Source organism: Strongylocentrotus purpuratus, unplaced genomic scaffold, assembly GCF_000002235.5.
Source record: "Strongylocentrotus purpuratus isolate Spur 01 unplaced genomic scaffold, Spur_5.0 spur5_scaffold_13, whole genome shotgun sequence".
NCBI lineage: Eukaryota > Metazoa > Echinodermata > Echinoidea > Camarodonta > Strongylocentrotidae > Strongylocentrotus > Strongylocentrotus purpuratus.
In genome coordinates, this window is record NW_022145598.1 from 1735437 (window position 1) to 1859704 (window position 124268).

The 124268-nt window shown below is 38.3% G+C and overlaps 3 protein-coding genes across 4 annotated transcripts; 1 reads left to right on the top strand and 2 right to left on the bottom strand.

Moving 5' to 3' along the window:
• Nucleotides 1-4156: 4156 nt before the first annotated feature.
• On the top strand, nucleotides 4157-75227 carry LOC115922934. 2 transcript variants are annotated; one of them, XM_030982682.1, is made up of 15 exons: nucleotides 4157-5035; nucleotides 31351-31411; nucleotides 37008-37094; nucleotides 39718-39923; nucleotides 45717-45780; nucleotides 63862-63957; nucleotides 64452-64558; nucleotides 66883-67014; nucleotides 69152-69243; nucleotides 69922-70003; nucleotides 70418-70480; nucleotides 71373-71469; nucleotides 71977-72057; nucleotides 72815-74227; nucleotides 74813-75227. In XM_030982682.1, the coding sequence occupies exons 1-15, from the start codon at nucleotides 5015-5017 to the stop codon at nucleotides 75160-75162; spliced, it is 2952 nt and encodes a 983-aa protein (XP_030838542.1). In that variant the 5' UTR covers nucleotides 4157-5014; the 3' UTR covers nucleotides 75163-75227. The 2 variants fall into 2 exon arrangements, with proteins under 2 accessions (XP_030838542.1, XP_030838541.1); XM_030982681.1 differs by lacking the exon at nucleotides 4157-5035 and adding an exon at nucleotides 21309-21512.
• Nucleotides 75228-84127: 8900 nt separating this feature from the next.
• On the bottom strand, nucleotides 84128-94728 carry LOC764790 (mitochondrial fission regulator 2). The gene is made up of 9 exons (XM_030982683.1): nucleotides 94617-94728; nucleotides 91511-91687; nucleotides 90908-91018; nucleotides 89082-89215; nucleotides 88217-88545; nucleotides 87490-87689; nucleotides 86372-86481; nucleotides 85269-85470; nucleotides 84128-84353 (listed from the first exon to the last, which is right to left on the bottom strand). The coding sequence occupies exons 2-9, from the start codon at nucleotides 91583-91585 to the stop codon at nucleotides 84270-84272; spliced, it is 1245 nt and encodes a 414-aa protein (XP_030838543.1). The 5' UTR covers nucleotides 91586-91687; nucleotides 94617-94728; the 3' UTR covers nucleotides 84128-84269.
• Nucleotides 94729-99174: 4446 nt separating this feature from the next.
• On the bottom strand, nucleotides 99175-105069 carry LOC100890145 (A-kinase anchor protein 7). Its single transcript, XM_030983752.1, has 4 exons — nucleotides 104995-105069; nucleotides 102988-103124; nucleotides 102103-102275; nucleotides 99175-99598 (listed from the first exon to the last, which is right to left on the bottom strand). Exons 2-4 carry the CDS (start codon nucleotides 103089-103091, stop codon nucleotides 99339-99341), a joined length of 537 nt encoding a protein of 178 aa, XP_030839612.1. The 5' UTR covers nucleotides 103092-103124; nucleotides 104995-105069; the 3' UTR covers nucleotides 99175-99338.
• Nucleotides 105070-124268: the final 19199 nt, after the last annotated feature.

Here is a 124268-nt window from a genome sequence, read left to right on the forward strand (position 1 = left end):
GAGAAGGGCGTTCACTCTATCGATACAGCTACTACTACTTGACCCAGAAGTCTTAGTAGCTTTGATCACATACGATAGAGGAAATTTTGAAACAGATTAATGGCGTCATCCACGTGCTGTAGATCGTCGTCATTGCCATCATCATCATCATCATCATCATCATCATCATAATCATCTTCATCATCATCATCATCATCATCATCATCATCACCATCATTATCATCACCATCATCATCATCATAATCATCTTCATCATCATCATCATCATCATCATCATCATCATCATCATTATCATCATCATCATCATCATCATCATCGCCATCATCATCATCATCATCATCATCATCGCCATCATCATCATCATCATCGCCATCATCATCATCGCCATCATTATCATCATCATCATCGCCATCATCATCATCATCATCATCATCATCATCATCATCATCATCATCATCATCATCATCATCATCATCATCATCATCATCATCATCATCATCATCATCATCATCATCATCATCATCATCATCATCATCATCTGTCAAGAGCCAGAGGGGCGTTGTTACAGTATGAGATTTGGCTTTCTAGCTCTCAGCAGGAGATATGTCCATTTGCATTTAACGAAAGCTTTGTGAACATTTGTCTAGTTTTCTTTCATTTGTATAATGTAGAAAGAAATATTAATAAATTGTAAATAAGAATAGATATTTGTACAAGAGGTATAATGCTGTGGCGGTTCCAGGGTGCACAGGTGGTTCATACCCCCCCCCCCCCTTCCCTGTTAAAACCCAGATTGGCATACAGCACTGTTAATATGCCCCCTATTGGTTTTTGTGCCATTTACCAGATTTTTGACCTGGCCAACAGGCACCTGAAAATGCGATGTACTTTTTTCGTTAGTTTGTCAGAGATCTTTGATGTTTACGCCCTGTTCTGTGGAATCCTTGATGTGCCCAAGTTATAATTTGCTTATGTGCCAGTATATTTTGTTTTATAGCGTAGGTTTAAATTTGTACTGTAAAAAACAAAAACTGATTTAGTTTTTTTAATTTTTTGAAAACTCATTTTCATAGCAAATTTAAATGCTTACACAAGTGCTCTACCATGGACCTACATCCATGCTCGAACATTCAAAGTCTAGCTGCAGTAGAAGAGTAAGATTGCGTTAGGGATAGTTTGTGTTGAAACACTTTATGGTCTGGAATAGGGAGACTACAAACTTCAAGTAGTCAAGTGTCACTCAGCAAGAGAGACAGAGAAAGAAAGAAAAAAAAAGACAGAGAAATAGACAGCTAGATGGATGGAAAATAGAGCATGATACTGTACAGGACTAAATGTATTATATATGACTAGTTGTTACTAAAGTAATGAAAGAGGGATAGAAAGAGCTATGGATGGAGAAGGAGAAAAAAGAGAAACAGCCAAACAGAAAGAGAAAGAAAGAGAGAGAGAGGGGGGGGGGGGGGAGTGGGAAATAGCTAGATGGACGGCAAATGATAGCATGATATTGTATATGATTAAATAATGAAAGAGTAATAGAAAGAGCATTGGAGAAGGAGAGAAGAGAGAAATGGCAAAACAGAAGAGAATATAAGCAGAGGGAAAGAGAGAGAGAAAGAGAGAGAATTGGGCTCTTTATGGACATGGTCTCTTTGGTAGAAAGGGGGATAAAATAATTGTGTAGATCCATGGTATGGTAAAGCAGGGTGATTGTGACCTCGTGAAACAGTGCATTGTGGCTAGCCAGGGAACGATTCCCATTGTGTACATCCTTCCACCGCCTAGCTCAATGCTTGAGTTTCACCATTGGTAGGTGGTGGTGGTAGTGGTGTTGGTATTATAGGGAGATTAGTGCGCTGAAGCTCAGTACATGAGCTGTAAACTACACTCTGTGTGTTATCGTGGGCTAACCCTTTGATAGCTCGTTCTACGTACAGTCCGTCTGGTTGTGGAGCGGGAGGCCTTCTATCCATCAGAGCCGTACAACTTCAAGCCCTGTTGGTATATCGACTTGATTGTTCCACTGGGATATTAATGCACCAGTGTGTTGGATATGGGAGGCAGTGCAGTTGTTGTATAATCGACGCACATGGGCGATTACATGGACTGTTGCATCTTGAGCTGAATGCAGTTGCGATTTTCTATCACTTGTGGATTCCAAGACAATAATAGCAACCGTGTTTGAGGTTTTGCTCTTACGAAGGTTTCACTTTCCATGCTGCTATCGATGATGACATTCATAACATCGTGGATGATTGCAGATCGGGGTTGACCTCGAAAAGATTCAATAGACTATTTTCGTGATGTAACTAAATTTAATGCATAGGTCTATGCAAACTGCATATATCAAGTGTTGCTAGGTAGGTCAAGCCATAATGTTTGCCCAACCTGGCAACAACTAATGTATGCAGTTTAGATTATGTCTATTGAAATACTATTATTCTTACCAGGTGAATGAAATAATTTGTATTGAGGCACTTTACAAAGACTTATGCGTTAAATTTGGTTACATTACTAACTAAAATGGCCTATTGAATTCAAGGTTTGTGATAGATGGCAAGGAATCGAGAAGCCGGGTCGCGGGGTCGGTCGGTGGAGATACCAGCACGCAGGATTAATAGCCTGGGATAAATGAGGCAATAAATTGAAGTTCACATAGTTCACCAAGCAAAACAAACGGATGACATGCCAACAACCTTTTTCTGACAGCAAGGCATGTGTTTAAGAAGCACTGGTTGCTTGTGTTTAGGAGACATGGAAGATATTTGATCGGTAGACTTTGGTCTTACAGCCTTACAGGAGAGATAATCTACATGCAGCTCAGCTCTGACTGGCCTGGCTTGTGCCTGGGATGTTAGTTTGGGAAAACACACAGATTATTAAATAGACAATTCAGACGGAGGTGGAGATAGATAAGGAGGGAAAAGATAGTGGGAATAGTGGTCTTGAAGGATTGATATTACTCTCTGGAACACCATTCGACCTCTGCTGTGTATTATTAACCCCTGGTGCCAAGGGTTATGTTTGTTGGAACTAAGATAGGCCTACATGTCACCCTGGAATGCATCCTAACTTAGTGCAGGCTTTGAATGCTGTAAGTGAGGAGTACTGATAGCGAACTATCCTGCAAGCTTTGGAATACCCCTAGGAACTTTTAGTCAAACAAACTTTATGTTTAACCTGTATGAACTCATCAAGCAAACTGTCCCTACAGCTTTGTGGCTTAAAGTTTGTAGCTCGAACCCTAGCTATTTCACTCATGCTTCAGATTTATTATAGGGCCACCGTTTGGCATCGTCTAAGCATTTTAGAAGGAGGGAAGGTAAACGAAGCCAGATTAATCCTCCAACTCGGTTGCAGCAACGGAACCCACCTCATATCATCAACCCGCGGGTCATTAATTATCCCGAGTAGGCATATGATTTGATTATGAGTGTTAGTTGTCATACGCCATGCTGGAGTGCACCGATTAAGGATTTAAACCAACGATGCGTGGAGGATTCTGACGCCGCATCCAGCCGAGAACTGTAATCTATCGTAATATAGCCGCATCCGTCAGCAGGGGATACAATCGCCGCCGAACAACATCCCATAACTCTCCCATCAAGATCGGCAGGAGGATCGAGTCCTCTCCATCCTAGCTCTCTCAGTTTAACGACGGATGACTTTAAACGACGGGGTGTCGGGAGGAATGCGCAAACGACTCTTATGGTCCCGTTGATCATCAGTGATACAGATACGCAAGGCCAGGCTCGGTGTTAATTGAGAAGTGTTCAGGTGGAGTATCGGTAGTGTGCAACACAGATGCCTATCTACCATTTCGATCATCGGTAAGGAATTCTGGATCTGTAAACTGACGTTTTTGTACTACAGTTTTATTTGGATATATCTCAGATTGGAATTCTGCATTGCATCTTGTTTTGTGTTTCACAATATCATGAACTTGACATTTTCAACTAATCTGAAGACAACTTACTCTTCGTAAACTCATTTTGAGGATGAGCTTCTAGCTGGTCTTATACTCCCGCTTGTTTGGATGTACAACCTGTGAGACACAACTAGATCTTTGGATGTCATCTGCTTGGAGAAAGGAATAAGGAAGCTGTAAGTGGAATAACATTGGAGCTTCTGTGTAATATAATAACATCACCTTCCAAAAAGGTCTGTTCTGCATATGATTATTTGTTTGTTTTGACTTAGCATTGCCGTTAACAATAGTGCTGGTAGCCTGGGAAGTGCATGTAGGTCACAGCATTCACACTTCGGAGAAATCATTGAAGTTTTTATTATTTGACGTACATGAAGTTAGCGCAAGAGGAACCCTCATATTTCTCCTATTTACCTGTAGCAGTCAAGGATCCTTAACAGAGTATTAGAATTCTGGTGCAAATATTATTCCACCGACATTTCTTGTCATTTTGTAGTGAGCTGTGGTCTCAGCTAGACAGAAATTTGATGAGTTGACCCTCAACATTTCTGACCAGAATGCAGAGTTCTTCCTCTTTTTTTCTTGGATTACACCTAAAATGATAATTAATCAACATTCCTCCATTGGACATTTCCGGAAGGTTTTAGCGTGAAACGTTGGCTCAAGAAAGATTGATTTGTCCATTGCTTTGATTCATTGATGTATCAAAAGTAAAATCTTGTGATTATCGTTTTAAGACCTGGTATCGATCACTTGATTGAGTTCTAATTACTCTAATGGAAGCGACGGAATCCCCTATCTGAGTTGAAGCCGCAGACAAGAGCGTTTACAACCTTTCTATTTCCTCTTTCGCAACGAGATTGGTTTCTTCTCATTTAGACAGACTGGTAGGAATCCCAAGGAGTGAGTGAGCGTATGGTGATTATTACATGCCGAGACTTTGGAGGAACTAAACTGAAAGTGTTGATTGGGTACCGGTAGGGATTTTAGGGGGAGTTACACAGTAAGCGCAAGGGATGGTGAAAGAGTAGCCTACCGACTGAATGGTGATAGTCAAGTTCTTCCAGACGAGAGTCCGAGACCCTCATGGGTACATGCATCATTCCTGTGAGTATATCAAAATCTGTTTAACCTACTTCTTCTTATTCTTCTTCCAGTATAGTACAGACTGCCGTTTGCGTATTATATTGTACCTTATGCTTGTCAAGTGCCGAGTGTACAGTTCAAGCACTTTCATTTCTTTCAAACAAATTCTAACTTACTACAAGATATTTAGAGCACTTTGTCTTTGAATATAATATATCAAGAATATGGCTGTGATAAAATCATTAAATTGAAATTGTTTGATATTTGGTGAACCTGCCATTGCCGCGTAAAACGACATCCCCTAGGGGTCTGACTAGGGTCTGACTAGGGGTCCGACTAGGGTCTGACTAGGGGTCCTACTAGGCTCTGACTAGGGGTCTGACTAGGGGTCTGACTCTCAGTCTCAGCAGACTGTATCATTTGGAGCCAGAAGAGTACTGTTAACTCATATACCGGTACTTTCAATTAACACAAAGTTAATGCCCTTCTGGCTCTGAACGGACATAATGTATTCAAGTTTCAATGGGCAAGGTGGTTGTATATATCGTCCCTATTTTCACGAAGTGACGGTAGTGAATGAAAATCGCATACAATTTGCGTGCAGATTTTCCTCACTACCGTCACTTCGTGAAAATAGGGACGATATGTTGCAGCTATGACAGGTTTCTTCTGTGAATTTGAAAATGTAATTCATTGTCTGCTAAGAGCGAGAAGGATATTAACTCTATGTAAAAGTGAAATAGATAAGGCCCTTCTAGCATTAAGGAGACAACATATAAGTTCATTGTATCCCTCATCTGCGACTACTTATCTGAAATGCATTCACCGTTCATAATCAGAACAACACTCCTCTTAGCCTCTTAAATGTTGCTTTTATAGCATCAGTATATACTCTAAAATTCAAAACCAAAATGTCAAAATGATGATTATTTTTCTTTCTATAAAAAAAAAGGAGTTCCCTCTGTGACTCTGTGGTTTAAAAAAAATTATTAAAAAAAAAAATGTTGTGTGTAATATTAGATGGTAGCTCTGCCAACATAGTAATGAACCATATAAACGACACATGCACATGATGGTATGCGGAGTACTATAAAACCAAGCATATAGCAGCGCTGAGGGGGTATATAGCGTGTGCCATTCAATATTTCAACTGCGTTGGAACCTGGTTTCGTATTTTTTCCCCCGCTGGGGTCAAAGGTCGTGGGGGTAAACAGTGTGAATTGGATGACATAGTTCTGGGCTCTGTCAACAAGACTTTGACTTCCGAGTGCTCTCTATCTTTGTTTGTTGACGAATTGATAGTCTCAAATCTTGGCTTTTGCCGTGACTGAAATAACATTTCTCATCTTCTTTTTCAATTTTTTTTTCCTGCACATATTGCTCTTTGTGTTTAGAGTTATTTCTTAGCTTTTGTAGAAGTTCTCCTTTTCAGATTAGTGTGAGTTTCTATCACTGCATGGAACTTGAGATATTCCAATTCTTTGAAAAGTGTAAAAGATATTTCCTTATCCTTATAGCCTACGGATATGGAAGAGCCTATATCATATATAAATTAAGGGCAACACAAATTAAGGGCAACACAAATAAAGGGCAGCATGAATTAAGGGCAGCATAAATAAGGGGTAGCATAAACTAAGGGCATCATTGCAGCATTAATAAATAATTTTCACTTTTCAATCCAAAATAAGCCCCAAACCACCTTTTTTAGCGTTGAAAATTGTAGGATTATGTTTTTTCCAATCCATCGTTATTGACGGATATTCTATTTTCCTGCTTGAGTTGTTTTGATACTCCCACCTCAGTCACAAGTAGACATTTTACAAAACCAACCACAAAACGGTTGCTATCACTTTACACTATGGTTGAGAAACCGAGAATAATGTAGACAATGTTTGCTTAATCTGTGGGAAAGAAAGAAAGGGAAAACCACCTTTCAAATACCACTTCAATAGATGACTCATACTGCGTGGTATTCATCCATGTTGAAACTGAGTAATGGCTGGCATGTGGTTTAGTATCGTGTGTGGAGTAATGTTCATCGATTAGCCAAATAGAATTCAGGCACGTGTAGAAGGGGATTTTGATGTTTAGATTATTTTCTAAGTGGTAATCACAAGATCTTATCTAGCTCTCTTCACATTCACAACCTACTAGAATACAGACAACATATAAAAAAAGGAAATGAACAGTGGCCTGCATGGCATCAAATAGAAATTGTAATATAGATGATTTACAAACAATTGTTGTGTGCAGATATTCATCTTGGAAATGAGAGAACTTTGAATGTGAGCATAACGTGCTGTTGTTTATAAGAATTCTTTTCCTGTTTTCTTTTGAATGATGATTTTTCATGATGGGGGTATTTCTTTTTTTTCAATTTAACTTATTTATTTATTCATTTATTTATTTATTTTATTTATTTATTTTATTTATTTTATTTATTTTTTATTTTTTTGGGGGGGGGGGCTTCTTACCTAATAGAATCCAACTCGTAAAATTATAAGTGTCATTTTTATTGGTCCATGTGCATTGCGAAATGATGCTTGTGAAGGGGATTATGCGCTCTGTGTTTTAGAGATAAATTTGTTAACATTGTCCTCCGGGTGTGTCGAAGATGTCCATTGAAGGCATTTAAGATTAATTGAACGCTATACCAGTAATTAATAATACCAGACAAAGAAGAATGAAGCAAAATTATGACTTAACTCCTGCACTGCCTGGTTTCAGTAAAAGATGCAAAGGGCGCGTTCATGCTTGATTTTGACGGCCAGAATTAGGCATCTGTTACGCGTTTAGTTAAAAACACGATTGCGTTCATGCTCACTTTTGTAGAATCACCGAAAAACGGCGATCACGATCGCCAATCGTAAACTCACAAAAAGATGCGTTTACAATTTGTAAACGCGTTTAAATGGGGTCAACGCACTGACCTCTAGTAGCATGCGCACACAGGTTTGCGAATCCAGCTAAAGGCCACCCAAGGAGAATTGCCTGGAGAAGTGAGCATGAACAGTGCACCGTGGAACTGCGATTACGATGAGCGTTTACGATGAGCGTTACAAATCGCTCATTCTGCCTTCAAAATCAAGCATGAACGCGCCCAAATACACACGCGAACACGATTCTGAATGAAATCAGTAGCGTAACTCGTTTTGGAATTTGGAGTGGAGTATAAGCTTTCATAGTACTTACAAATTTTCTGGAAAAATGTAGTACATGGCCAGCAAAATATTTGATGTTTCCTTTTTAAGCTGAAAATGATGTTTTCCAGTCTTTCTTCAAACATTTCAAAATAATTTTTATGGCTATGTTTTCCTACATTCTAAGATTAATCTTGAAACAGTTCAACTACTCTTACGACCTTGTCAAAATAATTGATACATTCAAGTTCATTTGATGAAAAGAATTTTTTATCCCATCATGTTTTACTTGCAATTTTCATAACTAAATATAAGTAAGCCTTATGGGTCACTTGCCAGTGGCCTGACCATTGCTCAGTGGGAGTGGTCAGTTGATAGTGGCAGGGAGGTTGTCATTAAAATGACCCCTGCTGTGCGGATACAGTAGGCTTGTCCCCATCAGCTTGAGTTTTCCAAATAGCCCGCTATTTCTGATTCTGACAATTAGCCCGAAGTTACAAATTGCGTCTTCATCAGCTCCAAACTCAAGCTCAAGAAATTTTGCTCAGTGTTTGCGCATAGTGCAAGTCTTCGGGCTGGTGAAGATGGACCGGACATATAACGGGCTATTTCGCAAACTAGTCCAAGATATCTTGGGAAGATTTCCGAAGCCCACTATTTGCATCTTCACCGGCCAAATAGCCCGCTATGTCGTGATCGGGTTAATTTCCAGAATCGGAAATAGCAGGCTTTTCGGCAAACTCTTCTGCAAACTGAAGCTGATGATGACGGACCTAGTGAAAAGAAAGTGTTCAGCCGTGAAAGAATGTATTGATGAATTGCAATCAATGACCTCGAAAGGTCAAACTGTGTAGAGTTTGTATTGATTGATATCGTTTTTAATCTAGTCAGATCACCTCACACCAGACATACTGAAAGGTCTAGGTATGTTACTGCTTAAAATAAGCTTTAAAAGAATTATGGATCCTGTAATACTATTGTGCACCCAGCAGAAAGCATTCGTACAGCTACCAAATATTTATATTTGGGGGGGGGGGGGATTAGGGTCTACAGATTCCTTTTGGGGGCTTAACATTATTATAAACCCTAGAAGAGATTCTTCCATTCTTTTTGAATTTTTGTGTAAGAGCATTTAAAAAATGCACTGTATCCCCTTAAGCTTTTTGAGAGATTCTTAGTTTTTATAAGTATGAGGAGGACACCAAAATGAATTTGAGTACCGGTAATAGTTATTTTTTTAGTTACATGCTGTGTGGAGGGAATTAACTTCAATGTCATGCCAGCATGTATGGTGTAGTCAAAATGACTGCTTGTACATGAAGTTAAAAACTTGTAATTCTCGTTGTTTTGGTCCCATGTGAACCCTTGTCAACCATGATCATTGTTTTTAAAGAGAAGGTTGAGTTCTGGGAAGAGGTGAAAAATAATTTGTGAGCGTTATCATTCTTATTATGTAAGTGTGGAAGAACATCAGATAAGACATGTTCCCTGAAAAGCATGGCTCTTCAAATGCCTTCATATTCTAAATATGTCAAGTAACATTGTAAAACTCGGGGGTGGGATTTTTACGCCACGTGCTCATGTAGTCCCATATACATCTTTCTGTGTACAGTGTTTGTAACTTTACCAAGACTAGGCCAAATTTCTTAGTATTTTGATGATTCCAGAACCTTGCAATACACACAAATTCTTATATGCTAGATGATCAACCTTTTCTGGTCGATTCCACACCGTTTCTTTCACAATGCAATTGCATGACCAGAACTCAACTTCATCTTTAACTTCAAGGTTTTGCAAAATTCATGTTAAAAACTACCACTCTTCCGTGTGAACATGCCTAATAAGTTAGTAACACATTCCTGAAGTGTCCATGTGGAATTGCTGCTATGGCTGAACCCCATCGGGACGTATCCAGGTGAATAGAACGTAAAGTGTATCACTCCAAGTGGTCAATGGGATGTATTGATTATGATCCATCCACTCTAATCCTCACCCATCCCTTCTTTGCCAGTTTAAGCGAATCGTTTCGTCAGGTGATGTTTCTGATACCCAATAAGCGTAGGTGTCATGACACTGCACCAACATCGTTCAGGGCTGTATTTTCTCAGAAGTATACAGGATTAGGGTTAGTGTTTCTTGGTTTTAGGTACTTAAAGGTAGGCCTGTAACTGATCCGATGATCCGATGATCCGATGATCCGATGATCGGGGGCCGATCTTGAGCCGATCAGGGGCGATCGGATAATAATTCCCGATCGCTGATCAATGAAAATGATCGGGAAAAAATCAGCAGAATCAGCATGCCTAGACCTACATTATAATCCAAGACGGCGGCCCGCAGGTATTGCCTCTTCTCTTAGACCAATATTATTAATTTCAAAGTCATGAAAAGGCACTAAATATCAACAAACATGGTCTACAACAACTCCAAATGACAAAATTATCCCAGCCATGAATTTTTTTGAGCATTTGATAGCCCAAAACTTAACAATTTTCGCTGATTATTTTTGCCGATACTGATCACAGGTGCAAGGGTTTCGCTCCGATCTTCCGATCCGATCAAAGCCCTAACTTACAGGGTTACCTAAAGGCATTGTTAAACAATGTTTCCAGTTTTAATAATTTGAGATGCATGGCCCTACGTGTTATCAATGTCTGTGATATGGTGTAACATTGAAGCCCTAAACAAAATTTGTCCTCAAAATGATCATGAAGTGCTTCAAAAAAGTAAAAATCTTGAGTGACCGTTTTTTTACCATACTGATTTTCCCGAATAGACTGTAGTGTTTTAAAAAACAGTTGGGAAAATGGTTATTGAAATTTAGAATTCCAATCATAAACATCTTGATAATCAAACATATGATTGGCTTGTAAAAAGTCATGGGATTCATGTATGACCTAATAAACGTTGTTTATAATTAAGATTGCAGCATGAGCTTATTAAATCCAAGATTTTGTTATTTTGTTTGGAATCAGAGGCAAAATTACCTATACCTTCAAACAAACCTCTCCCAAACTCTAACCCTATGAACTTTAACTGTAATCCTAATCCCAATTTTAACCCTATAACAACCAAACAATGCATACCGGTATATGTCTGGTCACCAACCATGGACTCCGGTCATCATTACATCTTGACCAGTTAGGGAATTCTTAGGATTACACAGTGACTGACTTGTGATTATTATTGTTTAGATACCCTTCACTTGTTTTTCCTCTTAATCTTTTAACACTGAAAACTAAGGATTGATTTTGTATCATTTGAGCCTGACTCTCCTAAAGAAGTCTTTAGGTACAGCCATTGTTAGCTAATCCCCTCTGATAGGATGGAGAAGAATTAGGATAATCCTATGAAGTCTGTATAGATCGTATTCATGGCATGACTCCAGGCCCCCTTCCTCCAGGATTCTCTCAAGCATAGCCCCCATAGAGTGGAAGCTTTTTGTTCAAACGTTATGTCAGAGATCAGGAGTAAGAAAAAGTGACTGCTTGTGTAACACTTACAAAGTCACATGTAGGACATAATGACACTCCTGGCATTCTAGTATTGGACATATAGTTGACCCAGTTTTAGTGACCCCTTGGCGATAGAGACCACTTATTTTGTTTCCCTTTGTTATTATTTCATATTGAAACCTGTACAAACTAAAACTAGAGTGTCTATATCGAGACGATAGACAACCTGCCTCTAAAGACCACTTTGCATATCTCCCTTGACTGAGAGTAGTGTTTAAACAAAAGTATAATGTAGGTATTAATATTAATGTGAAACCTGTGTAAGATCGACCACCCAGGGGAGACACAAAAGTGGTCTTTACAGAATGAAATGCAGGTGGTCTCTGTACACAGATTTCCATTAATCCATGTTTCAAAAAGAAACAAGAGCATCAACGAAGACAAATGGTCTTTCTACAGGTTTTCTGCTATAGAGAGGCAGGTTATATACAGAATAAACGATGATGAGCCATCAAATTAGGAACAGTTTTGTTTAAATCCTCATTATTTTGTAAAGCAGGAGCCCTTGACAGGAGCCCTAGGTATTGACCTAGAATCTGTTTTTAGAAGGGGTCCGTATTTAATTTTACTTTGTTTAACTCTGCAGAATTCCTGTTTTCATTTAGAGTGTGAATGACATCTTCCTAAACACATTAGTGACAGTACCTGTTTAATATGAACTCTGTTGTGACATATCCGGTAATATTGAATGAAAGCTTGAAGATAACTCTCTTGGGTAAATTGTTATCAAAATCTGAAGGAGAATATTCACGTAAATACTTGTCCTTCATCTTTGCATTTTGACAAAAGTTTGTTTACCGTACCCATTGCCTTAAGCTTGTCTGAGATATTATTTTACATAATTTATGAAATAGTTGACAAGCATAATCCCTAAACAGATGTATTTTGTTGTTTGGAGAACTGTTTTCCAACTAATTAAATGCAGAAACACTCATGATTTTGAAAACATCAGAAAACTGGTCTGTTTAAATAATTAACGCTTTTTTAAACTCCAAGAAATGTCAACAATTTTAGAGCGACAATTGAATTAGAAGATAGCATACTTTGTATGTTTGGGGTGTCCACTGTCCAGCCAAAAAAAGGTCAGAAAATATGATTTTTGTTTTTTTTAGCTGATGACTCCAGACTATTTGTAGACATGTGTTTTTGGAAAGTGTTAAGTGTTGGCACCACCCACTCGACTAGTGATGAGGCGTAAGAACTGAAGAGAAACCATCAGAACCTGAAGCGAGGAACACATTCTCTCTTCTTCCAGGGCTTAGAGAGGATTAATTTGTTGTCAATATTACCCCCATCTTTCTGACTATATTGCCTTTGAGCTAGACAAGGGGGATGATGTGGCGTTGAAGGGATGACGTACGGTTATTGTCTAGGATGGTTAGAGGGTATTTACGTCATCTTCGTAGGTGCGAGGGAGTAGCATCTTCGGGCAAAGTTGAGAAAGTGTTCAACTCTCGATGCCAAAACTCCAATATTAGGCCTTGTATTTTTTCTGTATTATCGACATGCTTGGACAGTATTATGAGGTAATCCCCCAAAGTTGTTATGTTGGGATGAAAGGGCTCCTAAAATTCTATGAGTCAAGTGTTTGTACAAAATGTGTTTAACATAATTTGCATGTACTTGTATGCTGATTGAAGAGAATTTCGTGTGAGACAGATAGGTAGGTAGGTAGGGAGAAATCAAAATAGAGAGAGAGAGAGAGAGAGAGAGAGAGAGAGAGAGAGAGAGAGAAAGAGGGGGGGGGGGGTAGAAGGAAGTAGAGCTAGAGGGGCACAATTTATTAGATTGTTGTCTGCTATGTTGAGGGCATTCTTTCAATTGACGAACAATCCCCCCCCCCCCCTCTCCCACATGGTGCAACTGCAAGCCTGCTGTATATCTACATCACCATGCAAGCAGATACTTATAAGCAGCATATAATAACTTGGAACTAATTGAACAGGTCCCACACCCCACACAAGAACAAAAAAGGGGCTACATGGAAGGCTAGAGTACAGCCTACACTAGCTACAGTGATTATTGAAGTAGCTGGATGGGGAGGGGGTCACCCCTAGTCCCTGTTTAATGAGTAGAGCTGAGGGTTATTGAACAACCTCCCTTTACAAGCTTCAAGGTTACTGATCTGTTTCTACTGATCTATTTTTCAAGCGTGAAAGAAAAGGGAAGTTGTACAATAGACATCATGAAAGGAATGTTAATAAAACATGGCTTGACAAAATGGGTCGCAATACAATGATCTTCGATGCCCATTCAGGGTCCCTGTGAGAAGTAATAGGATTAATCGATCTTTTGCCCATCATAAAAAATGTCCTTGTTTAATTATTCAAAATGAGAAGGAAGAGGGGAGAACGTGGAGGAATTACATTGGTTTCTTTTCAAAAAGATTCTTGTAATGTTATGTCTAATATTGTAGTCTGTTGGAATATATTAGCACAAGGACAGAGCTTCTGAATACGTTATGTCTGCAGGGATGAAAGATTAAAGAGATTATAACTGCATTTACAGTGCAAGCAAAAATCATTGATTTTTCTCACATTTCGGTGTTTCATTGGAAGCTTCTATTAAGCAACTACTAGTAAACATGACAAACCCAAATTGAAATTTTTTTATTTAAACGTCGGCAGAATTTCACCAGTTTTTGCTGTGTAAATGCTTGCTCTCAAAATGATTAAAATTAATGCTTTTTTCTGTCAAGTGACTCTCCATGCTTCTGTGTTAACGCATGCAGAGCAGCTTATTTTCTGCTTTCATTATTCCCCTTTAAAAGCGCTCAGAGCAATTGTCATCTGATCCAATGTTAGAGCACTTACGAGAGATGTTCCTCTTTAATGTTTGTTTTCAAGGTGATGTTATTCCCTAGCAACTATGAGTCCACTTGCTCCAGCGAAGAATACATGGCAACGGAATTATTCAGTTGTATTTTAATGATTTATGAGAGTATTGAGTAATACTCATGCACACTTTGCATAGGTTTTAATGCAATTTGCAGTCAGAACCCTTGATCTTTGGGCGTGTTCATGCTTCACTTTTTCTGGCCAGAATCAGGCATCTGTTACGCGTTTAGTTTAAAACACGGTTGCGTCTTAGCTCACTTTTGTAGAATCACCGAAAAACGGCGATCACGATCGCCGATCGTAAACTCACAAAAAGATGCGTTTACAATTTGTAAACGCGTTTAAATGGGGTCAACGGACTGACCTCTAGTGGGTCTACGTAGCATGCACAGTGAAGGTTTGCGAATCCAGCTGGAAGACCAATTAGGGCCACACAGGAAGAATTGCCTTGTGGAGCCAGAGAAGTTAGCATGAACACTACACCGTGGAACTGCGATCACGATGAGCGTTTACGATGAGCGTTTCAGATCGCTCATTCTACCTTCAAAATCAAGCATGAACGCGCCCTTTGTTGTGTGTAACAGTGTCTGCGCTATGAGACTATGCTGACAGCATACTGCATAGGCTCTGTACTTTAGCTGCTCCAGACACAGCCAGAGACTGACAGAGCTAGGCTCTGTTCAGGGCTTTAGGAATTGTGTTACAGTGTCAATTTAAATAGGGTCCACTCCCGGCCCCCCCACTCAGTGTTATTTAGGGTACGCATATGCGTGTTCCAACCGACCCCCCCTTTTCAGCAAAAGTCCGGTGTGTAAAGTCAATACGGCTCGACCTTTTTCTTTTGTATACGAGCCTTTTTCCGCACCCCCCTTTTCAGCAAAAGTCCGGTGTGTAAAGTCAATACGGCTCGACCTTTTTCTTTTGTTACGAAAAGGACATTTTGGCAACACGCATGCGGTCATTTTGAAACCTGAGTGGGGGGGCCGGGGGTCCACTTTCTTCTTTTTTTGCTGAGTACAGTGTATGAATATATGCCTACAGACTAACTTTCATCGCTGTCTTCAATTTAAATTGTGATTCAAATCTGAAAAGCAAATGACACTGGATTTACTATGCAAATTTGAATAACAATACATGTATTGCAGCATTTAGCATTTAGCAGGACCGGGTTTTCTTCTGCCTCATCCTGTGGAAAGTCTATTCAAATAGCCTGTTTATGTTAAATTATAAGTCATACTACACTCAGCGAATAATTAAAGTGGACAATGTTTAGAGCGAAGATTTTCAAATAAATATTTAATATAAACTTATTTTTATATATCAAAATAAACATAATTACTCCTCTTTAAGATGATACGCAATCAGAATCATATCATTCATGCATAGGTAAGCATAACCATTTAAAATAAATGAGTCTCTGAAAGAAAGTTGCCCAAAATTGGGCATCTGGCTATTCAAATGTTGATGAGCATTGGCATTTTTCTCTATTTTATACCCCCTGCACCCTCCCCTCCCCCCCCCCCCCCCCCCCTCCCCCCCCTCCCCCCCCCCCCCCCTCCCCTCCCCTCCCCTCCCCTCCCCTCCTAGAGTCTTCTATAAACATCTTAATTAGAGGAAAAGACTTTTATTACTTAATTGGATTTCATTTGCGAATCATGTGGATGTGGTTTAGGTGATAAATATATCCCTGGATTCAGCAGCGGTTAACTGATACTCGGTCACATTTGATTGTAGATCTTTTTTCTTTTTGATGAATTTCTGCAGTAATGTTTAAAAAAACACTCTGTTAAGCCTGGCAGCCAATCAGAGCCCTTCTTTTTTCCCCGTTTATATTGCTTGGATTTTGTCTTTCTGTTCATTCTTGCAATTTACCCTGATGAGTGCAATGAGTGCCAGACCAAAAATGTCAGTAGTATCGATCTTCAACGCTGTTTTAATGTCATGTTTACATCTATTTTTCCGTTCATATTGTTTAAAATAAGTATTATCTTTTCAGTGATGAGAGGTTTGTGCTTATACCATCATACAGATGTACAGGAAATCTATAAATACCTACACCTGTAGATACATTAAACGTGACTATGGTAAATAATGCGAAGAGTGAATATGATTTTGATTAATACTTATTTTTTTGTGGAAATGAAAGTAAAACAGGATTACAGTTCAATCAATCGATCTTATTTACTGGGTGTATAAGCCACAAATATGTTTAAATAATTGAAATTTCTCCCAGGAAGCATTACATTTATCAAAGGAGACCTAGCTGTCGAACATGGAAATTACAATCAAACAGGAGGCTTGTATAGTGAGGAAATGACATTGAATAATAAATAGCCCCCTCATTGAAATCACATAAAGAAAGCCATCTGCAGGGAGATCCGATATGCAGTCTTTATATCTAGCAGGTGGGCTCTATAATGGGTTGGCAAAGCAATACATGTTTGAATGAGAAAGACAATTTAATGGAAAAATGTATGTGCCCTGTGTAGAATAATAGTAGTCTCCCTATACATGTTGACTGTAATATTAACGTGGAAAGAGGAAAAGAAAAAAACTGATTGAGACAAATTTTAACAAAAATGTTTTCTGAATCAAAAAATGAATATTGAGATCATGCAAACATAAAAACTGAGAATTTCACCAGAACCCCCCCCCCCCCCTCCCATCAAACAAAAGCAAACAAATACTACCAATCATTATGAAGATTGTTAAATGTATAGGCTTAGGTTTGTATTGTCTGAACTTAATTTGTATATTTTTTCAATTTATTATGCATGTTTTGAATTCAATATAATTGTGAATTATTTATTATATCCCTGTTGTTGTTTGTGTTATGCCAATGACTATAACCATATGCTGGTACCAGCATATTGCCCATAAAAACATTTGTGTAAAACTGTAAATGTAGGCCATAGAGGTCACGCATTTGAATCAGCATTCTACAGAATCGGCTGTACAGCACATGCTTCAGCAAGAGAATTGCTCTGCAGTCAATTCAACAAATGCTTAATTTTCACTCTTGGAAAACACTATACCTACCCCACCCCCCCCCCTTCCAACAACAAAATATAGCCACTACTCGGCTATTCACTGATCTGCCTCCAACCATGGACCTACTATAAGGCCCATGGTCCAACTTCCGGTCTATCCCACATGAGGACCTTGAGCGATTGATGCGTTGACTCAGTGATGTCACTCAGACTACGCATTACTTGAGGGATACGCTACGTGACCCTGAGCAATCATCCCTTTAGCAGTGCATGACCATCAAGATCTGAACAAGGCCTGTGATCTGTGAGGTTTCACCTGGATGGCCACAGGACAGGAGGCCATCTGGACATGACTCCTATTATTACCATTCGGGTGTAATAACAGCAACAAGAAGAATATTATATTATCATCTAATTAATTATGCATATGAAGATATTTCAAGAAATTGTTCTTTGAAATCTACTTTCCACATTCATTCATGAACAAAAAATCAAAAAGAAAACACAAGAATATAGTAACAAGATCTTTCTTAGAAATCTGTGCCATTACAAAATTTACAATGGCCTATGAAATCTAAAGTATACAAAGGGTTACATTAAAATATGTGAACGATCGTGTAATATAACCTTCCTTTGAGCAATAAAATACAGGAATGTATATATCATGTTAATCTGTTTATTTTGTTCTAGCAGCTATTTCTTAGAAATAGCCAGGCTGTATGTCTCCCTTCACTATACAAGGTTACAGGAATGTTGTTGTTGATTGCATCATTAAGAAGTTTCTACCAGTAATTTCCAAACGAGGTATCGTATAACATGGACGAATGCTGGTTCGTGCAAATAGATGAGTTTCAAACTTGAGGGGTTTTCTTATTAGATCTGTCTTAATTGACCAGTGATATTGTGAATGAATTTTTATTGCTGAGTTAGTTCTGTCCTTGGATTGAGATCATGTAGCCATGATAGAGGGTTTCCCTGGGATGCCCAAAACCTTCTCAAATTGGAGGGTAAGTTGGAGCATCATTTCGTTCAGTTTTTAAAACATTTTTTATCAATGAGAATGAAACCTGTTTGCTTATCACTTTGACATTTTACCAGTAATGATACTAAACGCAGTTAATGTAATAGAATCAATACACATGGGTTGAACCAAACCTAAGCCAACTCATTGTCTAGAAACTTCATATTTGGATTTCACCCTGTTTTCAATAACTAGAAATGGCTATTAATTTCCTCTTCCCTCCCCTCCAGAATTCCACATTCGTAGAACGAAGTTCATGAAATTGCATGTTTTTCTTGCGGGGTTTTGTTAATGGATTACTTGATAAGACTTTGTGAAGATGGAGACCTTTGACTGCTATCCTTCTATAGGCTCTATCTTCAAGGCATACAGTCCAAGCCATAGCAAACAGCGTTATCTTCCGAGCTCTGACGCACTTTAATGGATTATCAATCGAGTCAATGACGTGTGTCATGTGCTAATGAAACGAGAAATCGCTGATACTGGCTAATAGTGGTGGAAATTGTTAACACAGGTAGTTGATCTGCGCAGTTGCACTGTTAAGTAGCAGTTGACGTAACCCTCTTTTGTTCTGAGTAGGCAGTTGAGACAAAGAATTAATTTGATGATGTTCTCATCTCTTTCATCTCTCTGTAATGAGCTTCCACGCAACGTGCTTTCAGTCAACGTGAGTGTGGAAATGTGACTTTGAAACGTGATTGGTGAAAGAGCAGAAGAGAGAGAGAGAGAGGGAGACAGAGAAATCAAGAGGCCTTAACACTAAGTTTGTTCGCTAACGACTTCAAGGAGAGTATGCTCATCTGGTTGTATAGCCACGTGATAACTAGTGATGTTGTTGTTTAGGAGCTCATTAGCAGCCTACCTGTTCGGCCTTTAAGCTTACGTCATTAGCGATAGCGAAGGTGGATGTGGATTAACTGTTTCGTACTGGACTCAGCGGGGGAGTGTCGTCGTTTCCGTCTCGTCATTGGTATTAATTTCTTTGCATCCATCGCTGACTACATCTGTTATGATTTGATATTTTCTTCAAAATCTAACATTTTCGGTTGTAACCTGGTAGCCTTAGCAAAAAAATTAAGTATTTTCTTTTGTGAAGACCATGGACTATTCACTATAGAGGATTGTTTTGTCACGATGTGATTGCATTTGATTGTGTGCATTGTAGTTACCTGTGGATAACACATTGAAGAAACTGTATTTGCTAATAAAGTGAGATCCTGCTTTAGTGACAACCTGTATATAGAAAGACCACCTGTCTATGAACTTCACGTTTTCGTTCCTATTGAGTAGTGTTTCTCAATGAAGTATGTACTAATAGAACCTGCCTAGAAAGGCCACTGTTCTTGTCTCCCTTGGGCGGTCTTTATATACAGGTTTCACTGTATAGATCCAAGTATAATGATTCTGATTCTCTCCATGTCTGAATAATGGATCACTGAACGTATGCAAGTTGATTTGTTTGAGGCTTCTTGATCTATGCAAAGAACTTGATAAGAAACAGTGAGGAATCGAAGCCGATACAACAAGGTCTTGCTCCCTGTACGTATATCGCTGTGTGAGGGAGAAGAGGCAGCTAGTGCAAGCAGATATATGGGCAAGCTGAAGTTCTTCAGAGCCAGGGAGAGAGGATATGCACAATTATATTGCTGTACGTGAGGCATGTCCCGTGATTGTCACATATCGTTGCGATTTTGTTGACTTGGACACAATCTGTCTAGAACAGACAGCGACCCCCTCCTCCCTTTTTTGGTCAAAAAATAGTAAAATCAATAATTTTCAAACATATACATTTATGTAGCTGTGCAAGCTATTAGATTTGATACTTAAATAGTTCACTGTTTATGAGAATTGCGTCAAAAAGCTTTGTTGCTTTGTAGTTTGGAGACTACCGCTGGGAATTCGTTGACTGACCTGTCATTTTGGGGATTTTAGTCCCATTTGGCCAGGATTTCTCTTTGTGAGGTCTTCGTGTGTAGGAGAGAACCCATGACAGTAGGCTGACTCAAGCTACAACTCAACTTCCCTTTTGTTTCCCCTCCGTTTCTGTATCCCCCTGCAAAATAAACAACCTTGCCAGAGCTTACAGTTCCTGTACACTAGCTAGCTTCCCCCTGTCCCCCTTCCCCCGTAACTTCGTGCCAGACCCCCTTCCCCCCTCCCTCCTGACAATCATCTCTAGGCTAACAGTGACGATTGAAACGACTCGTCGCTGAGTAAAGCGCCGGCTATCACTTTCTCTCCGTTGCTGGCTGCATAGCTGATAGTCTGTTGTGCTTGCTTGCTCAGTTGTCGGGTGCTAGCTGCCAGGCAAACTCCGTACACCAGCAAGCTCTCCAAGAACTCTCTTTGGGGTTGCTCTGCCGCTTGGCAGACGGACGGACGGACGGAGGGCTTGCAGAAACAAAGATCTTCTCTTGGAAAGACAACTCTTTATTGCCTCTTTTTTACTCCTGCTGCTCCTTGTTTTTAAAAATGCTGCATTGAATAGTACTGATGAACTTTGTGGAGCTTGAAATTGAACTACATTTACAACGAAGATCTGTACTAAAATGTCTGTCATTGGTGAACTTAGCAATTCTTGATGAATCTCTGTCATCATTAGAAACTGGATTTTCTTGCATATAAGATTCTTATTCAAACATTTTCAAGATTCAAGACATCATTGGAACTAAAGGAATTCAGATACAACTGAAAACGTTCTGCAGATTCACTTCTATCTAAAAAGAATGCCAAGTTACAACAAGCACCAAAGCTGCTTTACTACCTGTGCAACATAACTTAAGGCAACATCGAAAATTTAACAAAAAAACTTATGACAGCCATTACCAATCCACGCTTTGGATCGCCCGATTCTGGGCGCTATACGTCGGGTATGAACAGCCTCAACTATTTGAGTTCTAATAACTGGTGCGCTCTCGCTGGCTTCGGGAAAGGACAGAAGACCAAAATGTATGACAAGTTCATGCACGAGAGGATCTTGAATCTGCTCCTGGAGGTAAGTCCTTCTTGCGCTCAGAATACTCACCAGCTGTGTGTAAAGTCTATATGCTCTCTTAATATCCAACTGCATAAGATCTTATCTTCCTTGTTGATAAATGAAGGAAATCCGTTGAGAATCAATCAGGCTTGTGTGAACTGTTGTAGGAGCAGAAAACAAATGTATTTCGATTGAGAGCTTAAATGCTGTACAGTGATCAGAACCTTTTCACTTTCTCTAGTAGCCTTTTGATCTTTCGTCTGTCATCTTCCATTTTTTAAGCGAAATAGAAAAAAAATAAGGAGAATTAAAGAAGGCACATATGAAATTGAATGCAAGAGACATTACTTTGATGTAGTATGAATAGATGATTTCTGTCATTAGTGTCTTGTAGTAATTGTTGTAACATCAATCTATAGTATCAAAGCAAGGAGGATATGGTCAAACGTTTGTGCCATATACCTATATCATTTCCCTAATCAAAATAAAATAGTCTCAAACTAACTGAAGAATAGTGATATACAGCCCCCCAAATATGTTTTTATCTATCTTTTGTCCCAATTTATCATTATCCTAAAAATATATTTGTTGTCTTTTTTCATTTTTTTCCTCCATAAGAACATAAAAGGAGAGTTGTCTAAGTTTCTTAGGAAATACTATAAAAATGTAGAGAACATAGCCCAAAACTTTATATTTCATATATGAAAAACAATCAGGTTTGCCTTTTTATATAAATTTTAATTCTTAACTGAAAAGAAAACCAACAAATAGTATTGAAGCAGAGTATTATCAAAGAGGCCACATGTGCACACAAACCTTGTGTGACTCTTAAAGTGATGATCAAGTTTTATTAACCAGCGTTCAGCAAGGATAACTGTTTGTATAAGAGGTAAAGCTTAAATAGATTAGACCGATCTTATTTTGTGGCTGCTGATTCCATTTCGAAGCTGTCGATCGCAGGAATGATTTTCATTGTTGGTTCTTGCAAGGTTTCTATGCGATGTAGTTGATATTGCTGCTATTATATTAATGCATCAGAAAAATTTGGAATGCTTCACGATTGCAAGTGGGTTTCAGACTAGGTTTATGGTTAGGGTTAGGACTAGTCAGTGTTTTTTAACTCAGGGTAAATTCACTTAATGTACGAAACGGACTTTGAGGCAGTTGTAAATTTAGGCATGTGCCACACACACATGTCTGCTTCAGTACATGTGCAGGTGAGACGAACGTGCCTCTCTTCTTCCTTGTCTTTTCCCTTGACAATTTCATGATTACATTATTACTTGAATAACAACGGGGCTGGTAAATGACATACATAAATAGTGCTTTGATCTGACCTAATGGCTCTTGTGGCTGAAAAAACAGACTAAATTAGATGTTGATGAGATACGATACAGGCATAAAACTTAAGAACAATGTCCATGAAATTTGCAAAGGTGTTATGTACAGTATGTCTGTAGGAATAACAAGTTCGTAGTTGTGTAAGTGAGGTTTTTTTTTGGCAGTTTTATTCAGCTGAAGTGTGTACAAGTTCGTAGTTGGGTAAGTGAATTTTTTTTTGAATTTGTCAGTTTTTTTAAGCCAAAGCGTGTTAATACCTGTACCTGCTTTATTGACAAGCTGCATAGAAAGACCGTTTATACAATTATAAGAACAGACCTTTGTTTTCCTCAAATGTTACTCATTGAATAGTGTTTTAAAGTCAGCCTGCATGCTCTTCTATTTCCTTTTTAATGGTCTTTATATGTAATAAAGATAATAATAAATGCTTGTAAAACTCATATGACTTTCAAAGTGTGTGAAAATAATTTTCTTGATGTGCCTCTAAATAATGAGCTTATGATTACCACCCCAGCATAAGGTCGTGAAACATTCAAGGAATTTCTTTGTAGCAAGCCCATTTATTTCGCCTGGGTAGAGTGTGGCAAATATTTATCTCTTGCCTGAGGACATTAATGCTATGGCATGGATTTAAACCCGGTACCTTATGATCCACAAGCTCATGACTTATCAACAAGACCTCAGCACCATGACCACGTACAGATTTGATTGTACAAAGACACAGGATGTTGAATCCGACGTGACTTGAAGAACCGATACTGTCGGCAAGCAATGGGGATAAGAACAGATACTTTGGGGAGGCAGTGGGTGGATAAAGTAATAGAATATGACCCGGGCGGGGTGAGCCTACATGCATGACCTTGGAGTCTAAGTGGCCGTGACTTCATATTTCCACTCATGATGCTCTGACACTCTTGTGGAGTCATCTTTGGTGAATGACAAGTTTTACCGTAATTCACATTTTCACATAGGTGAAAGCAGTTGGATTGTTGATCAGTTTGGTTTAAATGATTAAATCTCTGTCAAGACTCACAATAGACCAACTGAAAATGAAAAAAAGATACCCTTTTAAGAACAATAATAAGAACAGTTTTAAAAAGTGCAAGATTACACCAGATCTTGTCTGTTTCATATTGGTTTATATGAGGCAGCTATGCCATGCTTTGCAATGAATGTCATATAATTAACAAGTTTTTCACAAGGTAGTTTTATTTAATATGCTGGTCCAAATTATCCATCTACTGGATGATACGCAATTCCGAATCATTTTAAGTCGTTTCTTTTGTACAGAATACCATTGTACTACCAGAACTCTAGAAAAGCTTACATGAAGCAAACCTCTTGCAGAAGATTTATTGGTGATGTCAAGCCTTCTGTAAAGTGGGATTGAAGCTTAAATGTCAAGTAGCGGTAGATGTAAAGGAATCTTGAGGGCAATCAAAGCTAACCGACCAACGTGCAGAATGATGGGTAGTGGAAAGTGCTACTAGTGTATCATCTTATATCAATTAACCAACCCTATCATCTAATCTAACAAGCGCTTCAAGTGTTTCACGTCGCGGATCCCAACCGGCATTAGCGGTTCCAAGAATGCAGAGGGGGTACGGGAGACATGTTGCAGTTGCGCATCCAATGTCGTTTGAGCCGCGTCAAAGCGTAGTTAATCTCTCCAACTTAAGCTGGGGGGATCCGTGAGAGCCTGGATGGGGGTAATACATACCGATGGAGGACTACGCAGAGTCTGTCAGCTGGGATCACGTGGAGGGCAAGCCAAACGTGACTTCTGTATTTCACGTTGTGCAGGCGAACGTTGGGGGGGGGGGGGGGGCTGTCCCGGGCTCGGCTCTGTCGTTGCACTTCTCGAATTCAATCTTGGGCGATTAGGAGCAATTGAGAGCTGATGTGTGAAGACTTCTGAAGTGCATTGGATCCCTTTTTTTTCTTCTTCCTCCGCCTGAAGTTTTTTGTCTTTCTTATTCTACTCTACGGCTCTCTTTATCCTCTCTTTTCCCTCTCTTTTCGATCTCTTTCTCTTTCTTTTTCTCTTTCTTTTTTTCTGTTTGATATTCTTCATCATGACCTCTTTCTATCCTATCAGATGTTCTTTATATGAGGTTCTTTCTTCTATGTATTTCGCTGACAGTCAGAAGGATGTTAATTCATAAAGAAATACTGCCTTTCTGGCTCTTGACAGACAATGTAACTGTGTTTTTTTTAAACCTTCTTCTCCCCCCCCCCCATATATTTTTCCATGTGCTAATTTCATTTCATTGAAGTCTTTTCATTTCCCACTTTTTGATAATTCATTTTGTTCCCTTCGTCAATCAACCCATCCCCCTCCTCCACAGCTAACCTTCAACGTGTAAACCACTGTCTGCATGAAGATCAAAGCTCATAATACACAACGCTCACTCCCGTTTAAATCATATTTGTGCTGTCACGTTCTCGACAACATTCAGTATGTGCTAATGAAGTCCTCTCTCATTAGCAAACTCCCAGACTCTTTCTTGTACTCTCTCCCTCTCTCTTTCTCTCTCTTTCTCTCTCTTTCTCTCTCTTTCTCTCTCTTTCTCTCTCTTTCTCTCTCTCTCTCTCTCTCTCTCATACTATGGGTATTTAGCTCTCACATTCTCTACAACATTCAGTAGGTTCTAATGAAGTTTTCTCATTAGTGAACTCCCTGACTTAATCCTAGCCGCTCAAATGACTGATTTTTTTTTAATGCAATTACGCAGCAAATTTGTTTAATGCATGAGTAGGAGACAGATGGATCGATGGAGAGAGTAAATGAGGAGGGTAAAGGAGATAGAGATAGAGAGAAAGAGAGGGAATGAGTCAGACAGGGTACAACAGAAAGTGTAAAAGATACATGATTATAGTTTCACAAGGAAACGAATTGCTGTATTGCTATAAATCAGTAATTAAATCTAAATGGTAATGATAACTAAAATGAATATACAGATATTAAATATTCGGGGGGGGGGGGTATGCAATGACAGAAAATTGTAAAAGAATTTCTCTAATCCAAAAAGAAATAAGTGACTTTATAATGTTGTGAATCATTAATTGAATCTAAACAGTAGTGACGAATAAAAGTTACCCCATATTCACCGGGAGGGTTAGGGGCAAACAGAAAGTGTGAATGAGAGAATCATTTATAAATCAAAATAAATAAGTGACTTTATTGCTATGAATCAGTAATTAAATCTCAATACTTCTGGTGATAGATTAATAGGGAGATGATTTCCGTCATGCGTACATGACGCGTCTTGTGATGGTGGCCAGCGAGGAAATTCTCATTAAATCCTGAACCACTTGATATCACATGGAGTTCCCCTTCATGTTATGAATTCATGACTCGTGTTATTCATGTCATGTCGGGTACCTCGGGGGAAAATGTAATCTACTATCCTGACCGCCAGAAGAATAATTGTCCTTAGAAGCTAGAATTTATATTACTTTCCTTCAAATAATGGTGGAGATGACACGGTATAGTGGTTCGTACTTGACTCTCAATCCAAGGGTTGAGGGTTCGAATTCCAACCTCCAGCATTAAAGATAAACTCCAGTACTGGTAAAAAAAAAAAAAAAATTCTCACAGAATCAAACGAAACTTACACTGAATGTTCAAGATTACAAATAAATGACATGTGCCAAACAATTTTGGAAGAAAATGTATACTGGCTGAGTAATGAGCATAGAAACACAAGGAAATCAAGGTAGTACTAGCCCCGACACCATGTGTGTTGTCCCATATATAGCTTTCTATGTGAGTGCTTGTTACTTTACCAAGACTAGGTCAAATTTATTATGATTTTGATGAATCCAGAACCTTGCAGTGCACACCAATACTTACATGCTACACGATCAACTGTTTCTGATCCTTTCCACACCATTTCTTTCACAATGCAATCGCATTACCAGTACTAAACTTTAACGTCCTTTAGCAAGACATTAAAGCACATTTGCCACTCTCCACCCAGGTGTAAATAGGTACCTGATATGCCAAAGCACTACCAATGTGGCCGCCAGCTATGACCGGGGTAATAATGCAGGATAGCTTGGGGCGTCAGCAGGATAAACATGGATGCTATATCAGAACCCACCATTATTATTATTATTATTAAAATTTAGGAATACCTCGTAGTATGTATAGATGAAGGCATCCCTACATCTATGTTGTCTGCACGAACCTAGAAGGGGTATAAATCATTCAATTAATGCAGACTCTAAAACAGACAGTATTATGGGTTGAGATCCAGAATGGAGAACTTGTTTAGTTTTACACAGACTCAATGAATTGAATTGAATTGAATTGTTTTATTGTCCTTACAAAATGGAAATTTGTTGTTCACAGGTACAGGTGTTACAAACAATGTACATTATTATACAGATTATAAAACATAATAACAACATAACATCAATGGTGTTAGATCCAACGATACAATGTGATTACTTGCCTAGGAATGGAGGAAAACAATACAATAATACAATGTCTACATTACTTGCCCTCGTTCGTCTTACCCTACTGTTGTAAATGTGAATCGAATCCGGCACAAATGAACGTCTGAAGCGTTGCTTCCAACTGCAAACATTTTCATTTTTCTAAATTACAACACACAGACACTGAAAGGCAATGACATACATATGCACATGTGGGACTACATACATGTCGTTAATACGTCGGCTACTGACATAATAGCTTAGATCCCTTGTTTTCCTTTCATCCCTTGTTGTTTTTCTTTCATCATTTCTCAGCTTTGTGTATTCTCTACAAATTGTATTCTTGAACTTTCATTGCAAATTGTTTGATTGTTAGAGAATGTTATTTGTTTTTAATGCCAGAACATGAAACAGTCTTTAAGCTGTATTTGAAAGGTTTAACCAGTTTGTCGGGGAATTCAGAGAGCTGGCTGCCGATCGAGCTTCGTTTATTTGTCATAATCTTCCCGCTCCCCGCAGAATAGATCCTCGGATCTGTCGGCATTAAAAGCGCTGTAATCCGTAAACTTTTAACCTCCCGGGAAAAGTACAGCCTTGATAGAGCGAAAGAGAGAGAGAGAGAGCGGAATATCATTGCCGGCTCATTATTCTGCCTCAATTACACCACATGTTTAGCGTTGTGGAAGTGTCTCTTGCTCCAAAACAATGCTCTCTATTCCGTTTTGATTAGATTTTAATGTGTTGTTGCTCCAATGTGTGTAACCTAGCTTCACTTTCATGTGTTGCAATTTTTTTCTTACAACACATTTTATTTCAAATTTGTTATTAAGCAAAATGTATGTAAGTTTATCTATTATGAAAGATTATTTTGCTGATGTGAAGAGAGAGATTATATATGTTGTTTTTGTGAGTTGAGAAATATTTGAGTTGCTGTCAGTAAGTAAAATTCAAGAAAATGCTGGGTGAATCTGTTTTTCTTTCTAAGATACATATATCAGCATCATGATAAGCTAAAAAAAGTCAATTGTGATTTGAAGTGAGGCTATTACCCTGCTCTGAAGGAATACAAACACAAAACAGGAGATGTTATTGCGCACTTGTGAAGAGATTGAAGTGAAAGCTGGCTTCATCACAGTAGGAAGTTATTTCTTAAGCAATCTTTTGATTGATGCAGATCCTAAAGTGTCACATAGAAGCCAAGATATTTGTTTGATTGCTTGACTAGCACAGGATATTCATCGTTAGCTGTTTTCATGAATTAATAGAAGATCTGTTTGTGCCAGCAGTTCAAGATTCAAGTTTATTGTCCAGAATAAAACAGAAATTTCTTCTCCTTTGGTGTTACATACAATATAAACATAGGAATAGACATGATATTGTATGTTGAGAGACAGAAAGATGTTAAAGGTATTACAAAGTTTTGGGAAATATTGAAAAATGGGTGGATAGTGATTCTTTACAATTTTAATATATTTGGATGCCCCTGTGAATGTACTAAAAAACACCAGAAATTTTAGCCCCTAAAACATTTCTGCTTTCGTGAAAAATGGAATATAAAGATTTACTGGTGCTCCCGGTAAATTTTGATAAATTTCAAATAGGTCCTACGGCCGTACAAAGGTAGCTGCGACCATGAAAATCACAGAGTATGTACGGTAGTTGTGGCATATAATTCGGAACGAGAATAGCTAATCGGTCAATTTTAGTCAATAGACATTATGTTATAGCTTAATTAATATCTTGACCTTGAGAGGGAGCTATTCAACATGAAGTATTTATTATTTAAAATTTCATAACTTTAGAGTCGATTTCGACCGTGACAACGATCACTGAATATTGTAGGATCTTATATGCTTCCAATATGTTCAATTGAACCAAATTCATGACCCGGCCATACCAAAACTTTGTATTACCTTTAATGTTGTGCAAGAATGATTCAAGACCATTCCAGGCTCTCACCAGAGGGGGGTATATCATAACAAGAACATTATTCTGAGTTACATCATAAATGCATTCACACATGAATAGCGAACTGATATATATATTAAAAAATACTGATATAAGTGACTTCCTCCGAGCAAAAAAGAAGAGGAGAGAGACAGCTAGAGGGAATGAGAGAGAAAGAGAAAAAAGAGGGACAAAGACTGAAAGAAAGAGAGAATGATCGAGAGAGAGAGAGAGTGAGTGAGAGTTAACACAATTAATGCTGAGTTTTTTAAATGAGATTTGATCATGCTTGGACACGTAGGCCTCCATGTATTGGTGAATAATCATGTACAGCCAAACCTGCTTTAGCAACCACCTGTACATAAAGACCGCTTTATCTGTCTCACTTGAGAGGTCTTTATATACAGGTGTCACTGTACTACTAGGAAGGCATGTGATTGCAACTTGTCTTCAGAAAAATTATTGAACTATATTGACACTTTTGGCATTCTATACTTAAATGGGCAGTCCTGTGGTAATGGGCAAGAACATTAAGAATCATGTAATTAGGATGATTATAATTCCATTTGACAAAACAATCAATCATTTTTATAGCTTGGATGCTACACTGTTTCCCATTTTGCAAACTCTTAATACACAAAGTTCTACCCAACTAAGGTGAATTATCTGAAACATAGTCATTTGTTGAACATATTCCAAATTTTTGATGACGTAGTCAACAGACGACACACCTCCATTCCCGATTCCTGGCATCTCTCGCCAACTTTGCTTTGTTTGATTTTCTGTTTTACGCAGTATGGTGAACCATTCGGAGAAGTAAAGTTCAATTAATTGTCGCTGTGTCCGTTTGGCTATCTCACAGTTGACGGTTTGCCAACTTTGAAACATGTTTACAACTGTTTTTGAAGTGTTTTAAGTCCAAATCTCTTAGTAGATCAAGAGCATGATAATATTTGTTTTGAAACAGATGTGGGTGATTTTGCACGAATCTGTTTGGATTTATTGCAGGATTGCTGTAGATTTATAAGATGATATGTTATCATTTCAGTTTGCCTACCCGCTAGGACATCAGGACCAAATGTTCAAATGGACAAGCACAAATTAATAGAACTTTGTCGTATTGTAATCAAATTAAATGTACAAATCTTTGTTAAGTGCCTTGACATTACAAATCATCTCATTCACTTCTTACAAATAAATGAATTTCAATAATCAGAACGCAAATTGCATACATTAGTGTTGCTAGGTAGGGCAATCATTATGGCTTGTCCTTTTTACAACACGTATGCCATCATACTTAACAGATCAATAAAACAGTTTGTAAGTAAGGCTTTGTGGAAGCAATACATCGTGGTAATAGTGGTAAGAGAAGTGCTTTGCACAAACTGGACATGACTTTAAACCACAGCAGGATTATTATGACGTCCGTTAACTTCCGTACTCCAAAAACCTTCCTCGGCGCCATTACGGTATTCCTCGTAAAACATTGCCAACCAGCTATGGGGCAGGAAGGAAGTGGCTCAATTAGTTGAGACATTATCTGTAATGATATTAACCTTTTTGTTTCGGGGAAGCCCTGAATAGTTATTGTTTAATGTGACATCATTTCTGACGGATGGTTGAGGAGGAGATGCAGAGACTGTCATTATTATTCTTTTTGTTGTAAGGCCTGCTGAGTTTAATTTGCTCTTTTCTTCTAGCACCTTTTCTGACAGTGGATGTAGAAATTGCACTCCACTGTAAACAACAAGTCAACGATACACCTGAGATATTGCCTGGTCTAATATTTATATTGGCATTCGATAGAATATATTTACACTAATACACCATGTATGTCTTAATATCCTCCTTGAATATTTTTCTGCAGTTGAACTTGGTAACCTTGAAAATTGTGCTTAAGGCTTTCCTGACATAGCAACAATTGATCTATTTGTATGCATTAACTCTCCTTGATCAACAATAATTATTTCAAAAGTGAATACCAAAGAAAATCACCGACCAATTGAGAATTTTTTTTTATGAATTTAAAGATATTGGTACATTTTCTTGTGTTGAGCAGAATTAATGAACTTCATAACATTTGTTTAATCAATTTTTTCTTTCTTTCTTTCTTTCTTTGTTTCAGCGGAGAGGTGGGATATCTTTTGACCGTGCGGATAAGACAGCTCTTTATGTTCGAATGCTTGGTGAGTAGAGAGGGTGCACATATTACACCCACAGTCTTTTCTTATGTATTTCCTCTTTCCCCTTTTTTCCCTCCAAAAAAAAAGCTAGACTCATTGGTCCAAATTCACAAAGGAGGTTTAACATAACCCATGGTTTAAACCCTCATTTACATAATCCATGGTTTAAAAATTAGTGTTAAAAAAGCGTATCTTGTCTCTGACTGTGTCGCGCTTATTTTGCGCAAATTTTAAACCATGGGTTATGTAAATGAAGATTTAAACTATGGGTTAATGTAAACCTCCTTTGTAAACTTGGGCCATTATGTAGACTCTAGACCATATCTTTACCCTGGTTCTTATCATATTGTCTGACACATCTTATTCTTCTTCTGCCTCTTCCTCTTCTCGTAAATCAATGATTATAAAGCAAAGAATGACACGGTGACCTGACAAACTTGACCTAGTAGAGGGGCAAGCAAATTGACATTAATTAGCTCAAGGGTATACCTCTTCCTGCCCCTGATCAACTGTCTGTCTATAGACCCAGTTAGGATGACCCCCTGACTCCTCCCCCCCCCCCCCCCCATAGACATTAGCCCAGGGTGCGTTCAAGTGACACTTTTTCACTTTAGAAATGCGGTTTGCAAAGACGTTAAGTTTAAAACACGGTTGCGTTCAAGCAATTTATCGTTGGTCGTGAAAATAAACGGTTTCAAAACGTAAACATGAAACACTGAACAAGATGCATTTTGTAATGTGATTCTAGAATCGTGGTTGCTGAAAAGCGCTTGAACGCACCCTAAGTTTTCAACTATCACTGCAGAATCGTCCCCCTCCTCCAGATTGGGTCTATTACCAGTAGAACTAGATAGTATTCTCACAGCTGCCATGTTAGGCTGTTTGTCCATTTGTCTGTTTGAAGCCAGAAGGGCATTAACTCTTATATTTTAACACAGAGTTAATGCCCTTCTGGCTTCAAGAAGATGAATTAAGATTGAACCCTGCCCATGGTACAGTTCGTTTCCACATGGAAATTAATTAATTAATTAATGGGGCCAGTTTACACTGGTTGTAATTATTTTCAAGTTACCAAGTTAATCACATCATCTGCTGAAAGCCAGACGCAGATAAATGTAAAATAAGTTTTAAAAAATGAATCACTTTTGGCTCCTAGCTACTCCTAGCTGACAGACATTATGATGTCAGTAATTTCAGCTAGCAAGTGAGGAATGTGCCAAATCCTTGTTGTCTTAATTGTTTGTACAAGGTTTAACAGACTTTTGGTCCCACCAATAGCCCTCTCCCCTCCCCTGATCCCTACACTTCTACACTTCTGGTAGGGGCTCACGCCACTCTTCCACATATTAACTAGGAACATATTAATTAATATTTCACTTCACACAATGGGAACTCAAACAAATGTGTGAGTAATTTATAGTGTGGCCCACAAACCGAGCGCCTGTTTGAAACATGACCCAGAATCATTAACAGAAGAATGAGCCCAAATTGGCAGCCTTTTCTCTGCTTTAAGGGTACTTAAAATATCTTTGTGACATAAAACTATCATCCATTGTTAATGCCAATTATATACAATAAATTTTTGCAAGTGTAAATATTCAGTGTTGTTTTTTAATGCCACACAATTTAGACAAATCTGGAACACTTGCAAGTTTCTCACAGACTCATTCACAAAAGTTTGACAAAATATTAAGTGACATATTAAAAAATCTTTGTTGGCCATTGAATTGATCTAGGAAGATGGCATATTAAGGCAAATATAAGAAGAAGACCTTGATTATTATTTTCCCTGAACCTTATTTGCAAACTTTAGTTAGCATAATATTGAGGAAATCAATCTAATGATCTTATTCTTTCAGAAATACTTCACCTTTAGTCATTTCTTTGTTAGCTATGATATTTCAAAGTGATTCTGTGTCTTTAAAGATATTCAGGGCCAAATTTCATGATGTTTAAACAATTTTGCAAGAGGACTACTCAATCTTTTAAGCAATAAGCGTGTTTGTGTGAGAGCGATACAAAACTACCTTGCGCAACGCATCCCCATCAACCTTGTGAAGACTGTTTAAAAAGGGTTCCACTTGTGAAATAGTAAAACTGGATATATAGGAACTGAAAGTAACATGATGCAAAAATCAAAATATGTTTTCCTATTTTAAGCAATCTTGTGGCAATAGTTGTTTCTGATCGAGGGATACTGATTCTAATATTACTTGTGAAGAAACTGAAATTTGACACGAGTTTCACTGTTAAGGCTTGTTCAGACATGGCCCAGTAACCACTGCACACAACAATGGACTTGTTATAGATTTTATGTTGTTAGGACGTTTTCTGAACGTGTAATAACGTCATCATATAACGAACGCAAGGGTTTGCCGTGTCATGTCCGAACAAGCCTTAAAGGGGAAGTCCACCCTGAAATTAAGTTAGTTTTAATAGGAGTAGAAAAATGAGAGAAACAAGTCGGTGAAAGTTTGAGCAAATTCCGATTAAAAATAAGGAAATTAGGATTTTTGAAGTTGTGATCAATCAAACACAAATTGGCAACTCTATGACGTATCATGCGAGCTCAACTTCCATTTGCTCAGTACTAAAAAAATCTAAAATTTTCATTTTCCCTCAAGAAAAATTTCAACCATACATGCACCCTAAATATAATAATTGCAAATATGTTTCTATACTCCCCCTGCAAGGAACAAATATATATTCCGTCATCAATAACGAAGAAAACATGATTCTATGGAATATTATGCACAAAGCAAATGAAGGAGAGCTCGTATAATAAGTCACAGAGTTGCCAATTTGTATTTGATTGATCACAACTTCAATAATTCATAACTTTCTTATTTTCATTCAGAATTTGCTCAAACTTTCACTCACCTGATTTTCTTATTATTCTGCCTCTATCGAAACAAACTTATTTTTGGGGTGGACTTTCCCTTTAAGTAGTTTTGGCAAAAGTATGAAAAAAAAGATGCTTTGTACATGCTCCTGAAGTCATATCAGAATTAATATACTTGAGTAAATTACCTTAGTAAGTTATCAAATAAAATGGATGGTTTAGTGTTGAACATTGGACAGATTTACAGAGAAGTTGAAAGAAGGGCAGGAAAGAAATTTACCTGCGTAAGACAAGTTTCACTTTAGATTGTGTACGGGAATTTCCTTTTACATGTATGTAGATGATGGCGGGTTTTGTAAAATATTGATATTGAGAATTCAATGCCTTCAAGTTGATTAGAAGTGAAAGGAAAGGAAAGAATTTACTTTTGTGGGGGATGACTTTCATATTCATAGCATTGTTTTTATTGAATCAGTTTAGATTGATGCACTTGAATTCCTTTTGTGATGGTTGTGGTCGGAAGTTGAACATTCAATGTGAAGCATGCAAAGTACTTGAATAAAAAGATGAATTTCATTTAGCGTGGGACAAGTTCACTATGTCCGGAAGTTTATTGGGGAAAGAGTCTGAATTAATGCTTGTAAATTCCCTTTTTGTGCTAGATATCGGTAAACTACTGGTCATCATAATAATAAATTATTACTTGCTCAAAGATCAACTGTTCTCCTCAAAATCCCCTTGCACATGACACTTGCTCAAATCAGCTAGTATATAAACCTGTCTTCTTCATATACATTCACAATTGTATGGAATAGTTTATTATACAGAATACTGAACGAATCATTTATTCAACAGATTCCCCCCCTCCCCCCTAAAAAAAAAGAATGATTAAATAAATTTAAAATTGGTAATCTCTTGCATGCAACAAATTGGCCGAAGGTTGCCATGGTAACCTTGCTCTGACAGTGACAACCACTTTGGCAACAACAGCTCTGAGCTTCGTTTCGCCAAAGATGTAGGATTAGGATTAGGGTATTAATACGATAATGGATTAGCTTTAGGATTAGTGTTAGTGTTAGGTCCTGGGTTGAAATTAGGAATTTGGTTATTGTAGGATTCTGCCACAGAGCAATTTCCACTAAAGCATTAGTCGTACAAACCATGCACCTCATATTTTCAAGGTTCAAACACGAGACTGCAATGTGGAAGTTGTTTGACCTCATTCTTTCACTCACCCAAGAACCGTCGGTAGCTTCCTATACATGGAACTTAATTATGACTTTGATGTTAGCGAAGGATTATCTCGGTCCTGTTTGGGTACGGAGCATGACAGACGCAGGATTTAGATAGGCCGTCGGGGCTATGTCAGGCCGAGACACAAGGTCATAAACAAGGTCAGGGGCGGAAGGCGTTTTGAAGGAATAAGGAAGGGAAGGCATTACATGATTGATGTTTGTTGGTTTGCATGAGATTAAAAGGCATTTCATTAGTAGTTGCCCCTAAATTATCCGGTGGGAATGTTGAAGATAATTCCTTCAGTATTCTCTAAAGGTTTGCATTTTTGGAGTTAAAGAGAAGATTGAGTTCTGGGAAGAGGTAAAAATAATTTGTAAGCATTATCATTGTTATTATGTAAGTGTGGAAGAACATCAGATAAAACATGCTCCCTGAAAAGCATGGCTCTTCAAATGCCATCATATTCTAAATATGGCATGTAACATCGTAAAAGATCGTCTCCACACTGTTTCTTTTACAATGCAATCGCATGACCACAACTCAACTTTATCTTTAAAGTTATGAATTGCATTTCTACATACTACCACTGAATATATGCCTACCACTACCACTACCACTGCCATACCACTATATGCCACAACTAGTCAGTATCCTCTGTCATTACCCCTACCACTACCACAACCAGCTACAACTATTCACTTTTATCACCACTACCACTATCCACTACAACCATCTGCTACCACTTGCACTACCACTACCGCTACCATTTATATGACTACTCCAACCACTTCTACAAGTCCTACTTACATTATGACCACTAGTGCTCTTCTTGTTTCCATCTTTCTTCTAAAGCTAGTATTTAAATTGCAACAACCTCTAGTTTTTTTCTTCAAATTCTACAATTGTTTCTACTACCTATGACCCTTTTGCCTCCTGACTATCATAAATACATTTCTTTTATGTTGCATGTAATTGTAACTCCCACTACACAAAACATGTGATGATGAGACTCAAAGCTACTGACACTAATGACTCACAAGCACCATAGGCCTGTCTTCATCAGCTCAAGTTTGCCAAATAACCCGCTATTTTCAGACTCGTAATATTATCCTGAAGCTCGAAATTGCGTCTTCACCAGAATGTTACGTTCATCACTAACTAGCTCGGACGGGCGCAAATTAGCCCGCTATTTCCCAAATAGTGCGATATTTTGGGAATAAGACCAAGATTTCTCAGCATATTTTCTCGACAAATATCCGCTCATTGGAACTGCAGGCTGATGGAGATTCAAATTAACTGGTCAATTAGCGATTGGGATAGTTAAAATGGCGGGTTATTTGGCAAACTCGAGCTGATGAAAGCAGGCCTCGTGTGAAGAGCTTCCTCAACATGAATGCACCAACCATTCAGCGTACGCTCTAATTAGTTTGTGATTCAGTCATAACCAGAAGTGCATTATTAATTGCAGCAATCACTATCATCATCATTATTATTTGAATGTTCACTTTTTTGTCTTTTCAGGTGATGTGATAGTTCACGGCAAACTGGTGACAACGGAACCTATACCGTTTCCCCGGGTCCCCGAAAATGTATATAAGGCACCAGAGAGTAAGTAGACATGTAACACGCTTTCACTTTTTTTTTAAATCAGCAGTTTCTTCTTCCTCTTAAAAGCCCCACTGCACTACTTATAGCTACTTGCGCCCTCTATAGGCAAACAATGACTAATTGGTGCCTGTTGGTCCCCCATAGTTCCTTTTTTCTTATGTTAATTGAGAGCTGATTTGGTGAGATAACCACCTGTCAGTGACCATGCAGGGAGGTCTAATCCCTCCTGGCCAAACTAGTGTAAAGGGGCTTTAACAGCCGGTCTCATATCACTCATACTAGTAACTGCACCTTTAAAATCAGTTTCCTGACTTATCTGGAAAGGTTATAGGTATTGATACTAGCCCTCCCCCCTCCCCCTCCCCAATTTTTTTTACAGTAACTATCTTACTACGCCTATTTGTCTGGATACGCCCCCATGATGCCCCCTGTCGTGCCTCATAAGCACCGGTGCGGCAGAGGTTCATGCACGGCTTCATCTCGCATCCCGTTTCCGTCTTTTTTTTGTTTTCCAAACATATTGGTCTCTTGCTTCAATGAATAATAGAATGATGCACTGGGTCAAAGCTGCATGTTCAATACAGCATAACTAGAGAGAGCCTTACCCAGACAAGAGGATGCAAGGAACATCTTGCATGATTTCTCCCTGTATTTCCACCATTTTTTGCATTAGCTACCCTTCCCCCCCCCCCCCCCTCTCTCTCTCTCTCTCTCTCTCCCTCCCTCTCTCTCTCTCTCTCTCACTATATCTTGCTCGCTCTTTCTCTCTGCATTCTTTCTTTAATTTGTGTTTGTATGTCATTTCTTTTCTTTTTCTTCATAATCTGATCTGATCTCATCGGTTTTACTCCTCTCCCATTCCCCCATCTCAATATCTCTCTTCTCTATCTCTTCTTTTAAAATTCAGTTGACTGTTTGATTGCACCCCCATAGACTTTCTGTGTAGTTATCAATGAAGATATCAGTTAGGGTGAGATTCATGTAGGGGCCTCTCATCATGGTCCATAAACATCACGCCTAGAAACATAACAAACTGACTCTTTCCATTGCAATAAACAGAAGATAGATATCTCAAATAGTCTACTGCTATCAATATTTTTACTGTGAATTCGCAGAAATTGTTTTGTCATTGACAGAGATAATATCTGACCACATCTATTTCCTATTGTGCAACGAAGGCAACAGTTTTTGCTACATCATTGATCGATGTTATATGACGTAGTCATGTGGAGATATATAGTATTTGCGTTTTATCTTCACAACTGGATTACTTTTACCACTGATATGTAAGGTAACTGAAAAACCAAAACAATAATTAAATTCCTGAAAAATCTTTAAATTGTATATGTATACAGTGTATATTGATTTCAGAACTTTGTCGGTCCTGCATATAACATGAGGGTCTGTTATTCATTTTGAAAACGTGAAATTGCATAATCTCCCTAAGCAAACAAGCCAAGCCGCTGCTTCTCGGGCATTAGGTGGTATAATCTTACTGTATTTTAGTGGAATGAGTGTATTTTCCAGTTCGTTCGTGTGGCCCAAGCACTGCGCCCCCTGCAAAACCATCGAAACCGAATCCGAGTCGGGTTACTGTGTACACTCGTCGCATTACAAAGTTTCCAGAAATTCAAGAGCAGGAGGAAATCCCGAGCTATCTTTCCTGATCCCTAATATTCCATCTTGTCCTGCAAGCTTTTTCCCCTCTCTCTAATGCCCTTCACCCGGACCATGTTTCAAGAGTGCATATATTTGCTCTCGACTCATAGGCCATACGTAGAATCGAATGACAGGGACTAGAGCAAAGCAATCAGGCTCTTAGTGACATGTGGGAGCTGTCAAACTAGTTGTAAATAGTGGTCAATGTTCATCATGGTCTTGTAAAAGTGAAAAGTTATAAGACGTAGTAGAAAATAGGAAGGAGGACAAGATGAATGAAGAAGAAGAAGAAGAAATAGGATGATGGAGAATAATAGGAAATATGAAAGATGAAATAAGATATGAATAAAGGGAAAAAAAAAAGAAAAAAGAAAAGAAGAGGAATCAACAATAGTTGAAGTAAGAAGGAGAAAAACCAAAAATAGAATCAGAAGAAAAGACAAAGACATATCATATTTCTTGCTTGCATTTTGATTATAAAAGAAAGGATGCGTAATTGTTGAAATTCAAAATGTTATCACACAGAAATTGAACGACATTTTTAGGATATGAAGCTGGTAAATAAATGTATATCTCAATTACACTCAATGTTACCTAAAATTCCATTCAGATATGTTTTTTAAAAAATATCTTTTTGTTTTTTTGTGCCACTATAAAGCTACCTATAATCCTGTTTCTTCCTCATTTCCGATCCAAATTTACAATGAAATTTATACTAATATTAGATTGTCTTATGTGTGAAGAAAATACCTCATTAAAGATTAAGCAAAAAAATATCCAAGCAAATCAATTTTTGATGTTTTGATGTATTTTTCAAGCCTAAAATGTCTTCTAATTGTTTATTAGTACTCATTTTAGCAGTAAGTCATACAAGAAACTCATCTTTTCAACTGAATTCAGCTTTGATGCTCAAATGACTACAAACATATGACCCATTTCTTCTCTCTCTTTTTTTAATCTACAGTTTTGCCCTGCAACAAGATTCGGCGGACCAGCCTACAGACGCCCACGGTGGCGGCCATTGAACCCTCCCCGCCATCAACGTCAGCTTCGCAGGCGAAGCAGGCGAAGAATGATGACGGTAGCGACGACCAGGCGAAGTTGTCTACCGTCCAACAGCGCACACACCCTACAGTACTCCTCGATGCTGCCTATCACGGAAATGCACATGTAAGAAACCTAGCCATTTTAATAATTTATGCAAATTTATGCTCTTTTTTTAATAAGAAATTTATTCCAAGGCCCTATGTTTTTTTTGCTACATTCTGTGAAAATTGTTTTATGTCAATTACAGAGCTTACGATTACCTTTAATGTCCACTGTGGAAGGGTCTCAAATGGAGGGCATCTAGGGCATCTAATCTAGATCAGTGGTTCCTTATAAAATAGCCAATATTGACACTTACCCTTCTTTGTGTTGTCTGATGGCTATCAAGGCAGATAATGGAAGCGTTTTGTTGACGTCAATGCAGGCCTTGCCAAACCAAAGACCTGTCCAACAATGTGAGGATTTGTCACAAATTTCTGCGTTTGTGGTTTGATTAGAGTCTAAGCAGACCCTGTGTCCGGCTTTTTTATTTTTTAATCATAAATTGTTTTGTATGCGTATCTTATTTCCAATTAATTTACTTACCGGTACACTGACCATAAATCTTGTTGGCCTTAATTTTGTTAAAAAGTGGGTATTTCTGAATATTTAAAATATTCATCAAATTGGCAAAATATAAATTAGATAGGTTACACACTTACATGTACTTGTATATTGTATTTCACATTTAAACAAGGGCAGTGTGTGTTGGGGAGGGGGGCATCACCTTTCCTCCTAACCACCCAGCCCTCTTTTTGTCACCCCAACACACCCCTAAAATCTGATGAGTTAAAAAAAAGTAATCTGATTGTGGCAGTTGCCAGAATTCAGATTTTTTTTTTTTTTTTTGTTGATTTTTTAACAGGAGCCCAATGTTATATGCTCAATAAAAATATGAATAATGTTTGTAGTAGCAAATGTTACAACACCGACATTGAATGGGTATGTTTTCAATTTCAAAGCTAATGTACCATGCAATTAAATATGGTTAAAATGATGAAAAGTTGAAATATTTTATAGAATAAGAAGGAAATAAATTAACAGAGTTGAATGCCGGGCATTAGACTCATGATTGCTATTTTTCCTGGTTATCACTCTATAAGTTTGTTTTACCTTTCCTCCCACCCACCCAACCCTCTTTTTTTTTCTTCGTCATCAGAGATATCAAGTGCAAATCAACACCCCTAATTCTGATGACCTAAAACAGATATTTGATGTTGGCAGTTGCAAGAATCTCCCCCCCCCCCCCCCCCTCCCCCGCAAATTTATGCTCAATAACAATGCTGGAGTAGCAAATGTTTAAACACCTACATCTAATGGGTATGTTTTCAATTTCAAAGCTAATGTACCATGCAATTAAATATAGTTAAAATGATGAAAAGTTGAAATATTCAATAGAATAAGAAGGAAAAAATAATTAAGTTGAATGCAGGGCATTAGACTCATGATTGCTATTTTTCCTGGTTATCACTCTATAAGTTTGTTTTACCTTGGTATCTGAATATGTGGTCCACAACCTTGGGGGTTTGAAGGAAATTCATCTCTGACTCACTTCGGCGTCACTCCCATGTCGATGAAAAGTGAACTGTTGTGGTTTAATAAACTACACATGTAACAAAGTAAAAACATTCCTGGTCCATTTGTAACTTGAACCACTTATACACAAGAGAGGAAATCAATATACAAACTTTGGATTTAGAAAGAAAGAAATTATTAGCTGTACAGACTACAGATGGCATAGGCCACAGTAAGTGTAGTAAGGAAGAACATGATTTGTCTCTATAAGTTTACAAAGAAAATTCAGAAATGTATAATTTCTCTTCAGATATGATCTGTTTCATACGTTTAAATAAATTTAATGTTAATTGTTATTGTATAATTGTTTAAAATTGGGCACGCTACAAGAGTCCTATCTCGCACCCGGGGCAACGTGTCTGACATGGCCGGTTGTAGCAACTACTCTGAAGATCAAGATTTAATCTTGATCTAAGGAGACACGAACAAACGAACAGATATGATTAACTGTGACTTGTTGAGATACATAAAGATCATAATAAATGTCAATTTAAAGAAATTTGTTTGGAGATGAGTGCAAAGATGTGTTTACCATAAATACACTTTTTATTTTGATAAAGTCAATCCTGATTTTATAACCAGGAAAACTTTCGTCTGATACAGATGTAGAATGATGATGTAGAATTTAAATACAATTTCAAGTAAGAAGACATCACCATTGAAGGTGTTATGTAACAAAACTGGTACTGTTTTAGAGAGAAACATTAAAAATACCAATTAGTTAGGAGCTGGAACAAAGCTATTTCCAAGTATTCTTTATTGTTTCCAAGCTGCCTGTCTTTATTAATCACATCACTGGCCTACTTGTAGTATACTAGCATCGTAAACTTTTACAATAGCATTATGGAGAAAATCAGCATGAGATTTCTGCTATGCTCTAGGGCAATTCCACGGTAACGGAAGGACACTCAGACAAGATTTTTGAACTTCAGGTTCATACTAAAAGAAATGTTTTATTAGTATGTATTAAACTAGGGGGAACAAAATGTGTTTCAGTCAAGTGGAAAGCTTCATCAACTTCACAAAGTTTGGATAAACACTAATTAACTGGAAAAACCATGTCCATTTTTATGTCCTTCCGTTACCGAGATAATTAATATGCACATTCTTAAACTACTTAACTATAATGACAATTTTTTTGGGGAGAATTAAAGGCACTCATATAGGTATTATATCTGTACTGTTTCACATCTTTATACTAATAAAACAGTTCTTTTAGTATGAACCTGAAGTTCAAAAATCTTGTCTGAGTGTCCTTCCGTTACCGTGGAATTGCCCTCTACTCATGAAAATAACTTACATATGCGACCAAGCATCACAATATTTGTTATTGTATTCATATTTATAAACAAACCATTAGGAACTAAAACATAACGAGGGCTAATATACAGCACCATGGAATGTGCATACAATAGCACAACCAAAAATAGTGTATTTGATTTGAAGCATAGCGATGTTTGGCATTCTTATTTTCTTAGAAAAAAAGGTCTAGGTTGAATTCATTTATTAACAATGGGATATGGCCTTATATACAGCTGTGATGCTTTAGAATTTAAATGAAACATAATAAAGTGATTAAGAGATAGGTAGAGCATTTGTATGTTTCTGCCGCAGTCAAGCTGCATACATAAATTCCCTTATACTTCTTTCAATCATACTTAGAGCATGTTGCCATAAAAGTCAAGAACTGCTTTGCTACTACTTAGCCGTAGGGCTCAATAACCTACCTATGTGTATGCAAGACAGAATTAAGGATCTCAAAAATGTATATAGACCCTGACATTTAATCATATCTGTTTATTATTATTTGTTGATTGCACATTGAGAAAACAATGCAAACTCTCATACAACATGAATTTGAACATGGACTTTGTGAAGTAACCCCTAAAAGTTGTGAAAATTCTGGAATCTACCTTCTAGAATATAAAACAGTTTTTGATTGGTGATTAAAGTGTTAAGAAATGTAAAGAAGTTGATGATATTTTTTTCTTCAAAGTACTTTGCACCATTTTAGCGCACTCTGGAAGTTTGGTATGAAAGTTAACCTGGTTCCAAACTTAAAACTCTCCCGGATGAGGAGCGGAAATAGGTCCAATTCTTCCTGTTCATGGTTCCCTGGCTCTAGGGACTTCCTATATGAAACACAAATACCAGAAGGTTTTTAGCCATTCTTCTTGAGCAGAGAAGTTTGTCTTTTTTGTGGTTGTTCTTTTATTTCATAAGAGGGTAAAAGAAGTAAGACATTCTTTTCTTTGGAAAAAACAAGATAATTACCCTTAGCTAGCTTTTTCTTGTGCACCTATGAATAGAAATTTGAGACAGATGGGACAATACAAAGTCTTCATACTACTACTATTATCACCACATCATCGTTATCATTATCATCATCTTTATCATTTTTTGTGTCAATAAGAAATGTAATATAAATGAAAAGGATTAAAGATGTTGCCTACTTCCCTATCAAGTTCAAGTAGATTATTTCATTTAATAAGTGGTAAAAAAAGTAAGATATGTTTTCCTTAGGAAAAAAAACAAGACAAGCTATATTTCTTTTATGCACCTATGAAAAGAAATTTGAGACAGATGGGACAATAATAATTTCTCTTATTACTATAATTATCATCATCATCATCATCATCATCATCATCATCATCATCATTATGTAATTTCATATGTAATTAAAAAATCAGTCTACCCATCTTCAAATTTATGCATAACATTCCATAGCTTTTTAGAACAAGAAGAAAATCACCAAACAAAAATTTAGGGATTCATGATCAAGAATGAAAGAATTGCGAAAGCTTATCATATCTCTGAAAACAACAGATGTTTGTTATTCAGGTGAACATGTAGATGTATAAGTAGGATGCCCCTACCTGTACTTTTCTAAGGCTACTCTCGTCCTTTGACTCAACCATGATATAGTTTGCTTTTTGATAGATCGGCCATGGAGGGAAAGGTCAAAAGCAAGTGACCGATTAATGAGACGGTGAGCAGGGATTGACCAAGATGGGTCATTTGAAGTCAGACTGCTTGGTTATAATCAGTATCTCCTTGAACTATCTCAGCAAACAATTGAAAATCAATCGCAAGATCTAGTTCTTAGTTATAGTTCCCATTGTCTCTGGCTTTAAAAACGTTTATTGATCTCAAGTGGTGCCCCACATACTAACATCCATGTATGTATGCAAGCAGGAATGTTTGACTGCTAGTTTGCTGTAATACTGTAGGCAATGGAAAAGATGCACAAGGGCAGTGAGCTGGAATTAAAGATATGGAAATTATTGCGAGAAAGTTTAGTCCTTTAAGATTTCCAGTGAACAAAAAGTGATCTTTTCATTGATTTTAGAAATGTGTTTGGACAAAGTTTATGGAGTAGTATCTCAAAAGTTATGTTGTGTACTTCTGTACAGTAGCACGCTATGAAAATAATTATAATAATATGTTGAAGCTATTGGTCGATTATATTTCTCCTAGAACTCTTACATATTATCTATTTAGATCCAGAAGGCTGTTGAATCATATACTTTAATACAGTGTTCATAAAATTCTGGCTCTCAACAAACAACATATCTTTAATCACTCACATCTCTTGCAATTATAGTTTGTTTGCTCTGCGGGATTTTTTTCTTTCTTCAATCTTGCTCAATTAATCATCTATCTCTTACAATTTGGATTGGATTTGTTGCATAGTCCCTCAAAAAAAAAGAATGTGTTATCCTGGATACGGCTCTAAGAGAAGAGCTGATTGGTTGTATTATATGCATTGATTGAACAACCTACCTTTTTATTGATTTCTGTTTTCCATGAATTTTTTCTTCATACACTTTCCTAGCTATATGGAGCCTCAGTTTTAGTCAGGAAACTTCCTGAGCGATCATGAAATATTCATTTCTCGACGACAGGTGTTTTGAAATGCCTAGAGCCCTCGCTTGATTTGAGATGGACAGTCAAAGTCAAAGTCTAGCTTCCATTGAATGTTAAGTCTGAATAAAGATGATGTCATTGATTTGAATTCTAGAGAAAACGTGACAAGGATTTGTTTTATTTTTAAGGCCGAGTCTGCTACTGTAAACGCACAAAATTGCGGGGCCGAGTAGGCCCGGCCCTGGCCCTTTTCTCACTGTAAACGGGGTCTTAGTCTCTTGCCATGAGAATCATTGTCATTAACAGTTCTCAAAACTATTGAAAGTTCCATGTCAAAAATGTTTCCAATTTCACAGTACTCAGTTGAGGAATTTGGATTATTCTTGTTCTCCTTGATTAATGATTGCATCTCTGTTTCTTCTTTCTTTATTTCAGCACATGCTTCAGAAGATCGGGCACTGGGACTTCAATATTTTCAAGTTTGATGAAATGTCCAAAGGTAAGAGCATAGATCTTCATATCCTAGTGATAATTGAGAAGTTAATTGCATTTTTAAGAGATGGAGAGATGGAAGAATGATTGGCAGGTGGATGGGCATGTGAAGTGGAGGAGAAAGGAGAGGATACATGTGATCAGATGATGAGACATGCGATTGAGGGAACGAGTGACAGAAGGGTAGAATGATTGAGGGCTGGATTGATTGAGGGATGGTGCGTTGTGAAGTGGAGGAGAAAGGAGAGGATATATGTGATTAGATGATAAGACATGCAATTGAGGGAATGAGCGACAGAAGGGTAGAATGATTGAGGGCTGAATTGATTGAGGGATGGTGCGTTGTGAAGTGGAAGAGAAAGGAGAGGATATATGTGATTAGATGATGAGACATGCGATTGAGGGAACGAGTGACAGAAGGCTAGAATGATTGAAGGTTGGATTGATTGAGGGATGGAATGGTTGAGGGATAGAATGATCGAGGGAAAGATTGAGAGAAGGATTGAGTGACGGAGGGGTACGGTGATTGAGGGATAGAACGATTGATAAATAGAGCGATGAATTAGTCTTTGATTGAATGATAGTCATGATTGGACGATGGCTGAAGTGAATTAAAGCTGATTTGGAAATTTGTGATGGCTTGACGAAGCGATGAATGAAAGAATAAGTAAATGGATGACTTAGCAGAATGAAATATGCCGTAACCAAAACTCATAAATGTTATCTACTTGTAATGAACATGAATGTGGAAATATGCATCATAATAATGAACGTAGAAATATTATACAAATAATGAATGGTTATGAGTTCAATAGTGCGAATATGTTCATGAGTTGAAAGATTAACATTCTATTCAACGAGGCGTCAGCCGAGTTGAATAGAATTAACGTTAATCTTTCAACGAATGAACATATTTGCACTATTAAACGAATGAAAAACATTCATTATTTGTTTTATACAACATCGAAGAAGACCTAATAGAACGTTAATCAACAAATTATGCTTTACTCCTTATAAAGATAAATTAAAGTTCGAGTCAAGCCTTCTCGATTACATGCAGATTGCCTTCGCGTCAGATACACGCAGGGATACGCGCACATGCAGCAGAGAGGTACGCAGTCTGCATATAACCAAAAATGCACGGCGCATATAACCAAAAATGCACGACCGTGCAATATACCATCTATTGAATATCATGTGATCAACAACCGTCCAATCAAATGACAAGGATCCACGTAGGTGTTGTATAAAACTTTATATTGAATAGCTAAATCTATGCAGTAATTGTCAGCATTTTCCTATGTTAAGAAAAGAGCCTTGCATGTCCTGGCTGAATGAAGCAGAGGAAAGAAATGTGTTGTAATCTGCTGATGATCAAATGTTGAAAGGAAGACGTCGTGTTGTAGATGTTCTTGGTAGATAGTGTGAGGAAGCAATCCAGAGCTAGGATCCATGTTTATAAGATGCGATCGTTCTCATAGATAATAAGCATAGCCGAGAGGGAAGAGGGATGCATTGTTATCATAGTGGCATGTTGACATGGACGGCTCATGAAGAATTACTCGCAAATGAAAGTTTCGATTGTACTGTTCAACATTACTGCAGGCCTCCCCCTCCCCCAACAAAGAGTTTTAAATGAAATTAAACTGTTGGAGACTGTTGAAGCATCAAATATAGTGGATAGCCATAAGCATATTGCCAAGGGGGGAAAAATGTTAGTAGTTTTTTCTTGCTGGTTATCTTCAGAGATGAAAATCCTCTCGTTCCCCGCCTACAGTTTTGTGATGGGATGTGAACTGAATATGAGTTTGGTCGTACGAGCATAAAGATTGAATATGATGAAGAAATGTTCATCAATAATGGAATAGGGTGGTAATTAATTTCCATAATATGTATCTAAAATTTAATTCATCTTCAATTATGCTATAAAATCGGTATTAATGGAAGGAATAAAAATAGTTGAAAGTGGAGTGACATGTTCACTTAGTGTATGCAAATGTTTTTCCATGGTGCCCCTTCTTATTTCAGAATCCTGGATACACCACTGCATGTATCCTTATATTTCAATGCCGTATCGGGCTCAGGTGCTCCTCGTTCATTCTCACCTTGCCAGCGTATTGAATGCATTTTTGTGTCGTTGTTGCCATCAGCGTATTATCATCATCGGTAATTTTTCACTCTTCAGCCTGGTGCAACAATCCCCTCTATTTCTCTTCCCTTCTTCGTCTCCTTTCGTCGGTTTGTTTTTGGCCAGTTTGCCCCGGAGCTGTGCGCTTCCCATCGCGACTGTCAGACGGTGAAATGGATGAGGGGATAACAGGAATATGAGCGAGTTCCCAGTTGCTATGGCAACCACGGTGATGAATTTTGCTACCGTCAATAACAAGCTCACTTTTGCAGGTGTTTTTTAGACTAGTGTTATCTCTTGATGAGTTTATTGTGTTACAGTGTGTCCTGGCATTTCTCTACCTCTCTCTGTCCTTCTTCTTTCTCTGTATGTTTTTCTGAAGATGATCATAATGGTGCATCCATGTGCTGTCGTGCCGTGACGCTCCTGGCGCTCGATCCAACATTAATACCCCGGTCATAGCCGAGCAGCTAAATATGTAGCACTCTTGCACATTGGGTATCCATTTACACCTGGGTGGAGAGTGGCAAATGATGATCAATGTCTTGCCAAAGGACGTTAGTGCTGGGCTGGGATTTGAACCCTCAACCCTTAGATTGAGAGTCAAGTGAATGAACCACTATACCACAACATCTCCACACCTCTTGATCTTTCTCTCTCTTTCTCTCTCTTTCTCCCTCTTTTTTTTTCTCTTTCTCTCTCTCTCTCTCTCTCTCTCTCTCTCTCTCTCTCTTTTCTCTCTCTTTTTTTTTCTCTCTCTCTTTTCTCTCTCTCTCTCTCTCTCTTTTCTCTCTCTTCTCTCTCTCTCTCTTTTCTCTCTCTTCTCTCTCTCTCTCTTTTCTCTCTCTTTCTCTTTTCTCTCTCTCTCTCTCTTTTTTCTCTCTCTCTCTCTTTTTTCTCTCTCTTTTATCTCTCTCCCTCTTATTTCTCTCTCTCCCTCTTTTTTTCTCTCTTTCTTTCCAATTCTTTTTCTCTGTTGTAAATTTGTTTTTGAAGTGATGTAATGGCTCTATTTATGATAACCTTCTATATAAACCAAAGAGTCATGCCTCATCTTCAGTCTGCATGTGCACAGCTAAGTCAGGAGAACCTTATCCTGTGGTTATATTGACAAAATATTTAATTGTGTCTTTAAAGTTGGGAACTTTATAAAAGAAAAACTGAAAATGCAGACATACTTACTGATGTCAACCCAGGAACAAACGTAGACAATCCAAAGTTTGATTTGCTTTTATTAAATCTAGGGTTTGCCAATTTGACCCATAAGCAGGTTAAACGCAGGCAGCGGTAATTTGTATTCTTTTGTTTTGCTTTGATAGATGATATTGCTCTTCCAATTTAGAACACCCTCCGGTCATCCTGGAGAACACTTGTTTAGAGGTTTCAGTCTGACCTGTAATTCAGTTTGTTTTCTGATTTCGCTTTCATAATTCTTTTTTTTTACTCGATGATTCATTCTTCCTTAAGCCTATTTTAAGGTGAAGCAAATCTTTCATTATTGGCATTTTGTCATTCTTTATTTTGATATATTATTATAAGGCATTTAGGATTGTTTTACAATTATATATTAATCAGAGTTTTGACCTGTGAGTAATGTTAAGATAGAGCAAGATAGATATCGGCAAGTCAGTGATTTCTTGATAGAAGCATAAAAGTCTTTTAGATTAAAACCGTGGGACATGCATGCAGGGAGATGGAGAAAGAGAATTTATTTCTTTCTTTCTTTAACAAGTGTAATTTTTGCCAAGGTGCACGGCTACATTTAAAGAAGGAAGAGAAAAAGAGAGAATAGATAGATAAGAGAAGACCTACTTGGGAGAAAATAAGAACCGGGTGAAGGAGATTGAGGAGAAAATGGAAATGCAGGGAAAAGAAATAGATATTGTCAGGGATAAGAATATATAAAGAATGTGTAGAGAGAAAGAGAGAGAGAGCGAGATAGAAAGAGATAGAGAAATAGAGAGAAAGAGAGAGAAATAGAGAGAGGTAACAAGAGAGAGACAGAGATGAGAGAGAAAAGGAAAACATGCACAGATGAAGACCGCTCTGTGAAAAAACTTCAGTTTCAGTGTCAACAACTAGGCACGCTCGTTTTGACCGCTACCAAAATATTGAAGTCGAGTAACGTTATACTGTCTCCAAATCGATATCTTGTATCGCTGCGTTTAAACGTGACCACAGTTTAGAAAAGTGTCAGCCTGTAAATAGTCCGTCTTAGAAATCTCTGAGTTTGTAATTACACGCGAAAGCTTTACCACAAAGTAATTTCTACTTCAAGCAAAGCTGCCCCTCGACCATGTTTATTTCCTTCCTAACAATCCTGTAGCGTCATGTGGCTCTATATTATAGGAACACTGAGGTGAATCACTTTTCCAGAGTGTCACAGATTTGCAGTTGATATATCAAGCCCATGCATTCACAAACGCATTCAAGAAAAAATGGAGATATGACCCTCAATTACATCTTCAAAATCCCTTTTATAATATGGAATATATACAGCCTCAAGTACTGATTTGATTTTCAATGCCTTTTGTGCAGCATCACAGCATGTGATAAATAATGATAGCTGTTCACTCAAAACCACCATTACTGTTTGATCTAATCTATTTGTTCATACTGTTCATGGAATAATTAACATTTGGAATATCAGATCACAGTTCAAAAATCATTTTTTAACCTACCTCCTCTATTGTTTTGTATATGTGAACGATCGATCATGATGTGAAGCTGTGAACATGCAAACAAGAAAGTCACGTTGAAGGACATCTATAAACATCTCCTTCCTAAATGTCCTTGCCATTGTCTGTGTCGATTCAAAATATCAGCCCTTCATGTGAGGACACCATCCCCCATGTGATCGAGAGGGGTACATTCAGAGGGGCGAAACCTGTCGCCTCCCCCTGTAAAGAGAGGGGAAATTAATGGTGAAGGCATGCCCCTAGCGTAGCCCCTGTAAGATCAGGTGTTTGTTTGCAATGGGGGTCCTGCTTACCCCTTCCCCATTTTCATCATGATTACTATGGATCCCTTGCCAATTTATGATTGGACGGGATTTGCTGCTATTATAGTTTATGGTTTATGCATAGACCTACTTCGTAGTATAGGTTCATGGTATATGTAGGTTGGTCATTTGTTTGGAAAGTGCTTGGGTACATTAGAGGCGTTAAAAGGATGGGTGTAAGTCTATTTTGAAATTTGAAGCAGATTAGAAATTCTTATGAAAATCTCTCTGAGATTAAGTGCTCTGCATAGTGCAATGATTTTTTAAATCTAACATTGAAGGTTATTACTCATTTCAAACAATCATTTGATATCTTGTGAGAGAGTTGAAGAAAGACTCCTGCATTAGGAAGCGTGGGCTTACAGGGGATTATTTAGACATTTGTTTTAAAGATTCATGACAGTTAAATCTATCCAATATATCTTTGTAAAGGATGCCAAAATGTAACCACATTTATAACAATGTTATAAAATCGCCCTTGCTTTCAGACAGTAAAAGTGTGATTATTGATAAGTAAAGAAACCTAAGTGTAGCGTCTCACCCCCCCCCCCCTCCCTTGATCCCTAAACTGAAGTGTGTGTGCCTGTCATGCGACATACCACGGGGAATCTACAATACGCATGTTCACCGATGTTTATCAATCGGTGAGGGACAATGTCACAGAGTGTAGACCGGGATACAGAAATTAAGAGACGGCGGGGGAAGGGTATCAGATTTGGGTCCATTCGAGGGACCTACCTACCTGTCTGCCGTTAAAAAAGATATGCAGAGTGAGTCAACTTGTAGAAGGGGCATCACCATCTCTGGGTCTCTCTCTCTCTCTTTCTCTCTCTCTCTCTCTGTGGGTCTCTTTCTCTCTCTCTCTCTTTCTTTCTCTCTCTGGGTCGCTCTCTCTTGGGGGCAGTCCTCAAAGGGAAGGGGTGTCATTCATCCTCCTTCATGAAACGTAGTCTGTGTTTATACTATCATAATTCATCTTATATGATATACATTGTAGGAGAATCGTATATATACCTTGACAATAAGATGAATGTTGTATAAAGAAACGTTGTATTACGAAAAGCCTGTTTGGGCACAGTTTTGAACAAAAAATTAGATAAAGAGTAAGGACCCGCTCTAATCTGAAGATTGGAGTTATGGTTACGGTTAGGATTAGGTCATTTATAGCGTTTAGTCTAGGATTGAAGTTTAGGATTCATTTAGGCTTACAAAATGATCGTGAGAGCTGGAGTCCTACTAAGAAATTTAATTTTCCCTAGAGGGCTTTGATAAAGAATGTGAAGACACATGAAGGGAATGTAGGATGGGAGATGTAACGGAACAATTATAAAGAGAGAGAGAGATATAGAAGTAGGACAGACAATGACATCGCGGGACTATTCTGCCTATAATCAATGGAAAAAAATTAAATGTTTAGTAGAATTAGTTTGTTAGAAACATAATTGTGTGTATACTCATGAATGATGAATTGATTAATTGATACACATTTTGATTTAAATCAAGATGGTTGGTCTGTTTCAAGCATCATTTCAAGTTATATATGTTCTGCTTATCATGGTTTAAGTCGTCACATTTTGAAAAAGATCTTTGGTTAAATGTCTTCATCAAGAGTCTGGTTACATGAGACTAGAGGCCGGGTCTTGTGACACGGAGTGTACTGGAGGAAGCTAATCGTTCTGAATTTGTTTTGATCATCGTCATGGGGATAACTGTCATTTGGAAAGACTATCCTTGCGAAAGATGGGATGTGACATATGCGTAGTGTGATTCTGTGTCCTCAGGTTGGGATGCGACCCCCCCCCCCCCATGAATCCTCATTCATCCTGTTTTGGCTTATTTCATGAGAGCTCACAAACTGTTTTATAATAGCTCAACTGGTAGCAAACCTTATTGTTAATCTTATTGAAATGAATTTTAATTTTCCTTTACTTAAATTTGCCAATTTCTCTTAAAACACGAAAGGATGATTTTCATCTAATTTTATACCAAATTGATAGAACAATTTGTACTTTCGTAAATGCCTTATGAAGGACAGCTTGGGGGGAAGTGTTTTTCCATGTGTCTGCTTCAAAACCAGAATGTTTTTGCAAAAAGTGTACAACTGTTTTCACAGCAAGAAAGTCTCATGAATGTTTCATAATATTAAATTCTATGTTTCAATTATTTTGCGGCTTGAAGAGATTTGTTGGATTTTTGGTTGAATTTTTAGTGGCATTGAATAATTTTTTTTTGTGCAGGAGGCTTTATATTCAAGCAAAAAAAAAGTTTGCAACTTAAATTTTTGACCTTCTCAAAGTACTAGTCATTGATGAGATACACCAGATGGAAATTGGGTCGAGAGACGGCTGTCCAGAACCTCAATATTAACCAAGATATCTGTGTCCAGGTTTGAGACATAAATAGCCCTGGTGATGACAAGCAAACTAGTGGAGAAAGACGGTAGAGGATGAGTCAAAATCAGTGCGGCCCTAGGTACAGTCCACGCCAAGACTTCATTTGGTCTCTTTGTGTCCTCTTTAAGGACAGTGGCATTTTGGAAGCGAACCCTGGGGCTAGTTTCTTGAAACCGTCACAAGACTAAGGGCGAGTTTATCGGGGCTTGCCACTAGATATGTACATATCGTACCCCACTATTGAACCCCACTATCATACCCCACTATACGATCGTGATTTGCGGGATGTCGCGTTTATCGTCCCTTCACGATTCAAAATAAAGGCCTTGTGTCTGCCCAGCTGTTTTGACCCGGGAAGCAGACAGTTTCTCTGAGGTCAACTTCACACACATGCTTGTACACAATACCTGGGTGGTCCTATTTGTATGTGAGGTTCAAAACAGCTTTGCCTTTATCGATCTCTCAGAAACGTGATTCTGGCTGTATGTCACATACAAAACACACCTTTTTGCGTCTTTAGATATGCCCATATCTAAAGCCCTTTAAAAAAGGCTTTGCGTTTATCACCTTCTAAATTTGCCTGAAAGACGTTTGAGAAACCTGATTCTAGCCAAAAATCTGGTCGATAAACGCAACCTAAGTTTGTAGACACCTCATTGAAATGCAGAAACATTGTTACATGAACATTATGAAACCTGTTCAGAAAGGCTACCCTGTTTATAATGTTCACTCTGTCTGTTATCCTAGGTGGCGTTAATCCCGTTGGATACAATTTGATTTTGTCAAAGCACACATTTTCCAACGGGTTAAAAGACAGGTTTCAATCCATCAGGATTAGTCTGGGCTAATGGGAACACATCATTGTGTGTACAGTGTCTCAGTGATGGCCCTGTTATGACAGGTCTAGCAACATTGATCTTACAAACTGCTCACCAATTGGTGGCTATCCGCAAGAAGGTAGTAAGAGCTTTTCTGAGGCTCACCTGACAAAGTAACAAGTAATGTATGCCGAATGGATTCCAAGTATTAAAGTTAATTGATTAATAACAGGTTAAAGGTACTATGTCCCTTTTGCAGCCAACCTCAAATGCTGTAGAACTTTGCAGGAATTATGAATATGTCATATATGTCCTATCTGTGAAATTTAAACGTTAGCAGTGTCCTCATATTCAAATTATGCAAGGAAACCCGTTTACTTGCTAGACTTCACTGTCTGACACTATTGAGTGACTGACTGGCTTTTTTTCTTCTTTGGTAATAACATATATGAAAAGAGTTGTAAAGGGTACATGAGCATTTGTCTACATCAATAACCCACTTCTTGTGATGGCCAAGATTAAACTGATTGAATCTTTGCGCAGTATAAAACGTATGACCATTGGGTACAATTGTCTGAAAATCAAGACTATTACTTTTGGGCTCTATAGCCCTAAAGTCGATTTGACAACTAATAGTTGTTATTTTTCCACTTGAAGACATTTTCAAGCCCCACCTTTTTTAGGGAAGTTCTAAATTAGTATTATCTTTCAAATGCAGTTGGAATTTAACTTTTTCATTGTTTTGGCCTGCAAATGGGACATAGTACCTTTAATGGAATACCTCATCACTAGGTCCCCAGGAAAGAAACATCCATAAATTTGAATATGTTTGTCAACCGGCCTCTTGGAGCAGTGCCTAGCTCTGTGTAATGTGCTGTTATGACAAGCCTAACAACATTGATCTTGTGAGACTGCACACAAAGCAACCCCCTTTTTGCGAGCAGCCGATTGCATGGAAGAGGAATATGATCAGTAGCTTTGCAGTAAGAACAGTGTCTCGTAATCACATGCTGTTATATCAAGTCTTGCAATGTGTCTCTCATGATTCTCATGCACATGATGAAGGTATGACGGTATGAACAGTGCCTCGTTTCGTTATATCAAGTCTTGCAATGTATCACTCATGATTCTCATGCATATGAAGAAGATATCTGAAACCCTGATGGTATGAACAGTGCCTCGTTCCGTTATATCAAGTCTTGCAATGTATCACTCGTGATTCTCATGCATATGAAGAAGATATCTGAAACCCTGTCGGTGTGAACACTGCCCCTCATGCTGGTCAGTGCAGCTTTGATATGCCCTGCTTGTGAATCACGTTTCCTGATCAAACTCCGACATGGAGGAAGCAAGGTGACAGTTCCTAACGGCGCTGATAGTCAGTAGCTAGGGGTGCAATGCGCTCCTCTTAAAGGGATCGTTTAACAATGTTAAATCTGAGATACAGGGCCCTACGTGTTACCAGTGTCTGTGATATGGTGTAATATTGAAGCCCTAAAAAAATTGCGCTTCAAAATGATCAAGAAGTGCCTCAAAAAGTAAAAATCTTTGAGTGACCGGTTTTACCATACTCGTTTTCCCCAATAGACTGTAGTGTTATGAAACGGGAGACCGTTTAGCAAACGGTTTTCAAAACTTGTAATTCCAATCATTAGAATCAGAATCAATCAGACTGGCGATCGGCTTGTAAAAGTCATGGGGTTCCTGTATAATTATCATTGCAGCATGAGCTAAATCCAGAATTTTGTTTCAGAATCTGAGACAAAGTTTAATACCGGATCCCTTTAAAGCATTTTAGGCATTCAGTCAGGGGTGATATGCTTCTTATATCAAATACAGTTACACCTGTCTATTGAGGCTACCCAAGGGAAACACAGAAAATGGCCTCTGTAGACAGGTGGCCTTTCAAGAAAGGTTAACAACACACATTTCATTCTTGAGGGAGACAAAATACATGGCCACTATAGACAGGTGACCTTTATAGAGAGGTGGCCACTCATCAGGCAGGTTCGACTTCTATTATTTTGTGAAATAATATACACCTGTATTATATAACCTGATCATACTGAATACCGGTAGTCAGTAGAGTTGACAATGAAACTAAATCATTGCATTCATTTGGCAACACGATTTATTCTACCTGTAATTTTAACAATGTCTAGTCATATATCGAGGCCGCCATCGATTTCAAGCTTACCGCTCATGATGGCGGTCTCCTGCATTTTCTTTAATTTATTTTTATTTTTTATTTTTTTTGATTGAAATTATATTTGTGTTTGTATGCATCTTATTCAATGTACTTAAAAATGTATAATTATGTGAAATGAAGAAATATTTGTTAATTTATGTATGTGATTATGTTTCATTTTGAAAACACAGAAATAAAAACAAACAAACAAAACAAACAAATATTTACAATATGAGGGCATTTTAATAGTAATCTCCAGTTTTGTGAAATTTGGTTTATATGATATTCTTCCTCATGGGAATAAAAAAAAGATGAAATTCCTCTCAGATTATTATTATCCTTGACCAGAACTCGGCCATCTCTCTTTAAAAAAATGAGGAAATACTTCACAATTTTAAATGCCCATTGTGACATTAACATTGAAACTGAAGACCACATCCTTTTCCTACGTACATACAATGAAGATACTTAAAAATTATGCCATCCATAAAATGAAATCAAAATATTTTTTCAATATGATGACGTCATTGAATTATCATGTAACAACCCACAATCTCAATGCACTATCTGAAGTTTATACTTCCTTCCTGCAAAGGCCATTGCATTGCCAATTGAATGACACGCATGTATATGTAACATACTGAATCGCTGTATACTATGCATGCATATTGTGTTTGTAGGCCTATATCTATTGTGAGAAAAAAAAGTATGTCTAACATGGCTATTTGTTTCGCTCAGACATAGTTTACAAAGAACATAAATAGAATACAAAATATGGATACATTTTGGGGATCTTTTGGGGATCTTTTGTTGTTGTATTTATTATTTGAATATATATTTATATATAGTGCATTAAGTGAATACTTCAGCATGCTTTATAATGGTATTATCACTACCTATGTTCATTGGATATCAAGACCGCAAACATGTACACCATCTCCACTCCTTTGGGGAGGAGCATTAAAACCCTTTTTTAGTAGCTTTTCAAAGATTTAATTCGCCCTTAGCCCTGGCTATGCATTTTTTTCTTCAAAATCTTAAGACCAGCATCAGGTTTTAATTGTAATAGTAGAACACAATTTTTAGTCTTGCTTAAATGGTATTGATTTGGAGGTAGGGTACATGATATATATATATATATAGGATACCTTTTAAGGCTGTAAAAGGCATGTGCACTGTCGGATCAAAGAGATTACTAAACGCTCTCTCTCTCTCTGTATTCCCACAAGCAGAGGTAAACCAGTCTGATAATAATGCACGTGTGTCTGGCCTGGCACCTATGGAGATGAGATAATTTGATCCCCTTGGGATTAAATAATTAATGAACGGTGATTTGCACGTACAAAACTCACCTGTCTGTACTCCTAATTAGCGCTAATCTGTCTCAAAGCCTATTCAGACTGGACGGCAAAATTCATGTGTAATTTGTATACCAGTAGGGTGTTATAAAGAATCATGATAATTATAACGGGAGCGTACGTGTATATGAGAAGGAATATTGTATCAAGAAACAATGTGTTAATATACTGGGTTTTAAGAGGTCAGTGGACTGTAAAATGACAGTTGAACACAATTCTGTAAAGCCTTGAGCTGAGCCTAGCCCTGTGAGTCTCTGGTTGAGTCAGGAGCAGCTATAGTGCAGAGCCTATGGGGTGCAGTAGACCAAGAGTCTTCATAGTCTCACTGCTCAGACACTATGTTTACTACTGACAAGGGTATATGTGCCTGCATGCACACTACTTGTTGTAATATATCAATGATTGTATTATTGTATGACTCAGATAAACATCCTTTCTGGTTGACCTTCAAGCATGAAATAATCTAAACTAAATGTACTTTCATTTCCTGGAATTATGAATTATGATATTATTTATATTTCTCTTGTCTGTACTCTACTGTATGGAATGAATTAGGACCGAAAATAGCTTTTTTCATTCATTTTGTATTCATTGCGGATTTCTTGCTATTATTTCCTTTTTTGTGTCACGCAATCATCGCAATGCTGTTATTATATTTTAAATAGATTTAACTTCATGTATACCGGTAGTCCTAAAGGCCTTGTTCAATTACGAAGTGGTAGACCGTGATGTTGTTTTAAAATGATTACATACCTATTACAGTGTAATATACTTTACATTTCTGTATTTGATAATACAGGGGGTGTTTCATAAAGCTGTTCGTAAAGTTACGCATGACTTTACAAACTACTTGTATACAAAAAGCCAAATGTGATGCTCAATCATTATTGATTATTATTTATTAAGTTGAACTGTGCAGATGTAGATTAACATTCTGATTATAACAACCATTTTTAATGCAAAGTATATTTTTTGCCATAATTTAATTGAGGTTATAGGAATATCAGAAAAAACTTTGGGCATCCTATCTGGCACTTCATATACAAGTCATTCGTAAAGTCATGCGTAACTTTACAAGCTCTTTATGAAACACCCCCCAGAGCTCAGTGAATATGTTTAGGACCTTTGTTGTGCATAGTATCCACTCATTTACACGTTAACAAACATGACATATGTGGCGGCTGGTTTACCCGGCATTTCTGAAGAAAACCTTCACCCTCGTGAAAAAGTTTGTTGACCTCAAGGTTGAGGATCGTCGAGGGTATGACATTTCCAACTCATGAATCATTCATGTAGATAACACATTCAGATAGCAGAGTTAAAATTGAAATTGAAATCGATATAAGAGACATCTTAAAGCCCACTTAGTCCTGATGGAACCTGGCCAGATGGAATACAGAATCAGTGGGAGGATATACCTTTGAGGGGCTTGCTCCCTCCCACCCCTCTCCCAGAGATCGAGGGTTGTCCCATGACAGAGCAACTTCTACATGTCAGCAGCCGGTTGGAATGCAGTATCACTATCAAAGGCTATCATCATAAGTGAAATGGTCTGATGACTGAGCTCTGTATGCTACTATGCTGGTCATCATGCCACTCAAGAACAAAGAAGCATATCTTAGACGATCATTTAAAGCCTATCTGCACTAGTTGGCCAGGAGGGATTGGACGTCCCTGCATGGTAACTGGCAGGTGGTTATCTCATCAAATCAGCTCTCGATTAACATACAAAAAAGGGCATCATGGGAGATCAACGGGTACCGCTTAGGCATTGTTGTCTATAGAGGGCGCAAGTAGCTACAAGTAGTGCAGTCCCGCTTTAAAGATTTCATTCAGTTCTAACCTGTTACATCAGTAAACACAGCATAAAATGCTGTTAGAGATATCAAATCTTATAAATACTGTATTTCAACATTTGTACTTCTTTTGTTTTTGGTGCACATGCAAAGAGTGGCTACATGTACAATTTCACTTCACCTTCAACATTTATGTTGAGATAACTGTGATGTGCTGGCCATGACAAGGAAAGTGTTTTATTTTATCAATATCAAAAGATTGTCAAAAGTTTGCATCTTCTGATATTTAGCTGAGAGGTTTTAATTCTTATGACATTATGTCCAAGGAAAAAGAGCATGCCATACATTTCCAATTGATATTTAGAGTATACCAATTTCACACAATCCATTTCATCCCAGTATAGCTTCCTGAGTAAGCTGCCAAAGGGATTACCCAACCAAGTACCAAATGATAAACTAAAAATGAAAACTTTTCTGAATGGATATGATTTGGAAAAGTAACATCCAATTGGTTCCGATTTATGCAATATGACGTTGCTTTTATTTCACAAAGAAAATGCCAAATTTCTGGTAATGCTCATTGTAACAGGGGTTGACTGTAATTCCCAGGTACTAGCTAGCACCCCCATCCAGGGCAGTGGATATACTCAGACTGCTGGGTAGAGAGAGAGGGGGTAGAATGACTGAATAGCTAGCTAGCTAGCTAGTCAGCCCGCCTGCGCCTGTGGAGAGAGATTGAATCCAAAATCAGCAATCCAGGGTCAGAAATGAAATTATGCGCGGGGAGCACCTGGGTTTTTTTTCTTCTCACCTCCAATGATTTTCAGAAAATGGCAGATCATTTTTATATCCTGGTGTGTTAAAGCATCAGGGAGCAAGCAGCTATTAGTAACTGTTGCAAGTTGTCACAGACAAATATACATGGAGGTCCCAGTCTCATCTTTCTATTGATTCCCTGTATGTTTTGTTCATGTTTTATAGCCATGAAGGCCTACACTTTTAAGTACATGTAAATTTATTTGATCTAGATTGATGATTCATTTCTCTATCAGGGTGCATGGTCTAAAAGCAAAGATTCAACATGTAAAATTGGAACGTGGGAGGAACTGATGTATTGTATGCAAAGCACAAGGTCCCTTGTGGCCAGGCTCTGTTTAGATGCACTCTGCTGCAATCTGAAACATATTTTAAGACTATAATATCATGAATAATTTTGGTTGAGATTCAATATTATCCTGTCGCTGATTATCAAATCTGTCAAATCAAAATTGAAAGCCGTCGCTGATTGTCAAACCTGAAAATCGAAATTCAAAACCGTCGCTGTTTAATGTTGACTCCCTTTGTGGACCATGCAACCTGCTGTATGCAAATGTTTGTCTTATAATATGGCAAGCTGACGTTAGTTCTGGCAGTATGATGCTTCCGGACTTTGTTTTGTCAAAGAAATGAAGAAATGGGATTAGTGCTTGTATTGCTTTGGGGTTTTAGATCAGGGCCCCATATAACACAAAGGTTTGGGAAGATCAGCTGCACATTTGAAAGAATGAGTCTGATTGGTTGATGGTCAGCCTTGTTAACAGTATGTTCATACAACGAGTATCTTGATTGGCCATTGCCATCTTGCAATTGATTGGGAATGGATTGCACAATATTGTGTTGGCTCAATGCAAGATGAAATTTACAAATTTCATAAGGTCAGACATCACAGGAGCAGGTGTCATTAAATTGTATCATTTTCTCTCTCTCTCTCTCTCTCTCATGTGCTGCCTGTATGAAACATCTTCTTTGATAATTATTTAGGCCAATATGTCTATCTCCCAACAAACCCTTCTCTTGAATCTTCCTAATTATGAATAAAATGTGGGTGATTTTTAAATTTTTGTTTGTACATTCTTTATCCTTCAAAAGTATACAAAGTGATTAGGCCTACATTGTAATATTTGAGTGTTGTCCTCGTAATGTACTTTAATTTGAGGGTATTCAACTTTCAGTCTCTTCACTTGAAGTGGAGTAGGGTTCCCCTGAAATTGTATCGAAAGGCTAGGCTAGGAGACGTTCTAGAGTAATACACGGGGGAGGGGCTTTTATGGGGCTTAGAGCTCTTGCATTCTTTTTATGTATGTGCCTCACTTGAATTCATTTATAGTCATGAAAAGTTGGGGGAAGGGGGTCTCAAAGAAATTTTTGAGGGGTTTGAGCCCCCAGGCCCACTTATGTAACGGAACGCTACTGATAACATGTGACAGTTAATATTGAAAAAAGAAAATGTTAAGACAGAGCTGAGTAAAGCAGATGTCGAAGTCTGAAGTTGACTTGGGTTGACATATGACTCTGTATCGAGGGGTTGGGCAAGGAGATCGAGCTTCAGAACGTTGGATTACCTGTGAAAGTTGTTTTGAGGAAAGCCAGAACTGAGTTAGGCAGATGTCAAAGGAAGTCACAAGCTGCGGGAGGAAATGACCCCAAGGTTGGTCCTGATCCGTGGAACTTCCTTAGTTCAACCGGCTGTGACACTCAGAGAGGGAGGGTTGTGGGAATGGTCAATCCAACAGCCATCTGGCTGATGAGTTCTGGTTCTAACGTAGAGGGGGCTGTTGTGGTGGCGACTCCTCCAGGGAAACGGTGGGTTGGGAGTTTGAGGGCAGGATGATTTATTTTTTGGTGTGGAGGTTTGGGTGGCTAAATGGGGGGGGGGGGGGAGGAAGAGGTGATGATGAGAAGGAGGAGGTGAGGAAAGAGAAAGAGGATGTTGACGATGGTAGTGGTGATGAGGAGGAGGAGGAGGAAAAGGATGAGGAGGAGGAGGATGTTGATGATGATAGTGGTGGTGATGATGAGAAGGAGGAGGTGAGGGAAGAGAAAGAGGATGTTGATGATGGTAGTGGTGATGAGGAGGAGGAGGAGGAAAAGGATGAGGAGGAGGAGGATGTTGATGATGATAGTGGTGGTGATGATGAGAAGGAGGAGGTGAGGGAAGAGAAAGAGGATGTTGATGATGGTAGTGGTGGAGATGAGGAGGAGGAGGAGGAGGAAGGGGACGAGAAGGATGAGGAGGAGGAGGATGTTGATGATGATAGTGGTGGTGATGATGAGAAGGAGGAGGTGAGGGAAGAGAAAGAGGATGTTGATGATGGTAGTGGTGGAGATGAGGAGGAGGAGGAGGAGGAAGGGGACAAGAAGGATGAGGAGGAGGAGGATGTTGATGATGATAGTGGTGATGATGAGGAGGAGGAGGAAGGGAAGGAGGAGGAGAAGGATGACTGATAAACTGTGATGTTGTGAAAGAGTAGGAGAAGGTATATGAAGGAAATGGAACGATGAGGAGGATAGTAGTTATGATGAAGATGATGACAAGGATGACTGTTGTTGTAAAATCACACATTGCAACAGAAAGAGTTTGAGTTTAGAGGCTTGGATGATGATCCTGTGCTGTAGGGCAGGCAGGTAATTCATCCCTGAAGCTCCCTGAACAACAGTGAGTTTGTCACAAGAATGGCCTACACCAACAGGCATCTGCCAGGTGAGCCCTGCTCCTACCCAGGTGATGATCGTTTCCATAGCGACCCATCCTGAATGCAAGACAGTTGACACGTCTAGCATTTCCTAGAGAGAAAGAGCGCAAGCTGGTTATTCTGGAGAGGAAGAGTAGAGACGGGGAGTGAGACGTCAGTGATGATATCAGAGAATACAAAGAGGAAATTAGTCATGGTGTGTGCGAGTAGGATAATATTATGAACGAGGATGATGGTATCGCTGACGATGATGATGATGATTAATCGATTACTAAGAGGATGTTGAAGACATTGATGATGGTACTGCAAGTAGATCATATTGATGTTGACATTAAAAGCCCCTGGGTGATCCTATCTGCAATGATATTTGCAATGACCTCTGGGACAGAATTCCTGTAAATAATGATGAGATGATTGATGATTTCTAGATGATAGAATAGACATGATGTTAATAAATGACATTGATAAGGATGATGTTTATGACATTTAACAGTTATGGCAAGAACAAAAATGGTCACCAATAACTAAATGACCGTTGTAATGTCAATGATTACAAAGAAGTAATAAACGTTACATGGATGTCGTAAAACAAAAGGAATTTCAACAGGAATGATTTTCAGATGTCTATCTCACAGATTTTCTTGCTATTGATCAAAATCTTGCAAGTTGTCTTTAAAATTTGATGCAGTGAAGAAAACTGACATGGACTATGTGGAGCACTAAGAGATTAAGCACTGGTGAAAAAAAGACTTCAAACTATATGAAAATGATGGCATAGAAATTTCAACAGAAAAAGAGATAAGAGCTCCTGTGTAACTATAATAATAATAATAATAATAATAATAAAATAATATATGATGGCTAATCTTGTGTTTATCTTTCCTCTGTTTTCAGGCCACTCATTAAAGATGGTTCTCTTTCATTTGTTTGAGCAATACGGCCTGACCAGACACTTCAAGCTGGACGGCTGTAAGCTCATGAAGAGTTTTGGTAAGTATACCGCCCTCTCCATCTAATCAGTAAACCAATCACCAAGATCCATTTCTACTCTGTGCGCTGGAGTGCCATATTGCAATCCCTGTATGATTTTCATTTTCATTGATATAAATAAGTGTAAGGATGAAGGTATATCATTATTACAAATATGTGTAAGGGGATCAGTGCTTAGTCCGCCATTTGTTAACATGTATCGACTTGACCCTGTTAAATTGTGTTATACCCAAACATTAATTGTTTTAGGTAAGGGGACCATTTTACATGAACCTGGATTAGCATTGTGCAGGTGCCGATCGTTTATTGTCTTGGATTATCTTATTCAAGTGGGGAGTTCTTTTGAATTTGGTCAGATTGTATTATGATCATGCCATACATGTACGTGTGCGTGTACATTCAAATCAACTTATTGTATTAAACATACATGTCTAGCTTGTTTATCAAGTGAGTCTTGACTATTTTGCTTTAAAAATTCTCTTTCTTTTTCACAGAATTGATTGAGGAAGCATACTACAATAAAAGCAAGAACCCGTACCACAATTCTATGCATGCAGCAGATGTTTGCCAAGCTATGCACTGCTATCTACAGGAAGAGAAGGTAAGAATCCCACTGTTAGGATGATGAGGAGGAGGAGGAGGAAGAGGAGGAGGATGGTGATGATGACCATGATGGTGGTGATGGTGGTGGTGGGGGTAGTCTTGATGGTTATGATGGTTATGATGAAGTACAATTCTATGTATGCAGCAGAGATGTATTGTTTTCTATAAGATGAGAAGATAAGAATCATACTCCTGATATCATTATGATGATGATGAAGAGGAGGAGGAGGAGGAGGAAGAGCATGATGATGATGATAATGGATTGATGATGAGGAGGAGGAGGAAGAAGTAAGGATTTTAGTGCCAATCCTCTTCCGTACTCCAAAAATGTGTTGGAAGCTTTGGGTTGCTAAGTTTCTACCATCATATTGTTGAAGCAAACACAAAAGCAGACACATAATCTTCTTCATTAACATCCTCATCACTAGTATCATCATCAACATCATGGCTTTCATCTGGTCTGATGAAAAAAAAGCATCTCATAGCTAGTGATGATATTGATGATGCTCTCTTGTTCATCTCTCTCTGGTTCATCAGAGTTCTTCGTGGGCACACATGAAGATTAACTAAAAGTAAAGTAAGGTGAAAAGCACTCGAGGTGTTGAGAGAGATTACTGCAATAAGACGTGTGGTGACCCTCCGTTTCCTAATGAGTATATGGATCATTTGGAAACAAGAGACGGCTTTATCCGCCATCAGAGCAGCTTTGATGTTTTTCAGCTCCGTCTAATCCTGCCAAATCTAGAACATCCAATTTGCTAGTTTGCCTGGAGATATTTTTCTGTGATATCTGGATTGTATCTTCCATCTCCCATCTCTCTCTCCCTCTCTCTGACCATCTCTTGCTCTCACTCGCTCTCTCTCTCTGTCTCTCTGTCTCTTTCTCTCTCTGTCTCTCTCTGTCTCTCTCTCCATCTCTCTCTCTCTCTCTCTCTGCCTCTCTGTCTGTTTCCCTCCCTCTCTCTCTGTCTCTCTGTCTCTTTCTCTCTCCATCTCTCTCTCACTCTCTCTCTCTCTCTCTGCCTCTCTGTCTGTTTCCCTCCTTCTCTCTGTGTCTCTCTGTGTCTCTCTCTGTCCGTCATTCTTTCCTCACTTTCTACCTGTATTTTGTGTTTTGCCTCTCTCCTCGCTACTCAAGCGGCGTCTTGTTTTTGTAATGAGAATCTACCTGATGACCGTGAATCATGGATGGTGATTTGAAGGCACGTGGTTGGGTTGGGAAGACCCTCTTGACTCACATCCCTTATTGTATTTGATCTGCGAGACTCGGCTGTCATCAAAGATCTCCTCTTGCTCAGTGATGAGATGGGCGTGGGAGGGTGGGAAGGGTGGGTCAAGATGGGTGAGGGCAGGGGGAGGGCGAGGGGAGAGGGCAGGGGGAGGGCGAGGGGAGAGGGCAGGGGGTGAGGGCAGGGGGGCAGGGGGAGATGGGTCTACAAGGGGAGGGTCCTCTTATTGCACTTGATCCATGAGACTTGGCTCTCTTCATGTATCTCCGCTTGCCCAGTGATAAGATGGGTAAAGGGTGAGTGGGTGATGATGGTGATCATGGGAGGGGGTAAGGAAAATGGAAGGCAGTACTGGGAAGGGGATTAAAAGGGGCACGGGAGGGGTGGGTAAGGATGGTTAAGCAAGATTCCCTCAACTAAGATCACATATAACAATAATATAGTAGGTTCTTGTATAGCACTCATGTCCGTCAAACTTGACACTCCTGACGCTCCACATTTATTACCCCCGCATTAGAATGGCTGCCATTGCGGTGCTCTAGCACCTCAAGGAATTAATTCCTGCCAGGAACCCATTTACCTCACCTAGAATAATGTAGATTAATGTAGATTAATATCTTGCCAAAGGAAGTGCAGTTGCATTGATTTGAACCCCATACCCTGTGATTCACTGTCCGGCTACTCATCCACTAGACCATATTACCTCCATATCAATTAAACACTCTGCTGTGTTTCATCGAAACCCTGGTGGTGATGGGCAGTATAAAAATAAGCTAATACAATGTTAAGTAATCTATCATCCCCCTGGGCTACATTCTCCTTAAATCCCCTCATTCTATACTCTTCTCTATTTGTTCCGTCGGTCGAGTCTTCTTCCCTTTACCTTTACGTTGTATGTAATTTGTAGTACAGGGGGTATGTATTATTAATTTATTCATCCTTTTTATGCATTTGATATATGATATGAATGTATTTGAATTATAAATTGTGTATAAGTGGTTTAATTTTATGTCATATGATTCACCTGGATGGAAAGTTTCTTCTTTTGTTTTGGAAGAAGACATTAAATCATCTATTCTATTCTATCTTTTAGTTGCGAGAAGCCTTGAAACCAATAGAGATCATGGGGGCGCTGTTAGGGTCAGCCATGCATGACCTAGATCATCCTGGCGTAAATCAGAAGTACCTCATCAACTCCAAACACCATCTCGCTGAGCTCTACCAGGTCAGTTACTCTCCTTTTACTAATCTTAATCCTAATCCTTAAGTGTAGTCCCACACATGCTCTTCTGACGATTGTTTGGCCATCACTACCCTACACTAACCACATTCATATCTCCAACTCTGAACCAAAGGTTATACCTACTATGTAACCCTATCCCTACACTTCACATAAAACCCTATCACAACCCCTACCTTAACCTAATATTTTTGATAAACATACAATAGGGAAAATGAGAGTATGAAAAACCCTAAGACTTAACCTAACCTGAAACCCTATAACAACCATGACCCGAACCTTATAGATTTGACAAAAAGAAAGCCTGTAGCAAATGATCCCTGAGTAAATGTCAATACACCATTTAACATATACAATCAAACCTGCTCTAGCAGCCACCTGTCTATAATGGTCACCTATATTGCCTCCCTCTAGAAGGAAATGTGTGTTGAAGAACCTGTCCAGAAAGGCCACCTGTCTCTGTATAGTGACCACTTATCATGTTTCCCTTGAGAGGCCTTAAAGATACTATGTCCCTTTTGCAGCCAACCTCAAATTCTGTAGAACTTTGCAGGAATTATGAATATGTCATGTATGTCCTATCTGTGAAATTTAAACGTTAGCAGTGTCCTTATATTCAAATTATGCAAGGAAACCCGTTTACTTGCTAGACTTCACTGTCAGACACTATTGTCAGTATTGAGTGACTGACTGGCTTTTTCTTCTTCTTTGGTAATAACATACATAAAATGAGCTGTAAAGGATTTGTCTACATCAATAAACCACTTCTCGTAATGGCCAAAATTAAACTGATTGAATCTTTGCGCAGCATAAAACGTACAACCATGCGGTACAACGGTCTGAAAATCAAGACTATTACTTATTGACTCTATAGCTCCTAAGTCGATTTGACAACTAATAGTCGTTATTTTCCCACTTAAAGACATTTTCAAGCCCCATTTTTTTAAGGGGAGTTCTAAATTAGTATTATCTTTCAAATGCCATTGGAATGTAACCTTTTCATTTTTTGGCCTGCAAAAGGGACAGAGTACCTTTAATGGACAGATTTGACTGTCTTTTCTTTTTTCTTGTCAGATATAATTAAAGTTTTCATTCCATCAATTGCTTTATCGTTGAGCTTGTATATTAATCAGGTTTCTGTTTCTGGTAGAGAGGACCAGTATACCGGTAATAGAAATTCCCAAGCCAACTCCCAATCTTCCCCTGATGATCATAACAAATATGATGTTATGATGTATACTTCCCTATTAAAGTTTACTTTCTTTTTGTGAAGGTTACTATGTTTACTCAGCATGAAGGAAATGATGTGGCAAAATAATAAATTTGCAGTTTCATATGCCTTGGCTTCACATGACTGTATGTATTGCCCTCTTCAAAAGGCAGTGGCTCTCGTAGCATTCAGGCATATACCAGGCTTCATCCTCGCTGCTATTACATTGCCCATCGTTATACAGCACTGAATGATTCAAATGGAAGTCATTCCTATGAAGTATCCATTTTCTACACCTGGGTTGAGACAGATAGATGTATATAAAATGCCTGATTTATGGCAGTACACATTAAAGCTAGAATGCTCAGTCTTGTCAATAAAAAGCAGTGAAATTCATATACTATGCTGAAATGAAGGGAATTTATATTTTTTAATTTTACCTGACAAGTAAGAATGAAAGTACAGTCATACCTGTTTATCATGGCTACCCAATGAAAACATGATAAGTGGCCACTTTAGACAGGTGGCCTTTCTGGACAGGTTCTTCAACACACATTTCCTTCTAGAGGGGGCAATTACATGGGGTACCACTATAGACAGGTGGCCATTATATAGAGGTGGCTGCTAAAGCAGGTTTGACAGTATATGCTCAAAGATGAGCATTTTTCGGTTAATAAAGATTTATTTACAATCTGTTGTATGAAAAGTCACCATGAAAAGTGTCATGAGTCACAAGAGTCACATGAAGGCATTTATAATGGTAGGTAATTGGTCTTTGATTATGCAACTGTGCGAGAATTTGTCTTTGACAAATGACATTGATATAAAAAATGACATATGACATCATAATCGTTTTGTTTTATTATCAAGTGTCACATTCTAATTTTTCGCTCTCCATGTGTTTTGTTTTAGAATTCCTCAATTCTTGAGAACCATCACTGGCGGGTGGGCATCTCAGTTCTCACAGAAACAGGCCTTCTAGACCATCTACCCCCTGAACAATGGTAAGTCACTTCCCATTGGCTGATTCAGAAGTTGTTCTTAACTTTTTACCAATCAGGGGGGTGTTTCACAAAGATCCTAAGTCGAACTTAAATCTAAGTTGGACTTGAACATTATAGAGAGCAATTTGTAGCCTTAAAATAAAGTATATTCTATTGCAAAATTTCAAGTATTTTAGACTTTTCATTAATTTCACATCAAGAACATGAAATCTCCTTGATAATAGAAAATATGAATTATTTAAATCAACATTTTATGCATTTTAAAATAACGTCTACAAAATATTTCAAAGATGCTAACGGCTTTCCATAATTCTTAGGTCCAAATTAGAGATAAGTTCAACTTAGGATCTTTGTGAAACACCCCCCAGGAGCGTTTCTACATAAATAATGTTTTATCAATTGAAAACTTGTAGGTTTAGTTCACATACTGAACGACTTCAGCATCAGTTTCATTTTTTGCAATGGTATGCCTTTTCCGAAAATTCCTTTACCGTAATCTCTCTTATTTGAACTCCTAGTCCGATAGAAATTACCTCTTATTTCAATTGAAATTACCTGTTATTTCAATTGAAATTACCTGCTAAGTACATTATGAGCATTTTAGAATAGCCTCCCCTCTTAAAAATCAAGCAAGTCATAAGTGTCTCATGATTGAACTTCTCTTATCTCTCCACACAGGAAAATGTTTGTGGATCATATACGATCGCTTATCCTGGCGACTGATATTGCCAGGCAACAAGAGTTCCTTTCTGAATTTCAGGTGAGTTGATTTCTACTGACTTCTCAATCTCAGAGCATTCCCCAAAGGAAGCCATTGTTGCAATGCATTCCAAAAACAGCTATTTTAAAGATAAACAGTTCACCTGAAACAAGGTATTGTAGTTTAAAGTCAAACTGATCATAATTTTACGGCCTTCATTTCTTTTCACATTGGTAAAGAGTTGGTGCCACATTAACATTTGACTTGTTCATTTTCAATATCATTTCTCATTTCGAGAGTACTGTATCTGTCTGCAGTCCATTTAACCAAACTACATTCACCAATCACTTTCTTTTAGTTTTCTGATTATTACTTTGATGTTTGCTATACATGCTGTTGGGAAAAGGGTCCACCATTTTGTGCTTTGATATGGAAAAAGAAAGTTATTTATGATTCTTTTTTTCTTTTCTACAGAATATACTAGAAAGGAGTGACCTGAATCTTAAGAGTCATGAAACTAGGAAATTTATCTTACAAGTAAGTTAACATGGCGATCTACAAAGGTCATGTAGGTAATGATGATATTTGTGGTGATGGTGGTGGTGGTGATGAAAATGATGATGATGATGATGATGACGACGATGATGATGATGATGATGATGATGATGATGATGATGATGATGATGATGATGACGATGATGATGATGACGATGATGATGGTGATGATGATGATGATGGTGGTGGTGATGATGGTGATGATGGTGGTGGTGATGATGGTGATGGTGATGATGATGATGATGATGATGATGATGATGATGGTGGTGGTGGTGATGGTGATGATGATGATGATGATGATGATGATGATAGTGATGGTGATGATGATGATAGTGATGATGATGATGATGATAGTGATGATGGTGGTGGTAATGATGTTGATGGTGATGATGATGATGATGATGATGATGATGATGATGGTGGTGGTGATGGTGATGATGATGATGATGATGATGATGATGATGATGATAGTGATGGTGATGATGATGATAGTGATGATGATGATGATGATGATAGTGATGGTGATGATGATGATAGTGATGATGGTGGTGATGATGATGATGATGGTGATGATGTTGATGGTGATGATGATGATGATGATGATGATAGTGATGGTGATGATGATGATAGTGATGATGATGATGGTGATGATGACGGTGATGATGATGATGGTGATGATGATGATGATGATAGTGATGGTGATGGTGATGATGATAGTGATGATGATGATGGTGAATCTTAATACATTGTACTAAATTATAGAAAAGTAGGATTTATCCATCAACTTCAATATAGGTACTTCCTTTTTTTGTCATTCAGATAGATTCTTCATCACTCATTAACTCTCTCTCTCTCTCTCTCATCCCTGCTTTAGATTGCTCTGAAGTGTGCTGATATCTGTAACCCCTGCCGACCATGGCAGATCACTGAGAAGTGGGGCAATGTGGTGTCCGAAGAGTTCTTCAGACAAGGTAAGAGCTAGCATGAACAGCGCCCTCTGAGTCTTGATTCACTGGTCAGAAGGACGAGTGAACCACTGCCCCAAATGTGCATGTCCAAATGAATTTACAGAACTTGAATTTGATGTTGAACGTTGAACAATTTTTTAAAAAAAATTTGTGTCTAGATGAACGATTGAAAATTCAACCATGATATTGAACTTTTCTCATGATATTTAAGTTGGATACATGCCTTGTAAACTTGCTTGCACCGTGATGGATAAAATGATAGAACTTGATTCCTTGTTTCCCAGACCTCTTTGATAATCCACTTTAATTACAAAAGCACTGTGATACTCCCATCTGTGAAGGATTCAAAACATAATCAAAGATGTTTCAAAATGTTAAGCAAGTTCCCACTGGCCTGACCTCAACTTAAGAGGAAGCAAACACCTTCAAAAACTTTCCTTTTTTTTAATATTTCTTTTTTTAAATAAAAATGGTGTAAAATTATTGTTGATCTCCTTGTACTCCTGATAGGTGACAGAGAAAAGGCTGATGACCTGCCAATCTCCATGAACTGCAATCGACACACAACAACAATTCCACAGATACAATGCGGTAAGTTTGATTGGATTCTATTCTCCCAAGGGTGTCTTGATCCTTTACAGGCTCCGGTCCACCAATGGCACAAACGTTGGACGGCCACAGTGAGCTTTTGTCATAAGTACAGGGTGGCTACCTTCATAGACACCTGTATCATTCACTTTAAATGAATATGGCAGTTCAGGGTTTGCATCCTAGTGATTTAAGAGCTCATGAAACTGAAAAATTCTACGATTGATGTTGATGTCCTCATACCAATGAGCATAAAATGCTCATACCAATGAGCATTTTAACCTTCACAAATTTGATATTCCACTGTCAGCTAGAAAGAAGATAAGGCATGATCTCATTGGTTGGTTAAATTGAATGAATTACTGGTTCCTCTCAACAATGGGTTAAGTTTCTCAATTCTACAAGTTATTTTGATGTCCCAATATTTTCATGCAATTCTTACAGTTACATTTAGCAACTGAATTATTCATATCCCTTAAATGTCAATGTGATGTGTTTTTGTGTTTTTCATAACTCAAAAATGAAAGGTGAACTGGTTGTATTAGGGCCTTTGTTGAATACTTCTAGATGTAAGCTTTAATTTAATCACATCCTCAAGAAACTTATATGGGGACAATTGAATTTGTTTACATACTTTAAAAATTACATAACTTGGTATGGGTATATGAATAATTATATGGGACACATTTTAATGTTGACTACATGGGGATTCCTCTTGGCAAGAGTTTAATTGTGTTGTTTTTTTGTGTTTGCCTTGCAGGGTTCATAGGCTTTGTGGTTGAGCCTCTGTTCAAGAATTGGGCTCGCTTCATGCCCTCGGCCCTCTCCCAGTCAATGCTTCATAACATGAGGGAGAACAAGAAGGTTTGGACGGGAAAGAGAGAGAAAGAGCAGGCAGCTAGCTCAGCCCAAGCCACAGCCCAAGTCCCAGCCCAAGCCACAGCCAAACCAAACAGTGCAATTCAAAGTTCCTTGAGTGAGACGAAGAACTGTCAAGCAGAAGAGAAGGTAACGGAAAGCTCGGTGAAGAGCGCAGATCTTAGAGAACCTGAGCCCAAGACCTTGAAGCTCAGTCCGGCAGCAGAGGAGAAAGTAACAAGTAAAGCAATGGAGAGTGGGAATGTATCACTCACTGGGAAACACAAACATAGTGCAATGCGGGAACCTCGTCACATGGTCCAGGTGCATGCGCATCAGGGACAAGAACGCCCTCACTCTGCAGTGCTTTCACCACCAACGCATCGTGCTCTGAACGTGCACAGAGCGGTCGATGTGACGCTATCAGACTCAAACACAATGGGTGTTCATTCTCACAGCGCAGACAATCTACGTAGTGCCAGCTCGACCACCGCTGTCTCGATGCATTCAGCGTTGGAGGCGAAGCAGAGAGACATTAGGTCACCTAAGGTCAACAAGCGTGTCAAAAGTGCAACGGAGAACATGCTGCAACCTTTTAGTTTACGACTGTCACGCTCTCCGAACACGTTAAGAAAGGAGCTACACTTTGAAGACCCATGGAAAAAGATTGAAAAGTCACCAAAAAGCCCCGTACAAAGCCCGCCACCGTGCATCGAATCGCCTTTACTCCAACGTGCCAGTCACCCCCTCAAAATTAGCCACACATCGCCGGGATTATCGGACAGTAGTGTACGCAATGTGGACACTCATGGCAATAACGCAATAACAAAGCCAGGACACGGCTTCAACAACAACCTGGATTTCTCTATGCCTGTGGATGTGAGATCCACATCGCTTCATCATAACATGTCGCACAACAAGCAGCACGACGGCTCTGAGCCTCTATACTGGCAGGAGAGAGGTCTGCTCATGTACTCTGAACAGAATAGCGTTCCTCAAGGCAACTCCAAGCACTTTATGAAAGCTGCTACGTCGCCCTCTAGCTCGCACCGCCACACCACCAGCAGCAGCAGCATGTTAGAACATAGAACTAAAGCCACACCCTCAAGTCTCTTGGTGAGACCTACGGAAGGGAGAGGGGCTTCCCCCTCGCTGACCCCTTCCACTTCACAGCATGCTAGGATAGAAGGGTATTCATCATCTCTCTTGGTACCTAGTGATTCATCAGGGAAGGATAGACCGAGGGAGAAAGGATCACCATTCATCAGGAAACGCATTGTGGAGAATAAAAGAAAGAAAGACTTGCAAGTGCCAGGTAGGTTCATGTTATGTCAGTCTCAGGTTATGTCACGTTCTAAAGGACATTGTCGGCTTGTCAAGTCAAGGCCCTTTTTTTCACTGTAACAGGGCCAAATAAAGTCTAAAGTCTAGAGGTGTACACAGTACAAGTAAAACACTCTTGGGAGCAAAGGCTCCATGTCTGTAGCTGACACTTCATTTTTACAACTTATTGACTGCAGTGGTGATTTGTTTTATATTGAGACAAGTTTCATTCAATGATAATAATTATGCTAACGATTTTCAATTGGATTATTTAATTTTCTTTCTTTATATGGTAGGAACATTCTATATTTGATGTGATTTTTTGTAAAGACCATATTCCCTCATCTCAATATGCTCTACACACTACACCGGGTAGGATTCATTCCTTGAATGCACTGAGCGCTACTGGTGCCGTAGCTAAAGCCGGGGTAATAATATCCAAAATCCTTTGGAAGCACAGAGACATTGTATCGAAATGTGATTTGCACTATACAAGAAAGGCATATTATTTTTGATATTACACTAATCATAGAGTTTCAATGATTCATAGCATACTCATATTTGATTTTGTTTGCAGTAATCAGTTCTGGGAGTCTATCACCACGGGTGCCGCCGAGAGGCATGCTGAACATCTACGCTCCTACATCACCTCCCGCGGACCACACCCCTACGTCCCCATCGGCCTACTCCGTACCCTCCGCCCTGAGCCCCCTACTCCAGGACTTCACCAGTAATCAACTAGCCTCCATCGCCCGCCGCAGGCAACACATGCAGGAGGGGGACCAACCCTCCCCCTCCTCCTCCACCGCCTCCATGGGCATCGCCCCTCTTGGGGACCGGAGTCCACGGCTGCAGCGCCACAGGGGGGAGCCCAAGTCGGGTCAGAGCACTAGCAGCACCCATGACAGTACCGACCTCTCCAGGTGATCGCTGATGATTGGTAGAGAGCGCCGACACCCCCCCCCCCCCCCCCCCACTCTTCATTTATTTTATGTCCTTAGAGGGTTTCGAAGTTCCTAGTGCCAAAAATAATGTAGGAGAATGTGATGAGTTGAGGTATACAGCTCATTATATAAACGACCGAACCAACTCGGTTTATAGGGATGTAGCAAATATCGGCAGGCTTTGGGATTGGATCACCATTTCTTATCAGGTTCACGTCGTCAAGATTGTTTTATATGGAGGACTGTTCCTGTATTGTATTTAAGTGGGGTACAATAGGAGGAGATGGCTTAGCCTGTGCTATAAGAGAAGGAAGGTATCTTACATGTGGCAAGATGTTGCTTCCTGTTTGACAGTCAGCCTGTATATAAAGACTACATGTACACAAGACAGGTAGCAAAGAGAGCCTGGTTCATTGCTCGTCACATACCAGTGGTCTTTATTTACAAGCTCATTTTGATTTAGATTTGAGCAGTTATTACACCAACTCCATGCCGTGTGCATTAATTCCAACCTAATTTCTGAGAGGTTTGCAATTTGTTTGGACAAGAATTGCATAGTTTATCATCCTTCATGGACCTTCATTTTAAAGTTATACTCATCAAGGATTTTCTCTACCAAATGAGTAAAATGAATGAAGCATTATGGGTCAAAAATTGTGCTTGAACGTTCATTTATAGACTTGGGTGCTCAGAAGCTGACAAGTCATGTAGTCTTTATATACAGGAGGTTTGTTGGTTAGTTTATGACTGGATGATGCATGTTTTGTTTTGTATGTTTTTGTGGCGTGCGGGTCAACCACGAGTCTGAAGAAGGATTGGTTTGTTCAGAATTTGTTGAATTTGTTTATTATCCATGAAATATTGTTTGATGTTAGCTAAAATGTAAAGTGAACTTCTTGTTTTCATCTTTAAAGGAAGGAGTGTTGAGACACAGGAAGAAGAGAAAAAACATGTTAGTTTGGTCGTCAAAGTTGGATTAATGTGCCTGTTTAACTATAGAGATAAGTGATAAATATGTGACCGAGTTTGACTGTATTAAAGCGACTAGTATTGTGCCGTGTTTTCAGTGTGTTCAATTTTAATGTGTGAGATAGGTAGCAGAGATTAGAGGTGGTTGAGAGGTTTGCTGAGAATGCTATCCCATAAAAGGGAAAGTAAAGATGTACAGTATTTGAATTTGCAAAAGAAGAAATGATAACATTCTGACCCTTGGTAGGATTTACATGAATGTGTCAGAGCAATGCTAGACTGAGATGTAAATGATCTGAACATTGCAATAACAACAATGGTTGAAATTGAAGAAGGTTTTGATCGGGTCAGTTAATTTATTGATACTTTAAGTTTGTAACGCCACAGAGCATACATCCACCTTTGTTATTATCATATCTCCAAGTCATTTATATTAAACTGGCTTGTATGTATGTGTGTTCTCAGGAGCACGTTTTTTCAGGGAACCTTCGCATTGTTGTCTGAATTAATTGACAAGTGCTAGAATTTCAGACTTGCTGCAGCTAGCACAAAGCCCATATTTTCACTTTGCAAGCATTGGACTTGTGTCTTTTGAAGATTGAAATTAACATATATGTGACAAGAATGGGTATTAGAGAAGTATAAGTTTAGTGTAAAAACAGTATGATTGTTTATTAGTCACTGGCAATTGAAAATGCCCTTGGTGGTGAGTAATTTCTTTTGTTAAAATGAACGAGCTATCAAAGTGAGGAATTTTATTTGTTTTTTCCTTATTTACATAAGGGATAAAAGCAATGGATTAGACCACTTGGTGGGAATAAGTGTGACCTCAGTAAAAGAACTACCGGTAAGATATTTGAGCCTGGTTGTTCTTTGTATGTACATGACATGAAACGAAAGGGTTTGTGCGATTTTCGGGGTTCAAAAAGGGTATTAAAGCAAGCAAGTGTGAAATATGCGGCTCGCGTAAGTTGCTCTGCGTTTTTCGTCTTCGTGACAAAGCTTTTAGGTGTTAGTGTAGACCGAAGGTTAACGCTCTGGTGCCAATGCAAGCATATAGTATCGTAGTTGCTTCCACTAAGCTCCATACATGTAGATCCATCAATTTAGATAGTCTGCCAATATATTTTATGTAAGAAACCTGTAAAGAAGTCTTCTTTTTTAAACCTATAACATCTAAGAGAGAGTTTAGAGATGGTTGAATTAGTTGCTTCTTTGAATGAATTTGCTCTGCTTTTTCCCCCTTCTTTTCTTCCATTGTATTTTTACTCTGTATACTCTTCAAACAAATTATGCTTCCCCTTACATGTATGTCTGTTTGTTTGTGCGTGCATGTATGTTTGTATCTACATTTGTACTCATCATGATTGTTCTCCTGATGTTTGGTTGTTTCTGTTTGCTTCTCACCCACACTTTCTTTCTCTCTCTCTTTCTTTTTCTCTCTCTCGCACATTTTTGCTCTCTTTCTCACCTTTCTCTTCTTCGTATTTTCTTACTCTTTACATCTCACTCTCTATATGTATCTCTCTCTCTCCCTCTCTCTCTCCCTCTCTCTCTCTCCCTCTCCCTCTCCCCCTCTCTCTCTCTCTCTCTCTCTCTCTCTCTCCCTCTCCCTCTCTCTCTCTCTCTCCCTCTCTCTCTCCCTCTCTCTCTCTCTCTCTCTCTCTCTTTCTCTCTCTCTCTTCTGCAGACTTGTTTTGCCCTTTCTCTTCTGCTCCTAGCTGTCTCTTCCCTCACCCTCTCCTACTCTCCCTACTTTCATTTTGTCAGCTCTCTTTAGAAGTCGAAAGTAAGACATGAGCCAAGACTTTAAAGTGCATGCAAACTTAGCTAATATATTTCATTGTTTTATGATGTCTTGATTTTAGAGTATAATATTCTCGTCCTACATGTAGAAATGAGCAACAGATCAGAGTGTCTCTGACATTCTCATGCTTATGATCACTTTTATTGATGAAATAAAGTTTATAGAATAGTATTAATTGAAATTAATTTCAAATCAGAAATTCTTTAATTCTTTCTCTACAAGTACACATATGTAGTTGCTGCTGGCGGTCTAAGTTAACAATCAGTGCTAGTATTTAAGTATTATTGAGACATTTAGAAATATTTTTCTTTTTGTCATTTTGAATTAACTACAGGAAAGGTACAACTATATAACAAGAAGGCTGCATTCTAGACAATTTTATGTACAAACATGTTACAAATGTGTGTAATGATTTATACAATGGGAAATAGCTGCTTTTCCTCTAACGTCTGTACTAGATCTATGAGCTGCTGGTCACAAAAGAAGGATAAATAAATTGATTAATTAATTAAAATATAAATAATATTAATTTTGTCTTTTTTATGTTTGAGGTATAAATTTGTCTGAAATGCTAATGTTATTGACATACATGGTGATTATGTCAGTGGCAAGAATGCATTTATCCATTGGGACTATAGAAACGCTGCACAATTCAATGTACTAGCCCTAAATATTATGAAAAGGAGATTTTTGAAAACTTTAGGAGGAAAATAGAAAGAAGTGAGGTTTACAGATCCACTACCTGTAAGCCTATATGTTATCTTACTTGAATCGTTTATTATCTTTATACCAGAGGTTCAAAATATAACATGAGGATTTATGCCCACCGCACACTACACGATCCAACTACAGTCCAAGCTTTGGAAGAATATACAAAAGCATTTAATACAAACATTCAAACTTTTGAAATCTTAATGACCGAGGATCTGAATACCGGTAGTCTTATGATTAAGACTTCATGCTTCCATTGAAGAGGAAAAGCTAAATCAGCTCAGAATAGTAGTCGCATCAGACTAATAGTGTGATTGTCAACGATTTGAAGTTTATTTGGCTTTTATTCTGACTCGAAGAGTTGAATGTACTTGAATTCCAGTTGTTAGTATGACTATCATTGTTTAGAACTGAAACCAGGAAGATGTTAGAAGATTTCTTATCTAAAACAATTGCCATTTTTTCGAAAATCAGATCGCAGAACGATCGTGTAGTATGCAGTAGGCTATCCATGTACATGTATATACCAATATACATTCTAAACTAAGTTAAATGTGCCAATTTGTGGTTTATGCAAATACATTGAGATTGCCATTACTCTCCATATAATGTCTTTATGCCATTTTATTTAAACTTTAAGCTATAAATATAAGCTTCATGAACCCCTTGCAGCAAAAGGTGTGATATACTAATGTACACAAAATATTAGGTACGTTTCTGCTGCAATTGTCACCAACAAATGTGAGTACTTTTAAACAGACTGAAGATTTTATTTCTCAAATTTTACTTGATGTTAAAGGTCACCATGTACTTTTGCATCTCAATGCAAGTAGCATGATTTTGTTCTGCCTGAGGTTTATACTCACAATCAGACATCGAGCTTACTGCAACCTTACTAGGGGTCCCAGGGTAGATCTATCTGTCATGCTAATGGTCCATTGCAAAACGTTGGCAGTTTTTTATTTTACTTGTCAATTAACGACAAGTCAGAATATATCAGGAAGCTTTGCTCAGCAAAGGCTCAACACATAATCTATATCTGTGTATTATAAGGTACAAAAATGTGAAGCTTATAATGCTGCTTTAAAAAATTGGTTAAAAGAGAGGAAAAACACCTGGCAGTTTAGCGCAATATTTGTTAACTAGCCTTTAATCTTTGCTGGTCATGCCTCTATTTTGTCTCACTTTCTAGTGATGATATCAAGCAGTATTTTGGGGGTGTCGATCGCTTGGCGCTAGCGGCATCTCAAGGGATATTTGTGTGTGATAGATAATGATACATGTACATGCATGGATGGCAAGATCTCTTTTATTTCATAAGCCCTCAAAACAAACACAAAAAATCTTTCTTTCTTTTTTTCTTCCTTTGGATTTTATATGTGTGTGTTATAATTCATATGCATGTATATGTTAAAGGTCGAAGAACATAATTTAACCATTTACTAGATATTCCAGTTATACATGGATATTTATTATAGAGAACTCTGATATAACAAGGACATTTTGATAGTTCCAGCTTAACAATATCTTGATACATTTACATACACGTATATGGAGGGAATTTTCATGGTCCCAAGATTTTTTGTTATATGAGGCTCTGCTGAAGAAGTACATGTTTCTTTAGATGGTGTTTTATTGAGGCTAAGCTTTTAAGGACTGTTTTTTTTTCTTTTGTCAACATTATTCCGAGTCTTCTAAGAATTTTTTTTGTTTTTGTTTTTGTTTTTGTTGGGGGGGGGGTATCCATTTATTATTTCAAATGTGCCAAATGTTATAATAGATAAAACTCAGATATTTTGGAACATGCTAATTGATGTAAATAACCATTGGTAGGGGTTATTTTGAACTTCAAACAAACAAAATGAAATAAGGATGATTTAACTCCTTTCTTTTTTTTACTCCAAAATTGAGGTTTAATTTTTCACCTTATTCTTTTTTCTATATTTTTCATTATTTCATTTACTTGCAAGCAATTTCTTTGTGCCAACTATTTGCACTGAATTTTAAGTGACAAAAGCAATACATTTAGATCCCCAATTTGTTATTGTCAAATGTAAATGTCCAGTGCTTTATCCACTTTGAAATTTGCTAGAAGTGCATTGATACAGAAGCAAAATAAGATGATACTATATATTTTGTGTATAGAATTCTCTTTTTTATTCACTGCATATTTCTTTTCCGATTTGATTGTGGATAATTTGGTCAGTTATTGATTGTGAGTTATATAACTAATTATTAACTTATTTAGTTAAATAATTATTAGTTTACAAAGAATAACTAGTGCACGACAAGGTAGTGACTTTAACTGAAATTTCAACACTTCTGTTTCAAACAATGCATTTGCGTGTTGGTTTTCTGTATGTATGTATGTATGTATGTACTTTCGTTTTTGTTGTTTAATTAATTGTGGACTGTGAAGTATTAAAGGAAGAACTTTGATAGTTTCCTAATTCTACAACATGGCTATGATATTGTGTATTATTAATCAAGTCATATTTATATATTGTATCTTTGGATAGGAATGTACATGTATGTATCCCTTTTTCTTCGTTGTTTTGATTTGATTGTTGATGGCTCTTCTTGTGGATTTATATATTGATAGTTGAGGGAAGAATAAGACATCTGATACATTCCAATGATAAGGCTTCTGTATATATCTTATTACTGTATATAATTATAGTATGTTTTACTGTGTGTAATATACGTAGATAAGAATGATGACAAATATTGTACATACTTATTTAAATTTCTGTTTGTGTAGAAGAGAGTAAGAAATTTTTATCTCAAACTTTTTCCATAGACGATTTTTTCCTCATTGTCGGTCTGTTTTTTCCCCCCTGTTCAAACTTGATAAAAGATAGATAAGAGTTGGACAATTTGCATAAAAATCTACATTTGCACTGTTGTATTGACCTTTAAAAGGAAATAATAAATACTGTAAAGATAAGATGAGAATTAAACTTGTTTTCCTGTGTTTATTTCACGTTTTCTCTGAGTCGACTATCAATAGTGTTCAAGATGGTTGCAGACCTTAAAGGTACTATGTCTAATTTGCAGGCCCAACAAATGAAAAGGTTAAATTCCAAAGGCATTTGAAAGATAATACTACTTAAGAACTTCCCTAAAATCAGAGAAAATAATGACTATTAGTTGTCGAATCGACTTAGGAGCTATAGAGCCAGTAAGTAATAGTCTGATTTTCAGACCATTTTACTAAATGGTCGTACGTTTTATGCTGCGCAAAGATTCAATCAGTTAAATTTTGGCCATTACAAGAAATGGGTTATTGATGTAGACACATGCTCATGTACCCTTTACAGCTCATTTTATGTATGTTATTACCAAAGAAAAAAAAAGTCGGTCAGTCACTAATAGTGTCTGCCTGTGAAGTCTAACAAGTAAACAGGTCTCCCTGCATAATTTAAATATTAGGACATTGCTAACGTTTAAATTTCACAGATAGGACATACATGACATATTCATAATTCCTGCAAAGTTCTACAGAATTTGATGTTGGCTGCAAAAGGGACATAGTACCTTTAAAACCTGAAGTTCCATCAATCCAGTGGTATATTGAAGAGGTCTATTATTTGGGACCTCCCACCAAATAAAGTAATCAGTTTTCTGCTTCTATTATAACCCAACTTAAAGGTATAGACCAGTTCTGGTCATGCAATTGAATTGAGAAAGAAACGTTGTGGAATCGATCAAAAAAGGTTGCTCATCTAGCATATAAGTATTGGTGTGTACTGCAAGGTTCTGGAATCATCAAAATGATAAGAAATTTAGCCCAGCCTTGGTTAAGTTACAAGCACAGAAAGATGTATAAACTATATGGGACTACGGGATATCTATCCAGGCCGGATAGATATAATAATTTACCAAATATATCAATTAGTAGGCAGTTTCCCAGCAAAATTTATATCATTACGTATTAGCATGGAGTAGGTCCATGGTATTAGTCAAAACATATTCTTTCACATGATTGGTAATAAGAGCTGCCATTTCGTTTTTTGAGAGGGGGCGTTTCCAAAACTGGTCTTTACCTTTGACCTCAGGGTAGACTTTCCCTTTAATATCCATCAACACTAAGCTCACACATACTGCAAAATAACAAAATAGAAATACATTTACAATTATAAAAGTTGTTTATTAAGATATCAGAAATATTTACAACATAGGTTTGTTTCTGTTTAGTAGACATGACTTTGTACAGATGAATATATTCAGAACAAGAAATCTAAGATAATTATGATGCGTCACATGAAGACTAACATAATTTTAAATAACTCTACTAAAGAATACATGTACATTTAGTCTCTTTTGTATTTTGATTTTTGTTTTTATAATGATATAGATATGATTAGCAGAAATTTGTAAACAATCCTGCGATGTAACCCCACTCCCAAGTATACCTAGTGATACACCACAAAGGAATGATATACCTGCAAAATTAGTTTTATGAAAGATGCAACGGCAGAGTAATAAAGCACAATTTTGTGTTGTGATTTGGGCGAACGCGGCACTAGGGAGTCGGGACAACTCAGCCTCAGCAGAAAGCGTGGCCTAATTGTTCAAAATAGCTGAAAATTACGCAAGTCTTGCATCAGTTTATGCATTGCGGTCATATTTTTTAACAACCAAATTCAACAGTATTTGATGGGAATATGTAAAAATCAATTACTGAACCGATATCAAGAGGTAAAATTCTATAAAACATGAAATTTATTGAGAAAACCTATCACTGCTCTAGACCAAGTTAATCTGACCCTCTGTGTTTTTTTATTTTAGTCATTGCATTCAAAAGTATCAAAATTCAAGATTTTAACTTGATCCCAATGACATCACATGACTAGCCCCTGTTTTGCCATTTTTCCACCGATCACGTTACATTTTTGGAAAATCTCATTATAATCTCTTGGAAAACCCTCTCATGAGGTGTCCAGTGGGCTTTATACTACAACATTATTACATGAAAGTTTAATTGTCATAAGTTTTTACTGCTCTTTACTGTGAAAAATAAAATTGTGACTTGAACTCGAAAATATTGCTTGCATGGCATAAATGTATGTGTTAGAGTGAAAAGGACTCCTTTCAACAAAACCAACACATTTTCGTAAGACCATCTATGATGCATATAATAAAAGGAACAAGGTTTTTAAAATAAGGGAACACAAAAGGGGTAAAACAAAACAAAAATCAGGTAGTATCAGTTTAACTTGAACGAATCAGAGACATTACATGTATACTATAAGGAATAAAAGTGTTAATAATTGACATAACACATGAACTCTCCTACAGTTTGTTTCTCTCTTTCTCTCTCTCTCTTTCTGCGACTGATAAAAGATGTACTTTTCTCATCCCCTTTTCTTCTAGAAGTTGTAGCGCTTAGTTTTTTCTTTCTTGCTCCTAGATCTCTCTCTCTCTCTCTCTCTCTCCCTCTTACTCCCCCATCCCCCTCTCCCTCCCTCCCTCCCTCCCTCCCCCTCTCTCTCTCTCTCCCCTCTCTCTCTCACCATTAATTAGTTATCATTCAGCTCTTTGAGCTCTATTGAGTAGGGTATAAGGTCTAATATCTTCTGCTTTCACCGAGTGTCTGTCCATCATGTATTGACATCTGCAAGGGGGCGGGGCTGCCTGATGCTGGGCTGCGCTCTGAGCGAGGGCTTCAGCAAATGCTGTCCAAACTATATGCAGAGAAACAAAGAGAGAGAGAAGGCAGGAGGAAGAAGAAAGAGAGAAAAGAAGGAGAAAAAGGAAGGAAAAAAGGAGAAAAAGGAAGGAATGAGAGAAAAAATTACTTGGATTTAAACGTTAAAAATACAGCACATATGATTTATTGTCCTGTATGAGAATACACATTGTTAGTTGTTACAGAAACTTTACCAGCCCCCGCTCCCTCCCCCCCCCCCCCCCCCCCCCTCCCAACAATAACAAATACTTAATAAATTGACAATAAATTGACTCCAAATTATTTGGGGAGCTGATTCTGACCAAAGCAAAATCCTTGAGCTTGCATGCAAAGCAGAACTAGATTAGGATAGTCACATCGGTTTTAATACTGCTCTTCCTGTTTTCAATGCAATTATTGATACCACAGCATCGCTAGGTACCCATGTAATGTGCACCTGGGTAGAGAGAGACACATGTGGCCCAATACCTCATCCAAGGATGATAGCACCAAGCAAGGACCAAACCTGGGGGGGGGGTGTGTTTCACAAAGACTAAGATCGACTTTTAAGTTGGACCTAACTATAGCAGGTCGTTCATGCCACTGTTTGCTCAATGCTCTGACCACTATGATCTTTAGATAATATCTTTTCCTTCAATAACGAATTATCAAAAAATGTAAATATCTGTAGATTCGTGACCATGATTTGTACGTCCCTTGAGAGAGTAAATGGTGAGAGCAAACAGTGGCATGAACGGCCTGCCATAGTTAAGTCCAACTTAAAGTCCATCTTAGTCTTTGTAAAACACCCCCCTGGAACATCTTGTATGAGAGAGAAGAGTCTTCACCAATATACTACAGTGCCTAGGAACATTATAACATCATGCACAATACTCAAAGAATGGAGTATCATGATTCTCATTCTCAATACCTTAGGGCTGGCATGCCTGGCAGGACTCCACTTTCCCACGGGGGATCCAGAGCTGTTGATATTCTCCTTGTTAGCGGCCGTCGGGCTGCAGCTGAGACGGGCGTGGGCAAACTTCTTCTTCAAGGCCCTGGCGATGATGGAGGCTGGGTCGTTAGCTTCAGAAGATTTGGGTTTCTTCCTGACGGGGGTTCCGCCCGGTGACCTGTCAAGAAAAGATAGGAAATGTAATGTCTTCAGTTGTATTTACCCTAGAAATAGGAGGTTGACAAAGAATTTTGACAAAAATTATACCTCCTTTCTTTATTTTTTTCTTTTTATTGACTAATGATAAACATGTAACTGAGTAGGGTATTGTGCAATATTTTTGAAATGATTTTACCGTAACAATTGATTTGGGATGTGTTTCTCTCCTATGAACATGAACATATAGTGGTGAGGGTTTTTTTTATGTCATAACATACGATTTGCGAAGATCCATACAAAATCTGGCCTACAGTATTTTCACTTACTGTACCTATTTTCATATGTAACAAAAGAAATGTCAGAATGTATTCTTCCAGTTTCATTTCCATGCGTTTTTCACATACTGAACCTATTTTGACCTGCAAACATACATGTGTAGTGAAACCTATCTATAAAGACCACACAAGGGAGACAAGAAAAGTGGTCTTTGTGTACTGGGGGGTGTTTCATAAAGCTGTTCGTAAAGTTACGCATGACTTTACGAACGACTTGTATATGAAAAGCCAAATGGGATGCTCAATCATTATTGATTATTATTTATTAAGTTGAACTGTGCAGATGTAGATTAACATTCTTATTATAACAACCATTTTTAATGCGAAGTATATTTTTTGCCATAAATTAATTGAGGTTATTGGAAATATCAGAAAAAACTTTGGGCATCCCATCTGGCACTTCATATACAAGTCGTTCGTAAAGTCATGCGTAACTTTACGAACTCTTTATGAAACACCCCCCAGGTTCCTTTATTATATGGTTCAATGAGAAACCATTTTCAAGGGAAACAAAAAAATGTGGTCTTTGTGGACCGGTGGTCTTTCTATACAGGTGGTCTCTAAAGCAGGTTTGACTGTCCTTACCTTGCTATTGACTTTAACTTGACCGTCCCAAGTCCCTTCAGTATATCAGCCATGTTTGGCATACTATCTGATCCTGTTTCCTTGGGTTTGTTCTTGTTCTTAGCCCTGTTCTGTGATCCAAAGGAAGAAGTAAAAACAAAGAGATGTTTATATGTTTTTAATAATATTACATTTGGTACTACTAAGGTCTTAGTCTTCAACTTAAAGATAGAGTTGAGTTCTGGTCATGCGATTGCACTGTGAAATAAACGGTGTGGAATCGATCAGAAAAGGCTGATCATCTACATCTAGCATACAAGTAATGGTGTTTACTGCAAGGTTCCGGAATCATCAAAATGATAAAAAATTCGGCCCAGTCTTGATAAGTTACAAGCACTGTACACAGAAATAACTTCAATAAGTATATGGGACTACACAAACATGTGGCATAAAAATCGGGACAGATTTTTATGCTGTTGCATGTCATATCTAGAATTTTCAGGCAACATTTTTGATCTGATGTTCTTCCACATTTGCATAATAACAATGATAACGCTCACACATTATTTTTCACATCTTCCCAGAACTCAACCTTCTCTTTAACTTATGAAAAACAAATCAAAAAAAAATTACATATGTACAACAGACATATGGTTAACAACTAAATTATTCATACTGTACCTCTTGTAAATTGACGTTTTTTGTGTGTTTTTCTTGACTCAAAAATGAAAGTGAAAGGTAGACTGGTTGAAATAGGGCCTTTGTTGAATCATTTTGGATGTAAGTTTTAAAATGTCACATTCTCAAGAAATATAAATGAATTTTTGACACACTTTTAAAATTTCAAGAACTTGCTAAGGGTATGACAAATTTGGTTGCATCTGATCGTTAAAAAAAAAGAAGCAATTCTTATTCACTGAAGTACAGTATACAGGAATTGGGAATTTCAAAGTGTCTGTGGTAAACGAAGCATGTTGCGAAACAAGTCAACAAATTTAATAGTTTCTGGCAATATCAGAAACTTGTGATAAAAAAGAGAGCTGAAATATGATTCCATGCACCAAAAAAAGCCTCTCTGTGAATGTTCTCCTACTTACTCTAAGAATAAAATCAAAGTTGAATTTAGCTTTTAAACTTACCTGTTTGATGAGGTCAATTGCAGAGAGTTTAGGAGCTGAGATTGGAGGGGGAGGTGGAGGTGGAGGCGGGGGTGCTCCACACGGTGGTGGTGGAGGGGGAGGGGCAGCACCAAATGGTGGAGGAGGTGGTGGTGGAATAGGGGCCATCGTGGGTGCTATGCTCATCCGACTTACAGGAGTACATGGAGTGTGAGATGGATCTGGAAGTGAGGTGGAAAAGAATAAAAATTATATTTACTATTTTTAAATATAACATTGAGTTCTGGCCATGCGATTGCATTGTGAAAGAAACGATGTGGAATCAATCAGGAAAAGTTGATCATGTAACTTATGAATGTGTACTGCAAGGTTCTGAAATCATCAAAATGATAAGAAATTTGGCCTAGTCTTTGTTAACTAACAAGCACTGCACACAGAAAGATATATATAGGACTACACAAACATGTGGCATAAAAATGTGGGCCTCATTTTTAAGCTGTTACTTGTCATATTTAGGATATGAAGGCATTTGAAGAGCCATGCTATTCAGGGAACATTTTTTAATTTTTTTCTTCCACACTTGCATAATAACAATTATAACGCTCACAAATTATTCTCACCTCTCCCCAGAACTCAATCCTCTCTTTAAGTAGTATTAACCAACTCAAAAACTAAGCTACTAAGATATTGTACAGGAACGTAATCAAATTGGTATTCATTGGACCAAACGCAAATACACAACACCCACCTGCTTGTGGCAGCTGTGACTGCATGGTGACAATCATGGCAATCTGTGACCTCAGCTTCTCCAGCTCATCTTCCAGCGCCGATATCTTCTTCTGGGCGACAGGGTCGTCGACCTTTGCATAGGGGTCAACGGCCTTTGGCCAGGGAGGAGACGCACCACCCTTGGGAGGCGTCTGTGGTTCTATTGTAAACGGGAGAGGGGATTGGCTGCAGGTGGGGGTTCGCTGGGGGGAGGGGGTTGTGCAGTATTTGGGTGGGGTGTGGTGAAGGGGGCGCACGGTCATGGTGATTCGTCGCTTCGTCTTGTTCTTGACCGGCCGATATTCAGACCTGTTTGGAGATGAAGAAGGAAAGTTTAATTCAAACAGAAAGAAGAATTTGTTGAAACTATTATTCTACATTTCAATAGAAGATCAAAAGGGCATGAAGAGAAGATGTGCTGTTATTATCAGCATTTTTCAATGTCTTCTCAAAATGGGGGAATTAAATTCATTTTGCTTATTTTGTTGCATTTGTTGATCTTTTTTAACTGCTTAGCTGTAGTTTTTGTTGATGTCCTTTTAATTTCCTTTATAGAAATGAATTCCACACTCCAATATAGATTATCTAATAGCTCCATATATATTATAGATATAACTTCCAAATATATACATAACTTCTAAACAAATTAAGATATCAAAGTTCGGTACAATCATTTCTACTTATCAAATTAAACCAGATCCTGGGTCTAAAATCATGTATAACTAAAGGAGAAACCTCTGGTGTAAGACTTGATTTCAAATGAATGCCTAAACCCAGGGTCGGATCTAAATTTAGTAGAATACGAGCCATTGAATTTTAAGAGCCTCGTGTGTGTTGTTTCTCACCTGGACCTGATATCTTTATCTGGTGTTGCCATGATGATCCAGGGTAGATCTGACAGGGTAGGGATAAAGGTCGGCTCACAATCCTCTTCAAAGAACTGGTGACGCCATGGTGGGGGCTCAGAACGTCGAAAAATCTGAAATGAGGTAATAGTAGAATTAGCCATGTATCAACACACACACACACAAACAAAAAGTTCAACTTTAAAGGCACACTGCCATACTTGTAGCTACTTGCTCCCTCTATATAGAAAACTTCCCCAATCGGTGCCTGTTGGTCCCCCATGATCCTCTTTTTCTTATGTTAAATGAGAGCTGAGTTAATGAGATAGCCACCTGTCACAGTGACCTCGATGGCTCTCTGTGTGGTTTAATCCCTTCTGGCCCAGTAGTGGTGACGGTCTTTAAAGCCCTGGTTTTAGAAAAAAGGTTATCAAAAAGGCACACCAAGGTGGTATGGAAACCCATTGGTGAAAGAAATTGTGGAATTTTGAAATAGCTTGCCCCAAGACCATGAGGCATCTCGTAGTCAAAGAGAACGAATAAATAATATTAATAATAAGAAGAAGAAGATACGAGACACACAAGACTGCCGACACAAGCTGTGGCTATAATGGCTTCAGTTAAAGCTTATCTGCCGTAGTTTACAGGAGGGATTAGACCGCTCTGCAAGGTCACTGGACAGGTGGTTATCTCATCAACTCAGCTCTCAGTTAACATAAGAAAAAGAGGATCATGGGGGACCAATGATCACCGATAAGGCATTGTTTGTTATATAGAGGCCGCAAGTAGCTACCAGTAGTGCAGTGGGCCTTTAAAGGTGTGTTGTGGTGAGGTACACTGCTTCTGGTTGAGGTTGATAGCTTTTTTCTAGAAAGTGATGTCTCCCTTTTCTCCCAAGTATATCTTTTTTGCGCGTGTCTAATATTGGACCTCTGACTGTGTCACGCTTATTTTGCGCTAATTTTAAACCAGGGAATAATTTTCCCGGTATCGCATCGCAATTTGCGACGCATTTTCAGCCATTTGCTACACATCTTTTTTTATGAATCGCAATTGCTGCGATGCAAATGCAAACATACATGTTTAAGGGCGGGCTCATCACACCTCTGTACAAGTACAAGTGCGAGTGAGAAGCCGTTTCGCGATCTGAATAATCTGAATTACTAGGCTAGCTCATCACACCTCAGTACAAGTGCGAGTGAGTAGCCCGTTTCGCGATCGCCGGCCCTGTAATCAGAATACAGGGCCGGCGATCGCGAAATTGGCTACTCACTCACACTTGTATGTTTGCATTTACAGCGTAACTACTGTGCGTGAAGTATACTGCAGTCACTCTCTAACCGTGAAGCTTATACACATACACCCATTGTCGCGCAAGCACATGGCATGCTACGATCACCTTCTAACCGCGATTGTTGTTTTGAGGCATGGTTCGCGCGATCATTGCACAATGCAATGACAATGCACGTGGGATCTAATTACATGCATCGCATGTGCGCGATGATCGTACCTGGGAGTTGTTTGTTTACTGTCACTGCAGCAAGTGGCCATATCCATTTGAGGACTAGAAATGTGAGTACACCCACCATGTTTACATGTACATTCATCTTATTGTAGTGGGCAGAAAATGTGCGCTTTGCTATATGAGAAAAAAATTGCGATACAAATTTATCCAACTGCTATGCAAAAATTATTTTGTATAGCAGTTTTGCTATGCAATTTTTTTGCTGAAAATTATTCCCTGTAAACCATGGGTTATGAAAATGAGGGTTTAAACCATGGGTTAAATTCAAATCTCCTTTGTGAATTCGGGCCATTGAGCATACCTGGAAGTGAACTCTCTGTATTGGAGCCAGCGGAAGACTGGATCCTATTGCTCTGATCAGACTCCTCCTACGCCGTCTCTTTGCAGGGAGATGACTCTGTGACCCGATGACCTAAGGAAGAACAAAATATAAAGACTTTGTCAAATTGGATGACAGAATAGATGAAAGATCATTCTCCAGATGGCTGAAGGATCAAAAGTTCTCTAATTTATGACTGAATATATTTATGTAGGCATTGAAATATTTGTCTATTTTTTTCACAAAGCCTCTCAGAAAAAAGAAAAAAAAAGCATTTTCCCTTTAAAGCCTATCTGCACTAGACCAAGTATGGCCAAGAGGGATTAGAGAGCTCCCTCAGTCCCTGCATGGCCACTGACAGGTGGTTATCTCATCAAATCAGCTCTCAACACTTCATGAATTAACATTAAAAAGGGGGTCATGCATGGGGGGGGGGGGGGGGACAAACAGGTACCTCTTAGTCTTAGGCATTGTTCGTTATAAAGTAGCGGACGCAAGTAGCTATTACAAATAGTGCAGTCTCGCGTTAATAATCTTCGTTTTGGGGCTTTAGAAGACTCAAATCATGATTTTTTTTTTACTCACCTCCTGGTCATCTTGTGTATTTCCGAGGATGTGTAGAACCATTCTGATGACGTGAAGGATAGCTGCGTCCAACATCAAGACCAAGTACCTTCCAAACAACACAGAATTAGAAGAAACGCTTCCACAATTCACAACGCTACACTGTCTTGCTTCACTTCCGTCATTACCAGAAAAATGCTGAAAGGAAAGAGAACAGCAATGCACAATTGCACATGGTCAGCGTTCTTGAAACGTAAATCACATGTTATCTGAGTCAAAGAAGGTTATTTGCGAGGTTCGTCAGGTATGGTACGGGAATGGGTAATTACCACTCCAGCAAAGCATAGAGAGTCAATGTTAATGCATATTGACCTCTAGCACTGCATGCTTGCTGTGAGGCAGGTAATATACACACCACACAATATCGCATAGACTCTACACAATCATGTCGATGCAGCTGTAAGCAAAGTTCGACACTAGACTTACAATTTGAATTTTTAAATTATTCTTTTTAACATCAGTATGTTAAAAAAAAAGTATTTTAGATCTAGATCTAGGCCTACTGCTATTTAGGTGTCATCAATTGTCATTAAAGTACTGATTTTTAGTAGGGTAAAGTGCCCAGTATTCGGTCACTTAAAGGTAAAGACCAGTAATGGTCATGCGATTGCATTGTGAAAGAAACGTTGTGGAATCGATCAGAAAAGGTTGATCATCTAGCATCTAGCATCTGCCAGGTTCTGGAATCATCAAAATGATAAGAAATTTGGCCCATTCTTCGTAAAGTTACAAGCACTATACACAGAAAGATGTATATGGGACTACCCTATCTCTCTCACACGACCATGAGAGAAATAAATTCACCAAATATATGAATTAGTAGGCGGTTTTCCGGCAAATTTTTTATCATCATGTATTAGTCAAAACATATTCTTTCACATGATTGGTAATGAGAGCTTCCATTTCATTTTTTGAAATTGGGGCGTTACCAATACTGGTCTTTACCTTTAAGGGGAAATCGCTAATATTTTGAATTCTTACCTCTTCTATTTGGCAATCTACCCATCAACAGAAAATAAATTTATTCCTCTAACAGGATGTTATAGTCACCTAAAATATAGAATAATAATCAGCAAAATACTTCCGAAAGAAGACGGAGCATTTTTCTGCCCAGAATTCGGTCGCCCCGAATAGAATTTGGTCACGCGATTTGTGCGTGGAATCTTCGTTGCCAAGGAGCGAAGGTATCTGCGCACTATTTTCACACAATCGCACGATAAAGCACTGAGTGTCAATGCGTTGATCGAATACTGGACGAGCAATACCGCATGGCAATGGTATCGTATAAATACATGTCCCTCTTGCACATCAGCAAGTGCATCAATTGCAAATTCACTGCGATGGAGTGATCACGGAAGAGCTCCTATTCACACACATACTAAATTCATAGCGACAGCACACGTAGTTGTTTCGCAATAAACTTCTTCATATGGCTATGCATGTTAGCCCATGTGCTAACAGAACGCGGCCGCGGAAGTGCAGAAAGTTGTGCGACACTGACCAATTTTGAGCTAAATTGGAGATCTTTCCGGTGCCCTAAATCTGATTTAATTTTGAGAGTTAAGAAAAGTTGTTCAGCTGCCTGATTTGTGCAAGTTTCGAGGCTCATAAACTTTTGTTTAATTGTTACAGGCTGTTGAAAGTGAAACGGCTGTCTGACAGAATACTGGTAGGGTGTCTGATCGCGCACCCAATGTTGTGTGCTAAAACCCTTCCCATAGAGATTGTACGCTTCCCTATGTGGTCTACGTGCATTGCGCGACCATCCAAAATTGGTCAATGATTTTATGAAAAAATTTGAAATTCAAACCTTTATAACAAATGATCCTGAAGGTGAAACTCAATAAATGAGGTGTCATATGAAAGAGCAGGTTTTTCTCCATATTCCCCATAGGGGGCCACCCCCAGAATTCTAAAAATATCTTGGTCAAAACAGCGATTGAAATGTTGTTTGCATCCTAGCTCCAAAATTTGCCACTTTCCTGAGCTGCGCCCCCGCGGCTTAAGCAGGGCTAGACGTAAGGATAATATCCAGATGCTTTTTTTTTCGCTAGCCCCAAGGGATCATTTGTTATAACAGTTTGAAAATACCCTTCCCACATTTTTGGAATCAGCTAATTAGGGAGGCGTGAGCTCCGCTCAGTCCAAACCATGGTTACATCGCGTAACATGTGCGCTTATAGTGAATGAAAGTATGGATGGCCGTTCCCACCATAAACCCCGGAAGTGAATACACGTTATAGTCAATGGCAATATCGCGGAGACATCTCCGCGATATTGCCATTGACTATAACGTGCATTCACTTCCGGGTTTTTTGTGCGACGAACGCTAACCATACTAGTCAATGGCACGTGTCGCGGAGACAGCGTAGCTCAAGCTTGCAAGTCGCGCATTGGCTGAGCAACTTGCGTACGATATGCATACGCTTGCATATCGCGCGATACAGCTGTTTGGCTAAATTTAGCAAAACAACATAACTCTGCGTGTACGTCTTTTTCGTCGATTCTGAGCAAAATGCTATGAATATTTCAGCGTTTTGAAGGGGCTGTATCTTTTGATAGAAACATCGGCGAGACTTGAAATTTGAAATGTATTATTCTGATTACATTTTAAATTCAAATATCAAACAAAAATGGTGAAAAACGATCCCAAATTGAAAATTGAAAAATCGTTCAGACACCCTAATGGGCACGCTACACTAGCCTAGATAGGGTCTACTAGGCCTAATCTAGGTCTATAGACTAAATCAGTCGAGTTTTGTACAGTGTTGAGAATCAAAAGCACAGCTTTTACTACACAGCCAGGATAGTGATGCTCCTATGTGTGGGTAATTAACGCCCTTTAGGCCTACACGCTACAGGCTTAGCGCTAGCGCACTCAAAGAAAGTAGCAATCACAGACGCAAACATCAATACATGGGACTACGACAACTCAAGCAACATACTTTTAGTGACTGTCGAAGCTTATATCTCAGGAATTTCAACATCTACAGCTCATTTTACTTTCATAATTTCTCAAAGAATTAATACATATGAATAAAATTACTGTATATATAGAAATACTTACTTATTTAATGATCTGTAACAGTAAACATTCGGGATTGACGACTAGCGCTCGCTTAGCTTGGTTGACGGTCCTAGCTGTTTAAACGCCCGCGACATAACGGACCAATAAGAATAGAGTAATAAGGAACTCTGACCAATCAGAAATAAGTAGGCGCCGCAGTCCACCATTTTTAAATGCCAATATGAATATTCACCTCACAGATCAGTATCTTTCGCCTGCCAAATATTAGAGGGTTTGGCTTTTTTTATTAACTGTATCTATTTGAAAAATAAAGAATTTAAAGGTTTTGATAGCATCAAATCAGACGTTAAACAATATACTCAGGAAGTAATTCGAATAGCCTACGAAAATGGTACATAATTTTCTATTAAATGGTAATGAATGAGAATGAATTGGCCCGTGTAGACAATATTTTGATCACATCATGATCACAACAAAATAATAACTCTGAGAACCAAAAAAAGCTGGCGGAAAAGGGGAGAAAATTTTATTTCCTCGTTTGGGGACCCCACTGGAAATAAGCTCTCGAGTTTTCGTGGGTTATCCTGTTCAAGCTGACTTAATTTTGATCTGTTATTATTGTATACTGTTGTATGTTGGAAGCTTGAAAATCAATCAATCAATCAATCATCGAACAACTGCCAAGTTTCCCCTTAAAGATTAGGATTATTTTCTGCTTGTCTTACGGTTCCTCATTCTATCTTTGTATTCTTTCTCCCCCCCCCCCACTTCCTCCCTACCTCCTCCTCCTCCCCCTCCACCCCCCCCCCCCCTTCCTCGCTCTCTCTCTCTCTCTCTCTCTCTCTCTCCTTCTCTCCTTCTCTCTCTCTCTCTCTCTCTCTCCTTCTCTCTCTCTCTCTCTCTCTCTCTCTCTCTCTATCCTTCTCTCTCTCTCTCTCTCTCTCTCTCACTCTCCCCCTCCCCTATATCACATGATCACGCTAAGGCGTACAATCAATGCACAAACAAAAAAATAATACAGCAATAGAAAGGTGTTGTGAATTTTAATGTATTTATTTTTTAGTAAATCGTTTTCAATCTACAGTTTAGCAATTAAAACAATATTAATAAGTATTACTCTATGAGTTACATTTTTTTTAATCTGTTAGAAATAATAAACCACCTCTTCCCATATTATATCAACAAAATGCCTCTAATTCATCAAGGGTAATTCAAATGTACATACATGCAGCGCTCAAAATACACGGGGGCGGTGGGCGATTCGCCCCCGTGAGCTCCATAATCGCCCCCGTCAGGTTGCTCACGGGGGCGATTGCAAAATTAAAAATCGCCCCCGTGGAATTATAAAATTAAGATTATCTTTTCTGATATAACTTTAACACAATATTGAGTATTAATTTTCAAACCTTAAACCAATGAAATGGAACCTAGATGGCGCTTTCTCTACCATCTCTACGAGTATTTCCGATACAAACAACGGAAGCTCGCGGTGCGGCCGTCAGCACAGTGGCTATACTGCGCTGGTAGTACCGGTATGCACGCTGACGCCCAGTATCTGCTGGAGCTGAAGATCGACAATCGCCCAAGGACTGAAACATGGAGAAGTTTTTCGTTGTGAAAGTTTGAATCCTCTGAAATCTGGTAATTCTTAAAGACCAGCAAATAATGTAACCCGACCAGTAAATCAATATTGAGAAGAAGAAAAAGGCATAAGATGTTGCAGGGGCGGATCTAGGCGGTTTAGGAGGTTTAATCCCCCCCCCCCCCCCCTCCCCCTTGGGCTGCCAAGGAAAAATGTGATGCGCACATAAAAATGCTATCATGTGTCCAGACCTACACAGTATTAGTAGATGTCAGTAGATGCCAGGAAAACATCACTAACGGGGGTTCAAAATAGCAACAACAAAAATCGCATCGCCGCTACGCGGCTCGTTGACGATGCTCTACATCGTATTTGGGGTACCCCACCACCTTAGCAAAAAGCTTGATCCGCCCCTATGTTTTGGAAGGATATGGTAAAGACTAAAAGTAAAGAAAGAATGTAAATAAGGTTGCTCCGAATAATGAGGAGGAAATTATGTGCAGAACGGGAAGAAATGGAGAAAATGTCCTCATGGGGATAAAAGTCAATAACAGCTATGTAACAAGTAAATTTCTAAGAGGAAAAATACCGACATAAATAAATGGTAATGATAAAATACCAAGGAGTTTCATGGGTACCAATTCAATGGAAATTTGTATTAAAATAAGAGCCCCCGTCAGCACTAAAAGCGCCCCCGTGAGAAGGCTCACGGGGGCTCTTTTTTTTTTGGAAGAGCCCCCGTGGGCAAAAAATTAATTTGAGCCCTGCATACATGTATAGAAAGCAGATAGGTTGATAGGTTGAAATTCTTTATTATGTTGCAAGGGACAAGCACCATGCACATACGACTTTATTGTTCTTTCTTGCCAGTTTCCTCATTCGTATCATATATATATATGTGTATTTGTTGTTCATCTTTCGTTTTGTTATTTGTATGCTCTTCACTTATCGGCAGGCTTTTGTGATTTCTCTCAAGGTCCTGTGTTTTATACTTCAATTCAATTCGTTTTATTCCATTCGTCATATAAAAACATATAATTTAGATGGATTCAAATTTATGGATAATAACAGAGTAGAACATCAAGGAGGAGGAGTTGGTATATTATAGTGCGTCCCAGGAAAAACGAAACCGATAATTGTCGATGTTTTATCATAACTTAGTCACATTTATAATCAATAAATGACACATATTTGGAAAGCTTAGATCCCCCTCTTTCATTTGATGCAACTCATATGATGCATATTTCACGCATGAGTGATTAAAATCAATTTGAAGAGAGGAAACCAAAAAGTAATTTGGCGGACGGTATCTGAATTTCAAAGAGAAAATCACATTTCTAGAAAGACGATTTTATGCCCTTTCATATGACACCTCAGTCAGGAAAAATGAGCTAGGAATAACAAAGTTCTGTTTATTTAAAGAAGTGCTTGCATTTCCATAATTTTAGAAAACAAATTCGGAATTAACAACAGACTTAACTCCGTTTCGTTGACAATCAGCCGTAGACGAAAACCTTCCCACCTCGTCTACCTATCATATTTCCCCCACATTATAGTGAAGACCTTTAAACAAAATTCCACATTTATTTATTTCATGTCAATTCATCTCAGCAAAAGTACAGACCAAATGCTTCTTGTATCAATTTAAATGGACACACAAACAAGATTATTGTATTAAGTTACGAGAAAGTTTAATGAAATGAAGAAAAAAAAGGTAAAAAGAAATGGTTAAATATGCCAAATTACCATTCCCTTTTTAATAAATCAGACCAGTGGGCCATTCTATATCATTCCAAATAAATGAATTCTACATTTGATAAGATGAATAGGGTAAAAAAAGATTTTCGTAAATTGTGTAACTGTATCATATACATACCACAATCTACATGTACAAGACATAAATCAGGACTGTTAGGCCTACTTTGTTTTCTAAAACAAATATGCGTTCACAAATGAAGTAAAATTCAACAGTGAGTCTTTAAATCTGTTAATAAAAATAGTGTTTACAAATAACGATGAATTAACATACACATTGCCAAATTAAATTAGTATGTATTTTTTTTAAATGCAAGGCACAAGTGTTGCATGAATACTGTAATTTTTCAAAAAAGAAAGATTTCTTTAAAATGTGTATAGTTTACGGCTTGAAAGCCTTATTTTCCCCGTCATCTTCGACAAAAACAGTTCTAATCCTCACCTCTTCTTTGAAATCTTCAAAGAAGGGGGCATTTCTTATCCCCGATTCCTATAGCTTTGCTCGTAGCTTTGCTGCTCTGATAACAATAATTAAAGAGAAGGTCGAGTTGTGGAAAGGTTAAACATTAGTTCTTCATTCTCTTAATGTTAGTATCGAAGATTATCATAAACAAAATTGTCCCCTTATAAGGATGGCTCTTCAAATGCCCTCATGTTCGATCGAAATATTATAAGTAAGCACCTACAAGTTGTGGACCACATGTCATGCCACATGTTCGTGTAGTCCCATATGAATATTTCTGTGCACAGTGCATATGACCTTTAACAAGACTAGACCAATTTCTTAACCTTTCGATGATTCCAAAACCTTGAAGTACACATCAATACTGATATGCTGCAGTATCAACCTTACCAAATCGCTTGCACACATTTCTTTACACGATGCAATCGCATGACCAGAACTCAACTCATCTCTCAAGCATTGTATCAAAATAACTGGTAGAAAATTGTTGAAATCATGGGTTTTGTGAATTGATCGAAAACCACAGTACTATCAAACCACTTAAGAAATGAACAGAAATTATCTTTACTTAGTTCAAATAAATGAAATTCTACATACACAAAGAAATCATTGCGATAACCTTTAACCAAGTTATGAATGTTAACCTTTAAAATATATTAATGTGGGTCATTTGCTGATCGCACTTTATACAATTATCCTTTAGATCAGCATTATAATCATCACCATGCATCATCATCACCACCACCAATCTCCACGGGGGGGGGGGGTGCGTGCCGATGGGCATGCCCCCCCCCCCCTTGCACAGAAAAAAAAGAAACAAAAAGAAGAAAAATGCAGCGGTTTACAGAGTCATATGAACGAGTCCTTAGCAAATGTTGACAAACTTTGTGATATTTGCGAAGAGCAATGTCGCAGTCCTGACTGAGCCTATGGCCTTGATAGAGGTATAGTACCTTCATCATTAAAATAGCACCTCGTGTTCTTTGTAGTAGTACCCGTCATCGCTCTTTGGTTTGCTCATGGAGCACAACTGAAATCCGCTCACCGGTTGGTTCCCGAAGAGCGTATCGCTGTAGTCGCAGTAGAGCTCCGACTTAATGGAACGCACACCCGTCTTGTACACACTATCGCGAGAGAGCTTCACCACGGTGAGATGGGGATTGAATCTCCGCGTATCGGTGGATTTGATGCCTTTTATTTTGTAACATTCCTTAACGGTTTCTGGAAAGGAACAAAAATGAGAACGAAGATTAAATTTTGGCTCCTTTTCTACCACAAGCTGATATGAAAATTACAGTTGTCATTTATCTTAAAACACTGGTGGCAGTCAGTGACGTAATGAGCAAAAACTTTTTCTTTTTTTTTTTTTTTTTTTTTTTTTTTGGGGGGGGGGGTCGGAACAAAATCCGCATCACCACCAAGTAGCATAATGCAGGGGCGGCGGAGCGTCTCCCAAAATAGGGGGAGGACAACAACAAAAAAGGGCACTTTCTGGAAAAAAGGGGCACCTACAAAAGAAACAAAAAAACATACATTGGTATATACCCCTACATCGTCATGATTGTGATTACACTACCAAGAATGACAATAACTGCTTAAAATTAAGCAACATAACTTTGTAATGGTCTGAATATTATTTTTCGAGCGAGCGAGCAAACATTTCAACATTTGTGAGGTCCCAGTGCGAAAAATTACATCTTATAATTCCAGAAAAATTTGTAGAAAATGTTCATCTAAATCATTGACGCCTAAATTCCAGTGAAGACAGAGTCTGCCAATCAAAGTGTTGCCTGAACCTTGAGATTGTTTCATCAGTCATTCTCCGCTTCAAAACCTGTCCATCTCTCTTAACATTATTAAACCCCGATGAGTATTAAGCACAATCTAATGAAGTAAGATTGAAAAGATCTTTTACAAGTAACATAATTATAACATTTATAAATGCGAGCGAGCTCTAGGGAAAATTAAAGAAAAGGGGGCTCTTAATCGCCTTGAATTAGGGGTGCATGTTATGGAGGAAGGAAAAGTACGCACTTATCAAAAGGGAAAAGGACAGTTATTAGAAAAGAAAAGGTGCTCTCGTCAGAGTAAAAAAAGACATTTATCAGAAGTGAAAATGGCACTTCTTGCGCCTGAAAAGGAAAACTCAACAGAGAAGAAAAGAGAGGAAAGGACAGTTATTAGAAGACAAAAGAGGCACTTGACCTATGTAAAAATGGGCTTTAGGGGGGTACCTGAAAAAGTGGGGAAAAAAGTGCCCCCCCCCAAAAAAAAACAAAAAACAAAAACAAAACAAGAACAACAACAACAACAACAACAACAACAACAACAACAAAACCGGGAGTGATGCTTCTAGCATAATGGGCAAAAGTGAGAGAAAATACCCGGAAATTCATGTTATTTCAGAAACATTTTGTATATGACTGGTACCGAATAACAAATAAACCACGTTTGAATTTTATTTGGGGGGTTAACTGCCCCCCTTTCAGTATGCCAGTGGTAGCAGTTCTAATTAACACGGTTTCTGTGGGGGTATGGGGCACAGTGCCTCCTACTTTTTCAACTACCCCAAAAGTGCCCCTTTTTACATAGGAAAAGTGTCTTTTTTACTTTAAAAAGTGCCCTATTCATTTTTTTAAGTGCCCATTTTCCTTTGCAATAAGTGTCCATTTTCCATTCTCAAAAGTGCCCTTTTTTAATCTCTAGTAAGTGTCCCTTTTCACTTTTGATAAGCGCCACCTTCACCTCTGATAATTGCCCAATTCAAATCTAAGAGTTGCCCCTTTTTCCTTTGACAAGTGCCCCTTTTCCTTTGTAAGAAGTGCCCCTCCCCCTTTTAATAACTACCCCTTTTTAACTCGGATAAGCGGACCTTATATGTTCACATGTGCCACCTTTCCTTCCTAATAAGCGCCATTTTTCCTTTTGATAAGTGCCCCATTTAAACAAGGAGCCCTTTTCCCTTCTCGTAAATTCCCCTTTTCATGAATGCCACTTTTCACCTATGAAAATATTTCCTTTTCATTCTCATAAGTGCCCATTTTCATCTCTTGTAAATGACCTTATTCAATTCTGAGAGATACTCGTTTTACTTTGACAAGTGCCCCTTCCCCTCCTGATAAGTGCTTTTTTTTTCCATCTCTAATTAATGCCCCTTCTACTTTGACACATTTCCCTTTTCCTTCCTAATAAACGTTCTTTTTCCTTCTTATAATTGCCCCTTTTCATCTCTGATAAGTGCCCCGCTTATTTGAACATGTGCCTCTTTCTCTTTTTAATAAGAGCCACTTCCCCCTTCTCATAAAAGCCCCCTTTCACTTCCGATAAATGTGCTTTAATATAACCCCATCAGGATTGGGTTTTTCCTCTTCATAAGATGTAATTTTTTGCACTGCGACCTCACAAATCTTACATTTTTTCCTCGCTCGCAAATGAATTTTCAGATCATCACACCCAACTGCAAAGTATGATGCTTAAGCAATATCTTATATGATGTCTAAAGAAAAAAAGTAATCGAAATCATCCATGATAATGTAATCACAATATAGGGGTATGTACCAATGTCTAAAAAAAAATGGATATTTTCGCTTTGAGATTCCGGTTTGAAGGTGCCCTTTTTCCAAGAAAGTGCTCTTTTATAGGTGCCCCCCTCCACTTTAGAAGTCGTTCCGCCGCCTCTGACAAGAGCTATATAAATCCGGATTAATATTTTCACATGTATATACCTGCCACTTTATCGAGAGTGTCGAGGATCCCATCAATGTCTCTGATCTTAGCGAACACGACCCGATTGTTGAAGTTGTCTAACCCTTGGAACGATATATTGAGTTCCCTGCGCTTGATCTCTGGTATCCTGTAACCGAGTAACCTGTTACATTCTATCAAGGCTTCTTTAGCCCTGAGAGAGTAGAAACAGGGACAAAATGGTTACAAACGTACATTCCAACACTCAATACCATGACCGTTACAGCATTTGTTTGAGACTTGAGCCTGCAAAAAATATTATATAACCATGATTCTGGTGGCGGAACCAAAGCCTTGTTTTTAATGACAACATAAGTGTAATATGCTTTGTATCTGTAATTTCTGTATCCTGTAACACGGCACTAAGCAAAAGGCCTAGTTGCCATTTATGTACACATAATAAAGGAAATTGTGTCATATCTGAACGACCCTTAACCCTAATGAGGCCGGGGGGGGGGCATAATGGTCCCCCTCCAGAATTTCTGTAACGCTTAAAATTGCCCTTCTGACCTGTCTCTGCTCTCATCACTATTTTTGTATGAAATCATTATTTAGACTTAGGCGCAAAAGGAACCTTATAGGTCCCATGGATAATAACTAGTACCAGTGAGTCAATGGACCAATGTGTATGTCCATAGTACCGTCAAACCTGCTTTAGTTCAAACGCCCACTGCACTACTTGTAGCTACTTGCTCCCTCTATGTAACAAACAGGCCTAATCGGTGACCATTGGTCCCCCATGATCCTCTTTTTCTTATGTTAACTGAGAGCTGAGTTGATGAGATAACCACCTGTCCAGTGACCTTGCTGGGCGGTCTAATCCCTCCTGTAAACTAGTACTGGTAAGGTTTAAACGAATATCTTACCTGTCTACATCATCATCAGTAGCTAGATGCATGACCATAATGGTAAGATGAAGCGATGGTATAGGAACCATAGCTTCCCTCAACCTCGTATCTCCATCCACCATTGTCTGCTGGACATTGTGGAGGGCTTCGTGAATCTAGATGTGACACAGGAGAGAGAGAGAGAGGGAGAGAGAGAGAGAGAGAGAGAGAGAGAGAGAAGAAAAAATAATTTCAGACGTTCATTTCTTTTCCAATCAATAGACAAGATACAGAAAAGGAGAACCTACTAGTCCTGTGTATAACTCACCTTGGTGATCCAGGGGGAGAGCAGGCCTCTCCCCCCCCCCCCCCGCAAAAAAGAGAGAGAGAGAGAGAGAGAGAGAGAGAGAGAAGGAAAAGAAGGGAAAGAGGAGAAATAGGGAAAGAAAGAAGAGGAAGAAGAAAAGAAAAGGGGAAAAAAAAAAGGGGGGGGGGGGGGGGGGGGGGGGGGGGCAAAAGGGCCTTGCCTCCCAGCTGTTACCTCTCCCCCCCCCCCCCCCCCCCCAATCCATCAAAAAATAAGAGAGAAGGAAGGAAAGGGAAAAGAGGAGATAAAGGGAAGGAAAAAAGGAAGAAGAAAAGAAAAGAAGGGGGATCTCAGTTGCAATTTTCCCGCCAACAAGTTGTAGTTCGGGGGGAAGGCCCTTGCCTCCCCACCCCCCCCTCCCAAAAATAAGGAGGGGAAGGAAGGGAAAGAAAAGGGAAAGAGGAGAGAAAGGGAAAGAAAAAAAGAGAAAGAAGAAAGGTAGGGGAGATCAGTTACGATTTTTTTTCCCGCCAACAAGACATTAGTCGCAGATCGGGGGGGGGGCACTGGCGTACTGATGGGATGGGGGTGGGGGTGGGGGCTTGGAGGGGGTGACAAATACCCCCAAAATATAATTCAAACGTGGTTTATTTCTAATTCGGTACCGGTGATTTACAAATGTTGCTGAAATTTCCGAGATTTTTCCTCAATGTTTAGTCAATTATACTTTTGTATGCGTTTGTTGGAAAATGGCAATTCATAAAGAAAGCCTTTGTAACACAAAATAAGGAGTCCAAATATGCTCATCTGACAGTGATTAAATGCCTAAAACCCCTGAGCATCCGGGGGCTCTGCCCCTGAACCCCACCAGGGCCCTAAGGCGGGCACCTGGATGCTCATCTGATGGTAATCTAATGAAAAAAACCTTTGAGCCCCTGGGGAATCCGCCCCCTGGATCCCACACCAATTAGTGACCTGTCAGTGTCACAAATAAAGTATCAAAATAAACTCATCTGACCGTAATTTATTGCCCAAAACCCCTGAGCTTCCGGGGGCTCCGCCCCCTAGACCCCACGCCTATTCGTGATCTGTCAGTGTCGCAAATAAGGTATCAAAATATGCTCACCTGACGATAATTTAATGTATAAAACCCCTGAGCTTCCGGGGGCTCCGCCCTCTAGACCCCACGCCTATTCGTGACCTGTCAGTGTCACATAAAAGGTATCAAAATATGCTCATCTGACGGTAATTTAATGTATAAAAAACCCCGAGCTCCTGGGGGCTCTGCCCCCTGGACCCCACGCCAATTCGTGACCTGCCAGTTTCACAAATAAGGTATCAAAACATGCTCATATGACCGTTATTAAATGCCTAAACCTCTGAGCTTCTGGGGGCTCTACCCCTTGACCCCCTCATTTCGCCACTGCCGGTGTCACCATTATGTACAATATTTGGCTCGCATAATTTCAAATTTGCCCCCCCCCCCCCTAAGAAATCCTGGATCCGCGCCTGCCTTGGTTTGCTGTGAAGTGGCATGGTTTAAAATTATTGTTTAAAGACATTGTTTAACAATGTTTCCAGTTTTACAAATATGAGATGCGATAGTGTGATAAGATGTTCCTTATGAACATCAGCTTATTTAATCATATTGGTTACATGCCCCCCCCCCCCGCCACAAACACACCCTTTATCCGCAAATGATTACTGAAAGACTCCATAAAACACCAGCTCTTTCTCACCTCAGGACTGCCCACCTGGATGGCAACAAAGTAGTTTGGTCTGCGCTCCCCGGTCGCCACTTGAAAGACAGTGATGATAAACATTGAAATACAATGATAACAGTTGAAGAACGTTCGCTTATCACCCCATTTTTGTATGGGAACCAGGGGGTGTTTCACAAAGATCCTAAGTTAAACTTTTCTCTAAGTTGGACTTAACATTCATGGAAAGCCATTAGCATCTATGAAAATATTTGTAAAGGTTATTTTAAAAGGCATAGAATGTTGATTCAAATCATTCATATTTTCTATTATCAAGGAGATTTCATGTTCTTGATGTGGAATTTATTTTTTTTAAAGTAAAAAATACTTGGATTTTCGCTTTTGAATATATTTTATTTTAAAGCTATAAATGGCTCTCCATAATTTGTAAGTCCAACTTAGAGTTAAGTTCAACTCAGGATCGTTGTGAAACACCCCCTGGTGTCACATTCTACCGGTATGCGTAATATTTTTTTTGTACCTCTTTCATTTCCCTTGAAAAAAATATTAAATAAGATATATTTCTTTGATACTTCACTTTTTTAATATCCACTCAACAATATTAAATATCACAAGTACATGTAGAAAGCACCTTTACAAAAAATGCACAACAAATAAATGCTGCAGACGACATAACATGTGGACCAAACCGGCTTGCCTTTATAGCTGAGGCAGTAAGCCGTACTTAATTAATGAAAGGTCATTGTGAATATGCATATCAAGTCGATAGTATGTCAAAGCTTTAGATTTCAATTTTTCAAAGAGTTATTACTCCTCTGAAAGACACTATAATAGCATATAATTTATATTATTATAATGGCTTTAAGAGTACAAGTCCACTCCAAAAATAACTTACTTTCAATAGAAGCAGAAAATCAGACAAACCAATCAAAACAAGTTTGAGCAAAATGAACTCGTCCAATCATTCACATTAGAGTCAACAGGTCCGAAACATCTGAAATTTAAAAAAAAAACAAGGTCAAATAAGCTCAATGGTCCTTTGGCAAGTGATGCGGATTTTTTTTCTTTCTGCCCCCCCCCCAAGCATTTTGGCTTATTGCGCCACTGGTCCCTCGCATTTCGTCACCCCCCGCCCCCCCCCCCCCCCCCCCCTCCGGTCATGAAAAGAAATAGCCGCCCCTGTTAATAGTACAAGCATGTTCCTTTTTCTGTCTGCGAATTTCAGGCCCATTGTATTATTTTCATCTTTTTCTACATCAACCCGAATCCGCTGTGTACAAGCTTATTTCTTTCATTGAGCGCCCAATGCCATCATAGTATTTTCACTCATAGTAAAATAGTGATCGATTTAAAGGGATAGTTGAGTTCTTGTTTAAGACCGCAAATGCCTTCAAAGAGCACGGTTATTGCTCTTATTCTTGTTTTTGACATTTCTAATGCCCTTTTAGGATATTTCAAACCCCAAAATATGTGAAATTTTAGATTAAATCCGATCATACCAATTCAGCTCCACCTAAAAATAGGTGACCGCTAATTTCGAACAGGTGCATTTTCAATACACGGGTCGGCTGGTAAAAGCCAACAAAAATCTAACAAAAAGCCAACATTGGCATTGGCTGGAATAAAACGTATAAGGCGCTATCTCGTTTTTCAACGGCTGGTTCAAAATTATCGAATATAATTTTGTGGGGGCCCACATAATTGAAATGGTTATATTTGTAACACTTCAGCCATCTCTGAACCGATTTTGATCAAACAAAGATGATATTGTCATTTAATCTATATGCTCTTTCAAAATAATTTACCACTCAGTTTTGAATTATCTCACCCTAAAAAATATTGCGTGTATAGCGCCCTCAATACCAAAACTCAACTATCCCTTTAATGAGAGTAAACTCATGAATCTTCTGTAACATTTCATTGCGGTGTCTAGTAGACGAATTAAAGTGTTAAACATCTAATGAAGAAATGGAACCTTAGGAGAGGAAAATGGCCGCGTTTCGCATGTGGACGTGATTTGCGTCGAGAGCAGTTTTGAGCAGAATTTTATCACCGGTGACGAATATGTGTGACTTATAAACGGTAAATTCTATCAATTTCAACTCTTCTGTGATACTGTGTTAAACTTATAGTCAATATTACGAGCAGATTTATGCGTAATCATGGAGAATAACTCGCCACTCAGTAAGAAACTAAAGTTGAACAATGAGCACGCGGACTCAGCAGTTCCTCACCAGGCTTCCCCGGCAACCGCCGGGAACGTTACAGTGTGCGACCCCCCAGCGAAACGGAACATTCTCTCATCAGTTTCCCACTCTACCCCAGCGGCAGTAGCCGACCTATCAATGAACAAGCCACCACAATGGTTCGTACAATTCTTTGCTGATTTTGAGAATAGACAAGAGGCTCGTATTGAGTCACTTCTCGACAAAAAACTGGGTGACCTTACTTTTAAAGTCGCAGATCATGAAGAGAAGATCAAATGTCTGTCTTTTGAAGTTGATAATATGAAAGATGCTGTACAGGCCTTGCAAATAGAGAATGGAAAGCTGGAAAGCAAGTTAGACGATCTTGAAAATCGTTCTAGAAGAAATAATCTCGTAGTCTTTGGGATCCAGGAATCAGATAACAAGGAAGACTGCAGGAAGGTGATTCAAGATTTCATGCGTTTTGCAGAGGTGCCTGAGGATGTTATCAAGGATATTCAACGATGTCACCGTACACCATCATTTCGGCCCCAGGTAAAGGAGAATTCTCAACAATATCCCAGGAGGATCCACTTAGGTTTTGGCGCCTACACTGCGAAAGAGAGGGCCCGAAAAGCCTGCATTAAGAAGCTTAAGGCTACTACATCATTATACCAAGACCACAAGGTTTTCGTTGCGGAGGATCTCTCGCAACGTGTTCTCCAACTCAGAAAAGCTAAGGCTGGTTCATTCAAGCGTCTCAAGGAAGAGGGCAAAAGGCCTTTTTTCGTTTTTCCGGACAAGTTATGTCATAGGAATCCAGATGGAAAGATGATCATCGCTTAACTTTCTGCTGTCCTCCTTTTATGGGATAATATCATTCATGTGACATTCCAGTTTCATCCCTGATTATTATGTTTGTTTTATGACGTTCTGCTGAAGAATTCCTATATAGGTCTATGGAGATACACGTAGGTGTGAATTAATTGCTTCTGGCTATTTCACCGTGGAGTCTACAGCACTCAACATTTTTTATTCATCACATTATTTGAAAGTTTCTTACTTTGTTTGGAGAATATACATCCGTACGTTCATGTCATCTGTACAAAAGAACTTGCATTAACAAGCTAGTTGACAGTAACTTGGATGTTATTGACAGATGTCTAACTCTCCTTTATTTGGTGAGGGTGAACTTTTAAACATATAAGAGTGTAATTTAAGTTTATTTTACAAGATGTGGAGTTTAAGTGGCCCTGGTCAGTTACAATTTACAACAGTATAAAAGTTCTGTGCCATTTTCATTTTGTCTGTAATTCTTACTGTTTCTCCCTCTGACTCCAACAACACAAGACATTTTTTGTTATATGTTTGCAGAATGCTCTTTTCCTAGTTAGATTGGGAGTTCGAAAAGTCACTTTACCCTTTTTTCTGCTCAGAACTGTTCTGCATGCCTTTGCACTTTTGGTTTGGGCTGTTTTATGATTTGAAGCCTTTGCCGTTCGTTCTCGTGCAACCTTTTTCTCTTTTTTATTGTCTTAATCTTGTCGTTTTGATGATGCTTACATCTACATGTATGTCAATTACTTTTTTAATTTCAAATGATCATGCAGCAATCAGTATTTTGCAGCTTTGTTACATAGGACTGGTTTTTATGACCACAATTCTTATTTCAGTGTTATCTTCATCTACAAGTGTAGTGATTTGGTGTGTATTTATGTGTATATACCATGAATGTTAGGTTAGCTACTTTTAATTGTCGGGGTATACAAGATCATGTCAAAAGAAGAAAAAATTTTCATTACTTAAGATCAATTAATAGTGACATAATATTTTTACAAGAAACTCACTCTTCTAAATCAGATGAACAATTTTGGAAACAACAATGGGGTGAAAAAGCATGGTTTTCTAGCCACGCTTCAAATAGTAGAGGTGTAGCCATTTTGATTCGAAATCGGGTGTCATTGGTCCTTAACTCTTCTTTTATTGACCCCGATGGGAGATACCTGATTTTATCTGTTACCATTAATGAGGTACCTGTGATTTTAGTTAATCTCTATGGTCCAAATAATGATGACCCCAATTTTTTTCTTGAAGTTTTCAGTAAAGTGGATAAACTCGATTACACCTCCATTCTATGCGCTGGGGATTTTAATGCTGTTTTGGGGCCCATGGATTATCAAGGGGGTAGGGACACCCACTCAAATTTCAAATCAAAGGAAATGTTAATAACACTTATGGATGAATTTAATCTTTGTGACATTTGGCGCAGTTTTCATCCAAACCTGAAGCAATATACGAGACATCAAAAAAACCTAGAGTGTTATCCAGGATTGATTTCATTCTTGTTTCTGATAATTTTGTTACCAATTGTTTGCAATCTAAAATAATCCCAGGAATCCAATCCGACCATTCCCTTGTTACATTAAATTTTAAAGGTGCTCAACCACTAAGGGGCCGAGGATTTTGGAAACTGAATTGCAAATATTTACATAATGATGCAGACTTTAGTAGAATTATCATTGACAAAATAGAAGATTTTAAATTAATTCATTCCAAAAGCGATTGCAATCCAAATATTTTATGGGACTCTTTAAAGTGCACCATTACTGGCATTTGTATAGAATATTGTACACGTAAAAAGAAGGAAAAGGATTTTGCAAAAAAATACCTTTTGGCGGAAATAGAAGATATAGAGAAAAAATTAAGTGCTGATTTAAATAACAATGAGCTTATTAATGAAAAGGATTTTTTAACCCAGGCTTTAAATGATATTTTAGATGTGGAAACCAAAGGTTTAATTATTCGCTCACGACTTCGATGGGCTGAAGAAGGAGAAAAAAGCTCCAAATATTTTTGTAATTTAGAAAAAAGAACTGGAGAGAAGAAAAGTATTTTCAAATTAAAGAATGAAGATGATGATATTATTGTTAATCAACACGCTATACTGGAGGAAATTAATTCATTTTATCAAACCCTTTACACAAAACACTGTGGTGACAATAATTCAGATAATGAAATGGAGGACTTTTTAGACTCTATTGAATTCCCTCAATTAAATGAAGTTGATAAGGTTCTTCTTGATAAACCCATCTCTAAAAAGGAATTATTTGATACAATTGCTTCAATGAAACATAACAAGTCACCAGGTTTGGATGGATTACCTGTAGAATTTTATATTGTGTTTTGGAAAGATATTTCTGATATACTTATAGACTCATTTAATTTCTCCTTACAGAATGGACTAATGTCTAGCTCACAAAGAAACGGAGTTATTACCTTGATTCCAAAAAAAGACAGGGATGCCTCCTACTTAAAAAATTTCAGACCTATATCCCTGTTAACAGTAGATTACAAAATTTTAGCCAAAACTTTAGCAAACCGTGTAAAAAAAATCCTTTCAGATTTGATTCATCCAGACCAATCTGGTTTTTTAAAAGGAAGGAATATTGGAAACAATGTGAGATTAATTATTGATATAATTGAATATACAGATTCAGAACAAATTCCTGGTGCAATCCTTCTCCTTGATATTCAAAAAGCTTTTGATAGTGTTTCCCATGATTTCCTATGTTGTGTACTAAGAAAATTCAATTTCAGTAATGAATTCATTGATTGGATAAAAGTATTTTACTCCGGTAGGAAAAGTTATGTATCTAACTATGGTAATTTGACCAGACCACTTAATATGGAAAGAGGTATTTTCCAAGGGTGTCCCATATCCCCATATTTATTTTTGCTAGTTATTGAATCTATGGCTCTTGCTATTCGACAAAATCCTAATATTCAAGGTATCCCAGTTGCAGAAAATGAACTGAAAATTTCTTTGTTAGCAGATGATTCTACGTGCTTTATTGATGGCTCAGATAACTCTTTTAAATCATTATTCGACACTATTGGGTTTTTTTCTGAGAGCTCTGGCTGTAAACTTAATATTTCAAAATCAGAGGCAATATGGATTGGTTCTTTGAAGGGTTGTCAAAGGTATCCATTTTGTGAGAAAGGTCTGAAGTGGAATAAATTTACTTTTAAGACTTTAGGCATTCACTTTTCTTTGACCACAGATCATTTATATGACCTTAACCATAAGATAAAACTCAAATCCATTGAAAACACCCTAAATTGTTGGCGCGCAAGAAATTTATCTCTGGTCGGGAAGATCTGTGTCGTAAAGACCCTATTGCTGCCACAAGTTCTTTATTTTTTTTCTGTGTTGTGTATTAAAATACCTAAGAAATTTTTTAGACAGTTAAATACAATACTGTATAAATTTATATGGAATGGTGGCAGTGATAGGGTCAAAAGAAGGCTCATGTGTAATGATTACTCTTTGGGTGGTTTAAAAATGATAGATCCATACACATTCTCTATTGCTCAAAAAATGTCATGGGTCAAAATGCTTCTTGATGATAAATATCAAAGCGTGTGGAAGTCCATTGAAATGTCTATTTTAAATAATTTCAGTAGCAGAGAGGATATACTATGGAAAGCATATGCTCCTCAAAGTATATTAAACAAATTAGGTTCATGTCAATTAGCTGAATCCCTTCAAACATGGTATATATTTAGAGAAAATTTTGCTAAAACTGAGTTCGGTACAGTCTTTTCCGCAATTGGCTCTTGTCAGTGTATTTGGTTTAACAGAAATATCTGTTCAAAATCAAAACATTATTTTTTATATGAAGATTGGTTGGACAAAGGAATTGTCTATATCAGTGATTTACTCAACCCTCCCCACCCAGGTAATAAACTTTTTGAAGAGCTTATTCTGGATTATGATATTGGTAAAAAAGACAGGCGGAAATACAATTTTTTATTGAGAAATATACCAAATGACTTGCTAGTCACTTCTGACTTAACCCCTGACAAAATATTTGATGACGTTAAAACTAAGCTCTTGAAAACTCTAAAAATTCCAAAATATGCATACAGTACAATGCTAGAGTCATGTTCTCCAGAACGTCAAATCTTATTTTGGAATGACCTCCAAGAACCTGACGAAGTTGATTGGGAAAAGACTCATGTGAATAACTTTAAATGCACTATAAGTACTCGTATTCGCTCTTTCTACTTTAAGTTATTTCATAGAGCTATAGGTTTGAATGAGTTTTTGTATAAAATTAAAAGGAAGGTCTCCCCCAATTGTTCATTTTGTAATACTGACCCTGAGACATATAGTCACATTTTTGTTGAATGTCCTAATGTTAAGCCTATTTGGGATGAAACTGTTAAAGCTATTATTCAGAAAACTAATAAACCTCTAAATGTCTCAACATTTGAAAAAATGTTCGGTTGCGAATCTGATAGGTTCCTTACATATTTGTTTCTTTTACTTAAATATTATATTTATATATGCAAATTCCAAAGCAAACCACCAAACTTCGAAGGTTATAAATGCTATATTACGGCCAATAAAGAACTCGAGTATTGTATTGCCAAAAAAATAACAAACTCCCTATTCATTTTCGGAAATGGAGATTTAACATTTGAATATGTTACCTTTGAGCTCCTTTGCAAATTGTATTTTTGCTTTTAACATGCTTTAAAAAAAAAAAATACCCTGTACAATGTACTATGTACCATGTTTGTTATATAAGTAACGCGGAAAACACCTAACATGTCTTTTTTTATGAATGAAAATCATTTTGTCTTATTCTTCTGGCGACAATTCTATGTTAACATTTTTGTATTGCTGCTTTTTTTTTTTTTTTTTTTTTTTTTTTTTTTTTTTTTTTTTTTTTTTTTTTCAAATTGATTTCTTTGATTCATGTGTTGATTTGTATCTTGAAAACCAATAAAACACATAAAAAAAAAAAAAAAGAAAAAAAGAAATGGAACCTTATGAATTTTGAAAGTCAAAATCAACACGGGGATTGGGATCTACACGTTTATTATCGTCAATGTGGTTATGTTTTCTGAAGTCATGGAGAACTCTTATTTTTACCCAGGGGCTGATCTATCATTATGGATTTAGTTTTATTTTTTAGGGGAGGGCTGGGCATAATTCCATTAAAATTCCAACCGAAATTATTGTCACAGTTTTCATGGACCACGAAACCAATACAGATTCAAATGATTTGATTTCTCATGCGAAACATAAAACAATAAATATTATATTACAAAAACAATATGCAATGAAACAAGACAAATACAATAGTAATGGCACGAGAAAAGAGGAACCAACTCAGAAGCAGAGCTTGATGAAGTATTAGTTTCTCAGAGGCTATATTTTACAACACTATCAGACCTCTTGTATTATATCAAATGGCAGAATACCAAGACATGCATGGTAAACGTCGACTGTCTTAATTAGGCCCGCTTTTTTTGTTTTATATTTATTAAAAAAAAATGATTTCAAAAGCTCATCCACGGTTCTTTCGTTTCTACACTGTCTTTGCAGATGACTCAGGCACCTTCTGTTTTCATCCCAACCCTAGAATTCTTCTTGATTCCCTTAATTTTGTATTGCAATTCGTAGTTGAGTGGATACAAGCAATCAAGCTGTCCCTGAATTTGAATAAGACTATAATTTTATGATTTTCAGCAATACACTTTCTAAGCTACCATAACAAGTTTTAGTAAGTGGCTCACCCTTAACCCACATAAATTCCACTAAATGTATTGATCTTTTTATTGACTGTAAACTAACATGGAATGCTCAAATTGATTATATATGCAAACTGTTGTCTACTAGACATCAGTTTGTGCATAAATAAGATTTCAACTTATTGATTACACCTAGGAACTTAGGCCTCACAAGCCGAAAGCTCGTAATAAACTTGAAAAGTACAGCTACGTCTCACGTTCCTAGACCATTTTCTTCACGCCTATATATATATAGGCATATATATATATATATATATATATATATATATATAATTTTATCTATAGACGTCTGTCTATATTCTTTGTAAAATGTGGAACAATAAATAAACTTGAAAACTTGAAACAGACGCGGTAAACTCTGAAAGAGTATATATGTCTATAGTGAAACGTAGTGACACGGTGTTTGTCGTTCGACACATTTTTTAAAATTCATACTAAGGATGGTATAGGTAAAAAATAAATAATAATAATCATTACATTAACCGGCCATTAGCCAAAACTAATGAAAGAACTGAAGAATCGGGAACTGAAGAATATCCCCACGACCAGGCCGACACTGATTATAGTGCAATATAACTGACATTGTTATGCTAGATGGTTGACAATACTCACGTTTCGCCTTTTCAGCAGGGCTCCGTGCTTAAATGATAATTAATTCTGAATATTCCACACATGAGTAAATTCTCCTTGCTAAATCTTGCTCACTGAGATTCGACTCGAGACTGTGCATCAAATGACAATCGTCTGTGATTTGTCTCTATGCTAGCATTAGTTATAATTATATGAATATAAGAATATAATAATATATATAATAATATATCTGTAAAACGCTTAGAGACGTCCGAGACGTATTAAGCGCTATGTAAAAGCTGATTATTATTATTATTATAAAGAAATAACATTGCAGAACTAAAGCCGGAACTAAAGTATGAACGTCTACTGGTAAGACTCACCGATATAGCGGCACTGTAAGTCCAATGTCCGATGTCGGTCCAATGTCCGATGCGATGAAGGGAGACGGGATTAATTGCGAAATGTTTGCTTCCTGTTATGTTCATGAGTGCAGGCGCGGATCCAGGATTTTCCAATAGGGGGGGGGGGGGGGGGGGGGCGGAAATTTGAAAATTGCGCATACCGTTTTTTCAACTCAACATAACAATACTGACAAGGTCATATTAGAAGCAACATACCGGTACAATTTTTTGACATTTTCATCGAGGGGGGGGGGGGGGGGGGGGGGGCTATAGCCTCTTGCCCGAAAAGTAATTTTCTGGTTTCACAATTCGGCTCGTGAGCGAAGCGATCGAGCAAAATTGTGAGCATATGTATTCTGTGAAAGCGTTATTTATTACCAAAAAAAAAAACGAGAAAATATATCGAAAATTCATATTCCCCCCCCCCCCCCCCCCCCCCCCCCCCCCCCCCCCCCCCCCCATTACGCGCGAAGCGCAGAAGCTTTGATGTTTCATGAAATTATTAGAGAAAGAAGACGATTTTTTGGTACCATTCTCGACTCTTATTCCTTGTCTGAAATTCAGTTGCGGCCCCCCTCCCAAGCGTAGCGCGGAAGCGTTGACATTTCATTTAATTATTAGAGAAAAAAGATGATTCGTTGTACCGTTCTCGACACTTATTCCTTGTCTGAATTCAGTCCCCCCCCCCCCCCCCCTCCCGCGCGAATCGTGGAAACTTTGACCTTTCATAGTTTAATGAAATTATTAGAGAAAGAAGACGTTCCGTTGTACCGTTCCCAACTCTTAATCCTTGTTTAAATGCAGTTTCCCCCCTCACGCGCAAAGCGCGTGGAAGCTTTGATATTTCATTAAATTATTAGAGAAAGAAGAGGGTTCGTTGTTCCATTCTCGACTCTTAATCCTTGTCTGAAGTCAGTTTCCTATCGCCCGCGCCAAGCGCGGAAGCTTTGACCTTTCATAAATTATTAGAGAAAGAAGACGATTCGTTGTACCGTTTTTGACTCTTTGTCCTTGTCTGAATTAAGTCCCCCCCCCCCTCTCGAGCGAAGCGCGGAAGCTTTGACGTTTCATTAAATTATTAGAAAAAGAAGAAGATTCGTTGTACCATTCTCGACTCTTAATCCTTGTCTGAATTCAGTTGCGGCCCCCCTCCCAAGCGAAGCGCGGAAGCTTTGACATTTCATTTAATTATTAGAGAAAGAAGACGATTCGTTGTACCATTCTCGACTTGTCAGAATTTTAAAAAATGTTTCCTTGTCTGCTCCTTTTTCGTCCTATGTCCTCTTACTGCCCTTACCATCCTTGGCTGCGCGCCTGCTTTAAAGGGAAAATGAAACAATCATGATTGTAACAGCACACAATTGGTCAGTAGAAATTAACGGGAAAAAAAGAAAGATCTATTACACCAACCATGGATAAATCACGCCCGGGAGCGTCAGATCATAGTTTTGTGTTATCGGGCGAGGGCGGGGAGTAGCGGCCAAGCGAGATTTTGCAATGTAGAATGCTGACATTATGCATTCTAGAAAATCCCTAAGCCCAATATGTACGTTCTTTCCGCTATATTTTTTTCGAGCTATATTTCTAAATTTCCTGGGGGACGTGTCCCCCTATCGGTCCAGGATTGCCGCCCCTGTCTATGATTACTACAAACATGAGTTCAAATACAAGAACAAGCGAGTCAGTATGAGCTGAATTTAAATGAAGGGCAAAATACTGAAATAAGAGTTGTAAAGCGGCCCTACCGTTAATTTCAAATTATATGAGTATATAGCTTCTATTTAAAAGACATCCAAAATATGGTGCCCTTTTCAAATTGCTCACTAAAGATTGATGACCTTTGTAGCGCAGGGGCTGTTTTTAACGTTTAACTTTGAATCCGCGGCTCTAGATTTTATGCGGCCGGCCCGGCCCCTCTATTCAAGAACGTTTGTCAAGCCTTCTGGAATGACCCCAAATCTCCCGATTACAGTTTTCCCTTATTCGTCGTTACTGTCACTTAGCGCCATTTCCTTTTCTTTTCCCCTTTCTCACCCGACTTTTCTCTTCCACCAATTTTGTGTATTACGGGCCGGACTTTGTTGGGAGATTTTGGGAACACAAATTCGGTCCCTCCGACCCCGGAGTGGGAGGGAAGGGGGGGGGGGCGTTCTTCGTGTTATTTTCTACTTTTTTTTCTCTCTCTCTCTGTTTCTTTTCTCTCTTCTTTCTTTCTTTTCTCTTCTCCTTTTTTTCTTCTCTTCTCCTTTTTGTCTTCTCTTCTCCTTTCTTTTTTTTCCTCTTCTTTTCTTCCTCTTTTTTCCTTTTTTTTTTTGCGCCGCCAATAGGGGGGGGGGGGGCCGCGGCCGTTTCGCCCCTCCCCCTGGATCCGCCACTGGAGTGGAGGAAATTGAAAAATTTGAATAAGCTTCCAAAAATAACCTAGAAATCTTACAACCAGAATAATGAAAGAAAACCAACAGGGATAATCAATTTGCTTCTAATACACTGGACTGAGTACGTTTATAATATCATACACGAAGCGTTTCATGACCAATCTATAGGCTGTTGATCTCTGCCCTGGATTTTTTTTTTTTTTTTTTTTTTTTTGGTGGGGGGGGGGGGGGGGGGGGGGGAGGCGGGACGGTATTTATTTTACAAAGTTTAAGTTGAGCCGTTCTCTCTGTTTAAAGATAAAGACCAGTTCTGGTCATGCGATTGCATTGTGAAAGAAACGTTGTGGAATCGACCAGAAAAGGTTGATCATCTAGCATATAAGTATTGATGTGTATTGCAAGGTTCTGGAATCATAAAAATTACAAGAAATTTGACCCAGTCTTGGTAAAGTTACAAGCACTGTACACAGAAAGATGTATGGGACTACGCGACAGGTGCGCGATATCTATCCGGTCCGGATAGATATAATCATTTTTGAAATATATCAATTAATAGGCAGTTTCCCGGCAAAATTTCGATCGTCACGTATTAGTCAAAACATATTCTTTCACATGATTGGTATAAGAGCTTCCATTTCATTTTTTGAGAGGGGGCGTTTCCAAAACAGGTCTTAACCTTTAAAAGAGGGGGCATAAGAGATTGTTGTTGCAGTTTATTCCAGACCAGAGGCGGCGGAGCAACTTCCAAAGTGGGGAGGGGGCACCCTGTTTTGTTATAGATATTGGTATATACCCCTATAATTATTGGGATTACAGTACCAGGGATGATTTCAATATTTTTTTTCTATTTACATCATATAAGATATTGCTTAAGCATCATACTTTCCAGTTGGGTATGATGGTCTGAAAATTCATTTGCGAGCGAGCTAAATTTTCAAGATTTGTGAGGTCGCAGTGCGAAAAATTACATCTTATAAAGATGAAAAACCCAATCCTGATGGGGTTATAAGCACATTCTCATAACGGAAGACTAAAAAGACCTTTGATAAGTTACATAATTATAACTACGAACGAGCGTAGCGAGCGAGCTTTGGGGGGGGGGGGATCGGGGCTAAAGGGGCATTTATGAAAAAGGAATAGATTCCTTATTAGAAAGGAAAAAGGGGCACACTATATCATGTTTAAAAGGGTAATTATCAGAGGTGAAAAGGGGGCACTTATGAAAATGAGAAAAGGGCACTAATGATAAAGAGAAATGTGCATTTATTGAAAGAAAAGGAGCACCGACCAGATTTTAATAGGGGCATTTATCGGAGGTGAAGGGGGAAGTGGCTCTTGAAAGAATTGCAAGGTTTTACGTACAATTCAGTATTTCCCTTTTTGTTTTTATTGAGGTACGCTTTATTTTGCAAAATGCTCTTAGTCTGTCCTATAACTTCACATATTATTTCGTCTGTCATCCCTCTTGACTCCCAATACAAACAGATAACACAATAACACTTCAATTATTTGGGGATAGCCTGACAACCACTAGAATATTGAGATACGCTTTATTTGCAAAATGCTCTTATTATCTCGTGTTTTCATACAGCATAAAACGTCATATTCCTACTTTATTTTTCAAATTTCTATTAGGCTGTACTATATACGAAATCGTATCCCATTTAAAGCGACTATTTCCCTAATATTAGTAATTTCTATATTCTCGAGGGGGGAGGGGGTCAATTAAAGAGGGAGTTTCGATTTCGTATATTATCAGGCGCAATTCAAGAAGAGTATTATAGTAGGTCGCCGCTCCCTTCAAGTTCTATTTCTTCCATGTCTCGTCACATTATTATCATTATTTTTAGTCATTGTAGAAGTAGTAGTAGATAGTAGTAGAAGTAGTAGTAGTAGTAGTAGTAGTAGTAGTAGTAGTAGTAGTAGTAGTAGTAGTAGTAGTTGTAGTAGTAGTAGTAGTAGTAGTAGTTGTAGTAGTAGTAGTAGTAGTAGTAGTAAATAGTAGTAGTAGTAGTAGTAGTAGTAGTAGTAGTAGTAGTAGTAGTAGTAGTAGTAGAAGTATTTTCATAAATTATTACGAATAGCATATTATCATAGGTCCTCTAGTAAAGACCCTCGATCCTGAGTCTTACATTTTGTTTAAATTGGAGTTTTAAAAATTCTGTCTTATAGAACAAAATAATGGAAAAGTTATCCATCACTATATATACATTGCAGAGAAATGACCGATTCTGCCGATATGAAGAGCCCATACCTAAAGTGATAACCAACTATTACATTCATAACTTTCTTATTTTTTCGACTTCATTTAAACTTTCACCAGTCTACTTCTATGATTGTTCTGCTTTCCTCTAGTCTAGAGCAGTTTGCTATCGAGGTGGGATTCCCTTTATGACCTCGGAGCAATTGTGAAGGGAGCATACGTCGTAGGGGAGACCGGGAACAATAATTGTAATACTTCTTTTCTAGTCTGACATATCAACTTTATTATAGTTAAAAGTATGTGAAATGAAAGATGCATATCTTGGCTTGAAATACAACTAGAATTGGGTTAAGTGAAACAAGTTATTTTGAAGCCATTATCATTTCAAAACCAGAAGTCAAAATAGTGTTACAATTGCCCCACAACACGGGGCAATTATTGTAACACACCCATTTGGGCAATTGTGACACATACAATTATGGTAAAAACAAATCATATCCCTCAGAGAGATTGTTTTAATTTAATTGTTTTTTGTTTGTTTTTAATTAAAGGTGGCGCACTGGTCAGATTTTCAGCAATTAAACAGCATTAGAACCCCAATAAAATAATTTTGATAAAATCATGACAAATGCTTGACTCATTTAAATTTTCCAGTTACGTGGGGAAAAGTATATATAATACGTTGTTAGTTGCCCCGGAGGAGGGCGGTCATATCCTTTTTTCAGTAACTTAGCATTAGTTTTCGTCGTTGAAACTTTCGTCAAATGCAGGCCTAAAATTGTTATTGTTTGGCCATATACAAATTATAGTGATAGCTGAAGCACATATTTTTCCAGAAAAACCCCCATTGCACTTGTAGGCCTACCCCCATCCCCACTAATTCCGTCCATTTGTGTACAAGACGGGAGATGTTTTTTAGAGCTTCAAGCGATGGTGAAATAATGCCATCTTTTAGATTATTGGTAAATTGGTATCGATTGATTTTTGAAAGAACTGTTATTATATATGACTTTAGCTTTGTCAGTGGATTAAAGTTTGGGATATTATCCTCATAAATTAGCCCAATCTTCCCGGGCCAATCTTATAATAAAGATAGCCAAGCAATAATTTAATCATCCATTTACGATAACATTTTGTATCAACGCGATTGGCCTAAAGTATATTCTGAAGGGGCGGCCGGACCAGTGACAGTCTGATATCTCGATCTCATTTTTGATGTTTCCTTCATTTTCGCTAATAAAAGTACTAGATCACGGTGCCGAGAGGACCTACGCTAGATTAGTCCTCCTTGAATTTGCACTCATTTAGTATACAGTGTGGGTCAAAAAAAAGTTTACACTTACAAGATTGCTAATTATTTTAAAAATCATTTATGAGCAGTAAATTATTGTACATCTTATGAAAGAGTGTTTTATCCCAAATCATTTGGTATCATTTTGTGTGTGGTATGTGTTCACGCTTGGATGGCAGGAGGCATTGTTTGCGAGAGTGCCAAAATCGACTTGCGCCAAAGTTGCTTATGTGATGTTTGAATAAAACAATTGGGATTTGGGTATTAAATCGTTTTTTGCAGATCCAAATAACATCCCTAACAAATTTAATCATGCTACACATATCAAATATCGAATATCAACGAATATAAATTTTGTGCGCGTGCCGTGTGGTAGCGTGTGTGACTTTGCTTCTGTAAAAATCATATGGAACGCATTTCATTTGATACATTCAATTCATTCTCTCACTCCGGTAATCCGAACATAATACATGCTGTAGACATCGCTTTGGCGCAAGTCGATTTTTGCACTCTCACAAACTATATGCCTACTGTTCATCCAAGCGTGAACACATACCACACAAAAATGATACCAAATGATTTGGGATAAAACACTCTTTCATAAGATGTATAATAATTTACTGTTCAATTATAATTTTTTTTGGGGGAATAATTAGCAGTTTTCTATGTGTAAACTTTTTTTTGATTCACACGGTAGTACCGAGTGTTTAAGCGGCGCCATTTTTATGCATTTTCTTTACGAACTCCAGCTAGGTTTCATATCCACCAATGATTGGTAGTTGTTACCAGTAAGTGTTGGTACCGTGGCTGGATTTAGTACCGACATCTTCGTCAAGATAGTCGTTTTTGTTTCGTCATCGTCATCTTGAAGAAACTGATTATTTTACAGCTTAATTTACGTTGAATCACGATCGACTCTCGTTTCTTTGTTCTCCGTAAACTGTAAAAGCTTTACTCTCGCCATTTTTATATCACGCACAGTGCCATCATGCATCCACATCACATCAGCAATCGCTGCGATGTTGCCCGACGGACGCGGATTATACACAAATACACAAATCATACATTGCCTGTGATTCCAGTTCCCCACGCTTTGAAAAGGCTACCTTCAATCTCGAATGAGATGAGTGTGTGAGAAAAAAAGCTTCACCCTTTTTAAATAGAATACCGATATGAATATACTTACTTAGACCCTACTTAGTTTTTCAGCCATTATCGATCCACTGCAGGATGAAGGCCTCAGCTCGCTTGTACCTTGTACTTTGTACCTTGTACCTTGTACCTTGTGTTCGACTCTTCCGGAAGGTCCGCTAGGAACTATAATTGGAAGTATAACTTGGCGTGATGAGAGTATAGATTTGTGTATTTCAGGGGTTATGCTATTTGGTTTAATTTTTGGGTTGCAGATTTGAAGACTGTGCTGGATTTGATGTCCACGTTTAGTTGAGGTAGGTCATTCCATAGTTTTACAACTTCAGGGAAGAAGGATTCTGCGAATGGTGTTGATGAGCACTGAAAGACGGTCAACTGTTTATCATGTGTCCGCCTGCTGTCTCCAAATGACTCTGTTCAGCTGCCTGTACTGTTACTTTAGTACCAATTAACTCATCTCTCCATCTTTTTCTTTGGCGTCCCCTGTTACGTTTTCCATCATACATGATGCACTCCAGCAATAATCATTTCTACGGCTGATGTGGCCCGCCCAATTGCATTTTCTTCTTTTCACTGTTTCAAGGATGTCCTGGACTTTTGTCTGCTCCCTGATCCATTTGTTCGCTTTTCTGTCTTTGCATGTGATGTTTAGAATACTTGTCTTCTTTCCATGTTGTGTTGAGATGCTGCTAACTTTATTTCCATTTTTGACGTTAGTGTCCATGTTTCTGCAGGGTATGAGATTGCTGGGATGATGCACTGGTTATACACTTCCTTTACAGGCATAATGGAAGTTTGCCTTTCATGATGGTGCTGTATCTGCCAAAGCCATCCAGCTTTAACATCCTTCTTCTTATTTCGTTATCTTGTTTTTTTGTCTTGTACTAGAGAGAAGCGTTATCCTAGATATGAATATGAATATCCGCATAACTGACTTAAGTGGTGTTTGGCGTTTTTTTCCCCCGTCAATTTTTTTTGATGGAGTAAAATAAAATGTAACTCCCTTCTTCTTCTCCCTCCCTCTTCTCTCTCCTCCTCCTCCCTCTGTTATCTCTCTCTCTCTCTCTCTCTCTCTCCTCCATCTCCTATCTCTCTTCCTTGAGATTCGTCTCTCTCTCTTTCCTCCCCTCTCCCTCAGTTACCTCCATCTCTCCCTCTTACCTCCCCTCTCCCTCTTACCTCCCCTCTCTCTCTTACCTCCCCCTCCCTCTTACCTCCCCTCTCCCTCTTACCTCCCCTCTCCCTCTTACCTCCATCTCTCCCTCTCTCCTCCCCTCTCTCTCTTACCTCCCCTCTCTCTCTTACCTCCCCTCTCCCTTTTACCTCCCCTCTCCCTCTTACCTCCCCTCTTCCTCTTACCTCCCTCTCCCTCTTACCTCCCCTCCCCTCTTACCTCCCCTCTCCCTCTTACCTCCCCTCTCTCTCTTACCTCCCCTCTCCTCTTACCTCCCCTCTCTCCTTACCTCCCCTCCCTTTACCTCCCCTCTCCCTCTTACCTCCCCTCTTCCTCTTACCTCCCCTCTCCCTCTTACCTCCCCTCTTCCTCTTACCTCCCCTCTCCCTCTTACCTCCCCTCTCTCTCTTACCTCCCCTCTCCCTCTTACCTCCCCTCTCTCTCTTACCTCCCCTCTCTCTCTTACCTCCCCCTCTCTCTTACCTCCCCTCTCCCTCTTACCTCCCCTCTCCCTCTTACCTCCCCTCTCCCTCTTACCTCCCCCTCTCTCTTACCTCCCCTCTCCCTCTTACCTCCCCTCTCCCTCTTACCTCCATCTCTCCCTCTCTCCTCCCCTCTCTCTCTTACCTCCCCTCTCCCTTTTACCTCCCCTCTCTCTCTTACCTCCCCTCTCTCTCTCTCCTCCCCTCTTCTCTCTCCTCCTCCTCCCTCTGTTATCTCTCTCTCTCTCTTTCTCCTCCATCTCCTATCTCTCTTCCTTGAGATTCGTCTCTCTATCTCTTCCCCCCCCCCCCCCTCTCTCTCCTCCATCTCCTATCTCTCTTCCTTGAGATTCGTCTCTCTATCTCTTCCCCTCCCCCTCAGTTACCTCCATCTCTCCCTCTCTCTCTCTAATATAAATTCATGGCAGAATTAATCAAAGTAATTATAATTATCTTCTTTTTGTTGAGATACGATAGGCGCGTACAGTCAATACACAAATAAGAATAATACAGCACAAGAAACGTGTTGTGATTTTTCCTTTTTAATTCATTTTGGTAAATCGTTTTTGATCTACAGTTTAGCAATTCAAACAATAATTATAAGTATTACACTATGAGTTACAATTTTTTGTTAAATCTGTTAGAAATAATAACCCACCTCTTCCCATACTATACCAAATAAATGCCTCTAATTCAAGTGTAATCTACATAACACATGTACATACATGTATACAAAGCAGATTTAAAGGGAAAGCCAGTCCTGCCATCAAGTTGGCTTACATAAAAGAAGAAAAAATCAGAAAAACAGACCAGTGAAACTTTGAGGTAAATCTGACACAAAATAATGAAGTT

What these genes read in the sequence shown, in the direction of transcription:
- LOC115922934 (XM_030982681.1), top strand. Translation starts at nt 21,330, where the DNA reads ATGACAGCCATTACCAATCCACGCTTTGGATCGCCCGATTCTGGGCGC. An exon ending in CTAGGAAATTTATCTTACAA is followed by an intron (nt 70,481 to 71,372) that starts GTAAGTTAACAT and finishes TCCCTGCTTTAG; the next exon opens with ATTGCTCTGAAGTGTGCTGA. An exon ending in GAAAGACTTGCAAGTGCCAG is followed by an intron (nt 74,228 to 74,812) that starts GTAGGTTCATGT and finishes TTTTGTTTGCAG; the next exon opens with TAATCAGTTCTGGGAGTCTA.
- LOC764790 (XM_030982683.1), bottom strand. Translation starts at nt 91,585, where the DNA reads ATGTTGGACGCAGCTATCCTTCACGTCATCAGAATGGTTCTACACATC. An exon ending in GTCACAGCTGCCACAAGCAG is followed by an intron (nt 87,690 to 88,216) that starts GTGGGTGTTGTG and finishes CCTCACTTCCAG; the next exon opens with ATCCATCTCACACTCCATGT. An exon ending in CAATTGACCTCATCAAACAG is followed by an intron (nt 86,482 to 87,489) that starts GTAAGTTTAAAA and finishes TTTGGATCACAG; the next exon opens with AACAGGGCTAAGAACAAGAA.
- LOC100890145 (XM_030983752.1), bottom strand. Translation starts at nt 103,091, where the DNA reads ATGGTGGATGGAGATACGAGGTTGAGGGAAGCTATGGTTCCTATACCA. An exon ending in ACTGATGATGATGTAGACAG is followed by an intron (nt 102,276 to 102,987) that starts GTAAGATATTCG and finishes CTACTCTCTCAG; the next exon opens with GGCTAAAGAAGCCTTGATAG. An exon ending in CACTCTCGATAAAGTGGCAG is followed by an intron (nt 99,599 to 102,102) that starts GTATATACATGT and finishes GTTCCTTTCCAG; the next exon opens with AAACCGTTAAGGAATGTTAC.